We start from the raw sequence: 110058 nt of genomic DNA, 5'->3' as shown, positions 1-110058 counted from the left end.
AGACCCAGGGAAGCCTTGAGAACAACAGGGCCCTGGTGGGGAGGGTTTAGGTGGGGCTGATGTAGGGACTCTGGACTCAGGGTCAGTTCAGACCAGGGATACCACAAAGGAGATGAGACTTATTGAGAGTCCAGAACTGGCTACATTGTAGACAGGGTGACCGTCCTTGCTGCCAGCACATCCTGCAGCTGTGTGACATATGGCCTCTCTCTGCGTGCCGGGCTCTATGCTCCACATTTCAGTAAAGGATCTCCAAAAGGTGAAGATACTTCTTGTAGCTGATTAATATTTTCCAAAGGGTGTATCTCATCCCGGCTGCTTTTCTTACAATGTGTCACTGATGCTCCTCCGATTGAGCAGCACGGTCTGTGTGCCCCCACCTTGAATCTCAGCAGATCTTGTGACTGCCTTAACCAACAGAGTATGGCAGAAGTGTTCATCTGTGACTTCCAATGTTAGGTCATAAAAAGCAACATGATTCCACCCAGCTTGTTTCTCTCTCTCTTTCTCTCTCTCCCTCTCTCTGGCCACTCACCCACCATGATGGGAGGAAGCCCAGGCCTCATGTGGAGACCGCACGAAGGTGATCTAGCCAACAACTCCAGCTCTGGTCCCCACTAACCACCAGACATGTGAGAGAGTGAGCCTGTAGATGATTCAGCCCCCAGGCTTGGAGCCACCCCAGTGGACAAGTAGAGCAGAAATGAACTGTTTCACCAACCCCGCCCAAACTGCAAAATAAATATTGTTGTTTCAGCCACTAAGTTTTGGGGTCATTTGTTACGTAGCACTGGGTAGCAGGAATGCATGACCAATACTTATACAGCTCAGAAGTAGAAGGGCCGGGATTGACTTGAACCCAGGACTGCCTGATTCCAGAGCCTGTTGTGGTACCCAATTGGGCTGCGAAGTGCCCAGTGCAGGCACATAGTGTGTGCTGCAGAAAGCTCTACTCAAAAAAGACTGAAGCATTACATTGTAAGAATTATACAACATAAGAAGTGAAGATGCTGATTACCCAAGTGGAAAAAAGGTTTCATTTCTCCCATTCAAGCTGCTAAATTGACCAACGTGATGAAAACTGAATGGAGACTCACTCCTGGAAAGCTTCCAAGAGGAGGTGTGTTTTTTTCTTTTAGACAAAAGTTGTTTTGTTTTCTTTGTTTTCTTTTTTTTTTTTTTTTTCACTATACAAATGAAAGAAACAAGCAACTCTGGCTATGGGAGAATTAGAGGAACTGGTCAGGAAACCTCTTTAAACAGGGGAGTCAGGAAGGCCTCTTGGAGGAGGCAGCCTTTTTTTTTTGAGATGGAGTCTAGCTCTGTTGCCAGGCTGGAGTGCAGTGGCGCAATCTCAGCTCACTGCAACCTCTGCCTCCTGGGTTCAAGCGATTCTCCTGCCTCAGCCTCCCTAGTAGCTGGGATTACAGGCATGAGCCGCCACGCCCAGCTAATTTTTGTATTTTTAGTAGAGATGGGGTTTCACCATGTTGGTCAGGATGGTCTGGATATCCTGACCTCATGATCAGCCCACCTTGGCCTCCCAAAGTGCTGGGATTACAGGTGTGAGCCACTGCACCCAGCTGAGGAGGCAGCCTTTAAACTGAATTATTCTTTTTTTTTTTTTTTTTGAGACAGAGTCTCGCTCTGTCGCCCACGCTAGAGTACAGTGGTGCAATCTTGGCTCACTGTAAACTCTGCCTCCCAGGTTCACGCCATTCTCCTGCCTCAGCCTCCCAAGTAGCTGGGATTACAGGTGCCCGCCACCACGCCCGGCCAATTTAGAGACGGGATTTCACCGTGTTAGCCAGGATGGTCTTGATCTCCTGACGTTGTGATCCGCCTGCCTCTGCCTCCCAAAGTGCTGGGATTACAGCCCCAAGCCACCGTGCCTGGCCTAAACTGAGTTATTCAAGGAGTCACTGAATAGTTAGGGCCTTGCTTTTTTTTTTTTTTTTTTTTTGAGACGGAGTGTTGCTCAGGCTGGAGTGCCGTGGTGTGATCTTGGCTCACTGCAACCTCCACCTCCCGGGTTCAAGCTATTCTCCTGTCTCAGCCTCCCGAATAGCTGGGATTACAGGCACCCACCACCACACCTGGATAATTTTTTTGTATTTTTAGTAGAGACAGAATTTGACTATGATGGCCAGGCTGGTCTTGAACTCCTAACCTCAAGATCCGCCCGCCTTGGCCTCCCAAAGTGCTGGGATTACAGGTGTGAGCCACAGTGCCCAGCTGCTGCTTTGTTTGTTTGTTTGAGACAGAGTCTCACTCTGTCACCCAGGCTGGAGTGCAGTTGCACGATCTCAGCTCACTGCAACCTCCGCCTCCCGAGCTCAAGTGATTCTCCTGCCTCAGCCTCCCGAGTAGCTGGGATTACAGGCGCCCACCACCATGCCTAGCGAATTTTTTTTTTTTTTAGATGCAGTCTCGCTTTGCCACCCAGGCTGGAGTGCAGTGGCACCATCTCAGTTCACTGCAACCTCCGCCTCCCAGGTTCAAGTAATTCTCCTGCCTCAGCCTCCCAAGTAACTGGGACTACAGGTGCCTGCCATCATGCCTGGCTAACTTTTGTATTTTTAGTAGAGACAGGGTTTTACCGTGTTGGGCAGGCTGGTCTTAAACTCCTGACCTCAAGTGATCCACCCACCTCGACCTCCCAAAGTGCTGGGATTACAGTTATGAGCCACAGTGCCTGGCCCACTTCTGTTTTCTCAATGAAGAATGCAGTTGCCAGCCATTCAAGAGTAAGGGAAAGAAGAGATCTCAGAGAGTGAAAATCAAAACTTCCGGCACATGTCAGAGAGTGTCTGGTCATCTTATACTGACCTGAGGTTCAAAGGGGAGCCAATCAGCCCAGTGAAGACTGGGTGTATTCCCTTTTAATCATTTTCTCTTTGCTAATTTCAAGTTTGATTTGCATAGCTGAAATCTTACTGCCTATGCAATTTGTGTACTGCTTTTTCACTTAATAGGGTAGCAGAAGCATATCCCCACACATTTATAACACATTTATAAGCTCTTTGCAAACATCACTTTCATACTTAGAAATAATCCACTGGGCTGGGCGCGGTGGCTCACACCTGTAATCCCAGCACTTTGGGAGGCTGAGGCGGGAGGATCACAAGGTCAGGAGATCAAGACCATCCTGGCTAATACGGTGAAACCCCATCTCTACTAAAAGTACAAAAAAATTAGCCGGGCGTGGTGGTGCGTATACCTGTAATCCCAGCTACTCAGGAGGCTGAGGCAGGAGAATGGCTTGAACCCGGGAGGTGGAGGTTGTGGTGAGCCAAGATCATGCCATTGCACTCCAGCCTGGGCAACAAGAGGAAAACTCTGTCAAAACACACACACACACACACACACACACACACACACACACACACACAGAAATAATCCATTGAATTGATGATGTTCCACGAATCACCTCACCTTTCCCCCTTTTATTGGACACTTAAATTGTTTCCTGGATGACTATTGCAGTTCTGAAACAGGCAGCATGAGGTCTGGCCAAGAAGGCAAATTGCTGGTCACAGTGGCAGCGCATATAGTCCCAGCTACTGGAGAGGCTGAGGCAAGACAATGGCTTGAGCCCTGGAGTTCTGGGCTAGAGTGCACTATGTTGATTTAGTGTCTGCACTAAGTTCAGCATTAGCATGGTGACCTCCCCGGAACAGGGACCACTAGGTTGCCCAAGGAGGAGTGAACTGACCCAGGTGAGAAATAGTAGATCAAAACTCCCATGCTGGACCAGGTGCGGTGGCTCATGCCTGTAATCCCAGTACTTTGGGAGGCCAAGGCAGGTGCATTTCTTGAGGTCAGGAGTTTGAGACCAGCCTGGCCAAAATGGTGAAACCCTGTCTCTACTAAAAAAATGCAAATTAGCTGGGCATGGTGGCACACACCTGTAGTCCCAGCTATTTGGGAGGCTGAGGCAGGAGAATTGCTTGAACCCAGGAGGGAGTGGTTGCTATGAGCCAAGATCATGCCATTCCACTGGATGACAGAAGGAGACTCCGTCAAAAAAAAAAAGAAAGAAAGAAAGAAAGAAAGAAAGAAAGAAAGAAAGAAAGAAAGAAAGAAAGAAAGAAAGAAAGAAAATTTAAAATAGGCTGAGTGCAGTGGCTCACACCCGTAATGTCAACAGTGGAGGCTGAGGTGGGAGGCTCACTCGAGACCAGGAGTTCAAGACCAGCCTTGGCAACATAGTGAGACCCTGTCTCCACAAAAATAAATAAATAAACAAAAGAAATTAGCAGGGCATGATGGCGCATGCCTGTAGTCCTAGCTACTCAGGAGGCTGAGGGAGGAGGATTGTGTGAGCCCAGGAGACTGGCTGCACTGAGCTGTGATCATGTTATTGCACTCCAGGCTGAGTAACAGAGCAAGAACCCATCTCAAAAATAAAGTAAAATAAATAAATAAATAAATAAATAAATAAATAAATAAATAGAGATATAAACATATAAAAAGAAGGTAAACTTCAAGGCCTCAGCATCCAGACATCTGTCAGGCCCTCTGGTATCTGGAATTCCATCATAGAAGTTTTTGTTGTTGTTGTTGTTGTTTTGAGACAGAGTCTTGCTCTGTCGCCCAGGCTGGAGTGCAGTGGTGTGATCTCAGCTCACTGCAACTTTTGCCTCCTGGGTTCAAGCGAGTATCCTGCCTCAGCCTCCCAAGTACATGGGACTACAGGCGTGTGCCCCCACAACCAGCTATGTTATTTTTTGTATTTTTAGTAGAGATGGGATTTTGCCACGTTGGCCAGGATGGTCTTGAACTCCTGACCTCAAGCAATCCACCTGCCTCGGCCTCCCAAAATATTAGGATTACAGGTGTGAGCCAATGCGCCCAGCCTTTTTTTTTTTTTTTTTTTTTTTTTTGAGTCAAAGAGTCTCACTCTGTCGCTCAGGACGGAGTGCAGTGGCGTAATGTTGGCTCACTGCAACCCCCGCCTCCTGGGTTCAGGCGATTCTCCTGCCTCAACCTTCCAAGGAGCTGGGACTACAGGCATGCGCCACCACACTCAGCTAAATTTTTTTTGTATTTTTAGTAGAAATGGGGTTTTGCCATGTTGGCCAGGCTGGTCTTGAAGTCCCGACCTCAGGTGATCTGCCCATGTTGGCCTCCCAATGTGCTGGGATTACAGGCATGAGCCACCGTGCCCAGTCTCCATCATGGAAGCTTTCTAGCATCTGGTTATGTGGCAGTTGATGTTGTTGCCAGATCACATGCTGAGTTTTCCTGACCATGAGGACAAATAATGGGACAGCAAGGCAAACCCCACTGGCTTCTCAAAGCGCTCAGCGGTTCAGGTGTTGAGCTTGGAGGAGGGGTGGCTAGAAGTGCTAGGCATGCGATCCCCAAGCCGTTTATAGCTTAAACACACATTGCAACAGCCATGTTTGAGGTGGCAACAGGGCCCTTCGCTTACTTGTTTTCCCCATAATACATGTCCTTTTGGCATCCCACACTTCCCGGAGGGAACATTGCCCCAGGACACCCGGCCATGAGCAGGGCATCTGGGGACCCGGGTCCTCTCCACCAAGTCCAGCAGAACAGGGTCTCTTCCAGCTGTGGGAAGATGGCACAAGCCATCTGTGAAATGGTGGGCTCACCCACCTAACAGGCCTGTGACCTGGGCGCATTCCCCAGGGATTCCCACCCCAGGGGCAGGCTACTGAAGCCCCTTTGAGCGTTGAAGTTCTGTGAGACAACAGCAGAGCAGTCATGGAGATCTTACTGTGAGCTGGGGACGGAGAAGTAGTCCCCTCTTCAATGGAGCGTCTACTGCATGCTCAACATGGCTTCCTGTGTGTAACCTTACCTAATGTCACCACGGTCCAGTGAGAAACGTCCTCATCTCATCTGAGAGGGAACCAGCAGGGGCCGAGCCTACCAGGCCTGGAGCACAGGGTGACTGACGGAGAACCCCACAACCTCACCCTTTCCTGTAGTGTTTGTAGACCACAGATTTTATTTTCTTTTATTTTTGAGACAGGGTCTCACCCTGTTGCTCAGGCTGGAGTGCAGTGATGTGATTTCAGCTCATTGCAGCCTCGACTTTCCCAGGCTCAGGTGATCCTCCCATCTCAGCCTCCCAAGTAGCTGGGACTACAGGCATGTGCCACCACACCCGGCTAATTTTTAAAAAATTTTTTTGTAGAGATGGAGTTGCGTTGTGCCATGTTGTCCAGGCTGTTCTCAAATTCCTGGGCTCAAGCGATCCTCCCACCTGAGACTCCCCAAATCCTAGGATTACAGGTATGAGCCACCATGTCCAGTCATATCGCAGATTTTAACCTCAAGGGAATGGTCTTCAGTGGTGGGCATCAAGCTCCAAGACCTGGCGTCTGGCAGCTGTGGTGAGAGGTTTCAGGAGAGCCAAGATGCCTGGTATCCCCACCCGTTCGGGCTGTTGGGGGCAGGGCTGGGGGTCAGGGGGATGGCAAGGTCTTGTTTGTGTGTGCTTGTGGGATTTGAGTTTCTGATGTGTCGTAATCACTGCCAGGCCTTCCCAGTTGGAACCAGAGTGGGCACAGGGCCAAGGCTTGCTGCCCTCTGGGCAGATATAAGAGATAGGGAGGAGAGCCCGGAGCCAGAGCCGGGGCAGAGGGCCAGCCACCTACCCGGGGACCAGGGATCGGAGCTAAACCGGCCGCATACAGACCACCAGGTGGGCAGGGTCAGTGCCATGTGTGGCCCCCTCTCTGGGGATCAGGGAGATACGCTAAAGGCTGGGTGAGTACATCCTTCCACGGCTCCCCTATTTCCCTTCTCCCTCTGAGTTCCTCACCCTGCAACTGACCAAGTGACTGCCTGTCCCAGAGGCACCCAGGTGGAGGCTGAGGGGCCACTTGTCAGGGATTCGAACCCTAGACTCTCAAAGAGTCAGTGTAGGGAGATTGTAATAAGTATTGCCACTCACCCAGCACCCACAAACAACATAAGGTACTGTTATCTCACCAAACCGAGGTCAGTAGGTTGGATGCCTAGCTTAGCACCCTAGCTCTCTAGGATTTAACTTCATTTACTCTTACAACCAGCCCTGATGTAGGCGTATATATTAATATTACAGGTGAGGTGACTGAAGCACAGAGATGTAAAGTAATTTTCCCAAGGCCACACAGCAAAGTAAGTGACAAAATCAGGATTTGAACTCCCTGACTCCAGAGCTTGTCCTCTTAACTGCCGTACTACAATGTCAAGTGACTGATGAGTTCCTTCCCTTTTCTGAATGGCAGTTTCCTTATCTCTAGTCCGAGGGTTTTAAGGTTTGATGACCAGAAAGATACTACCTTGAGCTTCCCTAAAAGTACTCGGACATGGGTCAACTTTAAGCACCTGGGTAACTTTGTTGGAAACACTTATCAAGAACTATGTGTATGGCCTTTGATTCAGCATTCAACTTTTGAAATTTATCATAAAGGGTGCAATCAGTTTTATGAACAACGTTCATTGCAGTTTTGCTAATAATTAGAGAAAATTAGAAGTAAACAAAATGTCCAACAGCAGGGGGAACAAATGATGAATGTCCCGTGATTAAATACTGCGCAGCCACTCCAGGAATCATGCACTCCAAGAGCGTAGGGTACCTTGGAGAATTCTTGATTGTTGTTAGTAGAAAAAGTACTTTATAAAACTGTGTGGTTGGACGGGCGCAGTGGCTCAGGCCTGTAATCCCAGCACTTTGGGAGGCTGAGGAGGGCAGATCATCTGAGGTCAGGAGTTCGAGACCAGCCTGACCAACATGGAGAAACCTCGTCTCTACTAAAAATACAAAAATTAGCTGGGTGTGTTGGTGCACGCCTCTAATCCCAGCTATTTGGGAGGCTGAGAGAGGAGAATCTCTTGAACCCGGGAGGCAGAGGTTGCAGCGAGCTGAGATCATGTCACTGCACTCCAGCCTGAGCGACAGAGCAAGATTCTGTCTCAAAAACAAACAAAAAAAACAAACAAAAAAAACTGTGTGGTCAATATGGTATGAACACATGGTGTGATCCCTTTGCAAATGTGTATACATGTGTCTATGTGAAATAAATATAAAAGACTGGAACATACACCCTTGGGGGTTAAGAGTTTATTTGTGACAGATAGAATTGTGAACATTTTTATATTCTTATTCTTTTCTGGTTTCTCAAATTTTCTACAATATCTAAATATCACTTTTTAATTAGAAAAAAAAAAAAAAAGCTTTGGCCGGGCAAGGTGGCTCATGCCTGTAATCCCAGCACTTTGGGAGGGTGAGGCGGGTGGATCACCTGATGTCAGGAGTTCGAGACCAGCCTGACCAACATGGAGAAACCCCATCTCTATTAAAAATACAAAATTAGCTGGGTGGAGGCTGAGGCAAAAGAATTGCTTGAACCCGGGAGGCGGAGGTTGCGGTGAGCCCAGATGGCGCCACTGCACTCCAGCCTGGGCAACAAGAGTGAAACTCCATCTCAAAAATAAATAAATAAATAAATAAATAATTTTAAAAATCTTTTAAAATAATCTATTCTTTTCTTTTTTTTTTTTTTACTGAACATTAACAAAAGTTTATTTATGTTTCAATTTAGAATTGCATCTGTTCCCCCCACCCCCATCTGAAACTAAATATGGAAAAAGAAACAAAGACTTAGTAAAGAAACTTTCTGTTAAGTGACAAGCAAAGCAATGATGAAAGCCTAAAATACATTTATGTTTAGGATGCAAAGTAAAAATAGCTTTTTTTTTTTTTTTTTTGAGACAGGGCCTCACTCTGTCACCCAGGCTGGAGTGCAGTGGCGCAGTCTCGGCTCCCTGCAGCCTCCTCCCCTCAGGCTCAGGTGATCCTCCCACCTCAGTCTTCCGAGGAGCTGGGGTTAAGGCACACGACACCACGGCCAGTTAATCTTTGTTTTGTTTTTTTTTGTAGAGACAGGGTTTCACCATGTTGCCCAGGCTGGTCTCAAACTCCTGGACTCAAGTTATCCACCTCCCTCAGCCTACCAGCATGAGCCACCGCACACAGCCAGATTATTCTTTTGGTCTAGGCATGCCCCCTTCTAGCTTCCGTTCTAATGCACTCATCCGCGTGGAGAGGGAAGTGAATGGCAGCCTGTCAGTCCCGCAAAGGCTTCTGAGATTATCTGGTTCAACATGTTACATGTGGTAAAACTGAGGCTCAGGGGTTCAAATGGGCTTATGCAAGGTCATACGGGGAACTAGAGGCCCCAGACCTCCAGCCTGGGCCTTAGTCATCTGGCCAATGGCCCACAGTCCCCAGGCCAGGCTGCCAGAAGGGCAAGGAGGTGGAAAGGAATTGCAACTAGAATTTATGGTGTATGGTTAATACATGTTAGATGCTAACTGCAATGAGGCCTTGAATGCCGAGTTGCTCACAGACCCACCCAGCAGCAGCTCGGCCTGGGAGTGACAGGTGAGAGGGAGCAAAGGGCAGCTGGGTGGGCATGGAGCTGGCTGGGTGTGTCCCAGGCCTCTCCCTCTCATCTCTAGGCCTCACCTATCAGCGCTTCCTTCCTGGGCAGGGCTGAGGATTCACTCACTGCGCACGGCCGGCCGGGCAGGGACAGGAGAATGAGAGGTCTCCGCTGGCGTTACACTCGGCTGGTAAGGGTTCCAGCTCTGGCTGTGGTGCACGTTAGGAGGTGGAAGGAGGCGAGGTCTCTGGCAGGCTGGGGCCTGGGCTAGGGTTGGATGCGGGTGGTGACTTGTTCCCCTCTCCAGTCCCTCCCTGGCAGGCCTGTGGTTTGGAGCAAGGACTGACTCAGGAACGTGGGGTCTTAACCCCCCTGCTCCAAGGTCCTCAAGGAGAACAGACCGATGTCCCTGTCCCTTCCTCCCTGGAGTGGGTGCTGGATGCAGCTCTGTTCAGAGCCACACACAGCTAGCCCCTGCCTCAGGCCTGAGCCTGGAGAACAGAGCGGGGCAGGAGAGGGGGTCCTGTCCATCTCTCAGCCCCTGAGAGGTCTCTTCTTCCTGGGAAAAGCCTGTAAGGTCATTGTGTGGAGGCGCGCGCACACATACATATACACACTCACACACATACGCATGCACACACACACACTCAAACACACTCAAATGCACTCAGACACACATGCACTCAAATACACACACACATACACACTCAAATGCACTCACACACTCACACATACAGACATACACACATTCAAACACACACACTAAACACGCACATACACACACTCTGGTACAGAGTGGAAGCTCAATTGAATGAATGAGTGATTAATGATGCCCCTGATGGATGTACATATTTACACCATCCCAACTCACACAAACACATTGATATATAAGTACACACATTTACACTCAGTACCTCCTCACATTGATGTGCCTACACAACTCTATTCCAAGCCAACATACAATTCACATAGACAAACACATTTTACATGAACTTACATATATGATCTCACATATGACTGCGTGCATCATTTCATGGGCTTCATGGGGAAACCTTTGGGCTTCCTTTTCTTCCTTTGGAAAATGCTGATAAATAAGCCGGGGGTGGTGGCTCACGCCTATAATCCCAGCACTTTGGGAGGCCGAGCCAGGCGGATCACCTGAGGTCAGGAGTTCGAGACCAGCCTGGCCAACATGAGGAAACAGGCATGCTGGTGGGCATCTGTAGTCCTGGCTACTTGGGAGGCTGAGACAAGAAAATTGCTTGAACCTGGGAGCCGGAGGTCACAGTGAGCCAAGATTGCACCACTGAACTCCAGCCTGGGTGACAGAGCAAGATCCTGTCTCAAAAAAAAAAAAAAAAAAAAAGATGAAGAAGAAGAAATACACAGAGATCACAGACAGCACACACTGAACACACTGAACACACTGAACACACTGAACACAGGCCTGGGCGAGGATGGGCTTTTTGTTGTTTTCATTATTTAATGTACAAACACACACAATTGAAGTTCCCAGGGCTGAGCCACCATCTGCCTTCTCCTCTGCTCCCAAGCTTAGAACTTGATCCCTGCCACCCACCCAGGATCCAGGGCAAACAGGCCGACAAACTGCAGGGCCCATGGCCCCATCTGAGCCTTGTGGGGTGCTGGCGGGGGTCGGGTGACTGTGCTCCAGCCCTGAGCCGGCAGGGACCAGGGAGGAAGCAGGCTGGCAGCAGGGGCAGCATCCTGTCTGTCGTGGAAACCCCCAATACTCTGGGCTGGGCTGGGGGTTACAGGCACATGGGCAGGGAGTGATGAGGGGGCCCGAGGAGGCTCCTGGGCTCAGGAGATGGTAGAAGCTGGGACCTCCTGTCCCTGGACCCACCAGGCCTCTTTGTGTTTTCGCAGCCCACCCAGGTGGAGGACACCCTGTCTGGGGAGGAGGGTAACGAGGAGGAAGAGGAGGAGGAGGCAGCTCCAGACCCAGCTGCTGCTCCTGAGGATCCCATGGTGCCCCAGCTGACAGAAGCCAGCCAAGTTTTGAGTGCCTCAGATATTAGGCAGGTCCGGACACTGCCCATGGCACAAGAATTTCAGCCCTAAACCTGAGTCTCACCCTCCTGCCTTATACCAGCCACACCCAGGGGCACCTAGAGTCATCCTTGCTCTGTTCTCATCATGCATTACTTCTGGCAAATTGCTTCTTCTCTCGGGGCTTTGCTTCCTTTCTTGTAAAATCATCCAGTGTTGCTAGCACCTCCCTCTACACTGGGCCAGGAGGTTAAGGAGGTAAAGAAAGAGGCTAGGACAGGCGCGGTGGCTCATGCCTGTAATCCCAGCACTTTGGAAGGCCAAGGCAGGGGGATTGCTTGAGGCCAGGAGTTGGAGACCAGCCTGGCCAACATGGCAAAATCCTTTCTCTACTAAAAATACAAAAATTAGCCTGGCGTGGTGGTGCGCACCTGTAGTTTCAGCTACTCGGGAGGCTGAGGCACGAGATTTGCTTGGACCCAGGAGGCGAAGGTTGCAGTGAGCTGAGATTGTGTCGCTCTACTCCAGCCTGGGTGACAGAGTGAGACTCTGTCTCAAAGGAAAAAAAGGAAAGAGACTAATTCCTACATAGAACCAGCCCTTGGGAACTGAGGCCAAAGTCAGAGAGTGGGGAGCGGATGAGACGATGGATCAGGAGGAGGGGTTCAGCATCTCTCCTATTCTCTGGCCTCTGGGGGCCGGGGTGACCGAGCAGAAACAGTCCTGAGAGTCCTGACCCGGGTTCAAATCCTGGCTCTGCCATTCACTACCCATGTGAGCTTTGGGCTAGTTGTTCCACCTCCCTGAGCCTCAGTTTCCTCATCTGTAACATGGGAATAACAACCCTTATCTCCGAGGGCTATTGCTAATGGCATGAAAGTCCCTAGAATCAGCAAACTGCTCTATCGTCTATAAAGCACTGGGCTGGATGCATGGTGGCTGTCCAAGCCCATCCCCAGGATATGGCAGGAGGGAGCAAGAACTCCTCCATTCACCTCCAGCCCTGTCCCCAGCTCAGCTTTCACTTCCCACCAAGAGTCACCGGCCATCCCTGGAGTCTGGTCTTCTGCACGTCGAGGGACGGTTTCAGCCTGCAGAGCCTGTACCGGCGGATGGAGGGCTGCAGCGGGCCAGTGCTGCTGGTGCTCAGGGACCAGGACAGGCAGGTGAGCTGGGCAGGGGTGCCACCCGAGGCTCTGGGGGCACCCCACCAGGTACCCATGGGCCCTGACCCAGGGCAGCTCAGGGACAAGCAGACAGAGTGAAAGACTAAGTCACCTGTAACGGACACTGATGATGGCAATGGGACCTGCCCACTCAGAGCCATTCCCCCATTTATGCATTCAACACATCTACATGGGGCGCCTTCTGTGTGCCAGGTGAGAGGTGGGATAGAGCAGAATCAACCCAGAAGCAGCCCCAGCTCTCTTGGAGCTAATGGTCTAAGAGGGGAAGGGTCAGACAATTAAGCAAATAATCGTTTGACTGTAAAACTGCATCTTCATCCTCAGAAGTAGAAGAAAGTGTGGGGGTTGCTGGGCACGGTGGCTCACACCTGTAATCCCAGCACTTTGGGAGGCTGAAGCAGGAGAATTGCTTCAGTCCAGGAGTTCAAGACCAGCCTGGACAACATAGCCAGACCCTGTCTCTAAAAAAAAACCAAAACCAAAAACAAACAACAACAACAAAATTCGCCAGGTGTGGTGGTGTTTGCCTATAGTCCCAGCAACTGCAGCTGAGGGCATTGTAGGGGGGTTGAGGCTGCAGTGAGCCATGATCACACCACTGCACTCCAGCCTGGGTGACAGAGTGAGACCCTGTCTGAAGAAAAAAAAAAAAAAAAAAAAAAAATATATATATATATATATATATATACACACATACACACACACTGGCATTAAACTGATGTCAGAAGGAAATATACCAAAATATTAAGAGTGATTATCTTGGGGAAGAATGAGGGGGATTGGGAGATGGCTTTACTTTTTTTATTTTGCTTCTCTATAACTGCTACTTTTTTCCACGATTACTTGCATAGAATGAATATATATATACATATATATATACACACACACATATATATATATAATTTTTTTTTAAGATGGAGTCTCGCTCTGTCACCCAGACTGGAGTGTAGTGGCGTGATCTCAACTCATTGCAACCTCCACCTCCTGGGTTCAAGCGATTCTCCTAACTCAGCCTCCCAAGTAGCTGGGATTACAAGTGCCCACCACCACACCTGGCTAATTTTTGTATGTTTAGTAGAGACAGGATTTCGCTATGTTGGCCAGGCTGGTCTCGAACTCCTGACCTCAGGTGATCAGCCCACCCTTGTCTCCCCAAAGTGTTGGGATTACAGGCGTGAGCCATTGCACTCAGCCTAGAGTAAGTATATTTAAGAAAAAGGAGGGCCCTGACTGCCCAGAGGAGGAAGCCAGCAGGACCTCTTCCTTGGGGAGCATTAAGGGAAAGGATGCATGAGGATTCCTGCTCTTGGGTGGGGAGCCCCCATGCCCCAGCTCTGCCCCAGCTTCCCAGGTGCCCTCTAGGATGAGCCTGTATTACTAAACCCAAAGAATGAGGGTCGTCAGAGGACCCCCAGCTCCCCTCCAGCTGCAGACTGCAACTTCCGCTTTCCAGATATTTGGAGCCTTCTCCTCCTCGGCTATCCAACTCAGCAAAGGCTTCTATGGTACCGGCGAGACATTCCTCTTCTCCTTCTCACCACAGCTGAAGGTGATGTTCCCAACCTTCCGTGGGGGGAGTGGGGCGTGTGGTGAGACAAAGCTCCTCGGGTCCCAGTGGCCCCCAGCACCATCCTCCACGATGGGCTGCCTGGTGTGCCACTATCTTTCCACAGGGGTAATGAGCAGGGCAGTGGTGGGCAGAGCATCCCCCTTGACCTGTCTGTCCTGCATTTAAAACATACTTGGTGGGTTTGGCTGGGCGCGGTGGCTCACGCCTGTAATCCCAGCACTTTGGGAGGCCGAGGCGGGTGGATCACTTGGTCAGGAGATCGAGACCATCCTGGCTAACATGGTGAAATCCTGTCTCTACTAAAAATACAAAAAATTAGCCGGGCGTGGTGGCTGGCGCCTGTAGTCCCAGCTATTCGGGAGGCTGAGGCAGGAGAATGGCATGAACCCGGGAGGCGGAGCTTGCAGTGAGCCGAGATAGAGCCACTGCACTCCAGCCTGGGCGACAGAGCAAGACTCCATCTCAAAAACAAACAAAACAAAACAAAACAAAACAAAACAAAACAAAACAAAACATACTTGGTGGGTCTCTGGCAACCGCTGACTGGCTGAGAGGAGGGAGGACCATGCTTTCCAGGCACAGGCTGGGAAGACAAGATAGACCTGAGGGCGTGGTGGCAGGATGACGAAGAAGGACACAGCCAGTGGCTTCTCAGGAAGCATGGGGGCCAGGCACCGTGGCTCATGCCTGTAATCCTACTTTGGGAGGCCAACGAAGGTGGACTGCTTGAGTCCAGGATTTCAAGACCTGCCTGGGCAACATAGTGAGACCCCATCTCTACAAAAAATACAAAAATTAGCCAGACACGGTAGAGCACACCTGTAGTCCCAGCTACTTGAGAGGCTGATGCAGGAGGATCGCTTAAGCCTGGAAGGTTGAGGCTGTAGTGAGCCGTGATCGCACCACTGCATTCCAGCCTGGGCAACAGAGCAAGACCCTGTCTCTAAAAAAAAAAAAAAAAAAGAAATACAGGGTGAGGTCATTGCTGGAGGAAGGTGAAGGATCGGGTATCGCAGTCATCACAGGTGTGGGAAGGGAGGGAAGCCTGCTGGAGAACACCGGAGCAGCAGAAGTGCCGCTGGGCTGTGCGAGTGGCGGCTTGGGTTGTGAGGTTAGGGCGCCGCCACTTCTGCGCCTGCTTCTTCAGCAGCATCGGCTGCTCGGCGCAGGCCTGCAGAGAGGGGACACCAGAGAGTGGACTGCAGAGAGCGGGCAGCCAGGGTTAGGGGTTTTGCCCAACTGGTTTAACAGCGGCAGAGAGGGAAAGGAAGTTGAAGGGAGTGACGATACAACATGGACCACAGAACCTAGACTGGAGAAGGAAGGGAGGGAAGCAGGGGGCACTGCGGGACACCAAGGCAAAGGTGGGCTTGGCCTGAGAGGTCTCCCTGACGTCAAAGGCTTGCAGCAGGGACAGCAGTTGGACAATGTGTTGGAAGACAGGATACAGCGGACAGAGAGAGGGACATTTGAAATAGGCTGTGGAAGAGCCACCTGCCATCCTTGCTGAGGACAAATTCTCAGATGTGACCATGGAAGACAGCAGCAGAAACGCATTCTAGGGCAGGGCCTGGACAGGTCCGCGTGGATAGTGAAGTTTACCAGAGAGCTGTGAAGGGTTGGGGGTGGTGAGTCAGAGCTCAAGTTTCTAATTAATGACGAATGGGAGAGTGAAAGGCACAAGATGACTGGTATAGTCGGGTGGCTCGACCTGCCCAGGAGCTGGGTGAGAATAATAGTCCCAAACGCCTTCCATCCAAAGATTTCCTGCCTCTGGGTTATTTATCCACTAAAGCTACTGAGCAGTACCTGCTTGGCACAGAGCAGACTATTTTTACTACTAGTAAAAATGGCCAGGCCAAGCGCTGTGACTCATGCCTATAATCCCAGCACTCTTAGGGAGGCAGAGGCAGGAGGATCGCTTGAGCCCAGGAGTTCAAGACCAGCCTGGGCAACAGAGCAAGATGCTATTTTCCACAAAAAGGGAAAAACAAAAACAAAACAAAAAATGACCAGGTGCGGTGGCTGGCTCACACCTGTAATCCCAGCATTTTGCGGGACTGAGGTGGGAGGATTGCTTGAGCTCAGGAGTTCAAGACCAGCCTGGGCAACAGAGTGAGATGCTGTCTCTTAAAAAAAGTTTTTTTTAATTGTTCAATGGATGAAGTCGTTCCAGGTATTTTGCTATTAGAGATCTCTCCAATGCACAGACTAAGATTCCTTCAGACACATCCAATCACACGGTCATCTGGTCTCAAGACAGGGAGTTCACAAGGAGCTATGGACTGCTTTGCTAAAGGCAAAATATACCATATCAATTGCATTGCTGCCATCAGCTGGAGGGGCTCCATCAAGCTTCCCAGGATCCAGGAAAGGGTGAGGGAGGCATGGTGAGCCAGTGCTGGTACTACTCATCACCACTTGCCTTCCTGAACTTAAGTCTTAGTTCTAAAGGTCTAGAATTTTCCTTCCATTGCACTGACAGCTCCTAGTAGAATCTTTTGCTGGTTCCTCCTCATCTCCCCAGTCTTTCAACATCAGAGCTCAGGTGTTGGTTCTCGTATCTTCTCTAGCGGCCCTCATTTATTCTGTGGTCTCATCCATTCCCACAGCTCTTCATGCTGCCTGTATGCTAATGGCCTCTTCCCTGACTCCAAACTCACATATATCCAACAACTGCCCATCATCTCTCTCTGCATCTCAAACATGGCATTTCTTTTCTCTTTTTTTTCTGAGACAGAGTCTCACTCTGTCACCCAGGCTGGAGTACAGTGGCACCATCTCAGCTCACCGCAGCCTCCACCTCCTGGGCTCAACTGATCCTCCTGCCTCAGCCTCCCAAGTAGCTGGGACTACAGGCACATGCCACCATGCCTGGCTAATTTTTGTATTTTTTGTAGAGATGGGGTTTCACCATGTTGCCCAGGCTGGTTTTGAATTCCTGAGCTCAAGTGATCTGCCTGCTTCCACCTCCCAAAGTGCTGGTATTACAGGTATAAGCGCTGCATCTGGCCCCAAACATGGCATTTCCAGCTTATCATGTCCCAAACAGACCTCCTGGCTTTCCCTCACAAAGCCTCCTCCTCCTGCTGTCTTCCCCCATCAAATGAATGGCATCTCCCTCTCCTGCTGCTGAGATAAAGTCTTGAAGTCCTCCTTAACTGTCTTTCACAACTTTACATCTGAACTGTCAGCGAATCCTGACAGCTCTGCCTTCTCTCTATATTCGGGATCCACCACTGCCATGTCCTTTGCTGGCATCTTGGTTCAAGCCACCATCATTACTTGTGTGTCCCTGCTATTGCCTCCTAAAAGGTCTCTCACTGCCTCCACTTCAGTCAGCACAGTAGCTGGAGCGATCCTTTCAAAAGGGAAGCCAGGGCAGGGCGCAGTGGCTCATGCCTGTAATCCCAGCACTTTGGGAGGCCGAGGTGGGTGGATCACTTGAGGTCAGGAGTTTGAGACCCATCTGGCCAACATGGTGAAACCCCAGCTCTACTAAAAACACAAAAATTAGCCAGGCATGGTAGTATGTGCCTGTAATCCCAGCTACTCGGTAGGCTGAAGCATGAGAATCTCTTGAACCTGGAGGAGGCGGAGGTTGCAGTGAGTTGAGATCGTGCCACTGCACTCCAGCCAGGATGACAGAGTGAGACTCTGTCTTAACACAAATTTAAAAAAAGGTGGGGGGAAGCTAGAACTCATAGCATGTCACTCCTTGGCTTCCTCTTTCACTTGGGGAAGAGCCAAAGTGTGTCCAATGATCTACATCCCTACGCCTTCTGGCCTCTCTCTGAATGGCATTTCTTGCCACTCTTCCTTTCCCTCACTCTGTTCCAACCACACTGGCCTCTGAGCTGGTCCGCAAACATGGAACTTCACGTCTTTAATATAAATAAAGAGAAATAAAACAGGGTCTGGGAGGAAGGGCTACTTCAGATAGGGTGGTCCAGGAAATTTCTCTGAGATGACATTTGGGCTGAAGGATGAGAGGTGGGCCCTCTGAGGATCTGGGGGAAGAGCATTCTGGGCAGAGGGATTCTAGGGCAGGAATGGGAATGGGCTTTGGGTGTTCCAGGGATGGAAAGACTGGTGTAGCTAAAGTGTAGTCAATAAGGGGGAAAGGGGCCAGAGAGAAAATCAGGGGTTAGAGCTGGCTGCACTTTTAAGTTTTGACAGTTTTTTTTTTGTTTGTTTTTTAGAGTTGGGGTCTTGCTCTGTTTCCCACGCCAGAGTGCAGTGGTGCAATCATAGCTCACCGTAGCCTCCACTCCTGGGTTGAAGTGATCCTTCCACCTTAGCCTCCCTAATAGCTGGGACTATAGGTGCACACCACCATGACCAGCTAGGTTTAAAAAAATTTTTTTAGGGCCGGGCACAGTGACTCACGCCTGTAATCCCAGCTCTTTGGGAGGCTGAGGCAGGCAGATCATGAGGTCAGTAGATTGAGACCAGCCTGGGCAACATGGTGAAACCCGTCTCTACTAAAAGCTGGGCGTGGTGGCGCATGCCTGTAGTCCCAGCTACTCGGGAGGCTGAGGCAGGGGAATCGTTTGAACTCTGGAGGCGGAGGTTGCAGTGAGCCGAGATTGCGCCACTACACTCCAGCCTGGTGACAGAGCGAGACTCCGTGTCAAAAGAGAGAAAGAGAAAAAAAATTTTTTAGAGATAAGGGAGGGTCTTACTTTGTTGCCCTGGTTGGTCTAGAACTCCTGACCTCGAGGAAACTCCTGGCCTCAAGCTATCCTTCTGCCTCAGCCTACTGAGTAGCTGGGATTACAGGTGCACACCATCACACCTGGCTAGTTAAAAAATTGCTGGGATTACAGGCATGAGCCACTGCACCAGGCCCAGGCTGCACTTCTGGCCATTGTTAAGTTGAATTTTATCCCCACTGCAATGGGAAGCCATTGGAGGACTTAGGCAAAGGGAACATCTGATTTGGACGTCGAACAGATCACGCAGATTGCAGTGTGGGTATGGCTGTAGGTACAGGCAGTGGAGGCAGAGGGACCAGCTGGGAGGCTGTGATCCAAGCAGAGGACGGGATAGAAATGGCGGCAGGCAGGCTATGTCTAGAGCTGCGAGGCTTGTGGATGAGCTGGATGTGAGGCAGCGCTGAAGCGCAGGCGGGCTGGTGTTGTCCGGGTGAGGCAGTATCAGTCCCCACTCCTGGCCTGGACTGCTCCCCTCCTCCCTCCAGCTTTGGAAGCAGGAAGCCTCAGAGGTTGGTGTCCTATTCTAGAACAAAGTGGCTTCTAGGCTGTAGGAATTCAAACTAAAGGGCATGTGGCGGTGACTCCAAGGAGACTGAGAAGAGAAACTCCAAAATCCCTGAACCCGGAGTCCCACCTGCGTCTCGGCTGCGGCCTGGATGCTGTTCCCGCCACAACATTGCCACCCAGTGGTTCGGGGTCAAACTGCAAGGGCGGGACTCGCTCCCGTAGTAACCTGAGCCTTTCCCTATCACCCAGGTCTTTAAGTGGACTGGAAGCAACTCTTTCTTTGTGAAGGGAGACTTGGATTCACTGATGATGGGCAGTGGCAGGTGAGTGTCTCAGTCCTCCTGAGTCTTGGGGTGGTCTGTGTTCTGGTCCCTTTCCCTCTGCTGAACTGCTGGGCGAGGCTGCCCTTGATTCAATGGGGAGGCTGGTGGGAACTCTCAGGCTGTTCCCTTCATTGCTCAGCCTCCCAGCCAACCCCCTCACCCTCACGCTAAGCCAGTATTAAGCAGAAAGGATGGATGAGTGCCCCCACCGAAGTGTTACAGCTGGTGACAGTTTAGTCTGAATGTATGCAACTTTTGGAATTCCACATGGTTGGATGAGGCTAGCGTCAAGAGATGAGTGTGCCTCGTTTTTCCATCAGCCCAGGAATTGCAGGGGACATAACTCATTGCAGGAGCCTCCCTTGGTGAGGACAGCGGGTAGAGAGAGGTAGGAAAAAAAAGTTGTTGATCTCATCCTGGTGTGACCTTCACATTCAGGGGGATGCATCTTATCCTGAGGGCAGGGATGAGAGCATTGCTTGATTAGTACCAGGCAAATTCTTTGCTCTCCCAACTTCCTGAAAAGCCTCCACTGAGGGGCAGCTTGGCAGAGAACACATCAGCCATTGCTGATCTGCAGGAATTCACTTCCTAGCTCCGGCTGAGGTTTTCTACCAAATAAGGGGATTCGAATGGATGCTCTGAAGTATTTGGGCTCTCAGAGTTTGCACCCCGAGATGTACTAGCTTTGGTTAAAGAATTGCCATTTTTAATTTTTATTTTTTAATTTTTTTTGAGACAGAGTCTCGCTCTGTCGCCCAGGCTGGAGTGCAGTGGCGTGATCTCAGCTCACTGTAACTTCCCCCTCCCAGGTTCAAGTGATTCTCCTGCCTCAGCCTCTGGAGTAGCTGGGGACTACAGGTGCCCACCACCACACTCGACTAATTTTTGTATTAAGAACTGCCATCTTGGGCCAGGATCATGCCTGTAATCCCAGCACTTTGGGAGGCCAAGGTGGGCAGATCATGAGGTCGGGAGATCGAGGCCATTCTGGCTAACACGGTGAAACCCCGTCTCTACTAAAAATACAAAAAAATTAGCCGGGCGTGGTGGCTGGCGCCTGTAGTCCCAGCTACTTGGGAGGCTGAGGCAGGAGAATGGCATGAACCCGGGAGGCGGAGCTTGCAGTGAGCTGAGATTGCACCGCTGCACTTCAGCCTGGGCAACAGAGCGAGACTCCTACCGAAAAAAAAAAAATTGCCATCTTGGCCGGGTGCGGTGGCTCATGCCTGTAATTCCAGCACTTTGGCATGAGATGGGCAGATCACTTGAGGTCAGGAGTTCGAGAGCAGTCTGGCCAATGTGGTGAAACCCCGTCTCTACTAAAAAATACAAAAATTAGCTGAGCATGGTGGCAGGCATCTGTAGTCCCGGCTACTCGGGAGGCTGAGGTGGGAGAATTGCTTCAACCTGGAAGGTGGAGGTTGCAGTGAGCTGAGATCACACATTGCACTCCTGGGTGACAGAGCGAGACTCCGTCTCAAAAAAAAAAAAAAAAAAAAAAAAAGAATTGCCACCTTAAAAATGCTCCAAATGTTCTAAAACTGGGCTGTGGTGACAGTTGCGCCACTGTATATACTTATTAAAATACTGAACTGTTCAAAAAATACTTAGTCAGGCGTGGTGGCTCACGCCTGTAATCCCAGCACTTTGGGAGGCCAAGGCAGGCAGATCGCTTGAGGTCAGGAGTTCAAGACCAGCCTGGCCAACATAGCAAAACCCCATCTCTACTAAACGTACAAAAATTAACCAGGTATAGTGGTGGGTGGCCTGTAATCCCAGTTACTCGGGAGGCCGAGATAGGAGAACTGCTTGAACCCGGGAGGTAGAGGTTGTGGTGAGCCAAGGTTGTGCCACTGCACTCCAGCCTGGGTAACAAAGCAAGACTCTGTCTCAATAAATAAATAAACAAACAAATAAACAAATACTCTCAACCCCATGGGGAACAATGTGCTGAGTCCCCAGTAATTCAGTATAAATTGCTTTAAGGGGAGGTAAGACAGGTGAAACTGGGCTGCCGTCCTGGCATGGCCAAGAGCTGATTGGCATGGCCAATCAGTGGCAGAGCCTGAGGGTTTCAGCACACAGGAGTAAGCTGCACCAAGACTGTCCTCTTCTCTAGTGGCCGGTTTGGGCTGTGGTTGGATGGAGACTTGTTTCACGGGGGAAGCTCCCCTTGCGCAACCTTTAACAACGAGGTGCTGGCCCGGCGGGAGCAGTTCTGCGTCCAGGAGCTGGAGGCCTGGCTTCTCAGCTGATGGCCCTGCGGCAACAGGTACTCAGCCCTGCTCACGATGCCACCCAGGCCTTCCTGACACACGGCAGCCTGCGCTGTTCGAAACACAGATGCTGAAGGGCCCTAGAGTTGGCTGAGGCTGCTGGCCAGCCTCCTTGTGGCCTGGGGACCCAAGATACAGGTGGGGGCAGGCACTGCTGTTTTGCAGAGGTGACTCTAAAGGATTAAAAGATGCTTACACCTTACCCAAGCAGCACCGAGACCCTAAGCTAACAGGGCCTTAGAAAACTAAGAAAAATCTGCATCCCTTCCCATGCTAGTGCCTGCCTCCTGGCAAAGGGAAGATTTTTCACTATGCTGTTCCCCGCCAGCTACTGAACGAGGAAAACCAACCTCATGAACATTATCATTTTAGAGGTTCTACAACGAATTCATGTTTATAGTAGAAAAACCAGAAGACATTTAAAAAAATGAAAATTGCCTAAAATTCAACACCCCCAACTCTAACATTTTCATGTATATCCTTCCAGACAATGTTCCATGAATATGTGTGTGTGTGTATTCTTACAGAAACGGGATTCTACTCTGTATGTGTGGGAATGATTTTAACTTACAGAATATTGTCAAACCTTAGAAACCCGGGCTTGAGCACTGGAACTAATAAAGACTCTAGCAGCATCATTCCTCCTCTGGCCTGCTGCAGAACGTTGAGGCCCTTTTGTCTGCCACCAGTGCCAGGTTCTTGTGAATCTGCTATTTAATTTCATGAGGAAGGTATGAAAGGAGCAAATGAGTAATATGCATATTCAGACAAGGAGGTCGAAAGCTTTGTGGAACACAACTTTCAAGATGGAGATACATTCACGAAGCTTTATTGCAGCTGTTTCCCTTACCCAGTTGAAGTGGCCAGTCATTTTAATTTGCAGTTCTATTTACATTCCCAGGGTAACCACGTTCAGTAACTCTCTAGAGGCTAAGCTGTTAAAATTTCCATTTTTATACAAATAGCGAAGATGTTTCTTTCCTTCTTTTTTTTTTTTGTTTGAGACAGAGTTTCGTTCTTGACTCCCAGGTTGGAGTGCAGTAGCGATCTTGGCTCACTGCACACTCCACCTCCCCGGTTCAAGTGATTCTCCTGCCTCGGCCTCCCGAGTAGCTGGGATTACAAGCACACACCACCACAATTTCGCCTGGCTAATTTCTGTATTTTTAGCAGAGACTAGGTTTCGCCATGTTGGCCAGGCTGGTCTCGAACTCTTTACCTCAAGTGATCCGCCCACCTCGGCCTCCCAATGTGCTGGGATTACAGGTGTGAGCCACTTCGCCTGGCCAAGATGTTTCTTAAGGAAAATGTAACCTTGTAAATAGCGCAGAGTTATCATAATGAAAACAGTTGCAAAGAACATAAAGTATAGCTGCCTTACATGTAACAAAAGATGCAAACAAAATCCATTCAAGTTGTTTCACAGACAGCACAGTGACACAGTATTAGGACTACAGAATCTCAGAGTAAATCACAATGATTTAAAGGTAAGATACACAGAAATAAAATGATTTTAACACAATATGACATTCCTGAGGCACCTTGGCTAAAATGGGAGTGACTTAGTGCCATGGCTGACCTCACTTGTGCGTTGCTGAGCCCATATGTGAACAGATCGCCCCAATACCATGGTAGGCATGAGAGGAGAAGGGTTTTAACTATTCTCTTATGAATTGTAACCAACCCCTATTATCTACTGATGGATGGAGTGGAGGGGGGCGGTGGGGGGGGTGGGGTGATCATACAGGATGGCAGACATTCCAAGTACTCTTCACCCCAGTGTGGACGGAACAGAATCTGGCTACACGGTGGCCAGTGACAGACTACTGGGAAATCTGCTGGCCTGTGGTCTGAGTTCCCCTACACGCTCAGGCTGCCCCTCACTCCCAGTGTGCCAGGGAGGCTTAGTCCGGGGAGCACCAGAGCGGAAGACATTCGGGGCTCATGGCTCCTATCCCCACTAGCCTGCATCTTCAGCACCCTCTGGCCACCACCAGCTTTGGCTCTAACTGCAGACTTTTTTCTTTTTTTTTGAGACGGAGTCTCGCTCTGTCACCCAGGCTGGAGTGCAGTGGCTCTATCTCGGCTCACTGCAAGCTCCGCCTCCCGGGTTCATGCCATTCTCCTGCCTCAGGAGACTACCACGCCTGGCTAATTTTTTGTATTTTTAGTAGAGATGGGGTTTCACCATGTGAGCCAGAATGGTCTTGATCTCCTGACCTTGTGATCCGCCCGCCCCGGCCTCCCAAAGTGCTGGGATTATAGACATGAGCCACTGCGCCTGGCCCTGCAGACTTTGTTCTTGGTGAATTGCTATAGAACTGGGAATAAGGTGTGCCCTGGGCACAGGGACACTGCCCCACCAAGGTGGTGCCCCCTCCACTGCTGGGAAAACGAAGTTACCTAGGGAAGCCTGGAACCCACTGGGCAGTCACTAATTTCCCCACAGGCAGTGCAGTGTTTGCACTTTTTTTTTTTTTCCTTTTTTTTTGGAGATGGAGTCTCACTCTGTCACCCAGGCTGGAGTGCAATGGCGTGATCTTGGCTCACTGCAACCTCCGCCTCCCGGTTTCAAGCGATTCTCCTGCCTCAGCCTCCCAAGTAGCTGGGACTACAGGCGCACGCCGCCACGCCCGGCTAGTGTTTGCTCTTAAATACACAAAATGCACCGAACCAGCAAAAACAAAGTCCCAGGTCTGAGGAGCTCTGCGGATGGTGCCTGTGACAGCCTCTAGCCAGCTCTCCAGGATACTCAGAGAGCAGGTCAGGGGAGGCTTTCTCCAGGCGGGGCGGTGGGAAGGCCCTCTGGACCGGGGGAGTGAGTATTCAGGAGACAAAGGCACTGCCCAGGTCTGGAACCGCCACGGAGCCAGGGCACAGCCTAGTTTGGGGCATTCCTCTGTCACTGGGGGTAGGGATCTCCCAACAAGAGGCGGCTTTAGGCTCCACTCATGAGGAGGCCTGAGCTCTCAGATCTTCCCCAAAACCTAATCAGGCCTCTCACCAGTGTGTTGGAGGCCACTCCTGGCCATCATCTCCAACTGTTTACCTCAACTTGGCACCTTGTAGGGGGCTAAAAGGGTGAGGGGAGGTGTTTTTCGCCTATGCTTGAAGAGGACTGTCCTCAAACTTGAAGTGATAGGGAACTCTTCACCGGGGTAGGATCTGATGTTTTGTTTTTAGCCATGTTTGTCTATGACAATGTCAACTTCTAATTCCAATTTGTACCCTTGTCTCATTTCTACATTAAAAACAAAAAACAATCATCCGTCATAAAAGTTCAGAGTAAGCTGGGTGTGGTGGCACGTGCCTATAGTCCCAGCTACTTGGGAAGCTAAGGCAGGAGGGTCACTTGAGCCCAGGAAAGTGCGAGTCCAGCCTGGGCAACAGAGCAAAACCTTGTCTTTTAAAAAAGAAAAAAAAGAGAGTTCAGAGTAGATAAAAGAGTTGTTATTCTAAGAAAATAGACTACCGAAGGAGAAAGACTTTAATAATACTAAAAATAGGCAAGGTAATACTTTTCATAGTATAGTAAGATTTGCCTAATACCATCTTATTTCTTTGATTAAAAATTACTTAGCTTCAGCATGCGTGTACATTCAAACTGCAAAATTAAAGCATGAGTTATCATAATTGTGCAGAATTCTAGGAGTGAAGCCCCTAAATGAATTGTGCAGGGGAGGGAGTTTGTAAACAGCCGACTACAGACGTTCACTTTGGGTCATCTTTAAAAAGCTGGAGTCTGCTTTTGGATGCTTCTCGGAGGCGAGTTGGACTTTGGACTGAAGTCCTGTAGTTCCATTCCTTTTTCTGAGGTGTTATGAGTGGGGCTATAACATCGCCATCCTATTAGAAGGAGAGAGAAAAACAGAGAACAGAGAAAAGCCAGTTTCCATCATCTTATTTGTGAGTGAAAGTCTCAGGTGCGCACATCCTCATCTTGCATATAGATTGCTTCTAGATGTCCTCACTCCAGGGAAACTCCAAATTACCTATGCCCTGTGGTTGGGACCAATTAGAAACACTACAGTCTTATGCAGGAAGAGCCTTCATGAAAACAGACACTGGCCTCTGCAGAGATGACGGGAAGCAGCATACCACTGCCCACCTCTATGGCCTCCTTCACACACCTTCATGGAGCACAAACCCTGTCCTGTTTGCCCAGGAGAAAGACAGGATGCACTGAACCCTTAGGTTCTCTCTCGCCTGGTCCCCTCTGTAATAAATGGCCCAGGTCTACAAGATGACAAAGAAGGGGAGAAAAGACAGTATGTACCTGCAGAATTAAAATTTTTCTCTGTATCAAAGCTCTAACGTTGGCCCCATCAGCATAGGCTCCAGCCAAAGGACCTCCTCCACCCAAAATAAGGGAGAGATCCAAAGGGAGGTGATACAATGACCTGAAACCACAGAGGTAAGAAGAAGCAAGGCCTCCTAATACTCGACTCTATGCTAACTGTTCTGAACTTGTGTGTAGATCCTCTTTGGTTACGAGAGGATGCAGGATCTTGGAGAGCTTCTGTTGTATCAGGAATACAATGCTGGTAGGAGGACTCGTGCTCCTCATCTGCCTGTTTGCTCTCAGATCCATTCTTCACTCCTCCTCTCCCTACTCTGTTTCACTGGAGCCACTCCGGTAAATTACATCTCTCAGCTCCCATGCCTGCTGGTTTCCAGTTAGGTTTGGTCTCTCTGGTGGGAGACGAGGTGAGAAGAGGGCAGAGAAATCAGGTTATTTCTCTCCCTACCTCCTCTGGCATGAGCGGCAGTGGCAGTGACTCTTTTGTGGTTCTAGCTTCTGCAGGTGGCCCCAGCTCTGGGACTCCCACCTGCTCCCTTGGTCTCTCCTATCCTAGAGGTGGTAGCAGCTTCCTGCTTTTGAATCACCATCCTCTGTACTCATTTAGCTCTGCCAGAACTTTTGTATCTCATCCCCCATGTTAAATTTCTTCTGTTGAACCACACTGGATCTGACTTGATAGAACCATTAAAAACAGTATTTAAAAAATTTATCATTATTATGTTTTTGAGATGGAATCTTGCTCTGTCACCCATGCTGGAGTGCAGTGGCACGATTTCAGCTCACTGCAACCTCCACCTCCAGGGTTCAAGCGATTCTCCCGCCTCAGCCTCCCAAGTAGCTGGGATTACAGGTGTGCACCACCATGGCTAATTTTTGTATTTTTAGTAAAGATGGGGTTTCACTATGTTGGCCAGGATGGTCTCGAACTCCTGATCTCAGTAAAGGCAATCATTTAGGCCAGGCGTGGTGGCTCACGCCTGTAATCCTAGCACTTTGGGAGGCCAAGGCAGGTGGATCACTTGAGGTTGGGAGTTCAAGACCAGCCTGGGCAACACGGTGAGACCCTGTCTCTACTAAAAATACAAAAATTAGCTGGGCATGGTGGTGCATGCCTGTAGTCCCAGCTACTCAGGAGGCTGAGGCAGGAGAATCACTTCAACCCAGGAGGCGGAGCTTGCAGTGAGTTGAGACCATACCACTGCACTCCAGCCTGGGCAACAAAGTGAGACTCCGTCTCAAAAAAAAAGTCATTCTATTGCTGTGATACTTGTTCTTAAAGGTCTATTTCAAAATCGACAGTTTTTATTTGTCTTTAAACTCATCTCTATTTCTTTTTTTTTTACTGAGATGGAGTCTTGCTCTGTCGCCCAGACTGGAGTGCTGTGGCGCAATCTCGGCTCACTGCAAGCTCTGGTTCCCGGGTTCACGCCATTCTCCTGCCTCAGCCTCCCAAGAAGCTGGGACTACAGGCGCCCGCCACCACGCCTGGCTAATTTGTATTTTTTAGTAGAGACAGGGTTTCACCATGTTAGCCAGGATGGCCTCGATCTCCTGACCTCATGATCTACCCACCGCGGCCTCCCAAAGTGCTGGGATTACAGGCGTGAGCCCCCGCACCCAGCCTCATCTCTATTTCTACCCACTTTCCTTCCTTCCTTCTTCCTTTCCTTCTTCCTTTCCCTTCCCTTCCCTTCCCTTCCCTCCCCTCCCCTCCCCTCCCCTTCCCTTCCTTTTCTTCCTTTTCTTTTCTTTCTTTCTTTGAGACAGCATCTTGCTCTGTCAACCAGGCTGGAGTGTAGTGGTGTGATCATAGCTCACTGCAGCCTCAGACTCCTAGGCTCAAACAATCCTCCCACCTCAGCCTCCCAAAGTGCTAGGATTATAGATGTGAGCCACCATGCCTAGCATATAGCCAACTTTTTTATTTCCACTCATTCTAATTTCAATTCTAGTGAATTTTATAAATGTAAACAAATATGTCACTTTCCTGCTTAAAACCCTTCAGTGCTGATGCTCCCTACTGCTCTTGGCTGACAGGACTGTGCATAAAGCCCCAGACACCTCCACATTCTATGCTCCTTCCTGAAATACACCATATTCTTTCTCATCTTCTGAATTAATCCTGTGGTGTCTATGCCTCAACCCCGCCCCTACCGCCACCTCCTGCTGCCAGCCCTTAACCCAGACGACTCCTCACTCAACCTTCAGGTCTCAGTTTATAAGCCCTTCTTTAAATCAGCTTTTCCTGACCAACTAAGACCAGCTAAATCCTCTTTGTTTTTCCTCCTCTAAGACTGTGTACTCACCCTACACCCAAAGTACTTACCATGCTCCTATAATTATTAATTTATGGAGTAAAATTAATAATTATTACTATCCCCAACTAGATTGTTATCCCCAACCTGAATGGGATCCATGGGTTATTAGGAACTCTCTATCTTACGTACTATTCCAGGTACCTAACAAGGGCATGGCAAAATACTCACTCAGTGAGTAAATGTACCAAATTTATAGTAGTTACCATGACACAGCCAAACTTTAATAGCCTCTCTTGACTCTCTGTTTCCAGCCTCTCCAAGTTCCAGTCTACCTGCAGCTAGAGTTCTCAGTGATTTAGTTTCAGTGATTTAATTTCACAGTACCTAGGAGAGACATACAGCTGACCCTCTGCATCCATGGGCAGATTCAACCAACTGTAGATAGAAAATGTGAGGGGGGGAGAAATGGATGCCTGTGTCTATACTAAGCATGTACAGAGTTTCTTCTTGTCATGATTCCCTAAACAATACAGTATTAACAACTATTTACATAGGATTTACATTGTAGTAGGTTTTATAAGTAATCTAGAGATATTTAAAGTATAAAAGAGGATATGCATAGGTCATATGCAATCACTACACCATTTTATATAAGGGACTTGAGCTTCCGTGGATTTTTCTATCTGTGGGGTCTGTGGGGGTCCTGGAGCCAGTTCCCCACAGATGCCAAGGGACAATTCTACTCTTATTCCCTCGGGTTTCACTCTAGTTGGAGCAGACACACATTCAGGCAGATCCTACAGAGCATGGCAACTCTTGAATGTGCTCGGTGATCCCCTCCCCACTGTACGGAGAAAAGAATCTCCCAGCCAATTATCCAAGGTTCTCCATAATCCAGTCCACTCTTCCCATTTAACCTCTCCACACTTAACAGTAAGAATTTTCTGGCCGGGCGCGGTGGCTCAAGCCTGTAATCCCAGCACTTTGGGGGGCCGAGGTGGGCGGATCACAAGGTCAGGAGATCGAGACCATCCTGGCTAACATAATGAAACCCTGTCTCTACTAAAATTCAAAAATTTAGCCAGGCATTGTGGCACGTGCCTACTTGGGAGGCTGAGGCAGGGGAATCGCTTGAACCCGGGAGGCAGAGGTTGCAGTAAGTGCAGTTGTCACTGCAGCCTGGGTGACAAAGCAAGACTCCATCCCAAAAAAATGAATGAATGAATGAATTAAAAAAAAATAATTTTCTACCCTGGACAGACAGGTCTCCTCATGGTCCCCTAAATACTCTCAGCTCATTCCAGCTTCATGCCTTTGTTTATGCTCCTCCCATTGCCAAATATACCCTTCATTCTCCCTGCTGCTCATCCAAAAAACCCTGCCTTCTAGATCTAGCAGATCCCGCCCCTTCACCAGGCTTCTCCCAGAGATCTCCCAACTCTCTGAATCCTCAGAGATCTTGCCTGGGTCATGCCGTGTGGCACTTGATAAAGCACCGACATCCTGAGCTATGCTTTCATGTCTCACCCTATACTTTGTTCCCTTTAGCACCTGACACACAGGGAGGTGTGAGGGAGAGTTCCAGACTAGGCAGTAAAGCACTGTTTCCCTGCTTGCCAATTATATTCATTCATTCAGTCAATAAATGCCAACTGGCCACATTGTCTGCGCAGACACCTACTATGTGTAGGTCAGTAAGAGACAATTTTAACAACATTCTCTACAGGGTTGGCAACTGTGGCTTGGCTCCTCTTCCCTCTACTCTCATTCTTGATCATTTAAATAGTTAACTAATACACAGAAGTAACCAGGTTTAGAAACATGAAGTCTATTATCAATTGTATGTTAAACAAGTTAACTACTCAGCTTTGGTAACCTCTGAAAGATGGAGACACTGAACAACTTTCCAGGGCCACTGGTGAACAACATTAGAAAGCATTATTTACATGTTCACATTTTTATCTTTTATTATTAGGACAATAATGCTAAACAGTATCCATTCCCAGCTCCTGTAGGAAGAAATCACTGGCTGACACAGATTCAGACATTTTAAAAGGAAAGAAAGTGAAAGACCTTATTTTCAAAACCATAACCAAGTGACTACAACTTAAATGGGAACTTTTCAGCAGATAGAATTATTTTTGGTTTTTACTTAAAAATAAAAAATTGTGCAAAGTTTGTGAGTAACAGGCCACCTACCTGAGGCTTGGTGAAATTTCTGTCTGCGCACCACTGAACAAAATGTTGTTTTGCGGCATACAAACTCTTTCTGTCCATCTTCTTACAATATACTCGAATCAGCTGCTCTGCAAATTTCTCTGGCAGAAGTTGTGAAACCTTTTTAAAATGAAGAGATTTCACTATCACCTTGAATTCACACATTGGAGATACTAGCTGGTCCCTAGGCTCCTATTTCTTTTTTTTCGAGACAAGGTCTCCCTGTCATCCAGGCTGGAGTGCAGTGGCACAATCACAGCTCACCGAGGCCTTGACCTCCCAGGCTGAAGCAATCCTCCCACCTCAGCCTCCTAAGTAGCTGGAACTACAGGCATTAGCTACCATGCCTAAGTTTTTTATTTTTTATAGAGATGGGGTCTCGCTTTGTTGGCCAGGCTGATCTTAAGCTCTCGGTCTCAAGTGATCCTCCCGCTTCAGCCTCCCAAAGCACTGGGATTACAGGTATGAGCTACTGTGCCAGGCCCACTTTAATTGTAAAGATACGCCTTAAAACCTAATTTGCATATAAAATGCTAATTTACCATAAAGATTTGCTACATGCCATTACAGTATATTTGTTTTGCCTAAGTAGTTACCTGGTTTTTCGTAATCCTGATTGGTGTGTTGGGGTCAGTCTTACAATAGAAGCTAACATGATCAATTGGATTATTTTCTTGCATTCCATAATCCATGTTGATAACCTAAATAAAAGCAATACATAAGTAATCATATAGCAACCAGGAGAACTGAATTCAGGGCTGTAGGAGCATAACAAGAAATGGAACAGAGGCTGGGCACGGTGGCTCAGGCCTGTAATCCCAGCATTTTGGGAGGCCAAGGCAGGTAAATCATGAGGTCAGGAGTTCAAGACCAGCCTGGCCAACATACTGAAACCCCCGTCTCTACTAAAAATACAAAAATTAACTGGGCATGGTGGCATGCGCCTGTAACCCCAGTTACTCGGGAGACTGAGGCAGGAGAATTGCTTGAACCTGGGAGGTGGAGGTTGCAGTGAGCTGAGATCGCACCACTGCACTCCAGCCTGGCAACAGAGTGAGACTGTGTCCCCCCACCCCCCCCCAAAAAAAAAGAAAAGAAAAAGAAATAGAACAGAGCCTTCTGGGGATTCGGAAGTAAGAATGTTGATAAGGTGACTCATGATGGAATAAAAATAACTGGTTCATGACCACTCTTAGGGATTTGGTATTGAAATCTGGGGAAGAATGGGAAATGTACTTGTGTGTTCAATCTAAGTATGGTGTAAACTCAATCCCTGCTATGTGACAGATACAGGTAGACACTAGAGGTACAACAAGGACACTTTAAAATAAAATCCCAGACCGAACGCAGTAGCTCACTTGAGACCAGGAGTTCGAGACTACCCTGGTCAACATGGTGAAACACTGTCTCTACCAAAAATACAAAACAAAACAAAATTAGCCAGATATGGTGTTATGTACCTGTGGTCCAAGCTACTTGGGAGGCTGAGGCACAAGAATTGCTTGAACCTGGCAGGCGGAGGTTGCAGTGAGTTGAGATTGCGCCACTGCACTCCAGCCTAGGCAACAGAGCGAGATTCTGCCTCCAAAAATAAAATCAGTAAAGAAAATTCTAGCCCCCACAAACCAGGCAGCCCTAGATTAAAGTTCAACAAATAATTATAAAAGTATGCAACCACAGTTGAAAAGCAAAGAGTGCTTTGAAATGTTCTAACAGGGTACCTGATGTAGCCTAGGGTGCCCGGACAATGACTGAAAACATTTTCCTGGGAAAGTGACTTTACTAAGTGAGCAAGAAACAAACAGGCTTAGGTGGGAAGAAAAAAAATTGCAGGCAGAAGAAAAAGAATTGCAGGCAGAAGAAACAGCTCAGAGGCAGAGAGTACTGAAACTATCTCCCGGATTTAGCAACTCTGAAGTCACTGGAGATCCTGGAGAGAGTATAGTGATGGCAACAGAGAAAAAGATTCCAGAGAAAATGAGAAACAGAAATGTAAGAGGCGTGATGGCTCATGCCTGTAATCCCAGCACTTTGGGAGGTCGACGCAAGCGGATCACAAGGTCAGGAGATCAAGACCAGCCTGGCCAATATCGTGAAACCCCATCTCAACTAAAAATACAAAAATTAGCTGGATGTGGTGGCAGGCACCTGTAGTCCTGGCTACTCAGGAGGCTGAGGCAGGAGAATTGCTTGAACCCAGGAGGTGGAGGTTGTAGTGAGCCAAGATCGGGCCACTGCACTCCAACCTGGGCGACACAGTGAGACTCTGCCTCAAAAAAAAAAAAAAAAAAAAAAAAGGTAAGAGAAGGCAACTCTTAGAAGTTTGGCTGTTCAGAGGAGGCAAGACGTTAAAGAAAACAAAATTACAGCTAGATAGGAGGAGTAAGTTCTAGGGTTCTATAGTTCTGTAGGATGACTACGACTATAGTTAACAGTAATTTCCTTTGTTTTGACATAGAGCCTTGCTCTGTTGCTCTGACTGGACTGCAGTGGCACAATCTCGGCATACTGCAACCTCCGCCTCCTGGGTTCAAGTGATTCTCCTGCCTCAGCCTCCTAAGTAGCTGGGATTACAGGCATGCACCACCACACCCAGCTAAGTTTTGTATTTTTAGTAGAGATGGGGTTTCACCATGTTGACCAGGCTGGTCTCAAACTCCTGGCCTCAAGTGATTCACCCGCCTCGGCCTCCCAAAGTGCTGTGATTACAGGCATGAGCCACCATGGCCGGCCTAGTTAACAGTAATCTATTACACAGTTTTTTTGTTATCTTTGATATGGAGCCTCTCTGTCGCCAGGTTGGAATGCAGTGGCTCGATCTCGGCTCACTGCAACCTCCGCCTCCCAGGTTCAAGCAATTTTCCTGTCTCGGCCTCCCAAGTAGCTGGGACAACAGGCGCATGCCATCACACCTGGCTAATTTTTTTAATTTTATTTTAGTAGAGACAGGGTTCCACCATGTTGGCCAGGATGGTCTCGATCTCCTGACCTCGTGATCCACCTGCCTCGGCCTCCCAAAGTGCTGGGATTACAGGCATGAGCCACTGTGCCCGGCTTATTACATAGTTTTAAATAGCTTGAAGGAAAATATTAAATGTCCCCAACACAGAGAAATGATAAATGTTTTAGATGATGCATATGCTAACTGCCCTGATCCGATCATCAGACATTTATATACACTATGTACCCCATAAAAATGGGACAGTTATCATTTGTCAGTTTAAAAAATACATAAAATAAAAACATAAAGGAAAAAAAAGACAGCAAGAAAGAAGTACCTGGAGAGGAATTTGGTACCTTAGAAAGGTAAGGGAAGATGAGTCTGACCCTGAAAAAGAGGAGAGGGGTGAAGAGCAGTGTGGTGTTCATGATTTTCTTGAGACAGGCTCTTGGTATGTCACCTAGGCTAGAGTGCAGTGGTGCGATATCAGCTCACTGCAACCTCCACCTCCTGGGCTCAAGCGATCTTCCCACCTTGGCCTCCTGAGTAGCTGGGACTATAGGCATGCACCACCACACCTAGATAATTTTTGTGTTTTTGGTACAGATGGGGTTTTGCTGCAGCAAGCCATGATCATGCCACTGCACTTCAGCCTGGGACACAGACAGAGACCCTGTCTCAAAATAAACAAAAGTTTAAACTAACATTGGTTGGGTGCAGTGGCTCATGCCTATAATCTCAGCACTTTAGGAGGCTAAGGCAGCAAGATTGCTTGAGGCCAGGAGTTTGAGACCAGCCTGGGCAACAGAGTGAGACCCTATCTATACAAAAAATTTAAAAATTAGCTGGGCATGGTGGCATGTATCTGTTGTCCTAGCTACTCAGGAGGCTGAGGTGGGAGGATCGCTCGAGCCCAGGAGTTTGAGGTTATAATGAGCTGTGACTACATCACTGCACTCCAGCCTGGGCAACAGAGCAAGACCCTGTCTCTAAAAAAATAAACAAATAACACTAAATACAATAAAAAATGAAGTTATTCAGTTACAGCAACCACATTTCAGGTACTCAACACCCGCATGCAGCTAGTGGCTATGAAAAGGGACAGCACTGACCAAGAATATCGGCCGGGCGCCGTGGCTCAAGCCTGTAATCTCAGCACTTTGGGAGGCCGAGGCGGGCGGATCACAAGGTCAGGAGATCGAGACCACAGTGAAACCCCGTCTCTACTAAAAATACAAAAAAAAAAAATTAGCCGGGCACGGTGGTGGGCGCCTGTAGTCCCAGCTACTCAGGAGGCTGAGGCAGGAGAATGGCGGGAACCCGGGAGGCGGAGCTTGCAGTGAGCCGAGATCGCGCCACTGCACTCCAGCCTGGGCAACAGCGTGAGACTCTGTCTCAAAAAAAAAAAATAAATAAATAAATAAAAATAAAAGAAAAGGGACAGCACTGACCAAGAATATCTCTGTCACTGCAGAAAGTTCTATGGGATAACACTTCTCTAGAACACAAGTAGAATTACCCTAAGCCCTTGACAAGAACAAAGCTGTTTCCCCAGTATACAAATGGGAATACTGAATACAGTTGCAGATGGAGGCAGGCTTGTTTCTTTGGTGAGAAAGGTGTAAGGAGTTGCTACCTAATGGCCTATAGTTTATCTTGGAAATAAGAGTCAAAGGTTGGGTTATTCATGAGGGTGAATATAGCTGGAGGTGGGAAGCATGGTTGGAGTTCTGAGAGGAGGGAGGACAGTTTGAAATGATGATGATTATTATTAGTAGTATTACTTTTTGAGATGGGGGTCTTGCTCTATTGCCCAGGCTGGAGTGCAGTGGCAGGATCTTGGCAGGATCACTGCAACCTCCGCCTCCCAGGTTCAAGTGATTCTCCTGCCTCAGCCTCCTTGAGTAGCTGAGATTATAGGCACCCACCACCATCCCTGGCTAATATTTTTTTTTTTTTTTTTTTTGAGACGGAGTCTTGCTGTGTCTCCCAGGCTGGAGTGCAGTGGCGTGATCTCAGCTCACTGCAAGCTCCGCCTCCCGGGTTCACGCCATTCTCCCGCCTCAGCCTCCCAAGTAGCTGGGACTACAGGCGCCCGCCACCACGCCCGGCTAGTTTTTTGTATTTTTAGTAGAGACGGGGTTTCACCATGTTAGCCAGGATAGTCTCAATCTCCTGACCTCGTGATCCACCCGCCTCGGCCTCCCAAAGTGCTGGGATTACAGGCTTGAGCCACCGCGCCCGGCCTTAATTTTTGTATTTTTAGTAGAGATGGGGTTTTGCCATGTTGGCCAGGCTGGTCTCGAACTCCTGACCTCAGGTGATCTGCCCGCCTCAGCCTCCCAAAGTGCTGGGATCGCAGGTGTGAGCCACCGTGCCTGGCCTGAAATGATTATTAGAGACTGGGAGAATCACACTAAGCCTGCCAGAAGGCCCAGCTTAGTTTCGTGACCGGGAATTTATAGATATGCCTGTACGGTGATGGTATCCAGGAGCATTTATGTGTCCAGGTATAGGTGTGGAGATGTTTAGATTTGATTCATCTAGGTTGTATGGCCTTCTGCTAGGTAGATGCAAAGAAGGAAAAGAGAGTTGAGGGTAACTGCAGAAAAATGAGTGAATTACTGTATCACAATATCCAAGATACCTTTTTTTTTTTTTTTTTTTTGAGATGGAGTCTCACTCTGTCGCCCAGGCTGGAGTGCAGTGGTGTGATCTCAGCTCACTGCAACCTCTGCCTCCTGGGTTCAAGCGATTCTCCTGCCTCAGCTTCTCAAGTAACTGGGATTACAGGCATGGGCCACCACGCCTGGCTAATTTTTTGTATTTTTAGTAGAGATGGGGTTTCGCCGTGTTGGCCAGGCTGGTCTCGAACTCCTGACTTCAAGTGATTCACCCTCCTTGGCCTCCCAAGGTGCTGGGATTATAGGCGTGAGCCATTGCACCCGGCCTACATGTGGAGAGAAATGAAGATAGAAGGCCACTGACAAGCTCGAAGAAAGTGAGGACACAATAAACTGGAGGGCCCGATGAGCTAGGAAAACGTGGATGAGGAGGAAAGCGGTTTGTGGACAGAGAAAAGAATGTTTAAACTAGTGATTTTACAGGGAGGGCAGTTTTGAATGATGATAAGGTCCAGGGTGTAATCTGCTGAGACTATTGGCCTGAGGTGCAGTGCTGTCTAGCTCTGTCACCCAGGCTGGAGTGCAGTGGCGTGGTATCGGCTCACTGCAACCTCCGCCTCCCAGGTTCAAGTGATTCTCCTGCCTCAGCCTCCTGAGTAGCTGGGACTACAGACACATACCACCACACCCAGCTAATTTTTGTATTTTTAGTAGCAATGGGGGTTTCACCATGTTGGCCAGGATGGTCTCAATCTCCTGACTTTGTGATCAACCTGCCTCAGCTTCCCAAAGTGCTAGGATTACAGTCATGAGCCACTGTGCCCAGCTCTTTTTTTTTTTTCTTTTTCTTTTTCTTTTGGAGACAGAGTCTTACTCTGCTGCTCAGGCTGAAGTGCAGTGGCGTGATCTCGGCTTGCTGCAATCTCTGCCTCCCGGGTTCAAGCAATCCTCCTGCCTCAGCCTCCCGAGTAGCTGGGACAATAGGCGCGAGCCACCAAACCCGGCTAATTTTTTTGTATTTTCACTAGAAACGGGGTTTTGCCTTGTTGGCCAGGCTGGTTTCGAACTCCTGACTCAGGTGATCCACCCACCTTGGCCTCCCAAAGTGCTGGGATTATAGGCGTGAGCCACAGTGCCTGGCCCTACAACTTTTTCCTCTGTGTTTGTATGCAGGCAACAACAACAAAAAATTAAAATGTGTTACTTGTGTAATTAAAAAATTTTAATATAGACAATGTAATCACATGACCACAATTATACTAAAAATAATGGCAAAATATCATAAATAAAATGTTTTTGTGGTTAATAATATTGGTTCTCTTTATAAGGGCACATATGACTTCCTTTTATCTTTCTGCATTTTTCTAAGTAATTATAATGAACACGTACTACTTTTATAATGGTGAGTGCTTTATCTTTAAAAAATTATTCACTCAGTTTATTACTGGACTAATTACTTACATCCACTATAAAATCTTCAGCCTCCAGTTTTACTTCCAGCAATTCTCTGGGTTTAGCAGCAGCAACCTCTTTTGGAAGAGATTCATAGTCCTCCTAGAAAACACAAGACTCCCCATGTTGGAATCCATTTTTCCTCATTAAGCCTTTATGCCACAAACAGGTTCTCTTTAAGAAAATGGCACCTAACTAAGAAAAATGATTAGAGATATCCTTAACAAATATAGCTCCTACCAATATCACCCGTTAAACAAATAGAGCAATTTTTATAAAAAATTGTAAAAAGTGGCCAGGCATAGTGGCTCACGCCTATAATCCAAGCACTTTGGGAGGCCGAGGTGGGCGGATCATGAGGTCAGGAGTTCAAGACCAGCCTGACCAACATGGTGGAACCCCGTCTCTACTAAAAATACAAAAATTAGCTGGGCGTGGTGGCGGGTGCCTATAATCCCAGCTACTCGGGAGGCTGAGGCAGGAGAATTGCTTGAACCCAGGAGGTGGAGGGTACAGTGAGCTGAGATCACGCCACTGCACTCTAGCCTGGGTGACAAAGTGAGACTGTCAAAAAAAAAAAAAAAAAAAAAAATTCACATTTTGAAAAAAAAAAAAAAGTGGCATTAACCTATTAGTACAACAAGAGGAAGTACAACCCAAGAAATTATTGAGGTAGGATGTGGTTATAAGTATGACTTGTGTTATAGCTTTCTGGCAAAGAGAAAACTCTTCAACAAGTAGGAGGTGAAAATAGATATTTGAGTTAAAGAAGACAGGTGTGTGCCATCTGGGAGACTGATATCCTGTGAAGGAACCAAGTCATTACAACAGGTCACCACAGCCTCAATGAAGCCCATGCAGGCACTTTCTTTGGATCATGATAGGTTAGTGGTTTCCTCTTGGAGGACAGAGGTAACCTTTCACTAATGGAAAGATGCCTGATAACTCACCTTTTTAATCTTTACTTGTTCCGTTGGCTGGGTCTCACCCACATACTTGAATAGATTACGGTATTCAATTTGTTTTAAAATCTCTCGTGCGTCTTTCAATTTGGGATCAGTAGAGTATAAAATCTCCAGAAAAATGTTATCTGCCAATTTGATGACATTTCAGTTACATTAAAATAAAAACACAGAGTTAAAGAATTACATAGTGCTATTCTACTGAAATGATCTTAACAGGCAGGTACATTATTATTTTGGTAATATGAGAAAAATTTTTAAAATATTTAAGTGAAAAACCTTTTAAAACTGTTCCAGTTGACCAGTCACAGTGGCTCATGCCTGCAATCCCAGCACTTTGAGAGGCCGAGGTGGGCGGATCACTTGAGGTCAGGAGTTCGAGACCAGCCTGTCCAACATGGTGAAACCCCGTCTCTACTAACAATACAAAAAAAATTAGCTGGGTGTGGTGGCGGGCACCTGTAATCCCAGCTACTCAGGAGGCTGAGGCAGGAGAATTGCTTGAGCCTGGAAAGTGGAGGTTGCAGTGAGCCAAGATTGCGCCATTGTACTCAAGCGTGGGCAACAAGAGTGAGACTCTGTCTCAAAAATAAAAGTTCCTGTCAATGACTTGGATTTAATTCCAGGTAATCCGGAGAGTGGGGAAGGATAGAGAGAAATAAGACTGCATTGGAGTTGATGACTGCTGAGCTGGGTGATGGGTACATAAAGGTGTATGGATTTATTGTTGACATGTTTTGTCTTTAAAAGAGAATGGTGGCTAGGCACTGTGGCTCACATCTGTGATCTCAGCAATTTGGGAGGCCAAGGCAGGTGGATCACCTGAGGTCAGGAGCTCGAGACGAGCCTGACCAACATGGCAAAACCCTGCCTCTACCAAAAATGCAAAAATTAGCTGGGCATGGCGGCGCATGCCTGTGGTCCCAACTACTCAGGAGGCAGAGGCAGGAGAATTGCTTGAACCCTGGGGGTGGAGGTTGCAGTGAGCTGAGATGGCACCACTGCACTCCCACCTGGGTGACAGAGTGACACTATCTCAAAAAAAAAAAAAAAAAAAAGAGAACGGTCCTGAAATATTTACAAGCAAAATTATGTCTAGGATCTGCTTCAAAATAGTCCAGTGTTTGACATGAGTGGGTAGATGAGGAGATGAGGCAAAACTGCCATGTGTTGATAACTGTTGAAGCTAAGTGACAGGTACATGGCTTTGTAAATTTCTATAATAATAAAACAATGATTTTTTAAGTGTCCCATTTGATGATGAGAGTAGAAGAAATGTTTTTCCTTTCTTTCATTTTCTCCCAATTTTTATTTTGAAAAATTTCAAAATAAAATATCCTTCACTTAAATTCAACAATTGTTAATGTTTTTCTGCATGCACTTTCTCCATATATATATCCCGGCGCAATTTTTTTTTTTTTTTTTTTTTTTGAGACAGAGTCTTGCTTTGTCACCTAGGCTGGCATGCAGTGGTGTGATCTTGGCTCACTGCAACCTCTGCCTCCCAGGTTCAAGTGATTCTCTTGCCCCAGCCTCCTGAGTAGCTGGGACTACAGATGTGTGCCACCATGCCCAGCTAATTTCTGTATTTTCAGTAGAGATTGGGTTTTGCCACGTTGGTCATACTGGTCTCAAACTCCTGGCCTCAAGTGATCCACCCGCCTCAGCCTCCCAAAGTGCTGGGATTCCAGGTGTGAGCCACTTCACCTGACCTTTTTCTTTGTTTTTTTTCTTCTTTTTAAGGTCAGGTTCTGTGGCCTAGGCTGAAGTGCAGTGGTGTGATCATAGTTCACTGCAGCATCAAAGTCCTGTGCTCAAGGCATCCTCCTGCCTTAGCCCTTGAGTAGCTGGGACTACAGATGTGTACCACCATGCCTGGCTAGATTTTTTTTTTTTTTTTGAGACAGGGTCTCGCTGTGTCATCAGGCTGGAGTGAAGTGGCATATGATTGTGGCTCACTGCATTCTTGACCTCCTGGGCTCAGGCAATCCTCCTGCCTCAGCCTCCTGAGTAACTGGGACTACAGGCACATGCCACCATGCCCAGCTAAATCAAAAGCTAGTTTAAATGTAAACATAATTTGAAAAAATTAATCTTCCTGCCTCAGTCTCCTGAACAGCTGGGACTAAAGACACATGCCACTACACCTGGATAAAGATGATTTTTTTTTTTTTTTGAGACAGAATCTCACCCTGTTGCCCAGGCTGGAGTGCAATGGTGCAATCTCGGGTCACTGCAACCTCCGCCCCCTGGGTTCAAATGATTCTCCTGTCTCAGCCTCCGGAGTAGCTGGGATTACAGGCACCAGGCTGGTCTCGAACTCCTGACCTCATATTCGCCCGCTTCGGCCTCCCAAAATGCCGGGATTACAGGCGTGAGCCACCGTGCCCGGCTGACTTTTTAAAATGTGGCATCACTTGCATTATTATGAATGAAAATTAAAAGTATCCTCAACTTGTTCAATTTTTTTTCTTTTTACTTTTATGTTATTTATTTATTTATTTATTTCATGTTTGAGATGGAATCTCGCTCTGTCATCCAGGCTGGAATGCAGTGGTGCAACCTTGGCTTACTCCAACTTCTGCCTCCTGGGTTCAAGTGATTCTCGTGCCTCAGTCTCTGAGTAGCTGCGACTATAGGCACCCGCCACCACGCCAAGCTAATACTTTGTATTTTTAGTAGAGACAGGGTTTCACTATGTTGGAAAGGCTGGTCTTGAACTCCTGACCTCAAGTGATCCGCCTGCCTCAGCCTCCCAAAGTGTTGGGATTATAGGCATGAGTCACCCTGCCTAGCCTTACATATATATTTTTAAAGAACAATGTATATAGTTCTTGTAAGTTAATTTTTTATTTTTTTCTCTATTATTATTATTTGATACAGGGTCTTGCTCTGTTACCCAGGCTGGACTGCAGTGATGCAGTCTTGGCTCACTGCAACCCCCACCTCCTGGGCTCCAATGATTCTCCAACCTCAGCGTCCTGAGTAGCTGGGACTACAGGCATGTACCATCATGGCTAATTTTTAAATTTTTTATAGAAACAGGGTTTCAGCATGTTGCCCAGGCTGATCTCAAACTCCTGGGCTCAAGCGATCCATCTGCCTTGGTCTCCTAGAGTGCTGGGATTATAGGCATGAGCCACCTTGTCTGGCCTATTATGTATTTTTGATTGAATTTACTGAAAGGTAATGTGAAGTCTGTCAAGTTGAATAATAAAAATTTGGGCTTGTATTTTACGTGCCTTTTCCCCCCATTTCGTTTTTCTAGTAATTCATTTTTATCATACTTTACAGAAATAACAATCTGCATGGGGTTGGTAATTTAAAAAACTGGTTCTTCAAAGACAGTTTAGGTTTCATTTTGTCAGTGTGCAGCAAATAGAATCCAGCTGCCATAGAAGTAGCACTCTAGGCAGGAAGCTATGGTAGAGTGATTTGGCTGTGTCTTAGGTCACTTAGCTTCTGTTGTTTTTCTCCATTTTCAGAGCCTCCAACCTTTCCACGGATTCTGTAAGCTATGTGATTGCTTTCCAATTTTATTTTTATTTTTTGTTTATTTATTTATTTATTTTTGAGACAGAGTCTTGCTCTGTTGCCCAGGCTGGAGTGCAGTGGTGCGATCTCGGCTCACTACAACCTCTGCCTCCTGGGTTCAAGCGATTCTCCTGCCTCAGCCTCCTGAGTAGCTGAGATTACAGGTATGCGCCACCATGCCTGGCTAATCTTTGTATTTGTAGTAGAGACAGGGTTTTACAATTTTGGACAGGATGGTCTCGAACTCCTGACCTCAGGTAATCTGCCCTCCTTGGCCTCCCAAAGTGCTGGGATTACAGGCATGAGCCACCATGCCTGGCCCAATTTTATTTTTAGTCAAACAGTTTCATAATTTGTAACTAAGAACTCTGACTGGTGTATACTTTTCATTTTACTTCTTTTGCTTTATCTCAGTCAATACTTTCCCACATTAAAGAACTAGCTGTGGCTGGGTGCAGTGGCTCACACCTGTAATCCCACCACTTTGGGAGGCCGAGGCAGGTGGATCATCTGAGGTCAGGAGTTCCAGACCAGCCTGGCTGACATGGTGAAACCCCGTCTCTACTAAACATACAAAAAAAAAATTAGCTGGGTGTGGTGTAATCCCAGCTACTCGGGAGGCTGAGGAAGGAGAATCGCTTGTACCCGGGAGGTGGAGGCTGCAGTGAGCCGACATCATGCCATTGCATTCCCGACTGGGCTACAAGAGCAAAACTCTGTCCCACACTAAAAAAAAAAAAAAGAACCTTTCCACACTAAGCTGCAGATTTTGTTTTTGCAGAAGCGTGGATATGTTCCTGGCATCTTGTGTTTTTGTAATGAAAATAATGTTAAATGGTCAAGTCGGTTTTTTGGTGTTCAATAGTAGTCCAGGTATGAGTTAAACAATGACAAGTCTGGGCAACATAGTGGGACCCTGTCTCTACAAAAATTGAAAAAATTACCCAGGTGTGGTAGCACATGCCTATAGTCCCAGCTACTTGGCTGAGGCTGAGGCTGAGGCAAGAGGATCACTTGAGCCCGGGAGGTTGAGGCTGCAATAAGCTATGATGGCACCACTGCACTCCAGCCTGGATGACAGAATAAAATCCTGTCTCAAAATTAAAAAAAAAAAAAAAAATTAAATTAAAAAGTTAAATAATGGGCCAGGCTTGGTGGCTCACACCTGTAATCCCAGCACTCTGAGAGATTGAGGCAGATGAATCACATGAGGTCACGAGTTCGAGACCAGCCTGGCCAATATGGTGAAACCCCGTCTCTACTGAAAATACAAAAATTAGCTGGGCATGGTGGGGCATGCCTGTAATCCCAGCTACCCAGGAAACTGAGGCAGAAGAATTGCTGAAACCCAAGAGGTGGAGGTTGCAGTGAGCCAAGTTTGCACCAGTGCACTCCAGCCTAGGTGACAGAGCGAGACTCCATCTGCAGGAAAAAAAAAAAAAAAAAAAAAGTTAAATAATGTATATTGAGTACTTATGTGTCAAGTCTATACTAGGTGCTATGCCTCATTTAAACATCACAACAAAACTATATACTAGGTATCATTACCCTCATTTTACAGATGAAAGATTCAGATAGGTCAAATCCCTTTATCAAGGTCACTTTATCGGTACAAGACAGAAATAAAACTCAAATTCAAAAGGAGATAATTACTTGGGAAGCTAAAATCCTTCCACCGGCTGTGTACAGTGGGTCACACCTGTAATCCTGGCACTTTGGGAGGTCAAGGCAGGAAGATCGCTTGAGCCCAGGAGTTTGAGAGATGCCTGGGCAATATAGTGAGACCCTTTCTTTCTTTTTTTCCAATTAAATAGTTATTTTGAAAAATGAGGCCGGGCGCGGTGGCTCAAGCCTGTAATCCCAGCACTTTGGGAGGCCGAGACGGGCGGATCACAAGGTCAGGAGATCGAGACCATCCTGGCTAACACGGCGAAACCCCGTCTCTACTAAAAACACAAAAAATTAGCCGGGCGAGGTGGCGGCGCCTGTAGTCCCAGCTACTCGGGAGGCTGAGGCAGGAGAATGGCGGGAACCCGGGAGGCGGAGCTTGCAGTGAGATGAGATCCGGCCACTGCACTCCAGCCTGGGTGACAGAGCGAGACTCCGTCTCAAAAAAAAAAAAAAAAAAAGAAAAATGAAAAATAAAAGAAAGAAAAATAACTCACTGGCAATTCAAGGACATCTTATAGTTTATCTGAGATGGACCATCTATGTTACCTGTTACTTCTTACCTGTCAGCTTAGTATAGGCTTCCATGTCATCAATTGCTGTAGAAATGCGATACTTTTTTCCTCCAGCACCTGTAATCTCTATATAGTCGTCTGCTTTGAGGAAAGCATCTGTAATCCTAAAAATCATTTTGCAAAAATTTATGCTTATGAGAAATTTTGAATATTTGCCTTATGTCTTACTTAAGGAAATCTTTCTACTTTAGGGAAATAAAATAACGAGGCACAATGTTCTAAAGACAACTGTGTCTCCACCATACCAAATTTGTGCTTGGTGACCTGTGAGCTACCGTGCTTACTGTGTTCCAGGCACTGTGGCAGGGCTTTACATTCACCAGCTTATTTAATCTTCCCAACAATAAGGTAGGTGTATTCAGCCCTCATTTTATAGATGCAGAAATGAAGTAAATTTTGATTTAACCAAGTTAGGAAGAAACAGGGCCAGGCTTTGAACCTAGATCTCTCTGAATTACAAAACAACAACAACAACAACAAAAACTCTTACCAAAGTATTAACATACAAATAGGAGAATGTACTCCAAGTAATCTGCTCATGACAAAGGATAGGTAAAAATAGGAATGAAGCTAAACTTCCTCAACACAACTGTGAAAACGAACATGAAAGGTTAATTAATTTAAGGCTATTTTAGAGACATGGAAGAAGTAACTTGACTCACACCCAGTGTTTGATAACTCCTCATGGAATCTTTGAGTCACGGGGAGACCTGGCTGTACAGTTTTCTGCTATGGTTCTGACTGGGTTAGGAAGAGGTAAAATTGCTGTTGGTTTTACCACTTGGTACTAATTTTGATAAATATTTGACAGGATACAAATAGACATTAATCTTAATCCTTAAAGTTAATTTTTGTAATTAATCTCAGAATTCAAATATTCACGTCCTACCTCCCATTCTGCTGATGACTAATATCTGGTACGTAAGTGACTAGCTGTGCCGAGGTCCTGGGTGATCTCAGCACTGCCGCTTCACGTCTGGCCTAAGTCCCTTTATCCACTTCTCTCCTTTTCCTCCAACTAAATTAACTCTATGCTAGATTTTTTTCTTTAAGGAAACCACTTTAAATTTAATCACTTAATATTTACTTGAACTTATCTAGAAATGTCTAGTTGAGCCTAGTATGATACTCTAGCCAAGTATCAAGGAAAATTTTATAGGGAAATGACAATCAAGTTTCTTACATTGTATCAATAATGTTGCCAACTTTGTGTTGATAAGCTCTACGGTGTAAAGAGGTGCGAGTGTGGAACATGTCATACAGGTTTCCAACTTCCTGCAGGAAAACATGAAGTAAATATTAATAGGATCAGATTATGTTAACCTTATTAGAGACAAGTATACAGGACAAGGAAAAGGGATTGTGGCAGACAAGAGGGCTTTGAACAAGGACTTCTTCATTAACACCTTTGACCCCACTACAAAATGAGGAGGCAGATTAGTAAAGCCATTTATTGGCTTGAAACTTTCATTCTTTTTTATTTTTATTTTTTATTTTTTTAAAGACAAAGTCTTGCTATGTTACTCAGGCTGGTCTTAAGTGATCTTCCCACCTCAACCTTGCTGGGATAACATGCATCAGCCACTGTGCCCAGCTAACTTTCATTCTTTGTTTTTTTTTTTTTTTTTTTTTTTTTAGACGGAGTCTTGCTCTGTTGGCCAGGCTGTAGTACAAGTCTTTCATTGCAAGAACTTTCATTCTTTTTCTTTTCTTTTCTTTTTTTTTTTGAGATGGAGTCTCGCTGTCGCCCAGGCTGGAGTGCAGTGGCTTGATCTCGGCTCACTGCAAACTCTGCTTCCTGGGTTCACGCCGTTCTCCCGCCTCAGCCTCCTGAGTAGCTGGGACTACAGGCACCTGCCACCACGCCCGGTTAATTTTTTTGTATGTTTTTTAGTAGAGACGGGGTTTCACTGTGTTAGCCAGGATGGTCTCGATCTCCTGACCTCGTGATCCGCCCGTCTCGGCCTCCCAAAGTGCTGGGATTACAGGCTTGAGCCACCGCGCCCAGCCAGAACTTTCATTCTTAATAAACTAGGCCAGGCATGATGGCTCACACCTGTAACCCTAGCACTTTGGGAGGCCGAGGTGGGCAGATCACCTGAGGTCAGGAGTTCAAGATCAGCTTGGCCAACATGGTGAAACCCTGTCTCTACAAAAATACAAAAATTAGCCAGGCATGATGACAGGTGCCTGTAATTCCAGCTAATAGGGAGGCTGAGGTGGGAGAATCGCTTGAACCCAGGAGGCAGAGGTTGCAGTGAGCTGAGACCACGCCATTGTACTCCAGCCTGGGCCACAGAGCAAGACTCCATCTCAAAAAAAAATAAAACGTGACTGGGCGCGGTGACTCATGCCTGTAATCCCAGCACTTTGGGAGGCTGAGGCAGGTGGATCCCGAGGTCAGGAGATCGAAACCATCCTGGCTTACACGGTGAAACCCCGCCTCTACTAAAAATACAAAAAAATTAGCTGGGCGTGGTGGCAGGCGCCTGTAGTCCCAGCTACTCAGGAGGCTGAGGCAGGAGAATGGCGTGAACCTGGGAGGCGGAGCTTGCAGTGAGCCGAGATCGAGCCACTGCACTCCAGCCTGGGTGACAGAGCGAGATTCTGTCCCAAAAAACAAAAAACAAAAAAAAACAAACCCCTAAAATCTACTACATGCTCAAACTCTGTGACAGGTTCTGTTTCAGGCATATATATATATATATATATATATTCAGGCATATATATATGCATATATATGTATATAAATATATATTTTAATCCTCCCAATAACTGTAGGAAATAGGTATCACTATTCTTATGTTCTTCATTCTTGACTTTTTCTTTTTTTTCTTTTTTTTAGACAGCCTCACTCTGTCACCCAGGTTGGAATGCAATGGCACACAATCTTGGCTCACTGCAACCTCCACTTCCCAGGTGGAAGTGATTCTCGTACCTCAGCCTCCTGAGTAGCTGGGATTACAGGTGTATGCTACCACACCTGGCTAATTTTTGTATTTTCAGTAGAGACGGGGTTTCACCATGTTGGCCAGGCTGGTCTCAAACTTGTTAGCTTAAGCGATCTGCCCACCTCGGCCTCACGAAGTAGTGGGATTATGGGATTACAGGTATGAGTCACCACACCTAGCCGTACTTGACTTTCTGTAGTATAGTACTATACTACTTTTTGATTACATGACTGCCATCTAACAGGGACCTAGTGATTTCACTTGTTTAACTACAGTTGACCTTTAACAACACATGTTTGAACTGTAAGAGTTCATTTATACAGATTTTCTTGCCCCCCTGCCACCCCTGAGACAGTAAGACCAACCCCTCCTCTTCCTGAGTCTATTTAATGTGAAGACGATGAGGATGAAGACCTTTATGATCATCCACTTCCACTTAATGAATAGTAAATATACTTTCTCTGCCTTATGTTTTTTTTTTTTTTTTTTGAGAGGAGTCTTGCTCTGTCACACAGGCTGGAGTGCAGTGGCGCAATCTCGGCTCACCACAACCTCTGCCTCCCAGGTTCAAGTGATTTTTCTGCCTCAGCCTCCCAAGTAGCTGGGATTACAGGTGCTCACCACTGCACCCAGCTAATTTTTGTATTTTGAGTAGAGACAGGGTTTCACCATGTTGCTCAGGTTGGGCAGGCTGGTCTTGAACTCTTAATCTCAGGTGATTCACCCACCTTGGCCTCCTAAAGTGCTGGGATTACAGGCGTGAGCCACTGCGCCTGGCCTTGCCTTATGATTTTCTTAATAACATTTTCTTTTCTTTAGCTTACTTTATTGTAAGAATACAGTAGACGGGGCATGGTGGCTCCAACATGTAATACCAGCACTTTGGGAGGCTAAGGAGGGCAAATCGCTTCAGGTCAGGAGTTCGAGACCAGTCTGGGGAACATAGCAAAACCCTCTCTCTACAAAAAAAATAGAAAAATTAGCCCGGTATAGTGGCATGTGCCTGTGGTTGCAGCTACTTGGGAAGGTGAAGTGGGAGATTTGCTTGAGCTGGAAAGGTGGAGGTTGCCGTGATTGGAGATTGCACCACTATACTCCAATCTGGGTGACAGAGTAAGATCCTGTATCAAAATAATAATAATAATAATAATAATAATAATATAGTATATGATGCATGTAACATTCAAAATAGGCTGGGTACAGTGGCTCATACCTATAATCATAGCACTTTAGGAGGCTGAGGTGGGTGGGTTGCTTGATCCCAGGAGTTTGAGACCAGCCTGGGCAACACAGTGAAATCCCACCTCTATAAAATAAATTCCAAAATTAGCCAAGCATAGGCCTGTAGTCCCAGCTACTCAAGAGGCAGAGGAGGAAGGATCAGTTGAGCCCAGGAAGTCAAGGCTACGTGCACTATGATAGTGTCACTGTACTCCAGCCTGAGTGATAGAGCAAGACCCTGTCTGGAAACAAAACAAAAACCAAAAAAACATACAAAATGTGTGTAACTGACCATTAAAGTTATCAATAAGGCTTCTGGTTAACAGAAGGCTATTAGTAGTTTAAGTTTTTGGGAAGTCAGAAGTTGTATGCAGGCCGCAGGCCAGGCACAGTGGCTCACACCTATAATCCCAGCACTTTGGGAGGCCAAAGTGGGTGGATCACTTGAGGTCAGGAGTTCAAGACCAGCCTGGCCAACACGGTGAAACCCCGTTGTCTAATAAAAAGACAAAAATTAGCTGGGCGTGGTGGCATGTACCTGTAAACCTAGCTAGTCATGAGGCTGAGGCAGAAGAATCACTTGAACCCAGGAGGCAGAGCTTGCAGTGAGCCAAGATCGTGCCACTGCACCCCAGCCTAGGCAACAGAAGGAGACTCTGACACCAAAAAAAAAAAAAAAAAGAAAAGTTATATATAGATTTTCAACTAGGAGAGGGGGTAGCACCCCTAAACACGATTTTGTTCAGGTGTTAACTGTATAAAATTTTTCAACACTAATATAGTGATTAAAAATGAGACTCTGGGCCGGGCACGGTGGCTCATGCCTATAATCACAGCACTTTGGGAGGCTGAGGCAGCCGGATCACGAGGTCAGGAGATCGAGATCATCCTGGCTAACATGGTGAAACCCCACCTCTACTAAAAATACAAAAAAAAAAACTAGCCGGGCGAGGTGGCGGGCGCCTGTAGTCCCAGCTACCAGGGAGGCTGAGGCAGGAGAATGGCGTGAACCCGGGAGGCGGAGCTTGCAGTGAGCTGAGAAGGCGCCACTGCACTTTGGGTGGTGGAGTGAGACTCCATCTCAAAAAAAAAAAAAAAAGAGAGAGACTCTGGAAACAAATTTTTTGGGTTGAGATTCCAACTCTACTACTTGTTAATTATATGCCTTCTCTGTGCCTTAATTTGCTCGCCTGTTGAATGGAATAATAGTAATCTATCTCACAGGGTTATACGGAATAAGTTGATCCGTCCAAAGCACTTAAAAAATAATGCCTCATACAAGCCAGGCATGATAATGTGCACTCCCAGCTACTTGGGAGGCTGAGGAAGGAGGATCACTTGAGCTCAGGAGTTCAAGACTAGCCTGGGGAACACAGTGAGATCCTATTTCAAAAAAAATGCAACCAACCAAACAGAAAAACCCCAAAACCAGTGTCTGACTCAAAACTTAATAAATGTCCATTTTAATTTTATTATTATTTAATAATGCAGTAAGAGGGAAGAGACTAAAGATATTTACAAATCCTAGGAATTAAGTAAAGAGATTGTCGATTTACCAATTATTCCAAATTGTCAAATGGTTATTTCCAAATTTCAGACCAGGAACAACACTCTTCTTATTATCTCCTCTGGCAGAGCTTACCTTATCTCTAGCACAAATACGCAACTGATTGTCTACTTCACAGACACGGGCAAACTTAATGAAGCGCTTGTAATCAAAATTATTTTGGATTCCAAGATGATGGCAGTCCCTAGAAGGATTCCAAAGCAGAGATATGAAATTTTTCAACAAGGAAGCTGTACCTTAAATAGTAATACTAAATTTATATAAATATTTTAGCCAACTTTTCAGAAGTGTTCAGTGCATACCTGGCAAAATAATCCCATTTGTCCACATCAATGCCATTTCTTTTATTAGACACTATCTCATAAAGGAAGCTTTTCCTTTCAGGACGCCCTTTATATGGCCACTGGAAGGCAAGAAAACCCACTGGAAGTTTTAGGACAGGCACCAAATCTATTTATAATCAAAGCAAAGCAATTTTATTAATCTGTAAATTATAAACAGATACCTGACTGGGAATATAAGATAAACTAGAAGGTTCTATTCCTTCTTCCACTTCATTTCAAAACTAGTAGAAAGGGAAAAGAAATGCTAAGGTATATGATACCTTATTGTTACCACATTTTCTTTTCTTGTGCCACTGAAAAGATCTTAACTGTATTACATTTCCCAAAACCAACAACAACTGTGTTTTCTTGGTTTATAAACCAAGTTTTTGAAAAATATAAAATCTAGGCCAGGCGCAGTGGCTCATGCCTGTAATCCCATCACTTTGGGAGGCCGAGGAGGGCAGATAACGAGGTCAGGAGTTCAAGACCAGCCTGGCCAAGATGGTGAAACCTCGTCTCTACTAAAAATACAAAAATTAGCCAGGCTAGGTAGCAAATGCCTGTAATCCCAGCTACTCGGGAGGCTGAGGTAGGAGAATCACCTGAACTCAGGAGGTGGAAGTTGCAGTGAGCTGAGGTTACACTACTGCCCTCTAGCCTGGGTAACACAGCAAGACTCCGTCTCAAAAATAAAAAAATAAATAAATAATATAAAATCTAATAATAAACTAATGGTGCTTGAATTCATGCATTAAAATAGTACTATCTTTCAAAGTAGCTACACACCTAGTCTAAATAATATGCATTGTTGAATGTATTCTTTGAGCTCAATTGTTTTGGAAATAGGATATTTGCTACAAAACCCATCTCTTTATCTTATACTGTAAGTACACTTGTATATATTTGAGGAAACAACCCTAAAAGTCTCAGGGGGAAATTATTTTCCAACTTTATTTTTAATTTAAAAAATACAAAATATCAAAAAGGAAACAAAACAGATTTTCCATTGAACCAGTTCAACTTTTTTGTAGATCTTCATATATTTAAATATTTCAAATGTGATTTTTTTTTTTTTATTTGGAGACAGGGTATAGCTCTGTTGCCCAGGCTGGAGTGCAGTTGCACAATCACAGATCACTGCAGGCTGCCTCAGCCTCCCAAGCATCTGAGACAACAGGCATGAGACAGGGTTTCAGTATGTTACCCAGGCTGATCTCAAACTCCAGGACTCAAGTGATCCTCTCATCATGGCCTCCCAAAGTGCTGGGATTACAGGCATGAGCCACTGAGCCTGGCCAAATATGTTCATTTTAATGGCTAGATGAAACATACACATTTACATTCCAAACAAAATTACTTTAGGCTTCTACATAAAATACTGCAGGCCAGGTATGGTGGCTCACGCCTGTAATCCCAGCACTTTGGGAGGCCAAAGTGGGAGAATCACTTGAGCCCAGGAATTCGAAACCAGCTTAGGCAACACAGTGAGACCACATCTCTAAAAAAAATTTTTTTAAATGAATAAAATACTGCATATATATTCACTAAAAAATAATTTATGGCCGGGCACAGTGGCTCACGCCTGTAATCCCAGCACTTTGGGAAGCCGAGGTGGGTGGATCACCTGAGGTCAGGAGTTTGAGACCAGCCTGGGCAACATGGTGAAACCTCATCTCTACTAAAAATCCAAAGATTAGCCAGGCGTGGTGGCACACACCTGTAATCCCAGCTACATGGGAGGCTGAGGCAGGAGAATTGCTTGGGAGACGGAGGTTGCACTGAACTGAGATCGTGCCACTGCACTCCAGCCTTGCCGACAGAGTGAGACTCTGTCTAAAAAAAAAGAAAGAAAGAGGCCGGGCGCGGTGGCTCAAGCCTGTAATCCCAGCACTTTGGGAGGCCGAGACGGGCGAATCACTAGGTCAGGAGATCGAGACCATCCTGGCTAACACGGTGAAACCCTGTCTCTACTAAAAAATACAAAAAAATAGCCGGGCGAGGTGGCGGGTGCCTGTAGTCCCAGCTACTCGGGAGGCTGAGGCAGAAGAATGGCGTAAACCTGGGAGGCGGAGCTTGCAGTGAGCTGAGATCTGGCCACTGCACTCCAGCCTGGGCGACAGAGCCAGACTCTGTCTCAAAAAAAAAAAAAAAAAAAGAAAGAAAGAAAGAAAAGAAAAGAATTTATGCCAAGCACAGTGGCTCACACCTGTAATCCCAGCACTTTCAGAGGCAGAGCTGGGCAGATCACTTGAGCTCAGGATTTCAAGACTAGCCTGGGCAATGTGACAAAACCCTATCTCTACAAAAAATACAAAAATTAACTGGGCATGGTAGTGCACATTTGTGGTCCCAGCTACTCAGGAGGCTGAGGTGGGAGGATCGCTTGAGCCTGGGAGGTGGAAGTTGCAGTGAGCTGAGATTGCACCACTGCACTCCAGTCTGTGTGACAGAATAAGACCCTGTCTCAAAAAAAAAAAAAAAAAAAAAAAAAAAGAATTTCTGTATATATAGTTTTGGGAAGTAAGTTCTAAATAATTCAGTTGAGAGGTAGAAAAAAATATAAGCCTTTTATTTTTTGCATTAAACAGTAGAAACATAGAACTCATATTTTACCATTTAGCCTCTAAAATAGCCAAATGTATAACTCAGAAGGGATCATGAAAAGGCTAGATGAAAAGCACCAGTCAGTTAAAATTAAGTTGTACATAAACTTACCAAAACACCTTTGACAGGTGATTCAAGTGGTCCTACAATTTGTTCCTTGATAAAGCAAATATCTTCTTCAGGGATGAGACCATAGTGTTCCATGACAGGCTTGATTCCATTAGAATTAATAAGGTGCTCAAACATCATAACTGAGCCTTGTTCATGCTAGGAAAAGTAAGCACAATATGATGTGTTAAAGATTCTAGCCCACTGGAAGTACTGATTAACAAAATTATCCTCAATTCCAAGTAATTCTGAGATAAGGGTCTATTGCATATTAATTCTCTAGTTTCTAACCACAATCTTAGGAACATTTTTAAAAACCTGTCAGATTTTTCGTGATTTTACTAGTCTACAAAACTTTTACAAAACTTATTTCATAAACATATTTAATGCATTTTATGATATAATCACTTACAGTACCTAAGTGAATATTACAAGATCATGTAGATAGAATTACATTTAATAAATATCATCATAAAATTGAATTTTATTTTTTCATCAGCCTTTGAACATGTGCAGTTATAAGCTCTGTTAGGCACTACCATCTAGTGGTGAAAAGGGGTAACTGCAAACTTGCCAGTAAAAACAAAGCTCTCCCTTGAAATCTCAAATTGGCCTGTTTGCTCATCTCTGCTCACTGATTCACAATCAATGTAATGCATCAAATGAACTCCTGAAGACATCTGCCCTTTCCTAGGTCCTACCATAAACTAACTCAAGATGAAAAACAAAACCTGAATTGTCCTGTAACTTTTTTTTTTTTTTTAAAGAGACAGGGGGCTGGGCGCGGTGGCTCAAGCCTGTAATCCCAGCACTTTGGGAGGCCGAGACGGGCGGATCACGAGGTCAGGAGATCGAGACCATCCTGGCTAACACGGTGAAACCCCGTCTCTACTAAAAAATACAAAAAACTAGCCAGGCGAGGTGGCGGGCGCCTGTAGTCCCAGCTACTCGGGAGGCTGAGGCAGGAGAATGGCGTAAACCCGGGAGGCAGAGCTTGCAGTGAGCCGAGATCCGGCCACTGCACTCCAGCCTGGGCGACAGAGCGAGACTCCGTCTCAAAAAAAAAATAAATAAAATAAAATAAAAATAAAAATAAAGAGACAGGGAATCGCTCTGTTGCCCTGGCTAGAGTCCAGTGGTATGATCATGGGGGTCACTGTAGCCTTGAACTCCTGGGCTCAAGTGATCCTCCCGTTTCAGCCTCCTGAGTAGGTGAAACCACAGGTGTGCACCACCCTACCCAGCTAATTTTTAAATTTTTTTGTAGAGGCAGGGTCTTGATTTGTTGACCAGGTTGGTCTTGAACTCCTAGGCCCAAGTAATCCTCCTGTCTCAGCCTCCCAAAGTGGTGGGATTACAAGCACCTTGCCTTGTAACTATTCTTCCCCCCTGCCCAGAAACAATTCTTGCTCCAGAAATTATTCTTTTTTTTTTTTTGAGATGGAGTCTCACTCTGTCACCCAGGCTGGAGTGCAGTGCCGCCATCTTGGCTCACTGCAAGCTCCACCTCCCAGGTTCACGCCATTGTCCTGCCTCAGCCTCCTGAGTAGCTGGGACTACAGGCACATGCCACCACGCCCGGATAATTTTTTTGTATTTTTAGTAGAGACGGGGTTTCACCATGTTAGCCAGTATGGCCTTGATCTCCTGACTTCGTGATCCGCCCGCCTCGGCCCCCCAAAGTGCTGGGATTACAGACGTGAGCCACCGTGCCCAGCTGAAACTATTCTTAAAAACAGAATCAGGGCTGGATGCTGTGGCTCACACCTGTAATCCCAGCATTTTGGGAGGCTGAGGTGGGCGGATCACTTGAGGTCAGGAGTCCAAGTTTGGCCAACATGGCAAAACTCTGTGTCTACTAAAAAATACAAAATTAGCCAGGCACGTAGTGCGCACCTATAATCCCAGCTACTTGGGGGACTGAGGCAGATGAATCACTTGAACCCCGAGGGTGGAGGTTGCAGCGAGCCGATATCGCCCTGCACTCCAGCCTGGGTGGGCGACACAGTGAGACTCTGTCTCAAAAACAAACAACAACGACAACAAAAACCCCACAAAAACAGAATCAGGCTGGGTGCAGTGGCTCACATTTATAATCCCAGCATTTTTTTGAGAGGCAAAGGTGGGAGGATTGCTTGAGCCCAGGAGGTCGAGACCAGCCTGGGCAACAAAGCAAGACCCTGTTTCTACAAAAAGATAAAAAAATTGGCTGGGTATAGTGGCATGCACCTGTGGTCCCAGCTACTTGGGAGACTAATGCAGGAGGATTGCTTGAGCCCAGGTGGTTGAGGCTGCAGTTAGCTGTGTTCATGCCTGCACTCCAACCTAGGCAACAGAGAAAGACCTTGTCTCCAAAAAACAACAACAACAAACAAATTGGCCGGGAGCAGTAGCTCACGCATGTAATCCCAGCACTTTGGGAGGCAGAGGTGGGCGGATCACGAGGTCAGGAGATCGAGATCATCCTGCCCAACATGGTGACACCCTATCTCTACTAAAAATACAAAAATTAGCTGGGCGTGGTGGCACGCGCCTATAGTCCCAGCTACTCAGGAGGCTGAGGCAGGAGAAATGCTTGAACCCGGGAGGTGGAGGTTATGGTGAGCTGAGATTGTGCCACTGCACTACAGGCTGGGCGACAGAGCGAGACTCCGTCTCAGAAAAGCAAAACAAAGCAAAACAAAATAAAGACCAAATTGAATCAAGATATATGTAATTACAAAGAGGAAAAATAGTAACTTTATAGTGGAGAAATTTGACAGACAATGCCTTAATCAAGTAATCAGAATTAATATCACTGGTATTGGCTCAACTAGGTTTTATGTGCCTCCTGAGATACACTATCAAGGATGTATCACCTTTTTTTTGGAGACAGAGTCTAGCTCTGTCGCCCAGGCTGGAGTGCAGTGGCGTGATCTCGGCTTACTGCAATCTCCGCCTCCTGGGCTCAAGCAATTCTCCTTCCTCAGCCTCCCAAGTAGGCATGTGCCACCACACCCAGCTAATTTTTTTTGTGTTTTTTTTTTTCGCTCTCGTTTCCCAGGCTGGAGTGAAATGGCGTGATCTTGGCTCACGGCAACCTCCACCTCCTGGGTTCAGGTGATTCTCCTGCCTCAGCCTCCTGAGTAGCTGGGATTACAGGTGACCATCACCATGCCCAGATAATTTTTATATTTTTAGTAGAGACAGGGTTTCGCCATGTTGGGCAGGCTGGTCTTGAACTCCTGACCTCAGGTGACCAACCCACCTCGGCCACCCAAAGTGCTGGAATTACAGACGTGAGCCACCGCATCCGACCTGGACACATCACTTTTGTGGCATTCTACCAAAAATGCATGGCTTGAATCTATGAGGAAACATCACACTGAAACTCAAATTGATGAATATTCCACAAAATAGCTCACTTGCTCTTTAAAAAAAATGACAAAGTCACTAACGATAAAGACTGAAGAATTGTTCTAGATCAAAAGAAATTAGAAAAATGGCAACCAAATGCAATACGTATTTCTGGACCAGGGGAAAAAAGTTTTTTTCCTCTTTTTCTATATGAACAATTGGTAAAATTTGAAAGTCTGAATTAGAGTACTGTATCAACATTAATTTACTGATTTTGACAATTATACTATGGTTATATAAGAAAATGTTGTTTTTAGGAAATACCCACTGAAGTATTTAGAAATAAAATATTTCAACAATTTACATTCTTTGAGAGACAGGGCTCTTGCTCTATCACCCAGGCTGGAGCTCAGTGGCGTAGTCATAGCTCAGTGTATCCTTGAACTCCTGGATTCAAGCAATCCTCCCATCTCAGCCTTCTCAGTAGCTAGGACTACAGGTGTGCACCACCATGACCAGCTGATGTTTTCATAATTTTGTAGAAACAGAGTTTCACTATGTTGCCCAGGCTGGTCTTGAACTCCTGGCCTCAAAGCTATCCTCATGCCTCAGCCTCCCAAACTGTTGGGATTACAGGTGTGAGCCACTGTGTTCAGTCTAAAAATGAACTTTCTTTCTTTGAGACAGGTTCTCACTCTATTATCTACTTTGGAGTGCAGTAGCACGATCACAGCTCATTGCAGCCTCGACCTCCCAGGCTCAAGCAATCCTGCCACCCCACCATGCCAGGCTAATTTTTAAATTTTTTTGTAGAGACGGGGTTTCACCATGTTGTCCAGGCTGGTCTTGAACTCCTGGGCTCAAGCGATCTGCCCACCTTAGCTTCCCAAAATGTTAGTATTACAACCATGAGCCACTGTGCCTGGTCAAAACTTACTTTCTAATGATTCAGAAAAAAAATTTATATATGAAGAGAGAGTATTTTAAAAAATAAAAATGAGGTGGATCACTTGAACCTGGGAGGCGGAGGTTGCAGTGAGCTTAGATGACATCACTGAGCTCCTGCCCGCATGACAAGGCAAGACCCTGTCTCAAAAACAATAAAATAAAAATAAATAAATAAATAAATAAATAAAATAAGTAAGGGATTTTCAAAAGAGTAGTTTTAAATATATCAATGCCAACTGTGAATATAATGGCAAACAGAAAAAAATAAGTTTCATAAAGCTAGCACAGACCATAATAACACTAATAACTAAAATTATAAGGAGCTTAGGAGTAAGTATAACAAAGATGTATGACTTTCGTGGCCAGCCTAGGCAACATAGTAAGACTCCATCTCTACAAATAAAAACCCAGGTGTGATGGTGCAGGCCTGTGGTCTCAGCTACTTGGGAGGCTGAGGTGCAAGGATTGCATGAGTCTGGAGGTCAAGACCAGCCTGGGCAACATAGTAAGACTGTTCTCCACAGAAAAGAAAAAATAAAAACATAAATCTTATTATAAAGTATGTCAACCTAAAAGGAAGGAGCTGAGGAATATTTAATATAGAGAGTTTACTTGGGCCAAGGTTGAGGACACATTTACAAATTGCCTTGGGGAATGCTTGGGGAGAACAAAAGAGAGGCTCAAGTTATTAAAGAAAAAAGGACTGGCCAGGTGTGGTGGCTTAGGCCTGTAATCTCAGCACTTTAGGAGGCCAAGGTGGGCAGATAGCTTGAGCTCGGCAGTTGAGACCAGCCTGGGCAACACAGTGAGACCCGCCTCTACAAAAAATACAAAAAATTAGCTGGGCATGGTAGTGTGTGCTTGTAGTCCCAGCTACTTGGGAGGATGAAGTGGGAGAATTGCTTGAGCCTTGGAAGTCAAGGTTGCAGTAAGCTGTGTTTGCACCACTGCACTCCACTCTGGGTGACAAAGCAAGATCCTGTGGAGGGGAGGTGAGAGGAGAGAAGGGGAGGGGGAGGGGAAGGGAAGGAGAAGGGGAGGGGAAAGGGAGGGGGAGGGGAGGGGGAGGGGAAAGGGAGGGGGAGGGGAGGGGGAGGGGAAAGGGAGGGGGAGGGGAGGGGGAGGGGAAAGGGAGGGGGAGGGGAGGGGGAGGGGAAAGGGAGGGGGAGGGGAGGGGGAGGGGAGGGGGAAAGGGAGGGGAAGGGGGAAAGAAAAGGAAGGGAAAAAAGGGAAGGAAGGGAAGGAAAGGAAGGTAGGAAGGGAAAAAGAGAGAGAAAGAGTGAGAAAGAGAGAAAGTGAGGAAGAGAAAAAGAGAGAGAAAGACAGAAAGGAAGGAGAGAAAGAAAAGAAAAAGAAAAGGGCACAAATCAGGAGGAGGAGATCACAAAGAGGAGGTGATCACGAAAGCTGTCAGGAGGCCAGGCGCGGTGGCTCAAGCCTGTAATCCCAGCACTTTGGGAGGCCGAGACGGGCGGATCACGAGGTCAGGAGATCGAGACCATTCTGGCTAACACGGTGAAACCCCGTCTCTACTAAAAAATACAAAAAACTAGCTGGGCGAGGTGGCGGGCGCCTGTAGTCCCAGCTACTTGGGAGGCTGAGGCAGGAGAATGGCGTAAACCCGGGAGAAGGAGCTTGTAGTGAGCTGAGATCCGGCCACTGCACTCCAGCCTGGGCGACAGAGCAAGACTCCGTCTCAAAAAAAAAAAAAAAAAAAAAAAGAAAGCTGTTAGGAGTGTTCACTGGCTTACAGAAGTAACGTTAGTTAGTGATTGGCTACATCTTATGAAGTACAGGGTGTATGGCATTATATGGTTACCTGGCATCCCACACAGCAGCTGACTTCAAGAGGTAATAGTTATTTAGCTCCAGGGGTTGTGACATGATTGCTGTTCTATTTCGAGGCCTCTCTGGGCCTGATCATGTAAAGGGGCTCATATTTTTCAGATACAAATTTCTTTTCTTTTTTTTTTCCTCCCCAAGTAACAAGTGTGGAAACAGAACAGAATGCAGAATGATTCATTATATATGGGAAGTTAATAAATGTTGGGGTTGGTATTACGGTCAGTGGGGATAGGATGAACTATTTAAAAATTAGATTTCTTGGCCAGGCACGGTGGCTCACGTCTGTAATCCCAGCACTTTAGGAGACCTAGGCGGGTGGATCATGAAATCAGGAGTTCGAGACCAGCCTAACCAACATGGTGAAACCCCATCTCTACTAAAAATACAAAAGTTAGCCGGGTGTGGTAGCACACGCCTGTGTTACCAGGTACTCAGGAGGCTGAGGCAGGAGAATTGCTTGAACCCGTGAGGCGGAGGTTGTAGTGAGCAAAGATTGCACCACTGCACTCTAGCCTGGGTGATAGAGTGAGACTCCATCTCAAAAAAAAGAAAAAAAGAGTTCTCCCATTTACTTACACAAAAATAAATTGTACATGAGCTAAGGATTTAAACATGAAAGGCAAAATACTTAAAGGAAAATACTTGGTAATGATTGAGTAGATCCTATTAGATCAACTGCAGGAGAAAACAACTATAAGCTCTGGACAACTCCCTGAAGGTCCTGGAGAGAGACCAAAACCAAGCGGATGTTAGACCTCAATACTTAGAAGGGAGAAGTACTAGGTGACATTCCGGTTTTATGGTCTTGAGCCTCAGGGCAGGCCCCAAGACAGAAAAAGTGGTAAGAAACTACTCATTTTACTGGCTTGAAGAACCAGAGTACTTCATCAAAATTGAAAATGTCTGTTTTTCAAAAGGCACCATGAAAAAATGAATTGGCCAAGCCAGACACTGGGGAAAAATATTCACAATACATATACCTAACCATACATATATAAAGAATTCCACAACTCAATAATCAAAGAGCAAGCAATCAAACTTTTTAAATGAGTAAAATGCTAAGAGTTCTTTGCAGAAGAAGATATGTCAATAACAAAGTACAAAGTACAGGAAATAGTATTCAACATACATTAGAAAATCGAACCATGAAATACCATTTGACACTCATTAGAAGGGCTAATCTGAAAGGCCAAATGTTGGTGAGGCTATAAAACAACTGGAACTCCAATACGTTGCGGATGGGAGTGTAAAATGGTACAGCCACATTGGAAAACCCTGGTAGTTTCTTACAGAATTAAATACACATCTACCATATGACCCAGCAATTCTAACTCCTCGGTATTTACCTAAGCGAAGTGAAAATGTGTTTCTTTATTTTATCTATTTTTATGTTTATAAAATAAAATAATACATTTCTGCTGAACATATTTCTTGTTTTAAAAACGTAATTAACTTGGCCGGGCGCGGTGGCTCAAGCCTGTAATCCCAGCACTTTGGGAGGCCGAGGCGGGTGGATCACGAGGTCAGGAGATCAAGACCATCCTGGCTAACATGGTGAAACCCCGTCTCTACTAAAAATACAAAAAACTAGCCGGGCGTGGTGGCGGGCGCCTGTAGTCCCAGCTACTCGGAGGCTGAGGCAGGAGAATGGCGTGAACCTGGGAGGCGGAGCTTGCAGTGAGCTGAGATCGCGCCACTGCACTCCAGCCTGGGTGACACAGCGCGAGACTCCGTCTCAAAAAAAAAAAAAAAAAAAAAAAAAAGTAATTAACTTTCCACACTACAACACAGAAAATGTATTTCTACCAAAATGTTATACGATAATGTGCACAACAACCTTATTTATAACAGTCAAAACCTGAAAACAATCCAAATGCCAACAAAACAAGAAAGGGTAAACAAATTGTGACTTATTCGCACAATGTCACATCACATAGGTGATAAAAAAAAGGATCAACTACTGAGGCACACAACATGAACAAATCTCAAAACCATTATGTGGAGTAAATAAAGCAAGGCATAAAATAGAACCTCCTATATGATTCGGCTTAATCAAGTCTAAGAACAACAAAATTCATTTATGTTTGTGAAAATCAGAAGGTGATGGTGGGGTGAGGGGGAGTGGGAATTGACTGGGAAAAAGAACATGGGAATTTTTCAGGAAGATGAAAATGTTCTATATCCTGACTGGGTAATAGTCATATGGATGCATACACCTGTCAAAACTCACTGAACTTAAGATCTGGACAACTTATTGTGTGTGAACTATACCTCAAAAAAAGAGAGAGAAAGAGATAAAAAAGTGGTTGACATGTAAGAAGTTTTCAATATATATTAATATCATTTTCTATTCCCGTTCCAGAAATACAGTGTAGTAAAAACCAACCTAATTTTACTTCTCAAAAATTGATCCCAAAATATGAGACAGCCACCTGCAAATGCCTAATTTTAAAATGATTCACTTGATATATATGACTTGGCTGGTAACAGTTAGTTCATGGTCATACCAAATGTGTCAGAATTGGAGTTGGCCTTTTAACATACAGTAGTACAATTGAGCAGAAGGAGCATTAAACTGGCAACCGGTTTTGTATTGCTGATTCCAATAGTTAACAGCTTTGTGATTTTTGACGCATCAATACACATCCAAGAGTTTCCAGTTCCTTTATTTGTAAAAAGGGAGATAATGATAACTTCCTTACAGACTACTGTGAGGACCAAACAAAAACATATATACATATGTGAATGAAAGCACCCTGGACACTGTAATGGGGAAGTATTTTATAACACAGTAGTGGAACCAAACAGATAAATTAACTGAATAACCTGCTTAAATAATCTTTCTTTTTATTGACTATTGAATGTGTGAATACATACCGTCCATTTCACCTCCGGGCGAGCAAGTGGAATAAATCGTCCATCAAACATGTGAGAAAATGGCCCATGACCTTAAAAACAAAATCAAACTTAGAACAAGAGAAACATCTGTAAAATAACATAAACTTTTTTCTTTTTTTTTTTTTTTTGAGACGGAGTTTCGCTCTTGTTGCCCAGGCTGGAGTGTAGTGGTGCGATCTTGGCTCAACACAACCTCCACTCCCCAGGTTCAAGCAATTCTCGTGCCTCAGGCTCCCGAGTAGCTGAGATTACAGGCGCATGCCACCACACCCAGCTAATTTTGCAGTTTTAGTAGAGATGGGGTTTCTCCATGTTGGTCAGGCTGGTCTCGAACTCCTGACCTCAGGTGATCCGCCCATCTCAGCCTTCCAAAGTGCTGGGATTATAGGCGTGAGCCACCACACTTGGCCAAACTGAATTCTTTAATCTTTTTAGTTTAACTTGAATAGCAACAGAAATTAATAATCTAAAAATACAATCACAAAAAGGGACAAACCCTTCCTATTTCTAAAACAGGAGAACAGGAAGCAGAAACATGGAAAAGTAAGCTCTCCAGTGAGCGGTCTCCCGTCACCAGGGCTTACATAAATCTGATAAAAGGGCAGTTTTTGTTGTTTTATGAAGAGACAGAGTCTTGCTATGTTGTTCAGGCTGGAGTGCAGTGGCTATTCACAAGCATGATCATTATGCACTGTAGCCTTGGACTCCTGACCTCAAGCCATCCTCCTACCTCAGCCACCTGAATAGCTGGGACTACAGGCATGCACCACCACGCAGGGCTTGATAAATGGACAATTCCATGTAACTGAAAAGAATGTTAATGCCAAAAACTTTTTGAAATCTTCAGATTGAAAATATCTGGATTAAAATAGCAGTTTCAGGAAAATCACTGGGGCCAGGTGTGGTGGCTCATGCCTGTAATCTCAGCACTTTGGGAGGCTGAGGCAGGTGGATCACTTCAAGTCAGGAGTTCGAGACCAGCCTGGCCAACATGGTAAAAACCCTGTCTCTACTAAAAATACAAAAAATTGGCCGGGCTTGGTGGCGGGCGCCTGTAGTCCCAGCTACTGAGGAAGCTGAGGCAGGAGAATGGCGTGAACCCAAGAGGCGGAGCTTGCAGTGAGCCGAGATCACACCACTGAACCCCAGCCTGGGCGACAGAGCAAGACTCCACATCAAAAATTTTTTTTTTTTTTTTTTTTTTTTTTTTTGAGACGGAGTCTCGCTCTGTCGCCCAGGCTGGAGTGCAGTGGCCGGATCTCAGCTCACTGCAAGCTCCGCCTCCCAGGTTCACGCCATTCTCCTGCCTCAGCCTCCCGAGTAGCTGGGACTACAGGCGCCCGCCACCTCGCCCGGCTAGTTTTTTGTATTTTTTTTTGTAGAGACGGGGTTTCACCGTGTTAGCCAGGATGGTCTCGATCTCCCGACCTCGTGATCCGCCCGTCTCGGCCTCCCAAAGTGCTGGGATTACAGGCTTGAGCCACCGCGCCTGGCCTCACATCAAAATTTTTTAAAAAGGGGCTTGGCACAGTGGCTCATGCCTGTAATCCCAGCACTTTGAGAGGCCAAGGCAGGTGGATCATGAGGTCAGGAGTTCGAGACAAGCCTGGCCAAGATGGTGAAACCCCGTCTCTACTAAAAATACAAAAATTAGCCGAGTGTGGTGGCAGGCACCTGTAATCCTACCTACTCAGGAGGCTGAGGTAGGAGAATCGCTTAAACCCGGGAGGCGGAGGTTGCAGTGAGCTGAGATTGTGCCACTGTACTCCAACCTGGGCAACAGAGTGAGATTCTGTCTTGGGAAAAAAAAAAAAAAAAGAAAGAAAATCCACTGGGGTGCAGAAGAAAAAATTAGAATTTATCTTATTACTCCCAAGCTTAAAAAAATCTATCTTTGGCCGGGTGTGGTGGCTCATGCCTGTAATCCCAGCACTTTGGGTGGCTGAGGCACATGGATCACCTGAGGTCTAGAGTTTGAGACCAGCCTGACCAATATGGTGAAACCCTGTCTCTACTAAAATTATAATAATTAGCTGGGCATGGTGGCGTGTGCCTGTAGTCCCAACTACTCAGGAGGCTGAGGCAGGAGAATTGCTTGAACCCAGGAGGTGAGGTTGTGGTAAGCTAAGATCGCACAATTGCACTCCAGCCTGGGCAACAGAGTGAGACTGCATCTGAAAAAAAAAAAAAAAGAAAAGAAGTGAGCCACTTAACTGGAGAGGGAAGTCTACCTAGACTAGCCCTGGCCCTTCTCTGCAAGTCATAGGCTACACATAAAGGCTGGCTAATGCAGTGCTCAGGCTCCTGGGGACTGGTAAAGGTTTCCCAATGATTCTCTCTCAAAATACCAAGAATCCATCAAATTTATCATTTAGGGGCTGGTATTGGTTCTTTGGAAGTTTCCAGGGGGACATAAAAAGAGAGCCTACTTGCTTTAAGTATCTAGCTATCTAAACAGGGGCACCTCCCTTCCCCTGCCCTGAGGGTACACACAAACTCTCAGGGTCCCTGAATAAGTAGGAATAAACTATAAGGATAGAGGTAAAAACCCCCATGATTTAAAAGGGACAGTCCCGGCCCAACGTGGTGACTCATGCCTGTATTCCCAACACTTTGGGAGGCCGAAGGAGGTGAATTACTTGAGATCAGGAGTTCGAGACCAGTTTCAACAACATGATGAAACTACATCTCTACTAAAAATACAAAAAAATGAGCCAGGCGCTACTTGGGAAGCTGAGGCAGGAGAGTCACTTGAATCCAGGAGGTGAGATTGCAGTGAGCCGAGATTGTGCCAACTGCACTCCAGTCTGTGTGACAGAGCAAGACTCAAATAAATAAATAAATAAATAAATAAATGGGACAGTCCCCTTTCTCTCTGTCACAGGAAAAGGATGATACTCTTTTGCTTGGATTAAAGTGGCCCAAGACTTCACGTGGATCAGAAAACACAAGGAGTTCTCTAAATATGTTAATCCACTTGGGCAGATTAGAGATTATAAATATGAAAAAAAATGGATTTGACCAAATAACTGTAGGAAAAATGGTGATTTTATTTAAAAAGGAGGATAAAAGAAAAGTAAAATTCACACACCATCCTAAAAACAGTAGTAAGAAAAACTCATTATCAAAACGCCCTTTCATATAACCTGTAATAAAGATGATGGCCGGGCACGGTGGCTCCTGCCTGTAATCCCAGCGCTTTGGGATTTGGGAGGCTGAGGCTGGTGGATCACCTGAGTTCAGGAGTTCGAGACCAGCCTGGCCAACATGGTGAAACTCTGTCTCTGCTAAAAATACAAAAATTAGCTGGATATGATGGTGCATGCCCGTAATCCCAGCTACTCGGGAGGCTGAAGCACGAGAATTGCTTGAAACCAGGAAGCAGAGGTTACAGTGAGCCGATAATGAGCCGCTACACTCCAGCCTGGGCAACAGAGCAAGACTCCGTCTCAAAACAAAACAAAACAAACAAACAAAAAAACACTTTTAGCAAAGATGTCTAACATGAGAAATTCACTGAAAGATGCCAAGAATATAAAATAGCAATGTTTTCTACTTATGAATCATTCTAGGAAGAAGCAACAGTACATTTATACTAATGTCAACTGAAGAATTAAAATACAACTTCCATATTCTCTTGGTTGATCTGATTTTTTAATGTCAAAGAGAGGTAACATATGTTATGATTTTACATTACAACTTTGTCTCTTCGTACGGCTTACCGAGATCATGACAAAGTCCAGCAATCTGAACACACAGAATATCTCGTTCACTTATCTGCAGCTCTGGTTGTTTTTCACCCAGGGCGCGAACTAGACATCCTGCTAGATACCCCACCCTGCAGAGCAAAAACACAAAAAGTCACTCTTCCGTTTGCAAGAGGAGTGATGGTTCTGGTCCTCGAGAACTTCCTCAAATATTCTAACGTATCTTCAGGGCAACTTTACTCAACAGTCTATTTCAGAACGAGGCAGGTACACACACAAACGGAATCCCAAAAGCAGGACCTCTGGCTCAGTATCACCAATCATTAGAGGAATGCAAATCAAAACCACAGTGAGATACCACTTCACACCCCTTAGGATAGCTACTGTTAAAAAAAGAAAACCAGAAAATAACAAGTGTTGGACATGATGTGGAGAAATTGGAACCCTGTGCACTGTTAGTGGGGATGTATTATGGTGTAGTTGCCATGGAAATCAGTATGGGTGCTCCACAAAAATTAAAAATGGAATTACCACAGTGATTTAGCAATTTCACTTCTGGGTATACACCCACAATAACAAAGCAGGGTCTTGGAAAGATTGGCTGGGCTCAGTGGCTCACGCCTGTAATACCAGCACTTTGGGAGGCTGAGGCGGGCAGATCACTTGAGGTCAGGGGTTTGAGACCAGCCTGGCCAACATGTTGAAGCCCTATCACTACTAAAAAATACAAAAATTAGCTGAGCGTCGTGGCAGGTACCTGTAATTTCAGCTACTTGGAAGGGTGAGGCAGGAGAATTGTTTGAACCCAGGAGGCATAGGTTGCAGTGAGCCAAGATCGCACCATTGCACTCCAGCCTGGGCAACAGAACAAGACTCCGTACCGCACCCCCCCCGCCAAAAAAAGAAAGAAAATATATTTGTACCGACATGTTCATAGCAGCACTACTCAAAATAGCCAAGAAGTAAAAGCAACAGGTATCCATCAACAAATGAATAAACAAAATGTGGTGTATACATATGATAAATATTATTCAATCTTAAAAAGGAAAGAAATAAAAAATAAATTAATTAAAAAACTAATAAAAAAGAAGGAAATACTGACACATGCTACAACATGGATGAACTTTGAGGAAATTATGCTAAGTGAAATATGCCAGTGACAAAAAGACAAATATTGTATGATTTCATTAAGATGAGGTACCTAGAGTAGTCAAATACATAAACAGAAAGAAGAGGGTCAGGCGTGGTGGCTCATGCCTGTAATCCCAACACTTTGGGAGGCTGAGGTGGGCGGATCACCTGAGGTCGGGAGTTCGAGACCGGCCTGGCCAACATGATGAAACTCTATCTCCACTAAAAATACAAAATTAGCCGGGAGTGGTGGCGTGTGCCACCATGCCTAGCCTAAGATAACTATTTCATGAGACAGAGGAAATACCTAAAAACTGCAAGTTCCCCACCCCATTCCCTTCTTACCCTAGACTATGCTCAAATCGATTGTGTGAAGCTCCTGGAAAAACATAGTAACCACCTCCCAGCTGTTTGATGTATCGAAGACGTTGAAATTGAGGTGTGTCAATGATTCGGACGAGGAGAGGGTGGAGCTCAATGTGGCCATGGATAGGATCATTAATAACCTGGAAAATTATGTTTAATTAATATGAGTAATAACATGTAAGTCCACCTGAAATTTGTGTGCAGCCATTCCTAATTATAGTGCAAAGTCAAAGCGATTTGATTTTTCAAGTAAAAATACTAAGGAAAATGACAAGATGTTAACATCATTACCTTATTTAGGTATCACTATCAGACACATCAAGTATATTGGATCTGGCCGGGCGCGGTGGCTCAAGCCTGTAATCCCAGCACTTTGGGAGGCCGAGACGGGCGGATCACGAGGTCAGGAGATCGAGACCATCCTGGCTAACATGGTGAAACCCCGTCTCTACTAAAAAATACAAAAAACTAGCCGGGCGAGGTGGCGGGCGCCTGTAGTCCCAGCTACTCGGGAGGCTGAGGCAGGAGAATGGTCTAAACCCGGGAGGCGGAGTTTGCAGTGAGCTGAGATCCGGCCACTGCACCCCAGCCTGGGCGACAGAGCAAGACTCTGTCTCAAAAAAAAAAAAAAAAAAAGTATATTGGATCTGAGTATATTTTACTTCTTCTTAATGGATGCGAATAACAGAAAAATAAGGATTTTGATTTTTTTATTATGTATATGACTTAATTATTCTTTAATAATTTTGTCTTGTATTCAAGTTAAATATACATATTCATTTCGATTTAAACACATTCATTCACATCATGTAAGCCATATCACTATAGGTATTATGTCTAAATTTTTTTTTTTTTTTGACACGGAGTCTCACTGTGTCACCCAGGCTGGAGTGCAGTGGCACAATCTCGGCTCACTGCAACCTCTGCCTCCCAAGTTCAAGTTATTCTCCTGCCTCAGCCTCCCGAGTAGCTGGGACTACTGGGGTGTGCCACCACACTCAGCTAATTTTTGTATTTTGAGTAGAGACGGGGTTTCTCTGTGTTGGCCAGGCTGACCTCAAACTCCTGACCTAAAGTGATCCGCCCACCTTGGCCTCCCAAAGTGTTGGGATTACAGGCGTGAGCCACAGCACCCAGCCTAAATTTTTTTTTTTTTTTTTTTTTGAGACGGAGTCTCGCTCTGTCGCCGAGACTGGAGTGCAGTGGCCGGATCTCGGCTCACTGCAAGCTCCGCCTCCCGGGTTTACGCCATTCTCCTGCCTCAGCCTCCCGAGTAGCTGGGACTACAGACGCTCGCCACCTCGCCCGGCTATTTTTTTGTATTTTTTTTACTAGAGACGGGGTTTCACCGGGTTAGCCAGGATGGTCTTGATCTCCTGACCTCGTGATCCGCCCGTCTCGGCCTCCCAAAGTGCTGGGATTACAGGCTTGAGCCACCGAGCCCAGCCCAATTTTTTTTTTCTAAATGTGTCTGTACAGTACTCATTAAAACAGAAAGGAAAGAAAGGAGGGAGGGAAAGAAAGAAAGATGGAAATTCTTCTACCATATAGATAAGAAATCATGCAGGTCGGAGTGCAGGGGCTCACATCTGTAATTCCAGCACTTTGGGAGGCCAAGAGTTTGAGACTAGTCTGGGCAACATAGTGAGACCTCATCTCTTAAAAAAAAAAAAAAAATGCCGGGCGCGGTGGCTCAAGCCTGTAATCCCAGCACTTTGGGAGGCCGAGGCGGGCGGATCACGAGGTCAGGAGATCGAGACCATCCTGGTTAACACGGTGAAACCCCGTCTCTACTAAAAATACAAAGAAATTAGCCAGGCGTGGTGGCGGGAGCCTGTGGTTCCAGCTACTCAGGAGGCTGAGGCAGGAGAATGGAGTGAACCTGGGAGGCAGAGCTCGCAGTGAGCCGAGATTGTGCCACTGCACTCCAGAATGGACGACAGAGCGAGACTCCATCTCAAAAAAAAAAAAAAAAAATGCAGTGGCACACATCTGTAGTCCCAGGTACTCTAGAGGCTGAGGTAGGAAGATCCCTTGAGTCCCAGGGCATCAAGGCTGCAGTAACCTACTATTGTGCCACAACACTTCAGCCTGGGCGACAGAGAGAAACTGTGTCTCAAAAAAAGAAGATAAAAAGAAAGAAAATAATTTTGTACAGCTGAACGATGTATTTGTGTGTGTGTGTTGTTTTTGTTAGAGACAGGGTCTCGTTTTCTCACCAGGCTGCAGTGCGTTGGCTATTCACAGTCACAACCATAGCTTACTGTAGCCTCAAACTCCGAGGCCCAAGGGATCCTCCCGCCTCAGCCTCCCAAATAGCTGGGACTGCAGGCATGTACCACCATGCCTAGCTAATTTATTTTTATTCTTTGTGGAGACAAGGTCTTGCTATATTGCCCAGGCTGGTCTCCAACTCCTGGCCTCAAGCAATCATCGCACCTTTGGCCTCCTAAAGGGTTTACAAAAAAAAAAAATCATTTTTACCATAGTTTTACTGCCTTTTCTAAGTTTAGATATACAAATATGGCCAGGCGTGGTGGCTCATGTCTGTAATCCCAGCACTTTGGGAGGCTGAGGTGAACGGATCACGATGTTAGGAGATAGAGACCACAGCACCCAGCTATTTCTTTATTTTTGAGACAGAGTCTCACTCTGTCACCTAGGCTGGAGTTCAGTGGTGCAGTCTTGGCTCACTGCAACCTCCGCCTTCTGGGTTCAAGCGATTCTCCTGCCTCAGCCTCCTAAGTAGCTGGGACTACCGGCGTGCACCACCATGCCCAGCTAATTTTTTTTTGTATTTTTAGTTGAGACGGGGTTTCACCATATTGGCCAAACTGGTCTCGAACTCCTGACCTCATGATCCGCCCGCCTCAGCCTCCCAAAGTGCTGGAATTATAGGCACGAGTCACAGCGCGTGGCTAAAATCTACTTTTAAACCATTTAAGGACCTAAAAGCCTTCACTGTAAATTTTTCAGGTTGTAATAACTGTCTTGTTTTTGTTTTTGTTTTTTTTGAGACAGAGTCTAGCTCTATCACATAGGCTGGAGTACAGTGGTACAATCATGGCTCACTGCAACCTCTGCTTCCCAAGTTCAAGCGATCCTCCCACCTCAGCTTCCCAAGTAGCTGGAACTATACCATGCCTGTCTAATTTTTCTTTTTTTGGTAGAGATAGGGTTTCTGGCAGGGCATGGTGGCTCACGCCTGTAATGCCAGCACTTTGGGAGGCTGAGGCAGGTGGATTACCTGAGGTCAGGAGTTCGCGACCAGCCTGACCAACATGACAAAATCCCATCTCTACTAAAAATACAAAAATTAGCCAGGAGTGATGGTGGGCGCCTGTTATCCCAGCCACTCAGGAGGCTGAGGCAGGAAAATCACTTGAACCTGGGAGGCGAAGGTTGCAGTGAGCTGAGATTGTGCCACTGCACTCCAGCTTGGGCAACAGAGCAAGACTCTGTCTCAAAAAAAAAAAAGATTCATTGATACATTTGAAAAATTAGTCCTCATTATGTCAAACACTGCACTCCCTCTTCACCATTACACAATCTCAGCTTCAGAGGCCAACTGAACTAAATTTAGCATAAAGAACACTGTGACAAGAACAAACCATGGTGACCTTGGGTTCGGCAATGGTTTCTTAAATATGACACTAAAAGTACAAGACACAAATGAACAAAAAAATATAAATTGGATTACATAAAAACTTAAAACTTTTATGATCCAAAGACCACCACCAAAAAAGTAAAAAGACAACCCACAGACTAGGAAAAATTATTTGTGTATCATATCTCCCATAAGGATTTACATCCAGAACATGTAAAGAACTCTTACAACTCAAATAAAATTGTGTGTGATTGAACAACACTGTGAACTTTCTAAAAAGCACTGTCTTGCACACTAAAAATGAGTGAATCATACAACTTGTGAATTATATCTCAATAAAGCTATTTATGTTTTAAGTATCAAGTTAGGTAGGTATCAGATTAGGGAAGAAATCCTCGAGGGCTGCAACTGAGTAGCAAACTAGGTGAATTCTTTGCTGAACTGCACTGCTGATGAAGTTAAATTCATTTAAGGTATTGATTTCATTACTAGGCAGTGATTCGGTAGTTTGAAAATCTGTTTCCAACAACTATCATTTATAATTTATAAATGAGGTTAAATAATGTTGGTGGGTTTTTTTTTTTGAGACAGGGTCTCACTCTGTTGCCCAGGCTGGAGTACAGTGGTGTGATCATGGCTCACTGAAGCCTCGACCTCCGTGGGTTCAGGTGATTTTCCTAAATCAGCCTCCCAAGTAGCTGGGAATACAAGTGTGCACCACCACACCCAGCTAATTTTTCTATTGTTTGTAGATGGAATTTCACCATGTTGCCCAGGCTGGTCTTGAACTTAGGGGCTCAAGTGATCCACCCACCTTAGCCTCCCAAAGTGCTGGGATTACTGTGTGAGCCACCATGCCTGGTCAACAAAAAGAAAAAAACTATTTTTCTTTTTAAAGAAAAATAGAAAAAAGAATAAAAGTGGGCAATTGAAACCACTGACTGCCTTAAATATTACTTCAAAAATATATTATTGGCCGGGCACAGTGGCTCATGCCTGTAATCCCAACACTTTGGAAGGCCGAGGCAGGCAGATCATGAGGTCAGGAGTTTGAGGTCAGCCTGGCCAACATGTAACTTGCAAAAGCAAAATTAAAGTATGTATTTGAGTTATTTCAGATCCTGCTCTATAAGATCGTGCCACTGCACTCCAGCCTGGGCAACAGAGCAGACTCCATATCAAAAAAAAAAAAAAAAATACAAAAATTAGCCAGGTGTGGTGGCATGCACCCATAGTTCAAGCTACTGGGGTGGCTGAGATGGAAGGATCACTTGAGCCAGGGAGATGGAGGTTGGAGTGAGCTGAGATTGCGCCACTGTACTCCAGCCTGGATGACAGAGCAAGACCCAATTTCATTAAAAAATAAAAATAAAAATAAAAAAGAATGTACAAAGGAGGTCTTCAATAATTTCTAATATTTTGCTCTAAAAATAACAGACTTGAAGCAAATTAGGCAAAATATTAAGATTGGACAAGTTGGGTAGTGGTCTACTTATGCTTTTCTGTATGCTTAACATATTTTAGTTCTTCTTCTGATTTAAATACTCTGTGCTCATTTTAGAAAGTGCAGAAAGTTTAGAAAAGATCCACTACTCGCCAGGCGCGGTGGCTCACGCCTGTAATCCCAGAACTTTGGGAGGCCAAGGCGGGTGGATCAGGAGGTCAGGAGATCGAGACCATCCTGGCTAACACAGTGAAACCCCGTCTCTACTAAAAATACAAAAAATTAGCCGGGCATGGTGGCGGGAGCTTGTAGTCCCAGCTACTCGGGAGGCTGAGGCAGGAGAATGGCGTGAACCCAGGAGGCGGAGCTTGCAGTGAGCCGAGATTGCGCCACTGCACTCCAGAATGGGCAACAGAGTGAGACTCCATCTCAAAAAAAAAGAAAAGAAAAGATCTACTACTCGCAGTTCCATCACTGAGAAGCAGATTTCCTCCTATTCTCTTCAAAATGAATTTTACATAATTGAGTTATATCACTTTACATTCAAAAAACATAACAAACTCAGATCCTCTTACCTTCATTGTATCAACGTGGATTTGACCCAATCGCTGGATATAACTAAGCAGCTTCTTCCTCTCCCCCAAGGAACTAAAATTACAACAGGATAAGCAAGTCTATCATTATTTGCTTAATAATAATCCCTGCAGTATATAGTAGACATAATCAACTTTAGATAACCTACAGTAACATTGAAGTTAGATTGGAAGGAATAATCAATAATTCAAACATACTCCTCCTAGAAACTGTCTCCTTCCTTTGCTGCTAAGATAGGGAACTCTCCTGCTGAATCAATGTAGGCCTCCCCCAGGCTTCTGTCCTTGACCCTCTTCTCTCTTGATAAATTTACGACTTGAAAAAGTCCACATCTTGGCCAGGCGCGGTGGCTCAAGCCTGTAATCCCAGCACTTTGGGAGGCCGAGACGGGCGGATCACGAGGTCAGGAGATCAAGACCATCCTGGCTAACACGGTGAAACCCTGTCTCTACTAAAAAAACAAACAAAACAAAACAAAACAAAACAAAACTAGCCGGGCAAAGTGGCGGGCGCCTGTAGTCCCAGCTACTCAGGAGGCTGAGGCAGGAGAATGGCGTAAAGCCGGGAGGCGGAGCTTGCAGTGAGCTGAGATCCGGCCACTGTACTCGAGCCTGGGCGGCAGAGCAAGACTTCGTCTCAAAAAAAAAAAAAAGAAAAGAAAAAGAAAAAGTCCACATCTGCTTCATGTCTACTCAATGCTCATGCTGTACTTCATTTTAACCAGACTGAAGTCAACATCTACCCTCATAATCCTGGATTGATTTATGAGTACCAGGTATGACTCAAGCATGAATGAAATACATATGAAGGCCTTAACTTTATTTATATTCATTTTCCATTGTCAGTAATCCCTCATTAATGCTCCAGTTTCAAGGAAATACATAATGGGAATTAAATTTGAACAGCTCAAAGTCCGGTGATTCATCATCCTGCTTCATTTACAATTACTAGTTGGACCCAGCATATCCTCCTCCCTCCTGGCTGGGTGTCAACAGAGAGTGCAGGCGAAGGGTTTTACTGATCTACTAGCTAAGCAGATTGAAAAAAAGTATCTTTCTATAAGTCATACACAGACTGGGAGTCAGAGGCTCTACACTGGCCTCTATTGGTGTACCCTGAGACCCACGGTAATAAGAACACTTAAGAATGATTTCGGCCGGGCGCGGTGGCTCAAGCCTGTAATTCCAGCACTTTGGGAGGCCGAGACGGGCGGATCACGAGGTCAGGAGATCGAGACCATCCTGGCTAACCCGGTGAAACCCCGTCTCTACTAAAAAAAATACAAAAAAAAACTAGCCGGGCGAGATGGTGGGCGCCTGTAGTCCCAGCTACTCGGGAGGCTGAGGCAGGAGAATGGCGTAAACCCGGGAGGCGGAGCTTGCAGTGAGCTGAGATCCGGCCACTGCACTCCAGCCCGGGCGACAGAGCGAGACTCCGTCTCAAAAAAAAAAAAAAAAAAAAAGAATGATTTCTTGGGATACACAGAAGCATTATTACAACTGATAAATTAAAAAGCAGCATATTTTGTGTTTTCCCATTCCCCTATCCTCCTCATCAGTTTGACATAACAAGCACAGTGCAAAGCTAGGCTTTCAGAAGTACTTATAGGTGGACTCAGGTTAAGGGGAGCCACATAGTTGAGCATAACCAGAGTCACAGCATGAAGTATCAAACCTAAACTAACCCCATGGCCACCTACTGTTTTCCTAAACTGACACTCAGTATTCATCACTTAAAACCCAAAAATCAGCCAGGCACAGCACAGTGGCTTACGCCTGTAATCCCAGCACTTTGGGACGCCAAGGTGGGCGGATCACCTGAGGTCGGGAGTTCGAGACAAGCCTGACCAACATGGAGAAATCCCATCTCTACTGAAAATACAAAATTAGCCAGGCGTGGTGGTGGCGCGTGCCTATAATCCCAGCTACTCAGGAGGCTGAGGCAGGAGAATTGCTTGAACCCAGGAGGCAGAGGTTGCGGTAAGCCGAGATCGCGCCATTGCACCCCAGCCTGGGCAACAAGAGCAAAACTCTGTCTCAAAAACAAAACAAAACAAAACAAAAATCACTAATTAGAGTATATAGAAATAACCACCCAAAACCAGGGGGTTGTTTTGTTTTGTTTAGCAAAGGACATGGCGTTAAATAAACATTTAAAGAAGTCATGGGCCAGGATATTTAGACTACAAAATAATTTTATTCCTGTGTTCCAACATTTCTGAAAATTAATGCTTCTTACAACTGACATGTATATTTAATGTGACAATGTTTCTTACCTCTCTTTTTTTTTTTGAAATGGAGTCTTACTCTGTCGCCCAGGCTGGAGTGCAGTGACACAATTTTGGCTCACTGCAAGCTCCACCTCCCGGGTTCACGCCATTCTCCCACCTCAGCCTCCGAGTAGGTGGGACTACAGCCGCCCGTCACCACGCCCAGCTAATTTTTTTTTGTTTTTGTATTTTTAGTAGAGACAGGGTTTCACTGTGTTAGCCAGGATGGTCTCGATCTCCTGACCTTGTGATCTGCCCACCTTGGCCTCCCAAAGTGCTGGGATTACAGGCCTGAGCCACCACGCCTGGCCTGTTTCTTACTTCTTAAAAAAACCTTTATAAATCAATGGTTGTTCATAAAATTGACAGGCTACTAGGAGTGCTTGTCTAAGCTGGATTCTCCCTAGAAAGCAGGGTCCAGGATAAGAGCTTGCAAGTAATTAATCTTGGGGTGTGAACTCTGAGCACAGGGATTGGGGGGTCTAGGGAGGGTAAAGTAGGAAATTAGATAAAAATAGTACAAAGGTCCATTAACCAGTCAATTGCATTGGTATTAACCGTGAGCAACTGGATGGAGTGGTGGGTAGGGCTAATCCCACTGGCAACCTGTAAGGCAGCACTGTCCAGTAGAACTTTCTGTGATGATGGAAATGTTCTATATCTGCTCTGTCCAACACAGTAGCCGCTAGCCATAGTGACTACTGAGTACTTGAAATATGACTAGTGTAACTGAGGAATTTTTTATTTAATTTACTTCTAATTAATTTAAACATGAAGCTAGTTGTTACGATACAGAACAATACAGCTCTAAGGAGTCCTACAGAATTTGAGTTATGAGGTGGGGCACAGAGACGTGCAATATAGTGTTCCTTCTAGAATTTTGTCTGTTTTGTTCACTCATGTGCCCCAAGTTCATGGAAGAATGCCTAGTACATAGCTTTCCAAAAATATTCACTGAATGAATCAATAGCACTTGGGTCCACAAAGACACACATGGCTCCCTTGAAAAGAAAGACTGTATTGGAACAAATTCCATTCAGGCCCAATAGTAAGCAACTATTATATACAAGAAATAAGTAATAAGGGGGGCTTTGAGAGGACTGAGAGAGCTGAAATGTGGTTACGAAAGAGGCATGCCAGGCACGGTGACTCACGCCCTTAATCCCAGCACTTTGGGAGGCTGAGGTGGGCGGATCACAAGGTCAGGAGTTCAAGACCACCCTGGCCAACATAGTGAAACCCTGTCTCTACTAAAAATACGAAAATTAGCCGGGCATGGTGGTGCACACCTGTAGTCCCAGCTACTTGCGAGGCTGAGGTGGTAGAATCACTTGAACCTGGGAGGTGGCGGGTGCAGTGAGCCAAGATCACGCCACTGCACTCTAGCCTGAGTGACAGAGCAAGACTCCATCTCAAAATAAAACAAAACAAAACAAAAAAAACAAACTTTGGGAGGCCGAGGCGGGCAGATGACAAGGTCGGGAGATTGAGACCATCCTGGCTAACACGGTAAAACCCCATCTCTACTAAACATACAAAAAATTAGCTGAGCGTGGTGGCACACGCCGGTAGTCCCAGTTACTTAGGAGGCTGAGTCAGGAGAATCGCTTGAACCCAGGAGGCGGAGGTTGCAATGAGCCGAGATTGCACTACTGAACTCGAACTCCAGCCTGGGCAACAGAAAGAGACGTCGTCTCAAAAAAAAAAAAAAAAAAAAAAAAAAAAAAAAAAAAAGCGAGCCAAGTTGAGGTCCCTGGAGATTCTGATCCAAAGGATATTTACTGGAAGTCAGTTAAGTGTTCTGCAGTGATCTTGTTTCACGATCTACTTCTGTTATCAATTACTAAGCAACAGTGCAGGAAGTAATTCAGTATAATCCTTTGTTTTTATTCTTTGGTTACTGTTACCACAAACAACATGTAACTAAGTAAAATTTCAGAAGAGAAGGCCAATTCTCTAATAGAAACAAAATTTTCATTTTAAGAAGTATTTAAGGCTGGCGCAGTGGCTCACATCTGTAATCCCAGAACTTTTGGGAGGCAGAGGTGGATGGATCACCCGAGGTCAGGAGTTCGAGACCAGCCTGACCAACATAGAGAAACACCGTCTCTACCAAAAATACAAAATTAACTGGGCGTGGTGGCGCATGCCTGTAATCCCAGCTACTTGGGAGGCTGAGGCAAGAGAATCGCTTGAACCTGGGAGGTGGAGGTTACGGTGAGCCGATATTGTACCATTGCACTCCAGCCTGGGCAACAAGAGCGAAACTCCGTCTCAAAAAAAAAAAAAAAAAAAAAAAAAGAAGTATTTAAACACCAGATCCTCAACTGAGATCTTTAAAGGAGCCCCACTCTAATCTAGACACTAGAACCTACAGCCATACACAGAGATGGATCCATGGAACTAGGTATGTATGTATCTATCTATCTATCTATCTGTCTACCTACCTACCTACCTATCTACCTACCTATCTGAGATAGGGTCTTATTCTGCTGCTCAGGCTGGAGTCCAGGAGCTTATCATAGATCACTACAACCTTGAACTCCTGGGCTCAAGGGATCTTCCTGCTTCAGCCTCCTGAGTAGGTGGGACTACAGGTGCATGCACAGTCCCCGGCTAATTTTTTAATTTTCTGTAGAGATGGGGTCTTGCTTTATCACTATCTATAAAATTTACTAAGGGTTAATCATATGCTTCATCACTTTATGTACATCATCTCGTTATTGCTATCCATTTTACAGGTACAGAAATTGAAGGGTTAAATGACAAATTATACAACTAAAAAGTGCCTGTTTTGCATAGAGTCTTTTAATCTAATACGAGGGCATATTTCAATCTTTAGGAAAACCTAGAAATATGCTCAAGATAGGGATGTAGCCTTGATTTTCTTACTAACATTTTTTCCCTGTTGGTTCTTATGTATTTCCCAGTGTGTATAATTCAATTATTCTGAACTTGAGAGTAAAAAGTTGGTCATTACAAACTTGATGAAGGTTTGTCTGCAAAATTATTTGAAATAGGAATAAGGCCGGACAAGGTGGCTTACACCTGTAATCCCAGCACTTTGGGAGGCCAAGGCGGGCAGATCACCTGAGGTCAGGAGTTCGAGACCAGCCTGGCCAACATAGTGAAACCCCGTCTCTACTAAAAATACAAAACTTAGCCAGGCATGGTGGTGTGTGCCTGTAATCCCAGCTACTCAGGAAGCTGAGGCAAGAGAATGGTTTGAACCCGGGGGGTTCAGTGAGCTGAGATCACACTCCAGTCTGGGTGACAGAGTGAGACTCTGTCTCAAAAAATAAATAAATAAATAAAATTAAAAATAAACTAAAATAGGAATAAACAGTAATAGCAAACATAGGATTTGCACAGCGAAAACAAACAGCAGGTGGCCAGGTGCGGTGGCTCACACCTGTAATCCCAGCACTTTGGGAGGCAGAGGAGGGTGGATCACTTGAGGCCAGGAGTTCAAGACAAGTCCGGCCAACATGGCGAAACCCCATCTCTACTAAAAGTACAAAAATTAGTGGGGCAGCCTAGCATGGTAATCCCAGCACTTTGGGAGGCCGAGGCAGGCGGATCACGAGGTCAGGAGATAGAGACCATTCTGGCTAACATGGTGAAACCCTGTCTCTACTAAAAACACAAAAAATTAGCCAGGCGTGGTGGTGGGCACCTGTAGTCCCAGCTACTCGGGAGGCTGAGGCAGGAGAATGGCGTGAACCCGGGGGGCAGAGCTTGCAGTGAGCCGAGATCACGCCACTGCACTTCAGCCTGGGCGACAGAGCAAGACTCCATCTCAAAAAACAAAAACAAAAACAAAAACAAACAACAACAACAAAAAATTAGTGGGGCATGGTGGTGGGCACCTGTAATCCTAGCTACTCAGGAGGCTGAGGCAGGAGAATAACTTGAAGCCAAGAGGCAGAGGTTGTAGTGAGCCGAGATACTCCAGCCTGGGTGAACAAGAGACTGTCTCAAAAAAACAAACGAACAAACAAAACCAGCAGGCAAGGGATTCTGCTGTTTTAAAGCACTTCATAGATTTAAAATGAGGACAGTTTATATCAGAGATTTTGGGCTTTGTCCCTGAAAGATGGATAAAGTGTGTTTGGTTATAATGTGAATTTATTTCTTCATTCTTACCTTACTCCAAGATTTTCAAAATGAGACTCATCAAGACAGGGCAGTAATGCGCCTGTGATTTTGTTTTCTATGGAAGAAAAAAGACAAATTCAATGTATACAACATATGCTTTTCATTTTCTTTCAATTTGGATCCACCAACATTTACCCAGATCCACATAATAGAGTACCCACTACAGGCAATGGACTGTGCCAAGTACCACTTTTTTGATCTGCTACTTGTAAAGACTTAATTTTAATTAAATAACTAAACCAAGAAGCATTTTTTGATAAATCACGTGAAAATTTCAAAATTATTTGTGTAAATTAGTTCCAAGAAAAACCAGTTGCAAAAAGGAAAGTGAAACCTGACTACCTGTTGGGGTTTTGCCAGGTCAGCAGCTTCCTTTTAAACAGGAAAGGTTTGAGTTGGGGAGGGAAGGAAATGTAAGTCTATTGTTCTTAGAATTAACAAGTTAAAACCACGGATTCAAGAGTGCTTAAAGTGTTGATTTTTCTCAAACCTCCTGGGAAAGCACTCAATACTCCGTGATTTGAGAGAGTCCTATCTCTCTCTCTCTCTCTCTCTCTCTATGTGTGTATGTGTGTGTATAGTTGGGTTTTTTCCTTTCTCTTTCTATACAATTAATTCTAATCTTTCCTGACCTCAAATTCCAGAACTCTGGGCTATTTTCTTTTATTTTATTTTCTTTGAGACAGGGTTTTGCTTTGTTGCCCAGGTTGGAGTGCAGTGGTGCGATCACAGCTCACTGCAGCCTTGACCTCCTGGGCTCAAGCGATCCTCCTGCCTCAGCCTCCTGAGTAGCTGGGACCACAGGTGTGTACCACTGCACCTAGCTAATTTTTTATTTATTATATTTTTTGTAAAGTTGAGGTCTCCTGATGTTGCCCAGGCTGGTCTTGAACTCCTGGGCTCAAGTGATCTTCCCACATTGGCCTCCCAAAGTGCTGAGATTATAAGTGTGAGCTACTGGGCCAGGCCTCCAGTGGTTTTTGATGAGAACGCTTGTTAAGGTATAGATCATATGAGTTCTTGAGTCCAAAGACCTAACCTTAAAAAATCTAGCTCTTTTTTGTAGTGGTGTGAGCTCTGAAAAGTTACTTTACATCTTTGGACCTCGCATACGTCATTGGTAAAATGTGTTGAGTATAGCAACTTATTTCAGACTTCTTGTGAGGCTGTATTCCACAATGAGAAAAGGGACACTGTACCTTGTGCTTGGCTTGTCAAAAAAAAAAAAAAAAAAAAAAAAAAAATTAGACTTAGATAAAGAGAGACTTTTTTTTTTTTTTTGAGATGGAGTCTCACTCTGTTGTCCAGGCTGGAGTGCAGTGGTGCGATCTTGGCTCACTGCAACCTCCCCCTCCTGGGTTCAAGTGATTCTCCTGCCTCAGATTCCCAAGTAGCTGGGACTACAGGCACATACCACCATGCCCGGCTAAATTATGTATTTTTAGTATAGACGGGGTTTCACCATGTTGGCCAGGCTGGGCTTGAATTCCTGATCTCAGGTGATCTGCCTGCCTCGGCCTCCCAAAGTGCTAGGATTACAGGTGTGAGCCACCACTCCCAGCCAAGGGAAACTATTAGAAAGAAAGACAGGGCCGGGCGCGGTGGCTCACGCCTGTAATCCCAGCACTTTGGGAGGCCGAGGCGGGCGGATCACAAGGTCAGGAGATCGAGACCACGGTGAAACCCCATCTCTACTAAAAATACAAAAACTTAGCTGGGCGCGGTGGCGGGCGCCTGTGGTCCCAGCTACTCAGGAGGCTGAGGCAAGAGAATGGCATGATCCTGGGAGGCGGAGCTTGCAGTGAGCCAAGATCGCCCCACTGCAGTCCCGCCAGGGGGACAGAGCGAGACTCCGTCTCAAAAAAAAAAAAAAAAAAAAAAAAAAAGACGAAATATTTCTGGTCGGGCGCAGTGGCTCACACCTGTAATCCCAGCACTTTGGGAGACCAAGGCAGGTGGATCATCCAGTCAAGAGATTAAGACCATCCTGGCCAACATGGTGAAACCCCATTTCCACTAAAAATACAAAAATGAGCCGGGCATGGTGGTGGGCACATGTAGTCCCAATTATTCAGGAGATTGAGGGAGAAGAATTGCTTGAACCCAGGAGGCAGAGATTGCAGTGAGCCGAGATCACACCACTGCATTCCAGCCCGGCTATAGAGCGAGACTGTCTCAAAAAAAAAAAAAAAAAAGGCCGAGTAAGGTGGCTCAAGCCTGTAATCCCAGCACTTTGGGAGGCAGAGGTGGATGGATCACTTGAGGTCAGGAGTTCAAGACCAGCCTGGCCAACATGGTGAAACCCTATCTCTACTAAAATTACAAAATTAGTTGAGTGTGGTGGCGTGCACCTGTAAACCCAGCTATTCGGGAGGCTGAGGCAGAAGAACTGCCTTAAACCTAGGAAGCAGAGGTTGCAGTGAGCCAAGATCGTGCCAATGCACTCTAGCCTGGGTGACAGAGCAAGGCTCCGTCTCAGAAAAAAAAAAAAAAGAAGCCGGGCGCAGTGGCTCAAGCCTGTAATCCCAGCACTTTGGGAGGCCGAGACGGGTGGATCACGAGGTCAGGAGATCGAGACCATCCTGGCGAACACGGTGAAACCCCGTCTCTACTAAAAAATACAAAAAAACTAGCCGGGCGAGGTGGCGGGTGCCTGTAGTCCCAGCTACTCGGGAGGCTGAGGCAGGAGAATGGCGTAAACCCGGGAGGCGGAGCTTGCAGTGAGCCGAGATCCGGCCACTGCACTCCAGCCTGGGCGACAGAGCCAGACTCCATCTCAAAAAAAAAAAAAAAAAAAAGAAACTTAAAAAAAGAATCAAACAGAGGCCCAAGCATCAAAGGGAGGCTGGGCGCAGTGGCACACACTTGTAATCCCATCACTTTGGGAGGCCAAGGCAGGCGGATGATCACTCAAGGCCAAGAGTTTGAGACCAGCCAGGCCAACATGGCAAAACCCTGTCTCTAATTAAAAAAAAAAAAAAAACAAAAAACAGGCCGGGTGCAGTGGCTCACGCCTGTAATCCCGGCACTTTGGGAGGCTAAGGCAGGTGGATCAGGAGGTCAGGAGATGGATACCATCCTGGGCAACATGGTGAAACCCCATCTCTACTAAAAATACAAAAAAAATTAGCTGGGCATGGTGGTGCATGCCTGTAATCCCAGCTACTTGGGAGGCTGAGGCAGGAGAATCGCTTGAACCAGGCAGTTATAGGTTGCACTGGGCCCAGATGACGCCACTGCACTCCAGCCTGGCAACAGAGCAAGACTCCGTCTCAAAAAAAAAAAAGAATCTAAGAGAAAAATGGTCTTCTTTTATAATGGTAAAGGATGGGCAAGCAGAAGTAAGCAGAATCTTTGGAAGGGAACCTGGATGAGCAAGGGAAAATGAGCAGTGTAGCCCAACAGGACAGCATCCTACTGTGGTCAGTCAGTTCTCAAACGAAACTGACCAGAGGGACGCATATTGCACTGCTTTAGGGCCTGCCTGCTCAGATCTGGGGGTAAGCAAGAGTTGAGGGGCTCATAAGGGAAGACAGAAGTCCGAATAAAGTTTGGTCAAGACAAAGCAGAAGGTAAGACATGAGCAACTGGGAACAGTTGGTCAGTTTTTACCAAATGAAAGCACATAGTGTCTTTGATAGCACTGGGTTGTGGGTTCAAGAGAACACACATCATTCTGGAGGGTAACAAGTTAATCTACAGACCACTGAAACAGAGAGCCAACCACATTCTGAGACAGAAAATTTGGAACTACTTCACTCCACTTGTTGCTAGTCAAAGAAAATAAAGCAATAATCCATCCCAGCAGTGAAGGGAAACGAAAGGGCAAAAGGGGGAAAAAAAAGAAAAAAGGAGAAATGCAATTTCCCATACCCATTCAAGCTATCTTTGGGTCCTGAACCACTAATGTTCCTCCTACCCCAGTTTCCAACCTAGCCAAACAGGGCTCCACCTAACAAATGCAAAAATTTACTAAATTTGCAAATCCCAACCACCAAAGAACCACCTTCCTATTGAACACCTAGAGGATATAAGGCAGGAGTCAAATCTCACACCCACCTTAAAAAGTTGAGCAGACTTCACAAGGATGGATGCTTGGACACGAATCAGTAAAATGTGCTTAAAACTCAACCTAAACACTTCTCCAGGTGATGTGGCCAAATTGTGGCATGCTGGGAATTAAGGGGTTAACTGAACAACTCCAGGGTTCAGATTTTGGAGGGGAACCTGCTTTTAAAAAGCAAAACACGATCCTTACTATTTTCTGCAAGTGCAGTCAACACACGCCCATCGGGCGCTACTGGGATGCCAAGGAAGGTGACGGGAATTCAGAGATTAACCAAGCCAGTTCCTTCCTCTTCAGGAAAAGCCTCAATTCAGGGAGGAAACAGAAACCTAAAAGCCCCAGAACATCCTCTGATGTGGCAAGTGTTCAAGGAGCTGCGGTTAGCGCGGAGGGGTCCCGCGAGCCTGGATGACAGCAAGCCGCCCACCAAGGTCTGGGGAAAAATCTCCTTCTAACTAAAAAAAAAGGGACCCGAGTCTCGCCTGTCCGGCGCCGGGGTGGCAAGTTAGTGAAGAAACCCACCAGAGTGAGATCCCAATCTATTACTGCCCCTCCTAGGTCCTCAATCCTGGCAGCCTGCTCCCATCCTACGGATCGCCTACCCCAGGCGACCCCATGTCTTCTTCCTCAGCCTCGGGGAGTCAGTCCCGGGCGCCCCATGCCGCAGGCCCTCCTGGGAACCCCCGCCGCAGGGCTCCCTTCCCCGCCTCGGGTCTTCCCTCCCTCCGCGCCCCCAGCGCAGGTCCGCCCTCCCGGGCGCCTCCCGCCGCAGGGCTCGCTCCCCGGCCTGGGTCCTCTCGTGGGGCCCCCTCCCTTAGGGCGCCTGGCCCGCGCCCCAGGTCGCCGCCCCTCGCCCCTCAGCCCCTCCGGAGCCGCTACCTCGGATGTTCTTCAGCAGCGCCGGCTCTCCAAAGCCACCGCGCCTGAGGAAGAAGCACACCTGCTCCGGACCCCATGTCTTGTAGTCGGGATGGAGTTCCAGGCCCGGGGAGCAGTCTGCCTCTGCGGAAGGGGTGTTTGAGGGGGTTCTTGGGCTGTCATCGAAACGGGGACGCTTGGAGGGCTGGTCGGAGTCGGCTTGCTGCATGGCTACACCCGGCGTCCAGCACAGCAAAGTCAAGAACCTCGGCGCCTGGCCCGCGCGCAGGCGCACTGACAGCAGGGCCCTGGCGGGGAGTCCAAGCAGTATTGGCAGCCTATTAGCCTCCTGCGCAGGCTCACTGACAGTTGAGCCCTTCGGGCAGGGCAGCCTAGCGGCTCTAGCCTTGGGCTCCTTGCGCAGGCGTAATGGCAGTCCAGTCGTCCTCAATCAATCCTGCCGGGACGCTGGACGTGAACGCGAAAGGGCGTGGCTAGAAGCAGAACTGAGGGTAGTGCTGGTGGAAGGGGGAACGAAAGAGCGCCCGGCCCCGCACCCACAATTAGGGGCTCGTCTGGTGAATTGGGGGTATTCTTTGAATGAGGTACACTACCCGCCGCACCTTAGCCGGGTTTCAGATGCCCCAAACTTAAAAGAAACCTAAAAGGCCGTTAGGCTGCCAGCACCTTCCCAGTGAAGAGGAAAACAGCCAAGGTGCTGAACTGGAAGAACCCGGAATGATTTCAAATGTGACTTGAGGGTGTCTTCATTTCACAGTATTGCTGGGCAACGAGAGGGCCCTGGGATACCTGTTGTCTGGTGTCCACACAGGAGGGGACTTAGGATTTCTTTCCAACTGGAGACAGAGCCCTCCATCCCAACTGCATTCCCAGGGGAAGGGAAGTGGCCAGTCTGATTACTTAAAATTTAACTTCTGAGGACTTTTACTGCCTGGTTGTAACAGCATGTGAAAATGGCAGGCATTTTCCTATCATTTAACCCCTCTGCGGCAGGGCTCCAACTTCCCTATAAATACTGGTCCATGCAATTGCCTGGTAAAAGGACATATCACTATTACTGCTAATAAAGTCAACGCAGCTTCCTAGCAACCAAGTCATAGACCTGTTTAGGGGGTCAAGGATGAATGAGGCGGATTAGCTTATCATCAAGCAGTATGAACTAGTGGTCTACTGGTGAGCCAAAATATTATTTGCAAACAGAGCTTTACTGTGTGCCAGGCACGGTTCTTAAGGGCTTTACAAATATAAAATAATTTTATATTTATACATAATACTTAACGAATTAAATACATTCATTAAATTATTTAAATATTAAATAATTTTTATAACTTCTAAGGGTTTTACAAATATTGTAAAGTTCTAAGGGCTTTACACATATTACTTCATTTAATTATCACAATTACCTTAGGATGTAGGAAAAAGTAATTTGCCACAGGTCTTTTTTTTTTTTTTTTTTTTTTTTTGAGACGGAGTCTTGCTCTGTTTCCCAAGCTGGAGTGCAGTGGCGGGATCTCAGCTAACTGCAACCTCCGCCTCCCAGGTTCAAGTGATTCTGGTGCCTCAGACTCCCAAGTAGATGGGACTACAGGCGCCCGCCACCACACCTAGCTAATTTTTGTATTTTTAGTAGAGACAGGATTTCACCATGTTGGCCAGGCTTGTCTTGAACTCCTGACCTCAGGTGATTCCCACACCTCAGCCTCCCAAAGTGCTGGGATTACACAGCCATGCCCGGCTGCCCAAGGTCTTACAGCTAGGAAATGATGAAGCCTATATTCAAACCCAGGAGATGTAACCTGGCTCCAAAATCCATGGTCTTGATAACTTGCCAACCACTGCTTGTTAAAGGGGGTTTGGGGCTGGGTGCAGTGGCTCATGCCTGTAATCCCAGCACTTTGGGAGGCCGAGGTGGGCGGATCACCTGAGGTCAGGAGTTTGAGACCAACCTGGCCAACATGGCAAAACCCCGTGTCTACTAAAATTACAAAAATTAGCCAGGTGTGGCTGGGCACATAGCTCACGCCTATAATCCCAGCACTCTGGGAGGCCGAGGTGGGTGGATCAGAAGGTCAGGAGTTCCAGACCAGTCTGGCCAACATGATGAAACCCTGTCTCTACTAAAAATACAAAATAATTAGCCAGGCTTCATAGCAGGCCCCTGTCATCCCAGCTACTCGAGAGGCTGAGGCAGAGAATTGCTTGAACCCAGGAGGTGCAGGTTGCAGTGAGCTTAGATTGTGCCACTGCACTCTAGCCTGGGCAACAGAGCAAGACTCCGTCTCAAAAAAAAAAAATTAGCCGGGTGTGGTGGCAGCCGCCTGTAATCCCAGCTACTTAGGAGGCTGAGGCAGGAGAATCGCTTGAACCTGGGTGGCGGAGGTTGCAGTAAGCCATAGCCTGGGAGACAAAAGCAAAACTCCATCTCAAAAAAAAAAAAAAAAAAAAAAGAGGTGTTTTTCATCTGCACAGAAGGCCAGGCCCCCAAAAAACATGCCTTCAAACACTAGAGAACTTTGTGAAAAGACCTGACAGTTGCCAAGACTTGTGAAACTAAAACAAGGGTGTAAGAAAACAAATACCATATGTATGAAAGACTTAATCTCAAGTCAGAAATGGCTGATTTAAAAACTTGTGTTTATAAGACTTGTGGGGAAACCTGCCCTGACAGCAAGGTTTCCTGGACAATAGAAGGTGTTATAGCAGGGTTTTTAGTTTAATCAACTGTGTTTGTTCAAAGCAGTTGCTTTTAAGAACTTTCATTTTTTAAAAATTTCATATTATGGTTTTTTAAAATTAAAATTTAAATTTTTTTTGAGACAGAGTCTTGCTCTGTGGCCCAGGGTGAAGTGCAGTGGGGCAGTCTGAGCTCACTGCAGACCTCTGCCACCCGGGTTCAAGCGATTCTCCTGCCTCAAGCCTCCTGAGTAGCTGGGATTATATGCATCTGTCACGACGCCCAGCTAATTTTTTTGTATTTTTAGTAGAGACAGGGTTTCACCATGTTGGCCAGACTGGCTTCGAACTCCTGACCTCAAGTGATCAGCCTGCCTTGGCCTCCCAAAGTGCTAGGATTACAGGCATAAGCCACCGCGCCCGTCCAGAACTTTTATTTTCTGTTTTTGTTTGTGAAAGCATAATTTATTGCCATACTTACTATACTTTCCCTAATTCACTACTTTCAAGGGGCCTTTGATCTTGCACTAGGTGGTTAGTTACTTGTTCAGGGTCAACATGGCTGGTAAGGGACAGAGAGAAGATTTAAAAGCAGTGCTCCCTCACTCCAAAGTATAGGCTCTTTCCAGTTTGCCACTTCATTAACTCCTGTTACAGTCCTAGCAATCCTTTTCCATCATCATTCCACAGCCTGGGAACCAACACCCACTAGACACAGGCCCTGGACCCTGGCCATAGTGAGAGAAATGACTGCTCAAGCTGTCCTCTTCTAAAATCAATCTCAGTATGGTTAGGACTAGAAAAAACAATAAGATCAATTAATTTAAGGCCCACTACCCAATGACCTTGAGTAACCCCAGCAAACCTTTCCTGACCTTCTCTATCTACCTTACACCCAGCCAGCCAAGCTCGGCAATTTTATTTCGGGCTGCATTCACCTGTGGTGTTTACAGCTCTTCACAGCTTCCTTTTCAACCAGTGTTGCTGGTTCTCAATGCCCGCTGCCACCACTCTCTGCATCTCTGTTTTACTGTCTTTTCCACTTACTGAACTTAGCCTCCTCAAGACTTTTTTTCCCATCTGCCCAAATTGCAAAGTTGGGCCAAAAAAAATTTTTTTAAGTATTGATTTTCTTACCTGTTAAAAATAATGCTCAAGTGGGCCAGGCGCAGTGGCTCACGCCTGTAATCTCAACACTTTGGGAGGCCAAGGCGGGCAGATGACCTGAGGTCAGGAGTTCAAAACCAGCCTGGCCAAAATGGTGAAATCCCGTCTCTACTAAAAATACAAAAATTAGCCAGGTGCATGTCTGTAATCCCAGCTACTCAGGAGACTGAGGCAGGAGAATCACTTGAACCTGGAAGGTGGAGGGGTTGCAGTGAGCCGAGATCGCACCACCGTACTCTAGCCTGGGCACCAAAGCGAGACTCCATCTCAGAAAATAAAATAAAATAATAAAATAAAATAATTAGTGCTCAAGAAAGAAAACTTGAACTGGGTGTGGTGACTCTTGCCTGTAATCCTAGCACCTTGGGAGGATGTGGTGGGTGTATCCCTTGAGCTCAGGAGTTTGAGACCAGCCTGGACAATGTGACAAAACTCTGTCTCTATTAAAAATATAATACAAAAAAAAATTACCTGTGTGTGGTGGCTCGTGCCTGTAATCCCAGACACTAGGGAAGCTGAGGTGGGAAGAGCATGTGAGCTTGGGTAGTTGAGGCCGCAATGAGCCGAGATCAAGCCACTGCACTCTAGCCTGGGCAAAGGAAGTAAGACCCTACCTCAAAGGAAAAAAAAAGAAAAAGAAAGAAAGAACACTAGGCCAGGTGTGGTGGCACATGCCTATAATCCCAGCACTTTGGAAGGCTGAAGAAAGAGGGTTGCATGAGACCAGGAGTTGGAGAGCAGCCTGGACAACATAGCAAAACCCTGCCTCTATAAAAAATAAAAATAAAAAAATAAAAAAGTTCGGGCACGGTAGCTCATGCCTGTAATACCAGCACTTTGGGAGGCCAAGGTGGGCAGATCACTTGAGCTCAGGAGTTTGAGACCAACCTGAGCAACATAGTCAGAACCCGTCTCTACAAAAAAATACAAAAATTAGCCTGGCATGGTGACGTATGCCTGTAGTCCCAACTACTCAGGAGGCTGAGGTGGGAGGATCACCTGAGTTTGGAGAGGTTGAGGCTACAGTGAGCCATGATTATGCCACTACACTCCAGCCTGAGCGACAGGGTGAGATCCTGTCTCAAAATAATAATAATAATAATAATAATAATAATAATAATAAAATTAGAAAGAGAGAGAAAGAAAGGAAACTTAGAGCCAGGCATGGTGACTGGCTCCTGTAATCCCAGCTACTCAGGAGGCTGAAGCAGCAGAATCACTTGAGTGCAGAAGGTCAAGGCTGCCGTGAGCTATGGTTGTGCCACAGCACTCCAGCGTGGGTGAAAGAGTAAGACCTTATCTCAAAAAAATAAAAAATAAATTAAAAAGGAAAGAAACCATAGAAAACAAATACACAAAATATATACACACATACAGAGCCAAAGGTCGCCTTTGAGTATGTTCACTATCAGTCCTTTTGTGTTCATAGATGTAGAAACATACATTCTAGTTGAGATAGGTAGGAGACTGGCAATGAGTAATAATAATATAAATAACAATAATGAACTTAGATTATATGGTAGAAGTTAGTGCTATGGAAAATAAAAACAGAGCAAGGTAAGAGATTAGGAGTAGAGGAGTGGGTGGGCACAGTGGCTCATGCCTGTAATCCCAGTGCTTAGTGAGGTCAAGGTGGGAGGATCATTTGAGTCCAGGAGTTTGAGACTAGCCTGGGCAACTTGGCGAAACCTCGTCTCCACAAAAAATACAAAAATTAGCTTAGCCAGGCGTAGTGGTGCCTGCTTCTAGTCCCAGCTACTCCAGAGGCTGAGGTAGGAGAATCATCTGAGCCCAGGAGGCAGAGGTTGCAGTGAGCCCAGATTGCACCACTGCACTCCAGCCTGGGCGACAGAGTGAGAGCCTGTCTCAAAAAAAAGAAAGAAAGAAAAAAGAAAGAAAGGGGCCGGGTGCAGTGGCTCACGTCTGTAATCCTAGCACTTGAGTAGGCGGAAGCAGGGCGGATCACGAGGTCAGGAGATAGAGACCATCCTGGCTGACATGGTGAAACCCGGTCTCTACTAAAAAAATAAAGAATTAGCTGGGCGTGGTGGCATGCACCTGTAGTCCCAGCTACTTGGGAGGCTTGAGGCAGGACAATCACTTGAACCCGGGAGGCAGAGGTTGCAGTGAGCCAAGATCATGCCACTGCACTCTAGCCTGGGTGACAGAGCGAGACTCCGTCGAAAGAAAAGAAAAGAGAGAAAAAAAAAGAAAAGAGGAATAGAGAGGAGGATAGGGTCACCGTCACCATTTCAGATAGAGTATTCAGGATAGGTCTTTGAGAAGGTGACATCTGAGCAGAGAGTTGAAGGAAACGAAAGAATCAGCTTTGCAGATGTCTGGAAGAAAAGCATTGCAGAAAAGGGAAAGAGGAAGTCCAAAGGTCCTGAAGCAGAAGCATGCCCGGATTTGAGCAATACCAAGCAGGCCACTGTGGATGGGGTAGAGTGAGTAAAATGTGAAGTAGTAAGAGATGAGCTCAAACGATGGGGCCAAATAGCTCTCAAATCCCATCCTTAGGGCTCCACATCTAGAGGGGAGAGAAAGCCTCCGCTTCTCCAGTTCCAACGGAAAAATTGCAAGGGAATAACGTCAACAAGTTCAGTTCAGCATCCACTGCTGGACCAGTCACTGTGGACAAGGTCATAAAATGATTGACCAAATCAGGTCACATGTTTACCCTTCGGGTCACAGGGAAAAGACTACTCCTAGGAGGAAAGGAATTGGTTTCGGACAAAGTTCCCAGGTGTTTTTATACCCATTTAACAGACAAAGAAATGAAGCTCGGAGAGGTAAAATGACTCGTCCAGGGTTACACACATGTATTAATATTAAGTTCTCGGGCTTGCACCAATATCTGCCTTGAAAACTATTGGCCGGGCGCGGTGGCTCAAGCCTGTAATCCCAGCACTTTGGGAGGCCGAGACGGGCGGATCACGAGGTCAGGAGATCGAGACCATCCTGGCTAACACGGTGAAACCCCGTCTCTACTAAAATACAAAAAAAAAAAAAAAAAAAAAAATTAGCCGGGCGAGGTGGCGGGCGCCTGTACTCCCAGCTACTCGGGAGGCTGAGGCAGGAGAATGGCGTGAACCCGGGAGGCGGGGCTTGCAGTGAGCTGAGATCCGGCCACTGCACTCCAGCCTGGGCAACAGAGCTAGACTCCGTCTCAAAAAAAAAAAAAAAAAGAAAACTATTGCTCACCCTGGACGTGGTGGCTTGTGCCAGTAATCCCAGCACTTTGGGAGGCTGAGGTGGGCAGATCATCTGAGGTCAGGAGTTCGAGACCAGCCTGGCCAACATGGCAAAACCCCGTCTCTACTAAAAATACAAAAATTAGCCAGGCATGGTGGCACAGGCTTGTAATCCCAGCTACTCAGAAGGTTGAGGCAGGAGAATTGCTTGAACCTGGGAGGCAAAGTTGCAGTGAGCTGAGATTGTGCCACTGCACTCTGCCCTTGGTGACAGAGTGAGACTCTTTCTCAGTAAAACAAAACAAAAGAAAGGAAACAAAAAAACCACTATTTCTCTTTTCTGCAACTCAAGCTGAGTACAAGGTCTGTTGCTTTTAAATTATTTCAGGGAGAGAAGCCATCTCATCCTATAGAGCGTAGTGTGACTCCCTGCGAATGGCTCAGTGCTTGGGGTGGGAGTGACTGTGTCATTTGGAGTTTGGGATGCTCAAACATACAAGGGAGTGGCCAGACTTCCCTTAGGAGCCTAGGGTATCCTTGGGTAAATAAGTCATGGATCTTTCAATTAATTAATTAATTTATTTATTTGAGACAGGATCTCAGTCTTGCCCCGACTGGAGTGCAGTGGTATATCGCAGCTCACTGCAACCTCAACCTCCCAAGGCTCAAGTGATCCACCTACCTCGGTCTCCCGAGTAGCTGAGACCAAAGGCACACACCACCTCGCCCAGCTAACTTTTACAAATATTTTGTAGAGACGGTGTCTCACTTTGTTGCCCAGGCTGGTCTTAAACTCCCAAACTAAAGCAATCCTCCTGCTTCAGCCTCTCAAAGTGCTGGAATTATAAGCATAAGCCACCATGCCTGGCCTAGATCCTTTTAAAAGACATTGCTAAGAGTCATTTACAACTCATATTTCAAACATAGCACTGTTTCCTAAACTCAAATGGTAATTGCATCAGCGAGTCTTTTTTGTTTTGTTTTGTTTTGTTTTGAGACAGAGTCTTGCTCTGTTGCCCAGGCTGGAGTGTAGTGATGTGATCTCAGCTCACTGCAACCTCCCCTTCCCGAGTTCAAGCAATTCTCCTGCTTCAGCCTCCCAGGTAGCTGGGATTACAGATGCATGCCACCATGCTAATTTTTGTACTTTTAGTAGAGACAGAGTTTCACCATGTTGGTCAGGTTGGTCTCGAACTCCTGACCTCAGGTGATCTGCCTACCTCGGTCTCCTAAAGTGCTGGGATTACAGGCGTGACCCATCACGCCTGGCCTGAGCCACCGTGCCCAGCCAGCGAGTCTTTTTTTTTTTTTTTTTTTTTGAGACGGAGTCTCGCTCTGTCGCCCAGGCTGGAGTGCAGTGGCCGGGTCTCAGCTCACTGCAAGCTCCGCCTCCCGGGTTCACGCCATTCTCCTGCCTCAGCCTCCGGAGTAGCTGGGACTACAGGCGCCCGCCACCTCGCCCGGCTAGTTTTTTGTATTTTTAGTAGAGACGGGGTTTCACCATGTTAGCCAGGATGGTCTCGATCTCCTGACCTTGTGATCCGCCCGTCTCGGCCTCCCAAAGTGCTGGGATTACAGGCTTGAGCCACCGCGCCCGGCCAGCCAGCGAGTCTTAATCCCACATAAATTTGCTTGAGATCCCCTGTGTTAGAACAAAAGGGGAATTTGCCATCCTAAAACCATTAGAAGAGGTTTATGAAGAAGCAATCGCTATGGAAAGACTTTAGGCCTTTGATGAGAATATTCAGCCATTTGCTCAACCAACCAAAAAGTCCACCCTATCTTTGTACTTCTGTGGCAGGAAAATGCGGTCTGGAGTCAGGGAACATAAGGCCGATTCACACTTCAGCTATGACAGGAAATATCCTCTCCATACAGCGTATGTTGAGTCGTACGTCAAGTACATGACTTTGTAACTTTCATCCTCTTCGTTTACGTAGGGCGTACACCAAGTGACCAGTGGAAATCCCTAGAGGGTATTTGAACCCCCCACAAATTCTTTTTTTTTTTTTTTGAGACAAAATCTCGCTCTTGTTCCCTAGCCTGGAGTGTGCAATGGCGCGATCTCGGCTCACTGCAACCTCTGGTTCCCGGGTTCAAGGGATTCTCCTGCCTCAGCCTACCAAATAGCTGGGATTACAGGCGCGCGCAACCACACCCGGCTAATTTTTTGTATTTTTAGTAGAGACAGGGTTTCACCATGTTGGCCAGGCTGGTCTCAAACTCCTGACCTCAGGTGATCCGCCCACCTCAGCCTCCCAAAGTGCTGGGATTACAGGCGTGAGCCACTGCGCCCGGCCAAAACCCCCACACATTCTGTAATGGGGCCCTTTCATCCCCTAAGCCCGGGCCACTCCCATACTGTGTTGTGTACTTTCATTTTCAGTAAATCTCTTCATTCCTGCCTCGCTTTGTTTGTGTGTTTTGTCCAATTCTCTGTTCAAGACGCCAAGAGCCTGGACACTCTCTACCAGTAACACTTCCCACTACATGAGCCAGTAAAATTTCCTTCATTCTGAAGCCAGTATTATTTGAACTTTCTCTTGCTTGTGTGTATGTTGAATTTTTATATATTTTTTTCTCCTTCGTAACTGACAGCATCCCTGAAACACTTTGCAACTCCAACATCTGACACTCAGCTCCAGGTACCCAGTGTTATCTAGCTGGTTTTCACCTTGTAGTGACACTTGTGTGCAGTCCAGTCTACCCCAATTCCTCATCATCTCATGTCCTACTGTCTCTAGGGAATAGCACTGTCCATCAGTCAATCACAAAGATCCTTTCCTCTGAGAAATTCCTGGTTTCTCCCTGAGTGAACCCACAGCATTATGGACTGAATTGTGACCTCCCTGTCCCCTGCATTCATATGCTGAAGCCCCAAACCTCAGTGTCACTATATTTGGAGACAGGGCCTGTAAGGAGGTAATTAAGGTTAAATGAGACCAATAGGGTAGGATTCTGGTAGGAGCAGTGTCCTTATAAGATGAACAGACACCAGAGATCTTTCTTTTCCTGCTCACATACCAAAGGGAGGCCATGGAAGGATACGGCAAGAAGGCAGCCTTCTGCAAATCAGGAAGAGTGACCTCACCAGGAACCAGCCCTGCTGGCCCCTGGTCTTGTAATTCCAGCCTCCAGAACTGTGAGAAAATACATTCCTCTTGTTTGAGCTGGTATCAACCACAGATTCTTCGACTCTCGTGTGATAGAAATTGATGGGAGGCAGAGCAAGTTTCCCAGACAAGGTGTTTATTAGGCGCTTATTTTCTTTTTCTTTCTTTTTTTTTTTTTTTCCCCGAGAAGGAGTTTCATTCTTGTTGCCAGGCTGGAGTGCAATGGTGTGATCTCAGCTCACTGTAACTTCTGCCTCCTGGGTTCAAGTGATTCTCCTTCCTCAGTCTCCCAAGTAGCTGGGATTATAGGCATGTGCCAGGCTGCTCTCAAACTCCCAACCTCAGGTGGTCCACCCACCTCGGCCTCCCAAAGTGCTGGGATTAGAGGCGTGAGCCACTGTGCGCAGCCTAGGGGCTTATTTTCGAGCACAGAGAAGACAGCACAAGAGAGAGAATTATCTGACTGGTTCCCCAAAGAGAGTCAGAAGAGTACTTTTTTGTTGTTGTTTTTTGAGATGGAGTCTTGCTCTGTTGCCCAAGCTGGAGTGCAGTGGTGACATCTCAGCTCACTGCAGCCTCTGTCTCCCAGGTTCAAGCGATTCTCCTGCCTCAGCCTCCCGAGTAGCTGGGACTACAAGTGCCCACCACATCCCACTAATTTTGGTTATTTTTAGTAGAGAGGAGGTTTCACCATATTGGTTAGGCTGGTCACAAAATCCTGACCTCAAGTGATCTGTCTGCCTCGGCCACCCAAAGTGCTGGGATTACATGTATCAGCCACCATGCCCAGCTAGGAGAGTAATTGTAAAGTGGCAAAAAGCAGGAAGGGAGTGACATTTACACATGTAGAGGCAGAGAACTACTGGCACCTAAGCAGTATTGGGAACAGGTCCCCCAAAATCTGGCCATAAACTGGCCGCCAAACTGGCCATAAACAAAATCTCTGCAGCACTGTGACATGTTCATGATGGCCATGACACCCACACTGGAAGGTTGTGGGTTTACTGGAATGAGGGCAAGGAACACCTGGCCCACCCAGGGTGGAAAACCGCTTAAAAGTGTTCTTTTTTTTTTTTTTTTTTTGAGACGGAGTCTAGCTCTGTTGCCCAGGCTGGAGTGCAGTGGCTGGATCTCAGCTCACTGCAAGCCCCGCCTCCCGGGTTCACGCCATTCTCCTGCCTCAGCCTCCCGAGTAGCTGGGAGTACAGGCGCCCGCCACCTCGCCCAGCTAGTTTTTTGTATTTTTTAGTAGAGACGGGGTTTCACCGTGTTAGCCAGGATGGTCTCGATCTCCTGACCTCGTGATCCGCCCGTCTCGGCCTCCCAAAGTGCTGGGATTACAGGCTTGAGCCACCGCGCCCGGCCAAAAGTGTTCTTAAACCACAAAAAATAGCATGAGTGGTCTGTGCCTTAAGGACATGCTCCTGCTGCAGATAACTAGCCAAACCCATCCCTTTATTTCCCATAAGGAATACTTTTAGTTAGTCTATAATCTATAGAAACAAGGCTTATCACTGGCTTGCTGTCAGAAAATACATAGGTAAATCTCTGTTCGAGGCTCTAAGCTCTGAAGGTTGTGAGACCCCTGATTTCCCACTCCACACCTCTGTATTTCTGTGTGTGTCTTTAGTTCCTCTAGCGCTGCTGGGTTAGGGTCTCCACCACCAAGCTGGTCTCGGCAAAGCGGTTCGGTTACATGCTTCTTCCTGCATTGCATGTCTCATTAGCATGTTAAATCTTCACCCCTGGGTGTGATTTTTCCTATTATCATCTTGCTAGGATTAAGGATCGGTCATTCTCCAGGACTTGTGTGCATGCGGGTGGTGGGGTTAGTTTTCTTGAGCAGGATTTATGGTGGAATGCTTCTTATCTTGGTTTCTTCAGATAGCTTGCAGCAGCTGCAAGATTTTGACCACAGGTAAGGTGCCAGGGTGGTGGTGGTACAAGGTCTGGTAGTTAGGAGGTATGTCTAGAGGAATGCAGAAATGCATTAGTTGGGGCGGCACTATAGGAGACACACCGAGGGCAGTCCCTACCCCATCTCAGAACCACCCAATCTGTGATATTTTGTTATGGTGGTCCTAACAGACGAATAATATGTATACTAACATGTGTGTACTATGCAATGTCCACTCCTGAGTTGATGCTCTAAAGTTGGACGTTTTGACTCAGTGGTTCCCAAACTTTGGGCCCCAGGCTTCTGAGGCATTATGGAGCTCATTATTATCAGGAACCCCTGTATCTTTAAGGATCTGATGCAGGTTGGGTGCAGTGGCTGAAACCTGCAACCCCAGCACTTTGGGAGCCCAAGCCAGGTGGATTGCTAGGAGCCCGAGGCAGGTGGATTGCCAGGAGTTTGAGACCAGCCTTGCCAACATGGTGAAACCGTGTTTCCACTAAAAATATAAAGATTAGTTGGACATTGTGGTGCACGCTTGTAATCCCAGCTATTCCGGAGGTTGAGGCACAAGACTCCCTTAAACCCAGGAGGCAGAGATTGCAGTGAGCCAAGATCTCATCACTGCACTCCAGACTGGTGACAGAACGAGATGCTGTCGTTAAAAAGAAAAAAAAAAAAAGGTATGAAAAAGATATGATCCAAAATAAAGTCCCACACATACTTATCTATTTCTTTATACTAAGTGTGCTACGATTATTAACAAAATATACATTGATTAAAGTGTTAAGGAAGGCTTTGATCACTTTTTAACATTCCTTTCTCAAAGATAAATATGTTGCTTGCATGGTGATCCTTACCTTGGCCCCTGTCCCAAGACCTGAAGTCATTCCTTGCTTGGGACCTGGTTATCACTGTGATTCAGAAGCAAAGGAACAGTAGCTTCAGAATTTCTCTAATTTTAGCTCTGATCCTTATTTAGAGAGAGAACTAAAGAATGTCTTCAATTCCTTAAAACTAGTAACCTATGTGGGACTGGGAGAGTGACATTTGAAGCTGCATTTGTGTAACATGCATATTGTGTTTACCTATATTGTGACTTCGAGTAGACCAATAAACATAGTAATGTTAAGATGATCTTATTCACAGTTTTTACAAGACTGAGAACACCTTGGTTGTTATTCACATTAAAGAGGAGTAGGCCGGGTGCAGTGGCTCACACCTGTAATCCCGGCACTTTGGGAGGCTGAGGTGGGAGGATCATGAGGTCAGGAGTTTGAGACCAGCCTGGCCAACATGGTGAAACCCCATCTCTACTAAAAATACAGAAATTAGCCAGACATGGTGGTATGCGCCTGTAGTCCCAGCTACTCAGGAGGCTGAGGCAGGAGAATCGCTTGAACCTGGGAGGCAGAGGTTGCAGTAAGCCAAGATCACGCCATTCCACTCCAGCCTGGCCGACACAGCAAGACCCTGTCTGGAAAAATAAAAAGAGGAGTATTATTTTCAGTTTGGGTGGCTGCAGGGAAGTGAGGTTTCCCCTCGCAAGCATGCTCCGAGTGTCAGGGAGGAAATTGGCACTAGATTCTGAGGGAGAGAGCAGCTCTTCCTTAGGGGAAATACCCTTTTCCTTGGGCAAGAGGTTAAGGTGGCACTGAGCCTTCGGCGTGTGGGTAGAAGCTGGTGCTAAGCTTCAGAGGTGGAAAGCTTAGAGAGGTCACAGTAAAGGTGAGGAGTTGGGGATTCCCAGAAGACGATCAGGGAGAGAAGGTGTGGAAGACAAGGAACAGCGAGGAGAGAGCCAGAAGATTGTGTAAAGGGAGAAGATTCATTGGAACACATTCTCCATCCCTAGAAAGGTTTGTTGTGATAAAAATCTTTCAACAAGCTGAGTTTCTTCTGTGTGCGATAGGGGTGAGAAGGAAGATTTACTCCAAAATAGAGATAACAAATGAGGATGTTTTCCAGGGCAAAGGAAGACAAGCTTGAGGAAACAAAGAAGACAGCCTAGGAATTCCCAAAATGTGGGGGATACTTATAGAAATCTGAGTCAGCCCAAGACTGTTATCAAAAGACACAGTGTAGGCCGTGTGCAATGGTTCACACCTGTAATCCCACCACATTGGGACTCCGAGGTAGGAGAATTCCCTGGCTCCAGGAGTTTCAAGACCAGCCCAGGCTACATAAGGAGACCCTGTCTCTACAAAAAATAAAATTAGACAGGCGTGGTGGTGCATGCCTGTGGTCCCAGCTACTCAGGAGGCTGAGGTGGGAGGATCACTTGAGCCCAGGAGGTTGAGGCTGCAGTGAGCTATGATTACACTACTGCACACCAACCTGAGTGCCAGAGTGAAATGCTGTCTCAAAAAAAAAAAGTGGGCCTGTGGAACCACAGTGCTTGGTTTTGAATCCTAATGTGAACTTGGGCAAGTTACTTAAAAACTCTTGAGCTTTATTTATTTATTTATTTATTTATTTGAGACGGAGTCTCACTCTGTCGCTCAGGCTGGAATGCAGTGGTGTGATCTGGGATCACTGCAGCCTCCGCTTCCCGAGTTCACGCCATTCTCCTGCCTTGGCCTCCCAAGTAGCTGGGACTACAGGTGCCTGCCACCATGCCTGGTTAATTTTTTTTGTATTTTTAGTAGAGACGGGGTTTCACCATGTTACCCAGGATGGTCTCGATCTCCTGACCTCGTGATCCCTCCCAAAGTGCTGGGATTACAGGCGTGAGCCACCACGCCTGGCTAACTCTTGAGCTTTAATTTCTTCGTTTGTAAAACAGAAATAATGGCTTTATTATAGAGTGTTACGAGAATTGAGCCTGGCCCATAGAACATGCTGAATACATGTGAGATACAGTTATTATAAAAAGTATGCTTGCGGCCAGGCGTGGTGGCTCACGCCTGTAATCCCAGCACTTTGAAAGGCCGAGGTGGGTGGATCACTTGAAGTCAGGAGTTCCAGACCAGCCTGGCCAACATGGTGAAACTCCTTCTTACTAAAAATACAAAAATTAGCCGGGCATGCTGTCGCACACCTATAATCCCAGCTACTCAGGAGGCTGACTCAGAAGAATTGCTTGAACCTGGGAGGCAGAGGTTGCAGTGAGCCAAGATAGTGCCACTGCACTCCAGCCTGGGCGACGACAGAGTGAGACTCTATCTGAAAAAGTAAAAAGTATGCTTGGGCCTCCTTCTTTTTTTTTTTTTTTTTTTTTTTTGTGTGAGACGGAGTCTCGCTCTGTCACCCAGGCTGGAGTGCAGTAGCCTAATTTCAGCTCACTGCAAGCTCCGCCTCCCGGGTTCACGCCATTCTCCTGCCTCAGCCTCCCGAGTAGCTGGGACTACAGGCGCCCGCCACCTCACCCAGCTAGTTTTTTGTATCTTTTTTAGTAGAGACGGGGTTTCACCGTGTTAGCCAGGATGGTCTCGATCTCCTGACCTCGTGATCCGCCTGTCTCGGCCTCCCAAAGTGCTGGGATTACAGGGCCTCTCCTTCTTAAATTCATTAATTTCACAAATATCAAGTCCATGTTTAATTATTTAATCTACGCATCAGTCTATACCCTGGGAAAACCACATTAAAAAAATACTGCCTACGGAGCTCATATTCTAGTGGGGGAGTCAGCTAGTACATGAGTAGAAAAGAAGTGCTAGGAAGAAAATACAACAGGATAAGAGTGTAGGGAAAGCTGAACTGGTCTAGGAAATGTGACCTGACATTTGAGCACAAATATCGTTTTTTTTTTGAGACGGAGTCTCACTCTGTCACCAGGCTGGAGTGCAGTGGCACGATCTTGGCTTACTTCAGCCTCCACCTCCCAGGTTCAAGCGATTCTCCTGCCTCAGCCTCCCGAGTAGCTGGGACTGTAGGTGTGTGCCACTACACCGGGCTAATTTTTTTTTTTTTTTGTAATTTAGTAGAGATGGGGTTTCACCATGTTGGCCAGGATGGTCTTGATCTCCTGACCTCGTGATGTGCCCGCCTCGGCTTCCCAAAATACTGGGATTACAGGCATGAGCCACTATGCCTAGCCAAAAATACCTTTATGTGATGAAATACCTTTAGTATTTTAGCAATCCTGTATCATGTTATAGATTAGCCAATACCTGATTTATAACTTTGCAAACTTTAGACTCACTAAACGAAGTTTATTCCAAATGCCAATATCAGAAATAAATCCAACCAAAATCCTCCTTACCCTTTTTATCTTTCCTTGTTTGGTAATAAATAATGGGAGAGGCTGGGCGCGGTGGCTCACACCTGTAATCCCAGCACTTTGGGAGGCCAAGGCAGGTGGATTATTTGAGGTCAGGAGTTGGAGACCAGCCTGGCCAACCCGGTGAAACCCTGTCTCTACTAAAAATACAAAAATTAGCCAGGCACAGTGGTGGGTGCCTATAATCCCAGCTACTCAGGAGGCTGAGGCAGGAGAATCGCTTGAACCTGGGAGGCAGAGGTTGCAGTGAGCCAAGATTGTGCCATGGCACTCCGACCTGGGTAACAAGAGCAAAACTCCATCTCAAAAATAATAATAAATTAATACATTAATAAATAATGAGAGATTCATATATTGGAACACAGCATTAAAATTGTCACAGAACGTCAGGTGCAGTGGCTCACGCCTGTAATCCCAGCACTTTGGGAGGCCGAGGCGGGTGAATCACAAGGTCAGGAGATCAAGATAATCCTGGCTTACACGGTGAAACCCCATCTCTACTAAAAATACAAAAACAAAAAAAATTAATCGGGCGTGGTGGTGGGCACCTGTAGTCCCAGCTACTAGGGAGGCTGAGGCAGGAGAATGGCGTGAACCCAGGAGGCAGAGCTTGCAGTGAGCCGAGATTGTGCCACTGTACTCCAGCCTCGGTGACAGAACAAGACTCCATCTGGAAAAAAAAAAAAAAAGGATTGTCACAGAAGTATAATTTAGACAATACAAGGATGATCTTGATATATTCAGTGATATGTGTGAACCATTTTTACATTAAAAATGCATAATATATGCATGTTCTTTAAAGTCTGGGAAGATTCACTTCTAAAGATGGCCTTGATGTAGAACAACTAGAACTTTTACACACTGCTGGTTGGAATGCAAAATGGGTAGCCACTTTGGTAAAGAATATGGCAATATCTTAGGAAGTTTAACATATACTTGCCATTGGACCCATGAATCCAACGCATACAAAATTAAAGGGAAAGAAAAATGTATGGTCAGGCCGGGGGCAGTGGCTCATGCTTGTTGTGATCCCAGCACATTGGGAGGCTGGGGCGGATGGGTCACTTGAGGCCAGGAGTTCAAGAACAACCCAGGCAACATGGCGTGACTCTGGCTCTACAAAACATACAAAAAGTGGCGCACGCCTGTAGTCCCCGCTACTTAGGAGACTGAAGTACGAGGATTGCTTAAGCCCAGGAAGGTGAGGCTGCCGTGAGCCATGATCACATCACTGCACTCCAGTCTGGGCAACAGAGGGAAAAAAATGTTCAAAGACTGCACACAAATGTTTATATTGATAGTTATTCATATTAATCAAAACCTGGAAACAACCCAAACATTCATCAACTGGTTACGAAGGAAGATTGCTCAGCAATAGAAAATAAGTATTTATACATGCAGCAAAGATGAATCTCAAAAACACATACCAAGTGAAAGAACTGAAACACAAAAGACTACATACTTTGCATATGTAAATATTTACATGCAATTTTTATTATTTATTTTATTTATTTATTTATTTATTTATTTATTTATTTATTTTTGTGAGATGGAGTCTCGCTCTGTTGCCCAGGCTGGAGTGCAGTGGCACGATCTCGGCTCACTGCAAGTTCTGCTTCCCGGGTTCATGCCATTCTCCTGCCTCAGCCTCCTGAGTAGCTGGGACTACAGGCATGCCTGGCTAATTTTTGTATTTTTAATACAGACGAGGTTTCACCATATTGCCCAGGCTGGTCTCGATCTCCTCACCTAGTGATCCGCCTGCCTTGGCCTCCCAAAGTGCTGGGATTATAAGCTTGAGTCACTGTGCCCGGCCTACAAAGCTTTTCTTTTTGAGATCGAGTCCTGCTCTGTGGCCCAGGCTAGAGTGCAGTTGCACGATCTCAATGCAACCTCTGCCCTCCAGGTTCCAGTTTCTCCTGCCTCGGCCTCCCACATAGCTGGGACTACAGGCGAGCACCACCATGTCTGGCTAATTTTTGTATTTTTAGTAGAGACAGGGTTTTGCCATGTTGGCCAGGAGGGTCTGGAACTCCTGACCTCAAGTGATCCGTCCACCTTGGCCTGCAAAAGTGCTGGGATTACAGGTATGAGCCACTGCGCCCAGCCTGTGTTTACTATTATTAAAATTAAGTATTAAGTAGTAATAAAAAAAACTCAGACTTTCTAGCGATTTTTGATCCTAAGCCTTCTATCACCATCAGGCCTTCATTTGTGTACTTAAAATCAATATATGTACCAGTGTTGCACTGGTTTAAAGATTCTAATGGTTAGGCCGGGCGCAGTGGCTCAAGCCTGTAATCCCAGCACTTTGGGAGGCCGAGACGGGCGGATCACGAGGTCAGGAGATCGAGACCATCCTGGCTGACATGGTGAAACCCTGTCTCTACTAAAAAATACAAAAAACTAGCCAGGCGAGGTGGCGGGCGCCTGTAGTCCCAGCTACTCGGGAGGCTGAGGCAGGAGAATGGCGTGAACCCGGGAGGCGGAGCTTGCAGTGAGCTGAGATCCGGCCACTGCACTCCAGCCTGGGTGGCAGAGCGAGACTCCGTCTCAAAAAAAAAAAAAAAAAAAAAAAAAAGATTCTAATGGTGAAAGTTACCTAATTACTGTATCTAGAAACCAATCTTGGAAATGTGAGATGATGCTCTTTTTTCTTTTTTAATTTACTTAAATATTTTTTCTTTAAATTATTTATTTATTTTTTCAAGATGGAGTCTTGCTCTGCTGCCTAGGTTGGAGTACAGTGGTGCGATCTCGGCTCACTGCAGTCTCCGCCTCCCGGGTTCAAGTGATTCTCGTGCTTCAGCCTCCTGAGTAGTTAGGATTACTGGTGCGGGCCACCACGCACAGCTACTTTTTTTTTTTTTTTTTTTTTTTTTTGAGACAGAGTCTCGCTCTGTCACCCAGGCTGGAGTGCTGTGGCCGGATCTCAGCTCACTGCAAGCTCCGCCTCCCGGGTTCACGCCATTCTCCTGCCTCAGCCTCCGGAGTAGCTGGGACTACAGGCGCCCCCCACCTCGCCCGGCTAGTTTTTTGTATTTTTTAGTAGAGACGGGGTTTCACCGTGTTAGCCAGGATGGTCTCGATCTCCTGACCTTGTGATCCGCCCGTCTCGGCCTCCCAAAGTGCTGGGATTACAGGCTTGAGCCACCGCACCCGGCCACAGCTACTTTTTTGTATTTTAGTTTCGCTATGTTCATCAGGCTGGTCTTCAACTCCTGACCTCAGGTGATCCGCCGGTCTCGGCCTCCCAATGTGTTGTTGGGATTACAGGTGTGAGCCACCGTGCCTGTCATTAAATTTTTTTCTCTTCTTTAATTAACTTCAATACTGCCACTTCCTAGATGCGCTTTTAGAATAGCTGAAATTATTGTGTGCTTAGTTTCACTCTGTCCTTGTTTTGTTGTATAGTATTTTTTATTTTATTTATTTATTTATTTTATTTTATTTTTTTTTTTGAGACGGAGTCTCACGCTGTTGCCCAGGCTGGAGTGCAGTGGCGCGATCTCGGCTCACTGCAAGCTCCGCCTCCTGGGTTCACGCCATTCTCCTGCCTCAGCCTCCTGAGTAGCTGGGACTACAGGCGCCCACCACGCGCCCGGCTAATTTTTTGTATTTTTAGTAGAGACGGGGTTTCACTGTGGTCTCGATCTCCTGACCTTGTGATCCGCCCACCTCGGCCTCCCAAAGTGCTGGGATTACAGGCTTGAGCCACCGCGCCCGGCCATTTTATTTTATTTTTTGAGATGGAGTCTTGCTCTGTCACCCAGACTGGAGTGCAGTGGTGTGATCTCAGCTCACTGCAACCTCTGCTTGAACCAGATTCAAGCAATTCTCCTGTCTTAGCTTCACGAGTCGCTGGGATTACAGGCACGCATCACCACACCTGGCTAATTTTGTATTTTTAGTAGAGACGGAGTTTTACCATGTTGGTCAGGCTGATCTCGAACTCAGTTGGTCTGCCTGCCTCTGCTTCCCAAAGTGCTGAGATTATAGGTGTGAGCCACCACACCCGGCCTGTTGTATAGTATTTAAATGAAAGGGACATAGAAGAAAATAGTTGTTGAGGTTTTAAGATAATCATTCCTACTTTCTCTGTTACTCTATTTAAAATGATGACGAGAAAAATTAATTGTCTTTGCTAAGTTTGGCATAGGAGCTGTCGTTCTTTTTTTTTTTCTTTTTTGAGACAGGGTCTCACCATGTTGCCTAGGCTGGAGCGCAGTGGTGTAATCTCGGCTCACTGCAATCTCCGCCTCTCAGGTTCAAGCAATTTTCTGGACTCAGCCTCCCAAGTAGGTGGGATTACAGGGGTGTGCCACCACACCCTGCTAATTTTTGTATTTGTAGTAGAGATGGGGTTTCACCATGTTGGCCAGGATGGTCTTGATCTCTTGACCTCATGATCCGCTTGCCTTGGCCTCCCAAAGTGCTGGAATTTCAGGCGTGAGCCTCCGCAACTGGCCTCCCATGTTCTTTATATGGACGAGAAGCCTGTTTCTCAGTTAACTGATGCAAGGGGGCTGGACTTCTCTCCTTTCAAATAAAACCTTGAAGGTCCTGATGTATATTGAAAAGGGCAGCTGGGTGCAGTAGCTCGCACCTGTAATCTCAGCACTTTGATGTGGGGAAAAGAAAGAGAGATCAGACTGTTACTGTGTCTATGTAGAAAAAGGAAGACATAAGAAATTCCATTTTGATCTGTACTAAGAAAAGTTCTTCTGCCTTGAGATGCCGCTAATCTGTAATCTTAACAACCTGTGCTCACAGAAACATATGCTGTACTGACTCAAGGTTTAATGGATTTAGGGTTGTGTAAGATACGCTTTGTTAAAAATCTGTTTGCAGGCCGGGCGCGGTGGCTCAAGCCTGTAATCCCAGCACTTTGGGAGGCCGAGACGGGCGGATCACAAGGTCAGGAGATCGAGACCAGCCTGGCTAATACGGTGAAACCCCGTCTCTACTAAAAAATACAAAAAACTAGCCGGGTGAGGTGGCGGGCGCCTGTAGTCCCAGCTACTCGGGAGGCTGAGGCAGGAGAATGGCGTAGACCCGGGAGGCGGAGCTTGCAGTGAGCTGAGATGCGGCCACTGCACTCCAGCCTGGGCGACAGAGCGAGACTCCGTCTCAAAAAAAAAAAAAAAAAAAAAAATCTGTTTGCAGGCAGTATGCCTGGTAAAAGTCATCACCATTCTCCATTCTCCATTACGCAGGGACACAATGCACTGCACAAGGCCACAGGGACCTCTGCCCAAGAAAGCCTGGGTATTGTCCAAGGTTTCCCCCTACTGAGACAGCCTGAGATATGGCCTCGTGGGAAGGGAAAGACCTGACTGTCCCCCAGCCCGACACCCGTAAAGGGTCTGTGCTGAGGAGGATTAGTGAAGAGGAAAGCCTCGGCCAGGCACGGTGGTTCATGCCTGTAATCCCAGCACTTTGGGAGGCTGAGGTGGGTGGATCATGAGGTCAGGAAATCGAGACCATCCTGGCTAACACAGTGAAACTCTGTCTCCACTAAAAAATACAAAAAAAATTAGCCGGGCGTGGTGGCGGGCACCTGTAGTCCCAGCTGCTGGGGAGGCTGAGGCAGGAGAATGGCGTGAACCCGGGAGGCGGAGCTTGCAGTAAGCCGAGATCACGCCACTGCACTCCAGCCTGGGAGACAGAGCGAGACTCTGTCTCAAAAAAAAAAAAAAGAAGAAGGCCTTTTTGTAGTTGAGATAAGAGGAAAGCATCTGTCTCCTGCTCGTCCCTGGGAACGGAATGTCTCAGTTTAAAACCCGACCATACATTCTATTTACTATTTACATAGTAAATATTTACATACATTCTATTTACTGAGATAGGAGAAAACTGCCTCATGGTTGGAGGTGAGACATGCGGGCGACAATACTGCTCTTTACTGCACTGACATGTTTGTGTAAAGTCAAACGTAAATCTGGCCTACATGCACATCCAGGCACAGCACTTTTCCTTAAACTTATTTATGACACAGACTCCGTTGCTCACATTTTCCTGCTGATCCTCTCCCTACCATTACTCTATAGTCCTGCCACATCCCCCTTGCCGAGATAGTAGAGATAGTGATCAATAAATACTGAGGGAATTCAGAGACCAGCGCCGGTGCAGGTCCTCACTTGCTGAGCGCCGGTCTCCTGGGCCCACTTTTCTTCCTCTATACTCTGTCTCTGTGTCTTATTTCACTTTCTCAGTCTCTCGTCTCCACCTTGCGAGAAATACCCAGAGGTGTGGAGGGGCAGGCCCCTTTCACTTCGGGAGGCCAAGGCAGGTGGATCACTTGAGGTCAGGAGTTCGAGACCAGCCTGGCCAACATGGTGAAACCCCATCTCTGCTAAAAATGCAAAAATTAGCCAGGAATGGTGGTACACACCTGTGATCCCAGCTACTCTGGAGGCTGAGGCAGAAGAATTGCTTGAACCTGGAAGGCGGAGGTTGCAGGGAGCCTAGATTATACCACTGCACACTAGCCTGGGCAACAGAGCAAGACTCCATCTCAAAGAAAAGAAAAAAAAAAAGGTAAAAAGAAAAGAGCATGGAAGTGATTAGAGAAATGGAGGAACATTTATATTTGGGGTTCCTTGTCCCCCCAGGGTAACACGCAGAACAAATGCTTAAACAGACAAGAAAGTCCCTCTACTATAGGAGGAAGTGAGAGATACTCATGGAAAGCCTTCACATACTCACAAAAACAGCAGCTGTTGGATTCAAGTGAGCAGTGTTGACTTGCCCCCTTGACATAAAGAAGGAACCTCCAGAGGACTTGGGGCTTGGGATAAGGGCTCGAAAATGGCAAAGCGGTGCTAACTCGAAAAAAAAGCCAGTAGGTAGGGTCATTAAAGGGCCACAGAATAAAGCCCTATGTAGGTAGACAAATTGCTTCAAAAGCCGCCAAAAAACTTGGGCTTGGAGTGTAACAGGGATGAAAAGTGTATGGTAAGTCACAAGGAGCTGGCAGAGCCTGGCTTCCAACTAGTGCTTGTCCTGGCAATGAACCAGCAGACAGGGGAAGGTTAGGAGCTGGAGGGTCAAAACAACTACAAATCTCAAGGGTCATCCCCAAGGGAGACCGGCTCTTTGCCTGCTACACAAATGCAACAAAGGCCGTGGGAACACAAATAACAAACAGGGATTGTGTGTTTAAGGCAGAGAAGGAAGTCATGCGTCATGCAAAGTGAAAGCAGAGAAAAGGCAGACTTGCTTGCAAGGCGGACAGTCTGATGGGTGCACCAGGTCATTTCAGAATACACACAGAGAAAACGAGAATAGACAGTGTAGGATTTGGGGAAAGAGCTGATTTTCGTTGAAGAAGCAAATGTAGCCTCACACATGATGTGGTGGCCTTTACCCTACCACTCCCACAATCCTCCTGTCTCAAGGGCCATTAGTGTCTCAGGTCTACTCAGTGTGGAATACAAGGTCCTTCCCACCCCCACAAGCCATCCATGAGGGTGAGCTGAGAGATTAGCCAGGAGGACCAGAGCCACTGTGACTGAGAGGAATCATTCTAGAGGATAGTTAGTAAACAGGAGAGCAAAAGGGGAGAAGGAAACTGCATATCGGGGTTAAACGCCTCCAGTGGAAGAAGGCAAGGTGTAGAGGCGTCTATTAGTCTGTTCTCAAGCTGCTAATAAAGACATACCCAAGGGTGGGTATTTTATAAAGGAAAGAGGTTTAATGGACTCACAGTTCCGCATGGCTGGGAGGCCTCACAATCACGGCGGAAGGCAAAGGAGAAGCAAAGGCACATCCTATGTGGCAGCAGGCAAGAGAGTATGTTCAGGGGAACTCCGCTTTATTAAACCATCAGATCTTGTGAGACTTATTCACTATCACAAGAACAGCACGGAAAAAAAAAACCAAAACACTCCCATGATTCAATGACCTCCCACAAGATCCCTCCCACCATATGTGAGGATTATTATAATTCAAGGTGAAATTTGTGCGGGGACACAGAACCAAACCATATCAAGGTTTCTTACCACTAGGGAATGTATCTTAGTCGCGACACCAAAGCAGGTTACCAGCAGCAAATTTGTACAGATCTGCAGCAAACTCAATCCTTGCCTCCTCAGAGGAAAGCATTTGGCAGGGGCAGAAGTAGTTTTAAGGCAGAGCAAGAGACTGAGGCAAGCTTAAGAGCGGGAATGAAAGTTTGTTAAAAAGCATTACAGCAGGAGCAAAAGGAAGCAAAGTACATTTGGAAGAGGGAGAAGTGGGTGACTTGGGAGATTCAAGTGCCCTGTTCAGCCCTTGACTTGGGGATTTATACACTGGCATGGTTCCAGGGTTTTCTTTTCTTACTTTTTTTTTTTTTTTTTTTTTGAGAGGGAGTCTCGCTCTGTCACCCAGGCTGGAGTGCAGTGGCCGGATCTCAGCTCACTGCAAGCTCCGCCTCCCGGGTTCACGCCATTCTCCTGCCTCAGCCTCCCGAGTAGCTGGGACTACAGGCGCCTGCCACCTCGCCCGGCTAAGTTTTTGTATTTTTAGTAGAGACAGGGTTTCACCGTGTTACCCAGGATGGTCTCGATCTCCTGACCTCGTGATCCGCCCGTCTCGGCCTCCCAAAGTGCTGGGATTACAGGCTTGAGCCACCGCGCCCGGCCTCTTTTCTTACTTGATCTTTCCCCGCCCCTTGACTGCTGCATGCGCAGGGTCGGTCAGCACTTGGGAGGCTGACCGCATGCACAGTGCATTTACTGAGGTTGTGCACATGTTCTGTAGGTGCAGTTTTCCTTTACCAGTCGAACAACTGCAGAGGAAGATCAGACATGGGCCATTTTGCCTCTTAATGAGCCAGTCTGGTCTTAAACTCCTGACCTCAAGTGATCTGCCCGTCTTGGCCTCCCAAAGTGCTGGGATTACAGGCCTAAGCCACCGTGCCCAATTTTTATGTTTTTAGTAGAGACATGTTTCGTCATTCTGGCTAGGCTGGTTTTGAACTCCTGGCGTCAAGTGATCCACCTACCTCAGCCTCCCAGACTGCTGAGATTATAGGCGTGAGCCACTGCACCCAGCAGAACCTATCACATTTGTGATGCTTCTGATCACAGTTATGTCACTAGATTGCTAGCAATTAGACATATACAATGAGTAACCTAATACAGTGATTTGAAGTACTTCAGGCAGTAACTACTAGACACCAAATCACAGCATTTTAATCTATGACATGTTAGAGAGAATGTCAGGACTTTCTGCAGTATAAATG

General features: G+C 46.3%; 2 protein-coding genes and 2 long non-coding RNA genes across 12 annotated transcripts; 1 reads left to right on the top strand and 3 right to left on the bottom strand.

The window, feature by feature from the left end:
* The first annotated feature begins 6211 nt into the window (after positions 1 to 6211).
* On the top strand, positions 6212 to 23653 carry LOC105496301 (TBC/LysM-associated domain containing 2). Of its 6 annotated transcripts, none has more exons than XM_071079357.1 (8): positions 6212 to 6267; positions 7082 to 7137; positions 9516 to 9597; positions 11298 to 11453; positions 12422 to 12586; positions 14061 to 14156; positions 19652 to 19725; positions 21848 to 23653. In XM_071079357.1, the coding sequence occupies exons 3-8, from the start codon at positions 9565 to 9567 to the stop codon at positions 21981 to 21983; spliced, it is 660 nt and encodes a 219-aa protein (XP_070935458.1). In that variant the 5' UTR covers positions 6212 to 6267; positions 7082 to 7137; positions 9516 to 9564; the 3' UTR covers positions 21984 to 23653. The 6 variants fall into 6 exon arrangements, with proteins under 6 accessions (XP_070935458.1, XP_011764919.2, XP_011764920.2 ...); XM_011766619.3 differs by lacking the exon at positions 6212 to 6267 and adding an exon at positions 6659 to 6744; XM_011766620.3 differs by lacking the exon at positions 6212 to 6267 and adding an exon at positions 6659 to 6744 and having other exon boundaries at positions 9484 to 9597.
* LOC105496528 (SAM and HD domain containing deoxynucleoside triphosphate triphosphohydrolase 1) lies at positions 22987 to 84878 on the bottom strand. Of its 2 annotated transcripts, XM_071079356.1 has the most exons (16): positions 84564 to 84878; positions 79607 to 79673; positions 73173 to 73245; positions 67526 to 67686; positions 66065 to 66180; positions 62322 to 62392; positions 53319 to 53474; positions 50580 to 50680; positions 50353 to 50461; positions 45722 to 45813; positions 44527 to 44642; positions 38750 to 38889; positions 37809 to 37901; positions 31379 to 31483; positions 30765 to 30902; positions 22987 to 25850 (listed from the first exon to the last, which is right to left on the bottom strand). In XM_071079356.1, the coding sequence occupies exons 1-16, from the start codon at positions 84769 to 84771 to the stop codon at positions 25716 to 25718; spliced, it is 1881 nt and encodes a 626-aa protein (XP_070935457.1). In that variant the 5' UTR covers positions 84772 to 84878; the 3' UTR covers positions 22987 to 25715. The 2 variants fall into 2 exon arrangements, with proteins under 2 accessions (XP_070935457.1, XP_070935456.1); XM_071079355.1 differs by lacking the exon at positions 79607 to 79673 and having other exon boundaries at positions 84564 to 84778.
* On the bottom strand, positions 83678 to 84391 carry LOC112429255 (uncharacterized). 2 transcript variants are annotated; one of them, XR_003021435.2, is made up of 2 exons: positions 84207 to 84391; positions 83678 to 83848 (listed from the first exon to the last, which is right to left on the bottom strand). It is a non-coding gene; the product is annotated as an uncharacterized lncRNA (long non-coding RNA). The 2 variants fall into 2 exon arrangements; XR_003021436.2 differs by having other exon boundaries at positions 83678 to 83845.
* A 9023-nt stretch (positions 84879 to 93901) lies between the features above and the next one.
* LOC139358466 (uncharacterized) lies at positions 93902 to 109134 on the bottom strand. 2 transcript variants are annotated; one of them, XR_011613374.1, is made up of 4 exons: positions 108833 to 109134; positions 108538 to 108601; positions 98011 to 98084; positions 93902 to 96679 (listed from the first exon to the last, which is right to left on the bottom strand). It is a non-coding gene; the product is annotated as an uncharacterized lncRNA (long non-coding RNA). The 2 variants fall into 2 exon arrangements; XR_011613373.1 differs by having other exon boundaries at positions 108538 to 109134.
* Between the last annotated feature and the right edge of the window lie 924 nt (positions 109135 to 110058).

The sequence above is a fragment of the Macaca nemestrina genome, chromosome 15 (genome assembly GCF_043159975.1).
Source record: "Macaca nemestrina isolate mMacNem1 chromosome 15, mMacNem.hap1, whole genome shotgun sequence".
Lineage (NCBI taxonomy): Eukaryota > Metazoa > Chordata > Mammalia > Primates > Cercopithecidae > Macaca > Macaca nemestrina.
The sequence above is the reverse complement of the archived record's forward strand: the minus strand, read 5'-3'. Positions and strand labels throughout refer to the sequence as shown.

Excerpts from the sequence above, each read along its gene's own strand:
- LOC105496301 (XM_011766617.3), top strand. The coding sequence starts at position 6,494 with ATGTGTCGTAATCACTGCCAGGCCTTCCCAGTTGGAACCAGAGTGGGC. Across the intron at positions 6,745-9,515 it reads GGAGATACGCTAAAGGCTGG|GGCTGAGGATTCACTCACTG; the intron begins GTGAGTACATCC and ends CTTCCTGGGCAG. Across the intron at positions 11,454-12,421 it reads GTGCCTCAGATATTAGGCAG|CCCTGTCCCCAGCTCAGCTT; the intron begins GTCCGGACACTG and ends ATTCACCTCCAG.
- LOC105496528 (XM_071079356.1), bottom strand. The coding sequence starts at position 84,771 with ATGCAGCAAGCCGACTCCGACCAGCCCTCCAAGCGTCCCCGTTTCGAT. Across the intron at positions 50,681-53,318 it reads CACCTGTCAAAGGTGTTTTG|TGGCCATATAAAGGGCGTCC; the intron begins GTAAGTTTATGT and ends CTTGCCTTCCAG. Across the intron at positions 37,902-38,749 it reads AACAAGTAAAGATTAAAAAG|GAGGACTATGAATCTCTTCC; the intron begins GTGAGTTATCAG and ends TGTGTTTTCTAG.